A 144,179-nucleotide genomic window follows, 5' to 3' on the forward strand; every position below is an offset into this window, starting at 1 on the left:
AAATTAGGAGTCCTTTCCCACTCTTCATATTGTTACCTCAGCATGGGATGACTAGAAGTAACTTACAAGAGAGTATTTTTCTCCTTCTCTACAAAATGATTATATTCAAGTAAATCAATCATCTATGACTCATTAGAGTTGAATTCCCACTTAGCATTTTGATAACATATGGTGAACTTTTCCTTGATAAACATAATAATTATCAAGTTTCAGTTCCTGCAATATTTCATATTCTCCCAAATAGATATTTTAAAGACACAGAAAAATTATATTATTAAATACCTGGATTTTTATTCCTAGCATGAATATTTTCTACTCTTGTCTAACTGCTACACGAAACATAATCAGGAGCTTGAATGCCCATTTCAGTTTTTTTTTTTAGAAAGCCAGGCTTTTGTAAAAACAGGCCACTTTGATATTGTCTAATTTATAACTGTGGAGTAATTGACCTATACTGTCCCTGGATTCATGAACTTGTGTGTTCTTTGCATTATATACAAAAATTTACAGCAGAATAAGAAGGAAATAAAACTTCGGGGAAGTCTAATTCTCTGACAATCCATTATAACTCTATCATGATTCTAAAGGAATTACTGTATTTCAGTTCCTAACCATTCTTAGACTGTGGGGATTGTTCTTGTCAACTTAAATTTACCTAGTCCTTATAGCTCCAGCTTTATGGCATAAGTTTGATACTGATTTTTTAATTTTGTTTATTGAAGAGCTTCTTGATATAATTCTGGTAAACCCCAAAGTATACTAAAATGAAGTATAAAAATATTGAAACATTATTCTTCTTAGCCTATATATAGGCAGGCACTGCATCATCTACCAAACTGCCCCTTACAAAATTGATTTTTGGTGTCTTCTTTATATGCCCCTGACTTTCTAAGTGGTGCTTTGCCAAATCAATTATTTCACTGAAGGAGTGTAGGAAATTTTTATAATTAGTGGAATTTTCCTAATACTCCTCAAATCAGACCACTGCACAGAGAGCTGGCCTTGATATCAAGACACCAAACACAGGCCTTTTCAGAAATCAAGTTTAATGCTCTTTAGCTGATGAAAAAATAATGACTTGTTTCCTGGCTACTTTTCTTACTTTCTATTTTTCTCTCCTTCTACCTTGCTCTCAAGCATGCACACAAATTGCATTTTTTCCAGCCAAGTTGGAAGATGTGTCTGCTCAGAAGCAGAGCATAATTTTTTCTCTCCTCCATCAAAAAAAAATGTTATTTTAAAAACTTGGTAAGAATTATTAATATGAAAAATAGTAGGAAACAGTCAAAACTGTTAGTAACCTTGCCAAATTATCTTCTTTGCTGCCTTTTAGCCATGACCTTCCTTCCATAAGGATGACTGTCATCTTTTCTTTCTTTTTTTCTCTTCCTTCCTTTCTTCCTTCCTTCTCTCTGTCTTTATCTCACTCTCAACCATTGCCTGCATTCTCATTCAGGAGAATAGATTAGAATAGGGGAACTGGAAAGAGATTTCTACTAAGTGGAAATAATATTTCAAATTCTAATCCATGTAGACTGGCAGGAGAATGATGGCAAAATGCTCTGTACCAAGATTATACTCTGCAGTGTTTCAGATTGATTTCAGTGATTTCTCTAAAGACTGCTAATATCACCAAGCATTTATTAATTTGTTTTATCATAATTTTTGGACTAGTTTATATGTTTAATATACAGATGGAATTTCCTGTCAATGAGATTTGATGTGCACCCCATTGGAATAGGGTTCAGAAAAAGACTTCCCTATTGTCAATTGACTTTTCCTTGTTTTTGAAGCAAGTATTAAGTGAATAATTAAGGAAAGATAAACTTGGAGAATTAACACCAACAACTGGTATTTGCTTGTTCCAAAGTAAACCCTACAAAGACTGAATATATGTATCTATTAAACCATAACTAGTGAAAGTGTTAATCTCTCAGTCATGTCTCTTTGTGACCCCATGGACTGTAGCCTGCCTGGCTCCTCAGTCCATGGAATTCGAATTCTCCAGGCAAAAGTACTGGAGTGGGTTGCCATTCCCTTCTCCACAAGATCTTCCTGACCCAGGAATCGAACCCGGGTCTCCTGCATTGCAGGCAGATTCTTTACCATCTGAACCACCAGGGAAGTCAAACCATAACTAAGGTGACCTTAAAGAATTTAGATAACTACTGTACACTTTCATCTCGTCTCCCTGCTTCAACATTTGCAATCCTCCATTCTCCACACAACAGTCAAAGCAATCCTTTAAGAATGTAAATCAGGTCATACCATGCTTCTGCTCAACAATGTCCTGTGACTCTTATGTCAGAGCCTGCATGTTTCTGACATAAGAAAATACCTATTTATAGTACCTATTTATCACTCTTCTTAAGAGTCTAACCCTTGGTATATTCACAAATGTCGAGAATGAACACTATGTGTTCTGCTTTCTCTCAGAGTTGGTGTGGCCATAAGACAAAGTTTTATTCAATGGAATGCAATTATGCCTTGATGCCATAACACTCCTAGATGAGAACATAGGCAAAACATTCTCTGACATAAATCATAGAAATGTTTTTTACATCAGTCTCCAAGACTAGAAATAAAGGCAAACATAAATAGTAGGACTTTATCAAACTTACAAGCTTTTGCAAAGCAAAGGAAACCATATACAAAGCAAAAAGACAACCTATGGACTAGGAGAAAACATTTGCAAACCATGCGCCCTACAAAGGTTTAATTTCCAAGATATACAAACAGCTCATACAACTCAATAGCAGAAAAAACACAAACAATCCAATCAAAAAATGGGCAGAAGACCTAAATAGACATTTCTCTTAAGAAGGCCATCACTAATTATTAGAGAAATGCAGATCAAGCTACCATGAGGTACCACCACACGCTAGTCAGAATGGCCATCATTAAAAAATATACAAATAACAAATGCTGGAGAGAGTGTGGAGAAAGCACCTTTCTACAGTGTTGATGGGAAAATAAATTGGTGCAGTCACTGTGGAAAACAGTATGGAAGTTCCTTAAAACAACTAAAAATAGAGTTGCCACATGATCCACCAGACCTACTCCTGGGCATATGTCTGGAAAAAAAGATATATGTGCTCCAGTGTTCATAGCATCACTATTTATGATAGCCAAGACATGGTAGCATCCTAAATGTCCTTCTACAGATGAATGGATAAAGAAGATGTGATATAATATTCAAAGGAATACTGCTGTTGCTGCTGCTGCTAAGTCACTTCAGTCGTGTCCGACTCTGTGTGACCCCATAGACGGCAGCCCACCAGGCTTTCCCTTCCCTGGGTTTCTCCAGGCAAGAACACTGGAGTGGGTTGCCATTTCCATCTCCAGTGCATGAAAGTGAAAAGGGAAAGTGAAGTCGCTCAGTCGTGTCCGACTCTTAGCGACCCCATGGACCGCAGCCCACCAGGCTCCTCCGTCCATGGGATTTTCCAGGGAAGAGTACTGCAGTGGGGTGCCATTGCCTTCTCCGAAGGGATACTACTTGGCCTTAAAAAATAATTAAATAATGCACTTGCAGCAACATACAAGGACCTAGAGATTAGCATTCTAAGTGAGTAATTCAGAAAGAGAAAGGCAAATATTATATGATATCACTTGTGTGTGGAATCAAACATGACACAAATGAACTTATTTATGACATAGAAACAGACTCACAGACACAGAAAACAAACCCATGGTTACGAAGGGGAAAAGTGCGTGGGGAAGGGATAAACTACGAGTTTGGTATTAGCAGATACAAGCTATTGCATATGAAATAGATAAACCATAGGACCTACTGTATAGCCCAGGAAACTATTCAATAGCCTGAAATAAACCATCATGGGAAAAAAATGTATATTTATAACTGAATGACTTTGCTGTACACCAGAAACTAAAACAGCATTTAGGTCAAGTGTATTTTTAATTTAAAAATATCTTGAACATTGTTTGGGATATAACTTTATAAATAGAGTAAGTCCCTTTCATAGGAATGAGTTCCATTCCAAGAGCACTTTCGTTAAGTCCAATTTGTTCATCCAACAGTTAGCCTAGGTACTCATCTAACACAATTGGCTATTTAGTACTGTACTGTAATAGGATTACAATATTTTTACACAAGTAATACATTAAAACGTAAACAAAAGTAAAACATTTTTAATCTTACAGTACAGTACCTGGAAAAATGCGGTAGTACTGAACAACTGCTGATGCTTCTTAGCAGTACCAGCTACATCACTGCTGCTTTTACACTTGCTTCTGGACATCCTGGGTTTGAAATAAAGATATGGAACTACTGTACTCTGTACAATACTGTGTGTGAGTTAGTTACTCAGTCGTGTCTGACTCTTTGCAATCCCATTGACTGTTCCCTGCCAGGGTCCTCTGTCCATGGAATTCTCCAGGCAAGAATACTGGAGTAGGTAGCCATTCCCTTCTTCCCAACCCAGGGGTTGAACCTAGATCTCCCACATTGCAGGCAGGTTCTTTATCACCTAAGCCATCAGGGAAGTCCCACTCTAATACAATACTGTATAATAAAATACACAAAAGTACAATTACTTGGAGAGAATGAATGCATGTGACAGTGTACACTAGATGTGTGAACTCACTTACATGATTGGACATTTAAGCACATGTTCACGTCCTTGAAATTTTGCAACATTTGTGTGTAGAGACTTAACTGTAGAAACATTTTCTTTGCTCCCTTGTACTTTCTGATGAATGAGATGCAGAGCTGATAGCTGGAGCTCCTTCAGTCATCTCAATTCCTGAGGCTAAAAGTCATTCTGAGAATAACTGAAGAGCAAGATAGAAGGAGCTATGACCCTGCCAATTTTTTGAAATTTTTGGTGTCTGTATATTGATGTCTTTATATGAAAGACAAGCAATCTTCTATCTTTCAGAAGCTAGTCTAAATATAAATTTTTCATCATTTGCAGCTGTACCTAATTCTAACTTTCACGTGACTGAGAATAAAATTAAAATTCTCTCTATGCCCTACATGTTCCTTGGCTAATTTTATCCCTTATTTCATACCCTTCATCCACATTCAGTCTAGTCCAGCTGTACTGAACTTCTTGCTACTCACTGGACACATCAAGCACATGATTATCTTTGGGTCTAGGTGCTTTTTATCCTTCGGTCTGCCATGCTGTCCTGGAGCACGGGACTCCTGTTCATGTCTGGTCTCTGCCTGGACTTCCTCTAGAAAAGACGTCTAACCAGTATATCTTAAATAAAAGCACAAGTTAATCTTTCATCATCTACTTTATTTTTTACAGCATGTATTAATCCCAGTTAATGTGCTTTATTATTTGCCTCTTAGTTTATCTATCTTCCCCCTAGAAGCTAAATTCCATGAGGTACACATTTAATTGCCCCTCTGCCTTCCAGACCAAGAACCAGTCCAGGCATTTGGTCCATCCAGAGACCAAGAATGCATATTCCGGTGTGCATTCTTGAAGGTATGAGCATATGAATAGTTGATTATTCATGTACATACCCATTTATTCTTCTTATATTATTATGCTACCTGTTATACCCAGGATAGTTTAAGCTGGTAAACTAATATGATGCTTATCATTTTTTGATGATGAGTTTGTTAAAGTTCCCTTAGATCCTTCAAAGTTCCATTTTGTTCATTTTCATGTTGTTGGTTTCATTTTTACACACAGGGAACAGGAAGAAACTTGGTGAAATAAAACCCTTAATTTAGTTTTCTTCATTTGTTTTTGATGGGAAGAGACCAAAATGGAAATGCAGTGAATTCCATGTATCCCATCCTGATTTTGACTGTTTCTGACAAGGTATAACCTCACATTATTGCAATTCAGAACTCAGGACATACACTGATCTCACACTACTATGGGATTGTTTGGCTGTATTGATTTATGAGCAAGAGTGGAATTTTCCCTCAATGAATTATTGTACAGTCAGTCATATGGTAAGAAGTTAATTCTGGGGAAGAAAATCAACCTGCAGTGGTGTGCCACAGGCAGAAAAGTTTGAAAAGCTTTCATCTTCTCTAAACATTTTGGACATGCAGCCTGGGCTCTAAGAGAGACACTGGGAGTGCTATTGGTAGAGGCAGGCTGGATTTAAACAGGAATGAAGTTGGGTAAGCACACTGTCGTATAGGGCTTATCATTGAGTAATATAAATTATTTTCTATGTGATATTTCCCTTCCAGTATGGTCAAGCCTTCAATAACATCTGAATAAATATTTTCTATGTCATGATGAATAAAGAGAAAGGAAACTATTCCACATCTTAGAATGAATCAGAGAGGAAGCAGAAGCCTCTTCCAAGATTCTCAGTGCCAGGTCTGTCCCCAAAATAGTGGCAATTAACCCAGGCAGTACAGCTGAGGCTGCATCATCATAGCCTAAAAGGAAGTTGGATGGACAAACCAGAGCCTAAACTCTGAAAAACTGTCACGAATTGTCAAAATTGAGAATTTTTGAGAAGCTATTCATTTTTGCACTAAAGCCCTTGGGAGGGTAATTCCATTTTAGTGAAGGCTACCTAGATAAGATCTCTTCTGTATTTTCTTTTCTTGTCTTGTCCAGAAAGTTTTCAGCAAAGAAGAAAGCATTTTTCACATTGTACTGAAAATTGCTGCTTATTTTTCCCCCCAGCTCTAGCCTGTAAATTCTTTAGGACCTGCTTCTTTCATCTATGTATTCCCAGTGGCTAGCACCCTACTGAGCAAAGTAAATCCTCAATAATTGCTTGTAGAAGGCATAAACAAGCCTTTCTCAGAGCATTTACAGTCATCCCCATGATTTGAATGAAATAATGTACATAAAATATTTGTCATAACAATGTTAATTGAATCTTAAGTGGTGCTGAGGGCCTTTTATAATCACACACTGAAAAATGAGCAAAGAAAATTTCAGTAACACTTACTGCAAAAATGCTCTTGTATTGTCACAGAAGAGGATATGAAATGAAGTGAAAAGAATGCTCTGTGCCACTTAAATTCAATAATTTAATTCCATCATTCTTGCCATTCCTATTCTGTCTTTCAAGACACACAAAAGTAGAATTTGGAGTGGGAGGGAGCCTGGGACTTCCCTGGTAGCTCAGCAGTAAAGAATCTGCCTGCAAAGCAGGAAATGATACTGGGTTTGATCTGTGGGTTGAGAAGATCCCTTGGAGTAGGAAATGACACCCCACTCCACTACTCCTGCCAGAATAAGTCCCAAGGACAGAGGACCCTGGTGGGCTACAGTCCATCCTTGGGGTCACAGAGTCAGACAGGACTTGGAAACTACGCACATGCGCTTGGGACCTGGGAAGAAACATGGGAATAAATGGATGCCTTTCTCTCAGCCCAACTGTGATCTAATTCTAAGAAAACAGCCTAGCTTCAAATTATGGTCTCTCTTAAATACCTTAATTTCCTTCTCCAGAGGCAAGTCCTTGAGGTTTCTGAGGCCAAAGTAAAGGACTGGCTGAGACCCAGCTTTCTCCCTCACTAGATAAAATAACTAGTTTGCAAGTTTTGCTAGGTGTAACTTAGTAAACTCTACTGAATTCTATGTGGTATAAAAGGAAAGCCATATAGAAAATGAACATGTTAAGTTTTTGTTTGATTCTCAGTGGCTCAAAGCTCATAGAAGTCAACTGTTTGCCACAGATCACAGGATTTTGCAATTCCACTGTCATAGTTCATTCATTTGGCAACATTCTTTCTCAAGTCAGTCCAGTACAAGGGCGCCTGTCTTATAATATCTCATTTGGGTTGAGAAGTTTCCAGCCCAAACTCAGCCCTATGGATACTGATTGCTCTTCTCAAACATATTATGTAATTGAGCCCATTTAGTTTAGTGCACAATAGTAGGGACACAGATACAAAATAATTAGTACTTTGACAAATTTCTATGATTAAAACAGAAAAGTAAGAATGACAGACACATTTCACATGGTTTAAAGTCAGGTTAAGCGCCCCAAATCATACAATGTCTGCTGCCATTTAACAAAGGAATATGATTTCTTTCTACAACTGACTTTAATGTACACATTTTTGCATCATGAACTCAGACTGTACTTTCACCATGAATTAAGTCCAAACAATACCATAGAAAACAGCAAGGCACCACTTAATAGGTGTGAAACCAGAAATCTAATATCCATAAATAAGGATCAATTTTCTAAATTGTGGTTTTCCCCAAATAAATTTCTATCATTTCTGTCATTCCTTCATATACTTCTGTAACATTTTAAAAGAGCACAAAACTTTGATTTCTCTTTAGATAAAATATACATATTTTATAGAGCTTTAACTTTTTTTTTTTTTTATTTAACTAAAGATTTTCCTTTGCAGCAGCTAAAGAACCTTCAGTGCATCACTGAAAGCAAAATTAGGCTATAATTTGATCATTGTTTTCAGAATTTCAGGAGACGTTTTTAAAACAGAATATTTATTAACTCAGAATTTTAATGCTTTCTGAGCTACCTGACCTAGAAGAGTGTCATCAAGAGACTGGTGTATGTCTCACTTGCAAACTTATAGTGCTGAATACTGTCTTAGCCACAAACTGTCTCCTGCCACTATCATCACTGTGAGCACTGGTTGATCACCCTTATCTCCTGCTCCACATGATAGCTACTGTAATGACCCAGAACCTCTACTCAAAGAAACAAATATATGAATGAATGTAATCAGGATAGGGAGGTGACATGAATGGTAATATATATATATTCTGGTATTTTATGTGTGCAGATATATTTTTATAAATGGGCAACGTTTTGGTTGAACCTTGATTATGGGTTTATTTCCAAAATAAAGCAACTTTTTTTTCTTGTCAGCAGAAAGCTAAAGTGGCTCTTGTAGCTCTGGTTAGGAACAGTGAGAGATTTAATAGAAATTATTTATTTATAATTTTTATGTAAATTATATTATATATATTATTTATAAATAATTTATACCTTTTGTATAACTGCTGTCAACTGAAGAAAAAAGCACACTTAAAAGTTGTGAGTTAGAGGAAAGCATAGGCAAAGCATCCTCTGACATAAATCACAGTGGGATCCTCTATGACCCACCCCAGAGTAATGGGGAAAAAAGCAAAAATAAACAAATGGGACCTAATTAAACTTAAAAGCTTTTGCACAATGAAGGAGACTATAAGCAAGGTAAAAAGACAGCCTTCAGATTGGGAGAAAATAATAGCAAATGAAGCAACTGACAAATAATTAATCTCAAAAATATACAAGCAACTCCTGAAGCTCAATTCCAGGAAAATAAATGACCCAATCAAAAAATGGGCCAAAGAACTAAACAGACATTTTTCCAAAGAAACACACAGATGGCTAACAAACATGAAAAGATGCTCAACGTCACTCATCAGAGAAATGAAAATCAAAACCACAATGAGGTACCATCTCACACCAGTCAGAATGGCTGCTATCAAAGAGTCTACAAGCAATAAATGCTGGAGAGGGTGCAGAGAAAAGGGAACGCTCTTACACTGTTGGTGGGAAAGCACACTAGTAGAGCCACTATGGAGAACAGTGTGGAGACTCCTTAAAAAACGAAATAGAACTGCCACATGACCCAGCAATCCCACTGCTGGGCATATACACCGAGTAAACCAGAATTGAAAGAGACACATGTACCCCCAATGTTCATTGCAGTGCTGTTTACAATAGCCAGGACATGGAAGCAACCTAGATGCCCATCAGCAGACAAATGGATAAGGAAGCTGTGGTACATATACACCATGGAATATTACTCAGCCATTAAAAAGAATGCATTTGAATCAGTTCTAATGATGTGGATGAAGCTGGAGCCTATTATACAGAGTGAAGTAGGTCAGGAAGAAAAACACCAGTACAGTATATTAACGCACATATATGAAAACTTAGAAAGATGGTAACAATAACCTTATATGTGAGACAGCAAAAGAGACACAGATGTAAAGAACAGACTTTTAGACTCTGTGGAAGAAGGCAAGGGTGAGATGATTTGAGAGAATACCACTGAAACATGTGTATTACCACAGGTGAAATAGATCACCAGTCCAGGTTCAGTGCATGAGACAGGGTGCTCAGGGCTGGTGCACTGGGATGACCCAGAGGGAGGGATGGAGAAGGAGATGGGAGAGGGGTTCAGTATAGAGAATACATGTACATCCAAAGCTGATTCAGATAAATGTATGGCAAAAACACTACAATATTGTAAAGTAACTTCACTTTAGTCGCTCAGTAGTGTCTGACTCTTTGGGACCCCATGAACTGCAGCATGCCAGGCCACTCTGTCCATCACCAACTCCTGGAATCCACCCAAACCCATGTCCATTAAGTCAGTGATACCATCCAACCATCTCATCTGTCATCCCCTTCTCCTCCAGCCCTCAATGTTTCCCAGCATCAGGGTTTGTTCAAATGAGTCAGCTCTTTCATCATGTGGTCAAAGTATTAGAGTGTCAGCTTCAGTATCAGTCCTTCCAATGAACACCCAGGACTTATCTCCTTTAGGATGGACTGGTTGGATCTCCTTGCAGTCCAAGGGACCCTCAAGAGTCTTCTCCAACACCACATTTCAAAAGCATCAATTCTTCAGCACTCAGCTTTCTTCACAGTCCAACTCTCACATCCATACATGACCACTGGAAAAACCATAGCCTTGACTAGATGGACCTTTGTTGGCAAAGTAATGTCTCTGCTTTTTAATATGCTGTCTAGGTTGGTCATAACTTTCCTTCCAAGGAGTAAGCGTCTTTTAATTCCATGGCTGCAATCACCATTTGCAGTGATTTTGGAGCCCAAAAAAATAAAGTCTGACACTGTTTCCACTGTTTTCCCATCTATTTCCCATGAAGTGGTGGGACCAGATGCCGTGATCTTAGTTTTCTGAGTGTTGAGCTTTAAGCCAACATTGTTACTCTCCTCTTCCACTTTCACCAAGAAGCTTTTTAGTTCCTCATCACTTTCTGCCATAAGGGTGGTGTCATCTGCATATCTGAGGTTATTGATATTTCTCCCAGCAATCTTGATTTCAGCTTGTGCTTCTTCCAGCCCAGTGTTTCTCATGATGTACTCTGCTAGTTATGTTATCACTCACCTAGAGCCAGAAATACTGGAATGTGAAGTTAGGTGGGCCTTAGGAAGTTCTTTTGACTTCCTGTCACCGATGCTTAATTTCAAAGTTATTTGTCTTTGGTTCCTTTCTTTGCTAATGTATAATGCCTACCATAAAATAACCTATTGACTATGCCAAAGCCTTTGACTGTGTGGATCACAATAAACTGGAAAATTCTGAAACAGATGGACATACCAGATCACCTGACCTGCCTCTTGAGAAACCTGTATGCAGGTCAGGAAGCAACAGTTAGAACTGGATATGGAACAACAGATTGGATCCAAATAGGAAAAGGAGTATGTCAAGGCTGTATATTGTCACCCCGCTTATTTAACTTATATGCAGAGTACATCATGAGAAACGCTGGGCTGGAGGAAGCACAAGCTGAAATCAACATTACCAGGAAAAATATAAATAACCTTAGATATGCAGAAAGTGAAGAAGAACTAAAGGGCCTCTTGATGGAATTGAAAGAGGAGAGTGAAAAAGTTGGCTTAACACTCAACATTCAGAAAACTAAGATCATGGCATCAGGTCCCATCACTTCATGGGAATAGATGGGGAAACTGTGGAAACAGTGTCAGACTTTATTTTTATGGGTTTCAAAATCACTGCAGATGGTGATTGCAGCCATGAAATTAAGACGCTTTCTCTATAGAAGGAAAGTTATGACCAACCTAGATAGCATGTTAAAAAGCAGAGACATCACTTTGTCAACAAAGGTCTGCCTAGTCAAGACTATGGTTTTTCCAGTGGTCACGTATGGATGTGAGAGTTGGGCTATAAAGAAAGTTGAGTGCCAAAGAATTGATGCTTTTGAACTTTGGTGTTAGAGAAGACTCTTGAGAGTTCCTTGGACTGCAAGGAGGTAGCCTCCAATTAAAATTAATTAATTAAAAAAAAGAGAGAGTTTTGAGTTATGTCTATTCAAGGACCTTACTGAGGATTATAGCCTGGGTGACAGGCCATTCAGATATCTGTGAGGAACTATTCCAAATAGGTAAGGGAGGAACCAGGACTTATAGGAGTTTTTTTTCTGAAACATATAGTCAAACTACAAAATTTACTGCTAATATCTAAAATCAGACATGTCAAGTTACTGATTTTAATGCTTTTCTATGTATGGAAAGATGCAAGAGTCTGGGATCATTGCAACTATTCCTTAGATATGCATCTTAACCATCTAGGGCTAATATCCTGCTCTTTTTCTGCATCCTGAATTCTCCTCAGGACAACTATAGTGGTTGATGGCTTAACAACTTGATGGTGGGCAACATTCACTGTCTACTAGAATGGCACGCAGCATTTTTTTAATCTTCACTACAATAATACACAATAAAAATTCTTATTCTCAGATGATTGTTCTCAAGTTTGTGCATAAATATTGTCAATAATTCAGTGATAGGGAGGAATTTATAAACTTTATTGTCATTTGAGTGTGTGCTCAGCTGCTCAATCACGGCCAACTCTTCATGACCCTATGGACTGTAACCCACCAGGATCCTCGGTCCATGGAATTTTCCAGGCAAGAATACAGGAACAGATTTCTATTTCCTTCTCCAGGGGATCTTCCTGACCCAGGGAAGTAACCTCTGTCTCCTGTGGTTCCTGCATTGGCTGCCAGATTCTTTACCACTGGGAAAGCCCCTTTACCTGGGGAAGCCCCTTATTGTCATTCAAATAAGAATGAAAAGTAGATTTGTCTCTTCTTTTTGGCAAGTACTATTCTGATAATGTATTATAATATAGCACAGGGACTTGTAACTAATCCTATACATTTTGTCAATGGTTTTTTTTTGTTTTTGTTTTTGTTTTTCAGGGCAGTTGTTGAGGTTACATTCTTTTTTCATTTATTTTTATTAGTTGGAGGCTAATTACTTTACAATATTGTAGTGGGTTTTGTCATACATTGTCAATGGTTTTAACGGAAGTTTTAGGTTGATTTTCTACATGAACATAAAAAAGGGAAGAAATCCCTACCATATTTTCTAATTCTGATTACTTAATAATGCTCAGACTACTCAGTTGATTCAAATTTTTTTTTGAAAAAAAAATTATATATTCATAGGAAATAGCCAAGATAATACAGAAAGGTTCCATTTATCTTTAATCCCATTTTCCAAATGGTTGCAAATTAAATAATTATAGCACAATATCAAGAGTAGGAAGCTGACATTGGTAAAATGTGGTAAAATATGTATTGTAATTCTAAGGATTTTGTCACATGTGTAGCATCACTGACTCTTCATTTCAGTTCAGTCACTCAGTTGTGTCTCACTCTTCGTGACCCCAGGGACTGCAGCACTCCAGGCATCCCTGCCCATCACCAACTCCTGTAGTCTACTCAAACTCCTCCCCATGGAGTCAGTGATGCCATCCAACCATCTCATCCTCTGTCGTCCCCTTCTCCTCCTGCCTTCAATCTTTCCCAGCATCAGGGTCTTTTTAAACGAGTCAGCTCTTTGCATCAGGTAGCCAAAGTATTAGAGTTTCAGCTTCAACATCAGTCCTTCCAATGAATACTCAGGACTGATTTCCTTTAGGATGGACTTTTTGGATCACCTTGCAGTCCAAATGACTCTCCAGAGTCTTCTCCAAAACCACAGTTCAAAAGCATCAATTCTTCGGCACTCAGGTTTCTTTATAGTCCAAATCTCACATCCATACATGACTATTGGAAAAACCATAGCCTTGACAAGATGGACCTTTGTTGGTAAAGTGTCTTTTTATTTCATGGCTGCAGTCACCATTGGCAGTGATTTTGAAGCCCCCCAAAATAAAGTTAGCCACTGTTTCCACTGTTTCCCCCTCTATTTGCCTTGAAGTGATGGGACTGGATGCCATGATCTTAGTTTTCTGAAGGCTGAGTTTTAAGCCAACTTTTTCACTCTCCTCTTTCACTTTCATCAAGAGGCTCTTTAATTCCTCTTCACTTTCTGCCATAAGGGTGGTGTCATCTGCATATCTGAGGTTACTGATATTTCTCCCAGCAGTCTTGATTCCAGCTTGTGCTTCTTCCAGCCCGGCGTTTCTCATGATGTACTCTGCATATAAGTTAAATAAGCAGGGTGACAATATACAGCCTTGACGTACTCCTTTTACTATTTGAAGCCAGTCTGTTGTTCTATGTCCAGTTCTAACTTGCTTCCTGACCTGCATACATATTTTCTCAAGAAGCAGGTCAGGTGGTCTGGTATTCCCATCTCTTTCAGAATTTTCCAGTTTATGGTGATCCACACAGTTAAAGGCTTTGGCACAGTCAATAAAGCAGAAATAGATGTTTTTCTGGAACTCTTTTGCTTTTTCGATGATTCATTGAATGTTGGCAATTTGATCTCTGGTTCCTCTGCCTTTTCTAAAACCAGCTTGAACATCTGGAAGTTCATGGCTCATGTATTGTTGAAGCCTGGCTTGGAGAATTTTGAGCATTCCTTTACTAGTATGTGAGATGAGTGCAATTGTGGGGTAGTTTGAGCATTCTTTGGCATTGCCTTTCTTTGGGATTGGAATGAAAACTGACCTTTTCCAGTCCTGTGGCCACTGCTGAGTTTTCCAAATTTGCTGACATATTGAGTGCAGCACTTTACAGCATCATCTTTTAGGATTTGAAATAGCTCAACTGGAATTTCATCACCTCCGCTAGCTTTGTTCGTAGTGATGCTTCCTAAGGCCCAATTAACTGCACATTCCAGGATCCTGGCTCTAGGTGAGTGATCACACATCGTGATTATCTGTGTCGTGAAGATCCTTTTTGTATAGTTCTTCTGTGTATTCTTGCCACCTCCTCTTAATATCTTCTGCTTCTGCTATGTCCATGCTATTTCTGTTCTTTATTGAGCCCATCTTTGCATGAATTGTTCCCTTGGTATCTCTAATTTTCCTGAAGAGATCTCTAGTCTTTCGCTGACTCAGTGGACATGATTTTGAGCAAACTCTGGGAGACAGTGGAGGACAGAGGAGCCTGGCGTTCTACAGTCCATGGGGTGGCAGATCTGGACACGACATAGGGACTGAACAACAAGGTTCATGTAACCACTGAGATACAAAAGTAAGACATCATTTCAAGTATCATAATTCTACCTCTTTACTGTCATTGCAAACATTAGTGTGTTTTCCATCTTTATCATCTTCTCATTTCAAGAATGTCATAGAGATGGAATCATACCTTCTGAGATGGGCTTCTTCACTCAGCATAATTAGTTACCTATTAATTGCAAACCTTGAAATCCCTCTAAATTGTTGCATATTTGTTCCTTTTTATTGCTAAACAATATTCCATGGTGTGGATGTAGTGCAGATTGCGTAAATATCAATAGTTACCCTTATAAAACAATTTAGTTGCTTCCAGTTTCAGGCTATGATAACTAAAGCTGCTGTGTACAGTCATGTACAGGTTTTTAGCGTGAACCTATGTTTTCTTTCATCTGAGATAAATGCCTAGGAATGTGGTTACTGTGTCATGTTTATTAAGAGACCGCTGCATCATCTTTCAGAGTGTCTGTACATTCCTACAAGCAATATATAAGATCTCATTCTGTGCATCCGTGTCAGCAGCTGTATTGTTAATATTCTTTATTTTAGCTAGTCTCATATGTATGTAGGGATAGCTCTTTGTGATCTTTATTTCCATAGTAACCAGTGATGTTGAACACCTTTGTATGTACTTATTTGCCATTTATATATACTCTTTGGTGAAAAGCTTCTTCAAGCCCTTTGCTCATTTTCTACTTGGATTGTTTGTTTTGTTGTTAGTATTGAGTTTTGAGAGTTCTTTATGTTTTCTAAATATGAGTTCCTTGTCAGATATGTGACTTGCAAATATTTTCAACCAGTGTGTAGTTTGTCTTTTCATCTTCTTAAAAACGTCTTTTTCAGGGTAAAGGTTTATAATTTTGATGGATAATAATTTACCATTTTTTCTTCTTTTACAGATTGTTCTTTTGATATCATTCTTGTGTACTCTTTACCAAGCCTTAGGTTCCAAATATTTTCTCCTATTTTTCTACTAAAGGATTCACAGGTTTTTTAGCCTATAACTTTTTTCACTGTGGTTTTTATAAGGAGGTACATAAAATTTGCCACCTTATCCATTTTTAAGAGTACAGTTTAGTAGTATTAGGTATATTCACATTGTTGTTAAAAAGGTCTGAACTTTTTCGTCTTGCAATACTAAAACTGTGTGCCCTCAAACAAACCTTCTTTTCCCCCCTCCTCCCCAGCCCCTGGTAACCATGATTCTCCTTTTTTTTCCTATGGGTTTGACTATTTTAGATACATCACAGAAGTGAAATCACACAGTGTTTGTGACTGGCTTATTTCACTTAGCATAATGTCCTCAAGGTTCATCCATGTTGTAGCAGGAAACAGGATTTCCTTCTCTTTTAAAGCTGAATAAACCCCATTGTATGGCTACGCTTTTTATACAATTTGTGGTGTTCTCACAGCTAGTATACTGGTCAAGAAGCAACAGTCAGAACCTTGCATGAAACAACTGGTTCAGGATTGAGAAAGGTGTAGAGCAATGCTTTTTATTGTCACCCTGTTTATTTAACTTACCCACAGAGCACATCACGTGAAATGAGAAACTGGATGAATTACAAGCTGGAATCAAGATTGCCAGGAGAAATAACAGCAACCTCAGATATGCAGATGATGGCATTCTAATGGCAGAAAGTGAAGAAGAACTAAAGAACCTCTTGATGAAGGTGAAGGAGGAGAGGTGAAAAAGCCAGCTTAAAGCTCAATATTTAAAAAACTAAGATATGGCATCCAGTCCTGTCACTTTATGGCAAATAAAAGAGGAAATAGTGAAAGAAGTGAGAGATTTCCTCTTCTTAGGCTCTAAAATCACTGTGGATGGTAATTGCAGCCATGAAATTAGTAGGCAATTTCTTCTAGGAAGAAAAGCTATGACAAACCTAGACAATGTGTGAAAAAGCAAGGACATCACTTTGCCAACAAAAGTCTGTATCAATTCAGTTCAGTTCAATCGCTCAATCGTGTCCGACTCTTTGTAACCTCATGAACCGCATGAAGCCAGGCCTCCCTGTCAATCACCAACTCCCAGAGTTTACTAAAGCTCATGTTCATTGAGCCGGTGATGCCATCTAACTATCTCATCCTCTGTTGTCCCCTTCTCCTCCTGCCTTTAGTCTTTCCCAACATCAGGGTTTTTTCCAATGAGTCAGATCTTTGCATCAGGTGGTCATAGTATTGGAGTTTCATCTTCAACATCAGTCCTTCCAATGAACACCCAGGACTGATTTCTTTTATGATGGACTGGTTGGATCTCCTTGCAGTCCAAGGGACCCTCAAGAGTCTTTTCCAACACTACAGTTCAAAAGCATCAATTCTTCTGCACTCATCTTTCTTTATAGTCCAACTCTCACATCCATGCATGACTACTGGGAAAACCGTAGCCTTGACTAGACAGACCTTTGTTGACAAAGTAATGTGTCTGCTTTTTAATATGCTGTCTAGGTTGGTCATAACTTTCCTTCCAAGGAGTAAGCGTCTTTTAATTTCATGGCTGCAATCACCATCTGCAGTGATTTTGGAGCACAGAAAAATAAAGTCAGCCACTATTTCCCCATCTATTTCCCATGAAGTGATGGGACTTGATGCCATGATCTTAGTTTTCTGAATGTTGAGCTTTAAGCCAACTTTTTCACTCTCCTCTTTCACTTTCATCAAGAGGCTGTTTAGTTCTTGTTCACTTTCTGCCATAAGAGTGGTGTCATCTGCATATCAGAGAAGGCAATGGCAGCCTTCCCCAGTACTCTTGCCTGGGAAATCCCATGGATGGAGGAGCCTGGTAGGCTGCAGTCCATGGGGTCCCTAAGAGTCGGACATGACTGAACAACTTCACTTTTGCTTTTCAGTTTCTTGCCTGGAGAATCCCAGGGATGGGGGAGCCTGGTGGGCTGCCATCTATAGGGTCGCACAGAGTTGGACACAACTGAGGTGACTTAGCAGCAGCAACAGCAGCAGCATCTGCTTATCTGAGGTTATTGATATTTCTCCTGGCAATCTTGATTCCAGCTTGTACTTCATCCAGCCCAGCATTTCTCATGATGTACTCTGAATATAAGTTAAATAAGCAGGGTTACAACATCCAGCCTTCAAGTACTCCTTTTTCTATTTGGAGCCAGTCTGTTGTTCCATGTCAAGTTCTAACTGTTGCTTACTGACCTGCATACAGATTTCTCAAAGAGGCGGGTCAGATGATCTGGTATTCCCATCTCTTTCAGAATTTTCCACAGTTTATTGTGATCCACACAATCAAAGACTTTGGCATAGTCAACAAAGCAGAAATAGATGTTTTTCTGGAACTCTTTTGCTTTTTTGATGATCCATTGGATGTTGGCAATTTGATCTCTGGTTCCTCTGCCTTTTCTAAAACCAGTTTGAACATCTGGAAGTTCACAATTCACATATTGTTGAAGCCCGGCTTGGAGAATTTTGAGCATTCTTTACTAGCATGTGAGATGAGTGCAATTGTGCAGTAGTTTGAGCATTCTTTGGCATTCCCTTTCTTTAGGATTAGGATGAAAGCGGTTCTTTTCCAGTCCCGTGGCCACTGCTGAGTTTTCTGAATTTCCTGACATATTGAGTGCAGCACTTTCACAGCATCATCTTTCAGGATTTGAAATAGCTCAACTGTAATTCCATCACCTCCACTAGCTTTGTTCATAGTGATGCTTCCTAAGGCCCACTTAACTGCACATTCCAGGATGTCGGCTCTAGGTGAGTGATCACACCATTGTGATTATCTCGCTTATGAAGATCTTTTTTGTATAGTTCTTCTGTGTATTCTTGCCACCTCTTTTTAATATCTTCTGCTTCTGCTATGTCCATGCTATTTCTGTTCTTTATTGAGCCCATCTTTGCATGAAATGTTCCCTTGGTATCTCTAATTTTCTTGAAGAAATCTCTAGTCTTTTCTATTCTATTGTTAATTTTTCCTTTGCTTTCACCCTTGGCTATTGTGAATAGTGCTTATCATATGAACATGAATATGGAAGATTTAGGTGTAAGCTTATTTGTGATCCATTTTATTTGTGCAAAACATGTGTGGTTTAAGATGAGGCTCATCATTTGGATAATCAATCCCTCCAGCAACCTTTGTTGAAAGACTCTTTGGCAGTACTTGTATGGGGCTATTTCTGATTTCTTTATTTTGCTCCATTTTTCTGTATATCTGTCCTTCTGTCAGTACCACACAGTCTTGTGTAACAGTTGTGTAATAAACCTGAAAATTAAATGAAGCAATTCCTCCAACTTTATTCTGATTTTTAAATAGCATTTCAGCTTTTCTTTTTCCCTTTCCAAATAAATTTTAGAAAAATTTTGCTTTATTTATTTATTGTTTAGTAAATATCTTCAGGATACAATTTTATTGTATTTTAACATATAAATCTGTATATCACTCAGAGAACTGGCACTCCTAATTTCTTTTGATTTACATGGCATGTATTTCCATTCTTTTACTTTACTGTTTTATCATTTCGTTTTCTTTTTCTCGCATTCCTGTGGGTTACTAGAACATTGCTTTACACTCCATTTTGATTTATCCATAATGGCTTTATATATCTTTGTTAGTTGTTTCTCTAGGTATCATATTATAATACATAATTTATTATAGCTTATTGATGTAGATGTTTCACCAGTTTAAGTGTAGAAACTTTATCTTCTCTTACATCCCTTTATACTTCTGTTTATAATGAAGGATATTAAATATTTTCTCTACATTTGCACTACATTGACAACCAGATCAGGAAATGTTGTGACTTGTGCTTTAATAATCAAAAATAAAAGAGAAAAGTCAAAGGGAAAAGAAAGTCTACTGTATTCACTGATATTTTAACTCTTCCCATTATTCTGTTTAAAATATTCCAGAATTTCTTCTTTTATAATTCCTGTCTCCTCAGAGAACTTCTTTTAATCATTCCTTTAGGGCCGGTCTGCTGGTGACAAAGTTTTTTAGTTATGCCTCATTGAGAATGTCTTGATTTCTACTTCATTATTGAAGGATCATTTCACCAGACATAGAACACTAGATTTACAGAATTTTGAGCATTTGAAAAATGCTCTGACACTTCCGTCCTTCATGGTTTTCGGTAAAAAAAATCTGCTATCATTCATTTTTTTCTTCAGTAAACTGTTTCCGTATTGCCACTTTCAAGATTATTTTTTTATTCTTAGTTTTCACAGCACTGATTAGTGTGTCTTGGCATAGATTTCTTCAGGTTTTTGGTTTGTTATTTGCACAGCTTCTGGAATCTGTTGGTTTATGTCAGTTGCCACATTTGGCGGAAGTTTTAGCCATTATTTATTTCTCGGAGTACTTTTTCAGTGCTACTATTTCCCTTTTCCTTCTGGCACTCAAATGACACAAATGTTTATCTTTTGTTGTCATCCCACAGGTCCCGAAGGCTCTGTCCATGTTTTTTAATCTACAATCTATGTTGTTGATTGGGCAATTTCTGTTGTTGTCTTCAGTATCATTGATTTATTCTTCTGTCACCTCCACCCTGCTGTTGAGCTTACCCACTAGGTCTTTTAAAATTTCAGGTACTGCATTTTTCAGTTGTGAAATTTCTATTTGGGTTCTCATTATATCTTCTATTTATTTTCTGATGCTTTCTGTTCATTATTTTTACATTTGTTCATAAATGTTCACTGAACATTATCATCACAAAGTTCTATTTTCATCTTGATATTAGCATCTGTTGATTGTTCTTATTCAAAGAGAGATGTTGATGATTTGTAATATAACAGGTGAGGCTTTTATTGAAATTTGGATTCTTTAGGTACTGTGAGACACTTCAATGCGGAAAGATTACTGATTACTGTCAGGAAGAGTCGGAAATGTGAATTCTGTTGCCTTCACTGACATCTAAGGAAGGAGGGGTACCTTGCTCCTCTAGGATGGAAGTGGGGTTCAGCCTTCCACCAGGACTGAGGAGGGGGCCTTGTTATTCTTCCAGGTGTTACCCCACCAGGTGGGGTAAAATCTCCCCGCTCAGCTTTAGGTGCTGGTTGTGCGGGTGGGGGCCACAGTGGGAGTGTTTGGCTGGAGTAGGACAGCTACTATCTGAATGTTTTTCTGCCTTACTAGATTATTTCTTTCATGGTTCTTTGGCTAAAGAGAGAGTTTCCTGTATCTGAGCTCACTGGTATTTCCAGGCTGTTGGCTTCTGTAGCACCTCGTCTGGGATATATAAGGCAACCAGAAAATCAGGAATCTCATTGGTGTGTCATACCTTGTGTCCCAAAGTTCCTAGTTGGTCTGCGTTCTTCTCTCCACATTTCAGAATATTTTACTGGTTTTTTAATAAGGTAAAATGTTGTTAGCTATATTTAGGGAGCAGGATAGGAGAAAATATGTCAACTACATCTTTCCAGAAGTGGATCTCCCCAATCATTGTTTGTTTGTTTGTTTAATCTAGTCACTACCCAATTACAATTACCCAAAAAAATACTAAAATGCTTTACAACACAAACACTTATTAGCCATTTGTCATTTTAATATGTATATATAATGCAGTTGAGTCAAGTATACTATATAGTGAAATATGCTATTAACCTCCTTAATAAGTTTTTCTTTTTGCCTTAACTGTTAGGATCATTAAAGTGCTCTATTTGGAATACTGATTCTCTTTTGTAGCAGTAGACATTTATGTAGATTACAAATTTTGAAATATTTTGTAAGCAGTTTTACTAAAATAAATTGAAAATGACATTGCAATGTTGAAAAAAAATTTTGTGCAGGACAAATATGTCCCATACATAATTCAATTTAAATGTCCATTAATGTCAAGGCCACTGTTGTCTTTTTTATTTCTAAATATATCTTGGTATGTTTTGAAAATTCCTTTCTAACTTCCTATTTGATGTGTCAAAATACAGAAGCCCAGCTGTAGGTACACTTTTTTGGTTGGACTTGGGAAAGGTGAATTGTTTTACTAGACTTGAATCTCCTGTGTGTATAATTTTAAAAGTCAGTGTTTTCTATTATCTAGTGCCTTTAAATTCACATTTAAATAATTAAAAATTTAAAATACAGTATATAATGTTTAAATTTTTAATTCAGAGTACATTTTATTGAATTTAATTACATATTAGGTATATCCTTTGAGTTAACACAACAAAAAATTTAAACATTCTAATACAAACATTTTCTGTACCGTCTACATAATGCAAAATGGCATTAATGAGAATTTAGACATACATGTTAAAAAAGAAAACCACAATTATTTGGAAATATGCCATAATAAATTCATGGTCCTTGATTTTTTTTTAAAGTAAAATTTATGGACAAATTTCTATCTTAAAAGACACAAAAGCAGTTCATGTAATCATACTGTGTGATATTTTTGTAGCATTATGTAGCATTACAGTTAATTACAAATACTATTAAGTCTAATAATTTCATTTGTTTATCAAATAATCTTTAAAAAATAATTTGTGCTAATTATATTCTGAAGTAAATTACAAATTAAATAGCAGAATCAACTTTTATGAACAAAAGTGCTTAAACATAATAGATAACATACCAAATAATACAAGGACTTTAACCAATACTCTAAACAGGTTTCACTAGCTTTCTCCCATTTAGGACATGAGGAATGAAGAAACAGGTGTTACAGGTTAATCACATGATTAAAAGTAAATTTGACAATATTAGTCATGAGTGAGCTTCACTGATCTCATAAATATTATAAAGGCATAATCAGACATTCCTGACTTATTGAGAATCATACAGATATTATCATTATGACACATTAATCATGAAGATAAGCAAATCCAAAGAATTGTCCAGTTCATTTCACAGGCCATCAAAAATACAACTTTGCTTCCTAGCTTCTCTTACAACTTGTGAATCACATTTTTGAATGCTGATACATTTTAATCATAGTTCTGCTGAAAAGTAATAAATCTTTAAGCTTACTAAATTGTCTCATAGGCATCTCACCTAGCATTTACTAAGGATAGTTCTTTCCCTGGAGGTGAATTTCAAAGTGTTTATTATTCAGATTTACAGATGTTACTCCTGTGCCTAGGCTAGATTATCCATTCAATTCTCCTACCTACTTACCATCTGTTTTCCATTTGTCCTGATAAAATTATACATAGCTCTTTCTTTCATTCTCATTGTTTGTATGATAAATTTTATGGTCACACTAGTTATTAAGAAGTAAAATTAGGGAAAAAAATTAAGACTCTCCAAATAAGCAAAAAGATATTGATTCGTTAGCACCACTGCAGGGATAGCATAAATATGCCACAGCATAGGTTCTATAAGCTTTAAGAATAAAATTATGGAACTTATTATTTAACTAACCATCTAAAGAAGTCCAATTTTTTTTTAAAGACAGTTTATAGATAATAGCCTGATTTTTCTAAGACTCTCCTTAGTAGAAGGCCAAAGTTGTTCACCATGGTTGTTTAACCTAGACTCTTAAGGAGAACTCCTTGAATTTCAATTCCCAGTCCAAATACTTTATCTCTCAAGCTTGCTTCCTCATGTATAGCAAAGTATGTAATAGTTTCTATAGCATAAGATGATGTGGAAATTAAATGAGATAAAACATTTCAAAGTATTTAGCACAGTACCTGTCACATGCTAAGCACTCATCAAATGTGAGTCATTACTATTTAACAATATGATATACCATCAATAAAGAAATGAGTTGATACGCTGCTCATGTAACTGACCTTCCAGATATACTGCAAATACATTCCTAAATATCATGTGAAAGAAATACACATAGGGTTCCAGGTTTCTTTATATCTCTGCTAGAGAAGATAAATTCAGTTAATTAATCAAAATCAAAGTAGATAACATACATATGTATAATTTAAGATTCCAAAATAATTGAGTCATTCATCTATTTTTCATTCATTCAATAAATATTAATTCAGAGAAAGCTATAATAGGTCAGTGTGCCTTTTAATTAATACTAGAACACACACTTTTGAACTTGCTCCCACCTAAAAATCTTAATAGGAAGAACCTAATTCATTGCAAAACTTGTTCCATTAGAGAAGATTCATTTTCTATAAAGAAGTAGATTCAGTAAATAATTTTGCATAAATCTGCTTAAATGACTCAAAGATGAAAACCCAGGAAGTATGTGAGCAGAACTGACATTTTTTTTAATGTATTTGATTATCAAATACAAACTTACAGAGACCAAAGTAAAGACAAACTTACAGGGACCAAAACTAAACAATGAAAGTTTTCTAAAAAATATATTTAAGATAAATTTTTGAATTGGATTCTGAGATATTCTAAGGGACTATGAGGTATTGGCAGGGAGGAGGAATAAGAAAGTTAGTGGAGTGGACACTAATATCTACAGTGCCATGCAGAGAACTACAATTGCTAAAATTCTTTATATATATATAAAGTCAATACATTACCTTAATGAAATAAAGGATAAAAATAAATTTAACATTTGCACTACCCATAAAAAATAAAGGACAATGGGAATTTAGATAAGTTGAAAGCTTGTACAATACCCTGTATAATAGTTTAGGAATCAGAACTCTCTTTGCTCATTATTACACATTAATAAAATTCGACAGAAGTTTTTATTATATTGCTACTGTTTTTCAAAGAAGTGGAAGCAAACACTGAAGTCATAAAGGATTGGTTTATCTTTGTTAAAATATTTTGTTTCACTTCTGAATGTCAAAATTTAGACTGTTCTTCTAAAAATAAGTATAAATTTATAAAACTTTATTTTTACCTATACATTTATCCATTCACTACACACTTCATGACGTCTACAATGTATCTTCTTTGTGGTAGGTGTAGGACAAGCAAATAAAATCAGAATCCAAGAAGGAGACATATAAAAGCATATGTATAATACAGGTAAAGAAGCACAAAAAATAGGGAGTTATTTGAGCCCATATGATGGTACATAGTCAACTGGGAATGAGGGATCTGCCAGGAAGTCACATCAGATTCAAGTCTTGAAGGCTAAACTTGAGTTCATCAAAGGGGAGGCACACAGGGGGCAGCATTCTGGATAGACTCTCTCTTTGTCAAGGCTAAATCAAGACAGTGGAGAAAAACTGCAGCATTACGATATGGCAAGGGGGAGCCTATAGAGGTCTGTCATGGGAACTGGGACACTATGCTCCATAGTGAGAGTTGTGTTTTAGAAATATGGCCTGGCAGCAATGCTAAAGAGGCATCTCAGGTGGTTCAGTAGTAGAGAACCTGCCTGCCAATGCAGGAGATGTGGGTTCGATCCCTGAGGTAGAAAGATCCTCTGGAGAAGGAAATGGCAACCCACTCCAGTATTCTTTCCTGGAAAATCCCATGGACACAGGAGCCTGGTAGGCTACAGTCCATGGCGTTGCGAAGAGTTGGACACGACCGAGCAACTAAGTGCACACACACACACAAAGCAATGCACAAAATGGATTAACAGTAGATGAGACAGATGTAGCAAAATCAAGACCTTAGCTGTTGCAGCTGGTGAGCATGGGGGTAGGGGAGGTGATGAGGCCAAAGGAACAGAGATTCATGACTAATAAATATTAGTTAATAGAGGAGAAGAAAATGGCACAGTGAACTTTAGGTTTTGGCCTGGGTAACTAGATGCTAAGAAAAAAAAGAAAGACTACAAAGTGAAGATTTATATTAAAGCATAAACTGAATATGAAAATACCTGGGAATTTTAAGACATCATTAAATCTACTTAATATGCAACAAAACTCTGTTAGCTGGAAAGATGAATAGAATTTCCCAAGGTGTCTAATATATAAACGTGGCATAATTTTCTGACTTCAGCTTTTCTGCTTGCTTAGTCAATTTACAATTGGTCATTTTTAGTTAATCCATTCATTTCCATGAGGTTACTTAATGAAAGCATTCCATTTTTTAACCTAACAGTGGTGAAATAATTTTCTGGAGGTTCCCCAGAGAGACTCTGAAAAGTCAAAATTCAACTTTAATTTCCTGAGTACCTTTTCTGCTTAAAGTTACTGGACTTAATTTTCTTTTCTAGGAAAAAGAGCAAACACTGACATTTAAAATTTCAATTTACTACATAAATATTTCAGATTATTTTACATTGGGACAGCAATTTTTCTGCCTTAGAATCATTTTAGTCTAAATAATGGTGGCAAAATAGAAGAATACATACTGCACATGAGCTACAAATTGTATAGGGATTTGTATATATCTAGTCACAAATGCATTTGAATTGGATTTAGTCAAAAAGCAGGTCTGACTAATTTTTCATTGAATTTAAATTGTTCAGATTAAGTGAACTGCTTGGTTGCCATCATAGATACCACCCAAGATCATTTTGTCAAACTAATAATTAACCAAACCAAAACAAATGCATGGCTTGTGGCTCTGAGACAAGAATATGACAAAACCTGTCATTACTTAAATGATGTAGTCTATTCAATAAAACTTTTGTGGATAGTTCACATGTTTTATGCAAAACAGTGCTGCAACAAACAGAAAACCTTCCAAGTCACACTTCATGTGTATTATTCATACTAGTAATATTTTAACATTAGTTAAGATGCCACATAAAGCATAATTTTTCACTATCTCAATTTTATTATAATTTTTTCACCCAGAATATCATACAAATTTCTATAAAGCATTTTTTTTTTCAAATAATTGAATTTCTCTTTTTCAAGCATTAATCCCCTAGGTCAACAAGACTGTGGGCTCTTCACCATCATCCCAAACCATCCCTCTTTGCCTGCAATTGTTCTGATCCCTGCTGCACTGTGAGCTGCGGGACAGTGGACTCATAAGCACCAAGGACCCCCCAGCAGGCTTCACATATTGTCTTCAACCTAACCTAGTATCCTGCTGCATGACACCAATATTCCATTCAAAGCCACTGACAACTTTTCATGCCTATTCAGATTTCATTTGACTTGGTTACAATGAGTTTTATAAAATAGTTTAGTTATACACACAATAGAAAGCTTAAGGCACTGGCAACAACATAGAACAACTTTAATACTTCTTGATTTTAGACAAAGGCATTAGAATTATAATCCACTAATGATGCTTTTAGAGATATTTAGCCATCCATGGATAACACCATGAAACACAGAAGCATGCCTATAGCAGTGAGACATCATGTCTATGTGAACATTAATCCTACATCAACAACAGCTGTAACTGAAGAAATCCAAAACCCACAGCTTAAAATAAAAAATGCTCTCTAGGAAGTCTAAGAATCACTTTAGCTTAATGTGGGGAAACAGTGGAGATGAGTGCAATGAGACTGAGAAATTTGCTTCTGTGGTGATGGAGAATCGGGGCAAGTCTACAGTTTTATTTCTTTGCCTTCAACCAATGTTTTCATAGGAAAAGTATGTTTTCCTTGTGGTGACTGCACAGTAACCATCATTAACAAAGGTAGAAAGTGCTAATTTCCCCTTAATGACACTTCTTTTCAATATGACTGAAGAATGAACTTTACATGAAATTATTACAAATACTTCTACACCTAGTAAACATGATTGGGGAAAAAACCTTTTTAAGACAAATGGCAAAGCTTTGTTTTTAATGAATTCTTTGGTTATAAACAGGTCTTGAGTGACATTCACTCTGTGCACTATTTGGTTTTGCTGGTGTCTGTTCTGCATGTCCCTTAAGGACTGGAATGAAATTAATTATCCTGGGTTATAGCTCATAGCACATACTGAATGCAATTTACCTTGCTTTATTGTAAAATACAGAATGAAAATATATCTGTAGATCTGAAATTGCATATATTATTTACAAAGCTACTACTGAGCATTTTACATAAACTTTTCATCCTTTTAAAAGTAAAAAATCACAGGTTCTTAACAAGAAGCAGAAATAAAGCTGAAATGCAAACTCTTTGTAGGTCTTCCTGGGACTCTTGACATGATGTTTGTCCCTCACTGGCCCACGGATTCCTGAGTTACATAAAGCATAATGAAACATAATTAGCACATCCTGGTTATTCTGTAACAATTATCATTTTAGCAAAGCAAAAATTTCTGGAAGGAGGTGATACAAAATTGCTAAACCAAACAGTTCTTAAATACTCAAGAGAAAAATGATGAAATAAGGAAATTTTGATCCTTATCAGTAAAGAAATAAAACTAATATTGATTCATTCACAGACCAGATGTGTAGGAATATGTGAGAATAAAATAGGAGAATGCAGAAAAACTGAAACAGAAAAAAAAAATAAGACTACATAAAAAGTTATAAAATAACTTGGCCTGTGGTGACAGAAGAAAAAATGTACATCTGCAATGCAACCGATTCACTTTTAGATTGGTTGTTACATGTTCTCTGGTGGAAAAAGGATGCCATTTATTTACTGTGTAACTAGTATATTCTCCTATAATATCCAAGCACATAGTGAATGACTAGGTCTTTTTTGAAACTAAAAAAACGAGACGGATTAACAGGCTGGGCATATTGAATTTTATGTTTAATTTAGAAGGTAAGCATTTCGAAGCAACTTACATTTTTTCTGTGCCTAGGGCCACTATTTTCTATACCATTGCTATCGTCCAATTTCCTGTATAGAAAACAAAAAAGGAAATTACTATATGTTTACACTGCATCAGACTAAGTCAGTATACCATCTATATCATAGCCATCAAGTTAAAATATGAGGTCAATACAGACAGGATTTATTCTTGCTAAAAATGGTGTTTAACTCATAACGTTGATTTTATTTGCATGCCATTGCTTAGAGAGGAACCACTGCCATAGCTGAGTGACAAAGGCCTGATGATTTTATGCATAGAGAACTGCTTTTCCCCAAGCATGAGTGAAGTCTTCAGTACATGGCCTAACATATGTTGCTTTGACCCATCAAGATAATAGCCACTCTGGAGGTCAGCCAGTACGTAGATAAAGGTGCTATAATCCAACATGTTTATACACTGAACTAGAGGTTAAGCATGGCTCTTGGTCTCCTCAAAGTGCATCAGAATAAGACCACAATGTGGGCTCAGATTCTTAAGAAAGGCTAAACCAGGTTACAAGGGTATATAATTAATACCCTTCTAGATCTTATGGGCAGGCTTGAGCGTATTAAACTAGACTCACCAGATAATAAATTCAGCCGTATAATCAGTTACATCAAAATTGCGAGGAGGAGTTGTAGGTAAAATTGTGTGGATTAAATATCTTGGTGGATCAATTAATTAGCTCTTAGATAAATTAGATAAATTAATGAGCTCTTCACTGAACTGTTTGAAATGAGTAGTTTATTATACTCAGTACTATTTTTAAAAGTCATTTTAAAAGTCTTTCATTCTGTGAATGACTAGTATCTAAACACATATATAAGCATCAAATATAAAATATATTGATAAACAATATTCTCTTTAAAGACAAATTTATCTCCTAAACTGAAAATTCTAAAAAAAGCATTGGTGAAAGGGTGCTCTAAATGAGTCCAAGTGCCCTTCATACTTCTATTAAATCTAAAGATACTAACAAAACCTAAGGATGAGAAATGTGACTGCAAGGAAATGGAGGGGAACACCGGGGAGGCGGAGCTGGGAGAACAAAAGAATCCAGGTAAGGGAATAATTGTTTCAAATATCTGAGTAGCTGTCATGTTGTTCATGATACCAAGTGTAAGAAAGTTAATCAGTACATGCAAATCAGAAAGACAACATGTTCAAATTAATACGAACATGTTCTCCAGAAAGAGGTTTGCATCCTTTTCAATCATAAGAGTCTGATTCTAGGACTAACAGTTTTTTTTGTTTTTTTTTTTCCCTTATCTGGGGTTATGGAACTCTTGATATAATTATTGTATGCCCTGACTTTAGAAGCTTGTGTCCTGTTAATTTGAGTCAAGTGAGTAAAAATAACTATTTGAGTAATGTCTAAGAATATACGCACGACAACTATCCGCCCTGGTCTTGCTATTTAACTGTGGTTATAGCGCTCACACCTCAAAGCTCGTCTTGACTGACAAAGACAGACTGCAAGTGTCCATTTGGGCTGGTAATAGTTGCTCAGGCTTCCCTTTCCCTAGGGTTCTTTTGGCTGCTTTACTCTGGTCTCATTTTCCAGACCCTGGCTCTAACACTTGAACTTCAAACCCGGTTTCGGGCAACTCCCTCAGCCCAGTGGAGCTGGGCGCCACTCAGTTCCCGGGCATGGTGGAACCAACTCCCACTGTCACCTAACCAAATGACGTCACTGGTAATTTTCTTTCTAGTTCTTCTCCTGCTCAGCTCAACTCTAAACAAAGGGGACTGTAAAAGAAACAGTGACACAACTTGTGTTCTCAGAAAAATAATAACAAATAGAATCTTAGGTCAGTGAGTTTCAACATGACAGAGAATCAAAATCAGTGATGGAGACTTTAAAGAAACAGATGCTCAGGCATAGAAGGCATTCCATAACCAAAGCTTACGCTAAGCACTTTTACACAGAGAAAGCCATTTAATCCAGAAACCTTATGTGTAATGTCTTTAGACCCATTTTGTTGAAGAGAAAACGGAAGTACAGTGAGGTGTTGCAGACAGGTAAATGCCACTCTTCACCACAAATGGACATGTGCAGAAAATAACACACAATATACTCCTGTACCTTTTTTTCCTCTAATTGCAAACATTTTATTTAATTTCATATTTATCTGTATTTTATTCAAGGGAAAATTATTCTATAAAAAATAATACTTACAGCTCTTCACCTTGTTCAAATTCTTTCCCATCATCTGTATAACAAAAGAACAACTTAACTGTAAGGCTGGTTCATTATTCTTGTGGAACATATATGCTCAATTCTACTTTCCCCTGGATTCTCTATCCCTGACTGCCCATGCTGTTCTCCTGCTCTGCAGTGAGAGGCGACAGCGGCACGTCTGCCATGTCCACTCCTGACTTGCCTGTCCTGACTTGCAGCTCTGATCAAGCAAAACACTGGCTTCCCTGATGGCTCCGTGCATAAGGAATCCACCTGCAATGCAGGAGACATGGAAGACACGGGTTCAATCCCTGGGTGGGGAAGACCCCCTGGAGAAGGACATGGCAATCTGCTCCAGCATTCTTGCCTGGAAAACCCCATCGACAGAGGAAGCTGGCTGTTTCCAGTCCACTAAACACAAGGTACACGCTGAGGTATAACTGACAAAAATTGATCAAGCCTAGTCTAGTGCCTGGGATCATCAAAAATAGGACTGACTGACTTGTAATTATTAAAGTTACTAAACAGCACAAAATAGGAAAAAATACAGAATGCAAGATAAATTTTCCTAGGGGGCCAATGGTTTCTCAGTCTGTAATCCATCAGGAACAGGCTATGAAAACAGATCTGGCAGGCAATGTCTCTTCCATGAGAATTGAAAAATGTTGGATAAAACATTTTTAAAAACGAGTTATCTAAGTGAAAGAATAACTGCCTATCTTTGAGATCTTTTCCATTAAGTTATCACAGAGTTTTCTAATATTCTAGTACCAAAGTATGTTATCACTTAATTGATGTGTTGGTACCAGTAACATCAAAGAAAGGGGGATAAAAGGCATATTTTAACACTAAAGCTTTTTAGGAAGTTTAAAAAAGAAGTCCATCAATATAAGCTCCTAGCTCACAGTCATCACTAATATTAACATAAATACCACAACGAATAACAAAAGTTAGGTTTTTTCCCCCAAAACTCTAAAGCCACTGTAATGTAGTAAGTCATAACATGAGAATGTTATCTAAAAAAAGAAATCTTACCTGAGGGCTTCTTTTTCTTTTGAGTATACATTTCAAAAAGCAGAATAATAGTCACTAAGAGAACAACCTCAGCAACTATTGCACCAAATGCTTTAAGGGGTACCAAATAGCTGAGCACGACGAGTTCAACGTGTCCTTCACTCTCCCCTAACTCGAATATTGCATGGCACCAGTAAGTTCCCTGGTCATCCTCTGAAAGTTGCATTATCTTCAGGCTTGTTTCATTAGCATGTTTTCCACTGATCACATACTTATCATTCACTGGAACACCAATAGGAACCTAATATAAGGAGACATTAAAATCCATTCCTGTCATAGTGCATAAAAAATGTTATGTCCTGAATGATCTAGTTTTGAGTGAAAGCTACAATACAGTACCAAGAAAACAGCTTAGTAGCAAAAGGGCATATTGAAATTTGTGAAAAGTTATACATACAGCCTTGTCTAACTCAATGAAACTATGAGCCATGCTGTGTAGGGCCACCCAAGATGGAGAGGTCATGGTGGAGAGTTCTAACAAAACGTGGTCCACTGGAGAAGGGAATGGCAAACCACTTCAGTATTCTTGCCTTGAGAACCCCACGAACAGTATGAAAAGGCAAGAAGATAGGACACTGAAAGATGAACTCCCCAGGTTGGGAGGTGCCAAATATGCTACTGGAGATCAGTGGAGAAATAACTCCAGAAAGAATGAAGGGACGAAGCCAAAGCAAAAACAACACCCAGTTGTGGATATGACTGGTAATGGGAGTAAAGTCCAAAGCTATAAAGAGCAATATTGCATAGGAAACTGGAATGTTAGGTACATGAATCAAGGCAAATTGGAAGTGGCCAAACAGGAGATCACAAGAGTGAACATCAACATTTTAGGAATCAGTGAACTAAAATGGACTAGAATGGGTGGATTTAACTCAGAAGACCACTATATCTACTACTGTGGGCAAGAATCCCTTAGAAGAAATGGAGTAGCCATCATAGTATACAAAACAGTCTGCAATGCAGTACTTGGATGCAGTCACAAAAATGACAGAATGATCTCTGTTCATTTCCAAGGCAAATCATTCAATATCACAGTAATCCATGTCTATGCCCCGAGCAGTAATGCTGAAGAAGCTGAATTTGAATGGTTCTATGAAGACCTACAAGACCTTCTAGAACTAATACCCAAAAAAGAGGTCCATTTCATTATAGGTGACTGGAATGCAACAGTAGGAAGTCAAGAACTACCTGGAGTAACAGGCAAATTTGGCCTTGGAGTACAAAATGAAGCAGGTCAAAGGTTAACAGAGTTTTGTCAAAGAACGCACTGTCATAGCAAACACCCTCTTCCAACAACATCTCTTCCAACACAAGAGATGACTCTATACATGGACATCACCAGATGGTCAATACTGAAATCAGATTGACTATATTATTTGCAGCCAAAGATGGAGAAGCTCTACACAGTCAGCAAAAACAAGACCAGGAGCTGACTGTGGCTTAGATCATGAACTCCTTATTGCCAAATTCAGACTTAAATTGAAGAAAGTAGGGAAAACCACTAAACCATTCAGGTATGACCAGAATCAAATTCCTTACAATTATACAGTGGAAGTGACAAATAGATTTAAGGGATTAGACAGACAGAGTGCCTGAGGAACTATGGATGGAGGTTCATGATACTGTACAGGAGGCAGTGGTCAAGACCATCCCCAAGAAAAAGAAATGCAAAAAGGCAAAATGGTTGTCTAAGGAGGCCTTAAAAATAACTGTAAAAAGAAGAGAATCTAAAAGCAAAGAAGGAAAGGAAAGATATACCCATTTGAATGCAGAGTTCCAAACAGAAAGGAGAGATAAGAAAGCCTTCCTAAGTAATCAGTGCAAAGAAACAGAGGAAAAAATACAGAATGGGAAAGACTAGAGATCTCTTCAAGAAAATTAGAGATGCCAAGAGAACATTTCATGCAAAGATGGGCACAATAAAGGACAGAAATAGTATGGACCTAACAGAAGCAGAAGACATTAAGAAGAGGTAGCAAGAATACACAGAAGAACTGTACAAAAAAGATCTTCATGACCCAGATAACTACAATGGTGTGATCACTCACCTAAAGCCAGAAATCCTGGAATGCAAAGTCAGGGGGCCTCAGGAAGCATCACTAGAACAAAGCTAGTGGAGGTGACGGAATTCCAGTTGAGCTATTTCAAATCCTAAAAGATGATGTTGTTAAAAGTACTACACTCAATGTGCCAGCAAATTTGGAAAACTCAGCAGTGGCCACAGGACTGGAAAAGGTCAGTTTTCATTCTAATCCCAAAGAAAGGCAATACCAAAGAATGTTCAAACTACCACACAATTGCACTCATCTCACACGCTAGTAAAGTAATGCTCAAAATTCTCCAAGTCAGGCTTCAACAATACATGAACCGTGAACTTACTGATGTTCAAGCTGGCTTTAGAAAAGGCAGAGGAACCAGAGATCAAATTACCAATATCCATTGGATCATAAAAAAAGCAAAAGAGTTCCAGAAAATCATCTACTTCTGCTTTATTGACTACGCCAAAGCCTTTGACTGTGCATATCACAATAAACTGTGAAAAATTCTTCAAGAGATGGGAATACCAGGCAACTTTACCTGCTCTTAAGAAATATGTATGCAGGTCAAGAAGAAACCATTAGAACCAGACATGGAACAACAGACTGGTTCCAAATTGGGAAAGCAGTACGTCAAGGCTGTATACTGTTACCCTCTTTATTTAACTTATATGCAGAGTACATCATGAGAAATGTTGTACTTGATGAAGCACAAACTGAAATTAAGATTACTGGGAGGAATATCTACAACCTCAGATATGCAGATTGTACACCACCCTTATGGCAGAAAGTAAAGAACTAAAGAGCCTCTTGATGAAAGTGAAAGAGGAGAGTGAAAAAGTTGGCTTAAAGCTCAACATTCAGAAAACTAAGATCATGGCATCCAGTCCCATCACTTCATGGCAAATAAATGGGAAAACAATGGAAACAGGGAGAGACCTTATTTTGGGGGTCCCCAAAATCACCTCCAATGCTGACTGCAGCCATGAAATTAAAAGCCACTTGCTCCTTGGAAGAAAAGCTATGAATAACCTAGATAGCATATTAAAAAGCAGAGACATTACTTTGCCAACAATTGTCCATCTAGTCAAAGCTATGGTTTTTCCAGTGGTCATGTATGGATGTGAGAGTTGGACTATAAAGAAAGTTGAGTGCAGAAGAATTGATGCTTTTGAACTGTGGTGTTGGAGAAGACTCTTGAGAGTCCCTTGGACTGCAAGGAGATCCAACCAGTCCATCCTAAAGGAGATCAATCCTGTGTTCATTGAAAGAACTGATGCTTAAGCTGAAACTCCAATACTTTAGCCACCTGATGTGAAGAACTGACTCAACTGAAAGATCCTGACGCTGGGGAAAGACTGAAGGCAGAAGGAGAAGGGGACAACAGGATGAGATGGTTGAATGCCATCACTGACTCAATGGACATCAGCTTGAGTAAGCTCTGGGAGTTGGTGATGGACAGGGGTGCCTGGGGTGCTGTAGTCCATAGGGTCGCAAAGAGTCAGACATGACTGAGCAACTCTACTGAACTGAACTGCTACATAGCTCAATTTCTATCAGAGTTTGACCTTTCAGAGGTAGCAAACAAAGGAAAAGGATACTTTTCGTTAAGTGCTTAGCACTGAGTGTTTGAAACTACAGCATGCAAGTCATCATGGGTAAATATTCTATTGAAAGTAGACATACAGGAAAATTCCAGTCTTCCAGGCTTCATGTTAGAATCCCTGACTAGTTGTTCAAAGTATTTCCTCCTTCACAAGTGCAGGTATACATTCATTAAATCAACTATTAAGTTAATAAAGCTATTAAATTGATCATTCCTATTAAGGAAGCTCCCTGGTTCTTGACACTGGGAGTTCCTCAGACTGGAACGAAAATCTTCAGGCCTTTGAAGCTGATGTAGAAGGACTAGTAGACCTTCCTGTGAGTCTAGTAAAGAAGGTGGTTTGTATACTTTCTGTCTTTTCAAAGCTCAATTTCTCTGTTTTTCAGTCAATTCGGTTTCTGGAATTCACTGGGTTTTCTTCAGTCTTTTAAGATCCATACCAAGCTATTTGGGGACTGATTAATTTAATTTATTTAAATTAATTTTTATTCTTAGGCCATTTGCTGCCTTCATTGCTCTATCATTCAACTGCAGTGATCAATAAATTCTAATCTGAATACAAGTATTCTTGGAGATTATCTGATGAAGAACTGTGATTTTATTATTTGCCAAAAATTATATCAACCTGGCTCTCTGTGCACAGCATTGCCTGTGATCTTTTTACAAAGGTACTCTCTACCTCAGGGCTGATAAATCAAACCATTGCATGTTTAGTAGGCACCACAGGTTGAGTCTGATGCAGATGGTTCATGTACATTTTAAAAAAACACTTGACCTAAAGTTTTGACTTGTACTCTCTTCGCTGCACTTTTCTTATACCCTAATATGATCCATGCTTGGGGCTAAATTGAGAGACACTTAGTAAGATGGAAAGAAGCACAGACTGTATTCTGAAAGTTCAATATAATTAGATTTGTCTATCTTTTGTCTAGTATGACATATGTGGACTTCCCTGGTAGCTTAGCTGGTAAAGAATCCACCTGCAATGCAGGAGATCCTGGTTCAATTCCTAGGTCCAAAAGTTCCCCTGGAGAAGGGATAGGCTACCACTCCAGTATTCTTGGGCTTCCCTGGTGGTTCAGACGGTAAAGAATATGCCTGCAATGCAGGAGACCTGGATTCAGTGCCTGGGTTGGGAATATCCCTTGAAGGAGGTCATGGCAACCTACTCTAGTATTTTTGCCTGGAGAATCCCCATGGACAGAGGAATCTGGTGGGCTACAGTCCATGAGGTTGCAGAGAGTCAGACAGGACTGAGCACTTAGCAGCAACATGTTTTTCTTAATATCAGGTCTTTGAAAAGTCATTCATTTTTTAGTAGGAATTTAAAGTATCTGGTTTCCCTTAGGTCCCTGGAGGCCTAACAGAGGTCAATGACTCTAAAAGAACCCAAAACCTAAGTTTAAGTTACCTAATTTTCATTCTTTCCTTAAATAGTGCCACTATATTGCATTCCATCACAAATGTTTCCAGAGACAGAAGAAGGAAAAGATAACATCTTTTTTTTTCAAGTTACTTTCATGAAATGATAAGGAAAAAAAGAATCATTTCTGTTGGGGTTATACTTAAGCTTATCAACTAAAAATGAATTGTAACTTTCAGTGAATTTAAATAAATTGCTAAATGTAAAAACAAAGTACCAGCTAATGAAACATTGGGAGTCTCTTCAGATGTATAATGTAAAGTGCTAAAAACATGAAACAACTCCATTCATCACTGCTCTTTCTCCATGATCATGTATTTAAGAAGAAGACAAGAGAAGTAGAAATAGTCCTAATAACTTTGAGTATAATGCAATCTTATTACTTATCAAATAAGTGTGTTTATTTTGTAAGCCAAAGAAATATTATCTTACCTGTACACTCCCATTGACACTGTACCAGGTCCAATTTAAAGGAAGACAATCTTGACATTTACACATCAAGACAACTGAATCCCCCACGTAAGTGATCAATGGTTTGTTTTTTCCATTAATTTCAGGAACTAAGGAAAATGTAGAAATATACATATTACTAAAAAAGTCTGAATGGGGGGATGTATTCAAGTTGAATAGAATTTATCCTTTCATTTTTTTCATTTATATATGATTTTCTTTCTGTAGTTTTAGTTCTATCTAAAATGAATCGATGTACAGTAGTTAGGACGGACCACTGTAGTAGGTAGGTAGTGCAATGTAACTGTCAGTAGCATAGAAACAGAAGAAAGGTCTTCTATTATGAGCCCAATAACAGTTACAAATATTGTAATAAACTGTTACATACTTTGGATACAAAAGAAACTTCATGGTTTTCAAGTCTATTTTTGCATCCCACCTACTAAATTACTTTAGAACAAATATTTCTCTTAAAGTTTATCCTTAGATGGCACTTAAGTAAGGAGATAAAATTTTTAGGATTTAAAATTCTTAGTTCATACAAATTTATGAAAAGGGTTGGAGAAGGTGAGAAGATGAGAAACAAACAATGGAAATTTAAGAGAGAAAAGAAAGAAAGAAAATGAGATGAAAAATTCTTACATGTGGTTTCGTTAAAAAAAAAAAAAAACCAAACACCTAACAGTCACTGTGATCATCATATTTCATAAAGTTAGAAGCAGATGCCATTAGTAACAGACTAAAACTGAGTACTGAATTTAGAAAAATTAAGTTTTAACAGTATGAATAATTTGGTATGTGTGTGCTAAGTCACTTCAGTCATGTCCAACTCTTTACAACTCTATGAACTCTAGCCCTCCAGGCTCCTCTGTCCATGGGATTCTCCAGGCAATACTGGAGTTGGTTGCCATTTCCTTCTCCAGAATAATCTGGTAAGAAAATTAAAACAGAACAACATAAGTAAAGCAATAAAGGTCAACCAGTAGCCTCCATGATGAAATCAATTCCTTCTGATGGACCTCAAGGGATGTATTAGAGAATGTACACTTACACTGGAGATAGAGACTTATCAACAAAGATGACTTTTGTTGATATTTTTTCTTTTACTAATTTTAGCAGGTTTTGTGTTTTGTTTTTCCTTTTTGTTGGTTTGCTAGCAGAGTGTTTGAAATTATGTGTACATTTTAATAATATTATGTTAACAAATTTTATAGATATTGTTTGCTATTCATTTGTTATCCTATTTTTAGATTTTATTTTGGGGAAGGTCAGGGTGGAAAATGGAAAGATCAATTTTAGTTGCTAAATTAGGTTTCCAGAATAAATAAATTTTCTAAATGCTCTTGGCTTTCTACTACCCAAAGATAACTGAGCATTTTATGGATATGTGAATTATAAAGATGAGGAAGGGGAAAATAATCATAACTAGAAAATAAATTCTGACTTCTATATCCACTTGTTTGGGCTTCCCTGGTGGCTCAGATGGTAAAGAATCTGCCTGCAATGCAGGAGACCAGGGTTTGATCCCTGAATCAGGACGATCCCCTGGAGAAAGGAATGACAACCCACTCCAGTATTCTTGGAATTGAGAATTCCATGGACAGAGAAGCCTGGCGGTCTACAGTCTACGGGGTTGCAAAGAGTCAGACACAACTGAGCAACTAACACACACACACACACACACACACACACACACCCCTCCACATAACCACATGTATAGGGGATAAAAATAGGGTTGAATTTCTTCACAGTTTGTCTTTAGGTGATTAATGTTATAGTGATGAATGTGGGAAGTCTTCCATTTTCCTTATGGTTTCACATGGGGCTAAATACAATTGCACACATCACCCTCTCCTTCATAAGTAAATCTGCCCAGCATAGTGTTGAATGAGGTACTGCTAAAAATAAAGAGATGCAAATGAGAAAGATATATCACCAGTGCAAATGTTCCAGAAATCTTAAGATGGCAGAGCAATCTATAAGGCAATGATTACTATACCTATTATAACCAAGGAAACCTGTTTTGACAAGATGGAATGATAGACAACTTTACATTAACCAAATGTGTGAACTGCCAATCATAATTTATAGTCACCCCTACTAACAGTTTATGAGCACTTAGTAAGGTACCACTAGGGTGCTCCCGAGGAAGGAGAGGTATGAAACACGTGTGACTGTTGTGACTGAGGTCATCCCAGTCACAAGAAACTGGTGAGCCGACCTTGCCAGAGAATATTCCGAGCACTCCTCCTGAGAGGCTACTAGTGTCCCATCGTCCCTTTTGGTCACCATGAGGCTGAGGGACTTTCAGGGAAGTGTGGTCATTATTTGTCCATTTCAAAGACCAGATCATGAGTGCTTGAATTAGTCAGCACAATGAGACAGTGACGTGACAAACTAAGATTTAGGTCCAGGAAATACCTGAGTTAGAATGATAGTTTCAGTGTTACTAGTGCTGAGGACACAGGTAGATTATACCCTCCCCTACGGTGTTACTGTAACACAGGAACACAATATGTAACGCTGCTTGGTGCAGAGCAGTTGTTGTGGTTTAGTTGCTGAGTCGTGTCCAACTCTTTTGCGACTCCATGGACTGTAGCCCACCAGGCTCCTCCGTCCATGGGATTCTCCAGGCAAGAATACTGGAGTGGGTTGTCATTTCCTTCTCCAGGGGATCTTCTTGACCCAGGATCAAATCCACATCTCCTGCACTGGCAGGCGGATTCTTTACCGCTGAGCCACCAGGAAAGCCCTTGGTGTAGAGTGAGCACCACAAAATTCAAACTTTTGTTGTGTCCATGTACTGGTACTGCTCTTCTTAATAGAGCTTTCTTATAATTTATAATGCCCATGGCCTTCCTACATTAGCCAGCTTAATGGCGTGGATTATTGGCATGTGCAGGAAAGATTTCTAGGCTATGTGGAAGACAGAAGAAATAAAACATAGAATGAAAGAACTGGAAATTCATCTGAATTCATTTCAGAACTTTAAGAATGTATACAAACACCCCTGAATGAGGAAAAGCATCCAAACTGAGTCCTTTACAGAACATCCAGCTCATCTGAGAAAGGTGATTAAAAGGGATTAAAATGATGGAAAATAAAAAATGAATTCACAGGGGACAAGGCCCAGAAGAATGAAAAAACAGTAGCTTTGAGATGCTGGTGGTGGTACCAATTCATCCTTTAATAATATATATATTTAAAAACTTTGCTGTGAAGGTGTAAAACAAATTCTACTGCTTGAAAAACTCATTCAAGTCCTTGGCTAAAGCAGATGAATAAGTGTTTGTTTGGATAAGAATTACAATTTAAGTATAAATTAGAACAATTTAAATCAGGGGACCTAATTACCTCTCCTTTCCATAAAAAGAAATGAAATTGGTAAAAAGTTAAAAAGAAATTATTGTTTCCAGACCTATGTAGTATATGGAGCAGAAAGAATAATAACTTTACATATTATTATAAAACCTAAGAATATAAAGGAAATGGCCCATTCAACACCTACTGAATTTAATAAGGCAGAACAAAGCAAGTAATACTTTGATACACCGTGAGCTAAATTTTTAAATACTATACACATGTGTCTTTTTATAATAAAGTAAAGAGGGTATCTCTCATGTAAGTGTTCTTACTAGATCAAGTTATTTTTGTTATCCAGTTCAATTTCCTCAATCTGTGGCTATCCGTTCAGGGCCATTTGTAGATCCAGACAGCACTCTTAATAGAAGAACCCATATAAGAAAACCAGAAGCAAAGCTAGCACCCAAGAGAAGACTGACCATACATACTGACATGACCATAAGAACTTTATTTTAAATTCCTAAAAAATAAGACAATAACTTTAAAGGTCACAATGTTAAAAGGTTTAATTGAACCACAGAACATCATATTTTGTTTCATTTTTCTTATGGTAGAGCCAGTTTCCTCACGAGGCACTGGAGGAGAAGACAACAGAAGTCTGGGCAGTGGCTAGACTGAATTCCCTGGTGACCTCGGTATTAAATTCCCTACTCTTATTCAGCCCTCCAGTTTTTCAGTCCTGGGCGGGGGGGATGGGGCAGGCAGTGAGTCCTGGATGGGTCATATTCCAGGGCTAGGAATCTGGAGGTATAAATAACTCATTCTCATACTCAGCATGGTTTTTTTTCTGGTTTGGGAGGGGTTCTCCTCCTATCTGGGGAAATAAGTACCAAATTGAGCTTGAACTGTGAAAGAGTAGGTGACTTTGCTTTGGTTTAAGGTTAGTAAGACCTAACTGAGAAAAAAGAAGCCACCCAAGGATTTCAGCAAGGTTTGCAGGCAAGTCTGGCCGATAATGAGATGTTATTTTCTTTGGTGTCTCTCTTCTGTGTGTGTTTCCGTATTTGAGATTTTGTTGTGAAGAGGAATGACTGTACCAGGTAAGAATGGAGTTATTCTTGGATCTCCCGACAAAACACCATCAACTCAGTAGCACTTTCTAACCAGACTCCATTCCAATATTCCCAAGCGCTGATGTGGTTTTACTACTAAATGGAGTATGAGAACACAGAAGCACTTTGAGGGATAAAGTCCTACCGGGAAAGATCAACTCTACTTTTGGAGAGGCCTCAATTAAAAGACTGGCTTCCCTGGTGGCTGAAGGTAAAAGAATCTGCCTGCCAATGCAGGAGACATGGGTTCAATCCCTAGGTCGGGAAGATTCCTTGGAGAAGAAAATGGCAACCCACTCCAGTATTGTTGCCTGGAAAATCCCATGGAGAGGAACCTGGCAGGCTACAGTCCATGGAATTGCAAAGAATCAGACATGACTGAGTGAGTAAGCAACGAAAGACCTGCAGATTAAGTAGTTTTTAGCTTGGCTAAATAGGGATTCTTTTCTGAAGTCACAAGGTTCTTTACAAACCTCAGATGGAACAGAGCCACCCTTCTTGAATTCCACATGGAGAGGTACAACATGTAGATATTTGGCACTGCTTTTTCATAGTGTAGCTCTGATACAGTTATTTCTAGAGCCAGGCTAGGCTCACCTTAAAACAAGCACTGCTTTGAAGACAGACTGTGAAAGTGGTTTTCTTAAGCACCAGTTAAGGAAACAGTTTCTGCTTTCTCAGCTTGTGGATCTCCCAGACACCTATTCTGCTTCTCAATTTCAGCATGATTCTTTTTGGAAATTAATCAGGCTATGCTTCAGCAGGGGAATGTGTGTTGAAATATGATCAAGATATTGAAATTCACCCACAAGCTAAGAATCAAAAGTGGAAGACAGTTAACATTTGAGACGGCAGAAGGAAGATACATTGGTCTGCAATAAGCCTCTAAGAGGCACAGTCTTGGGCGTCACAACTGGTAGCTGAAGGGTGCTTTTCAAGAAAATCCTGCGTATTTTATGAGGTTTGGGTGAGGAACACATGGGTATGACATGAAAGCATCCCAGTTAAATGTTAACTGCAGATAACTGACAGTGACTGAGGGACACCACAGGGAAACAAAACTCACATTTTGTATTCTTTGCATCTCTTCTGTTTCCTTGACGATACTCTAAACTAAAAGCCAAATGACATTAATCACTGCTCTGGTATGCTTTCTTTGGCTGAGAAGAGTGATGTGCATCCAAATTGGAAAAGGCACTATACTCAGGGAACATTAATTTGTTCAGACTTCTCCAGAGCTAACAGTTGGTTCTGGGTTTCTGCTTATGTTTAGAAATATTTATGAATAGAAGGACAGTGTTAGAGCATTCTAATGTGTCCTGTTGACTTAGTGGAACTCTGGATAAAGCAGGACACACACGCTTTGGGTTGAAAGAATTCAAGTTTTAAGATAGTAAATTTGTTGATTCATACATGTCAGGGAAGGTAAGGTCTAGGAACTACTTGGTGGAAATGAAAGCCCTATGGAGTTGTAAGCTTAGAGATTTCTATTTGCATATTTGTGGACTAGAAAATATCAGCCTGTGTCACTTCCAGCTCAAGGATATTTAGGTGTTATTGAATTAGAGAGAGATTCTTCCATGTAGTCAAAGCCAGTTAACTAGCATTCTATTAATACACTATACACTTCTATCAATACACTTTGAAGCTGAAGTTCCAACTGTTTCTATTATTCTGTTCTTCCCTACTTTGACTTGTTGGATGTTCCCAGGTGAGGACAGATGGCTGGGAGAAGCGAGGCTTCATAGCACTTGGTATGATCAAAATCTCACTATGTCTTCTAAGAAGTTCTTTGTCCTATTACTTATTCTTTACCAACAAAGTCTCTGCATCTTGGTACTAAGAGATTTTAACACTGATTGTTATTATAGGAGTTTTCAGTATCCACTTTAGAATATTTCACCTTCTGCTGAAAAACGTGGTAGGCCATCACTGCTCTTTCTCGGTGAAAGGTTAAGCTCTGACGTATTAGCCATTGCAAGCTTCAGGTGTGACCCTTGCTTTCCCTTGTACTGTCACCAACAGACAAACACACAAAGTCAGCAGGTTTTTTTCCACAACATACTAATCAGGGATGTTCAGGTTTTTTATAATCTTATAGTACAGTCAAAGATGGAGAAGCTCTATAGAGTTAGTAAAAAGAAGACCTGGAGCTGACTGTGGCTCAGATCATGAGCTCCTCCTTGCAAAATTCAGGCTTAAATTGACGAAAGTAGGGAAAACCACTATGCCATTCAGGGATGAGCTAAATCAAACCCCTATGACTATACAGTAGAGGTGGCAAATAGGTTCAAGGGATTCAGTCTGGTAGACAGAAAGCCTGAAGAACTATGGATGGAGGTTTGTAACACTGTACTAGAAGCAGTGACCAAAACCATCCCAAAGAAAAAGAAATGCAAAAAGGCAAAATGGCTGTCTGAGGAGGCCTGACAAATAGCTGAGGAAGGAGGAGAAATGAAAGGCAAAGGAGAAAAGGAAAGATATATCCATCTGAATGCAGAGTTCCAAAGAACAGCAAGGAAAAATAAGAAGGCCTTCTTAAATGAGCAATGCAAAGAAACAGAGGAAAACAATAGAATGGGAAAGATGAGCAATCTCTCTTGAAGAGCATTGGAGACCTCAAGGGAACGTTTCATGCAAGGATGGGTGTGATAAAGGACAGAAACAGTAAAAACCTAACAGAAGCAAAAGAGATTAAGAACAGATGGCAAGAATACACAAAAGAACTATACAGATAAGGTCTTAATGACCCAGATAACCAGGATGGTATAGTCATTCACCTACAGCCTGACATCCTGGAGTCTGAAGTTAAGTGGGCCTTAGCAGGAATTACTAATTTTAATTGGAAAAGACCTTGATGCTTAGAAAGACTGAAGGCAGAAGGAGAAGGAAGCAGCAGAGGATGAGATGGTGAGATGGCATCACCAACTCAGTGTACATGAATTTGACCAAACTCCAGGAGACAGTGAAGGACAAAGGAGCCTGGTGCGCTGCAGTCTGTGGGGTCACAAGGAGTTGGACACGACTTACTGACTGAAAAACAACAGTAATAAATCAACCAATTCCCATAAAAGGAGACAGAGGGACTTTGCTGATAAACTGTTTGGAGGTCTCAGGCGCATGCAAACTAGTTGACTCATGTAGTCAATAGCAGAATTTGGGGCGGGGGCGTCAATTAGAGGATAAAATAGGCTCAAATAGAGGATAAAATGGACTTTTCATCTACACTCAATTGAAAAGATAACCTTTCTTAGGAAAAGTCATAAGCAATCCACATGGAAAAACAGTAATACAGGATATTTGTAAAAATATACACTAGTCTAGAAGTCTTACAAGATCTAAACAACTATAATATGAATTATGCTACAAATGCCATTAAATTATACTCAAATGAAATAATTCCTCCAAATAATAGTCACCTTAAATAAACAGAATTATTTTACCAACAAGAATCTGGAAGGGCCCAAATTATTAACTATATAAAATCTTTAAGATATAGGACACACTTAAAAGTTACACTGTTAAGTGATGGTAACGATGGCCCTATATGCAGGGCAGAAGAAGAGACGCAGAAGTACAGAACAGACTTTTGAACTCTGTGGGAGAAGGGGACGGTGGGATGTTTCGAAAGAACAGCATGTATATTATCTGTGGTGAAACAGACCACCAGCCCAGGTGGGAGGCATGAGTCAAGTGCTCGGGCCTGTTGGGCTGGGAAGACCCAGAGGAATCCGGTGGAGAGGGAGGTGGGATGGGGGACCGGGATGGGGAATTCGTGTAGCTCTATGGCTGATTCATATCAATGTATGACAAAACCCACTGAAAAATAAAAAATTTAAAAAAAATAATAAATAAATAAAACTAATAAACTGAAAATAAACTGTTTCAAGAAAACTATCAAAAGCAAAAAAGTAAATATTCAGTGGCTCTTTGTATTCCTCAAGCACTTGATTTCAAACCTAGACCTTGTGTAAGTTCTTCTAACAAAAGCCAGCATCAGCCTAGTTACTCAAAATAGATATAAATCAAGAGGCCTTCTTCAAAACTGGCATTAAATTTATTAGTGTTAAAGCATTAGTCACTCAGTCGTGTCTGACTCTTTGCTACCCCATGGACTGTAGCCTACCAGGCTCCTCTGTGCGTGGAATTCTCCAGGCAAGAATACTGGAAGAGCCATTCTCTTCTCCAGGGGATCTTCCAAACCCAGGGATCAAACCAGGGTCTTCTGTATTGCAGGCATATTCTTCACTGTCTGAGCCACCAGGAAAGTCCCCAAAACATGGTACATGAAAATCAAAATGCTTCTCTTCACATTAGAGGCCAGAATGATCAGTTCCAAGTAGTAATGTAAGTAATTTATTATGAGTTCTAATAAGAAAAAATGAATTTAATATTTAAACTTTGAACAGGTATGACAGTACATACTTCTAGAAAACAGTCCTATTTAGAAGAAGAGAAAAATCTATTTTTAAAGTTGAATCTCCTGGAGGCACTTTGAGTCTCAAGATTTGATAGGCATTTCCTCAAGACCTCTAGCCTTTCTTTATGCATTTAAAGGAGACACAATAAATTGTTTACTAGGGTTGTGTGTGTGTCCACATGTTTAGTATCTGTTAGCTCATTAGAATGGTTGCACGGGGCAGAGAAAAAGACTAGGGGAAGAATGGAAAAGGGAATGGAAGAAAAGAAATAAGGGAAGGAAATTTATATGACGTATCTAACATTCATTAGGTTAAATTAGGCAAATGGAGGAAAGATGGTTAAAAGAGAACATCCATGATCAAAATAATCAAAAGATGATAACAGATTCAGCCTTTGCAAAGACCAAAGTGCATAAATACAAGATTTATTATATTTATTCAGTAGGAACATACACAAAACCACCTGAAGGAAATGAGTCTGTGTGCAGAGGGACTACAGGGAGGCATGAATGAGGGAAAGATCTGAAATCATGGCAGTGATGGAGCAGGCCATCCTGCTATTGATGGGACTCTGGGGACAGTACCCACATTTTGTCAGAGCAGCCAGTCAGATTTCACAATCTTTAGGAAACATAAAAAAACAATTTCTCGTGTGCCCTGGGAAATTAACACATGAAACAAAGCCCAAAACATGGCAACAGACTGCATTTTCCAATTACCATTGACATTCACTAAGCTGTTAATATCATAAAATATGATTTTTTTGTGAAGATAATTACCCAACTTGAACAACTAGTCTATATTATGAGATTAAGACCTTTAAAGTTTTGGTTTAATGATGCTAAGAGTAAAATACTTTGTCTTGTTTTTTTTTTTTTTTCCCATGAGGGAGAGCTGTGGATTACATTCTAGGGTTTGACCTTATTTGATTAAAGCAAAAGCAGGCAACCTTTGTGCATCCCCTTATTATTATTATTATTTTTTTTTAGAGCTTCCCTGATGACTCAGACTGTAAAGCATCTGCCTACAATGCAAGAGACCCAGGTTCAATCCCTGGGTCGGGAAAATCTCCTGGAAAAGGAAATGGCAACCCACTCTACTATTCTTGCCTGGAAAATCCCACGGATGGAGGAACCTGGTAGGCTGCAGTCCATGGGGTCACAAAGAGTCAGACACAACTGAGCGACTTCACTTTCTTTCTTTCTTTCTTATTATTTTGAAATTTTATAGGTCCCTAAAATCTTAAGTTCTAGAGTCACTGATACAGAACACCAAAAGCATAATCTCACAGGTTAGGAGTGCAATAACTCAGACACCCAGAAGAATATTATGAAAGCTCTGAGTTTAGAGAGCTAAATAAATAAATCAATTCAAAAGACTGCTACAAGAAATGCATAAATAACCTGGTAGCCTGGTCTTTCAAACTAAAACCTGTATTTTCAACTGGGAAGACACTGGGAAACTCCATTTTCAACATCACCACTTATAATTCCACGGAAATCATATGATGACTTTCTTAGTATTGTAATAACCATTTTAAAGTTTGAGGGTTCAGAATTCTGTGAATATAACGCTAGATTACTTAAAGTTATTACTCTATAAATGATTAGTACTGACCTTTCAAATTAAATGTGCCCTTTTGTTGCTTCTTCTCGCCAAAGAAACAAGAATAGCTTCCCATCTGTTTGCTGTCAATGACGGTGACCCTAAAGATAATTTATGTTATTATTTTTTTGTTTGTTTTTTTTTTTTTTTTATTAGTTGGAGGCTAATTACTTTACAATATTGTAATGGTTTTTGCCATACATTGACATGAATCAGCCATGGATTTACATGTGTTCCCCATCCCAATCCCCCCTCCCGCCTCCCTCTCCATCCCATCCCTCTGGGTCTTCCCAGTGCACCAGACCTGAGCACTTGTCTCATGATAATTTATGTTATTAATACAGACTTAGTTCTCAAAAATGCTTCTTAATGAAAATGAAAAGACTCAGCCATTAATCAAAAATTTAAAAAAGAAACAATTCTGTAAATGTGCAAATTAGAGTATTAGCATAACATTCAAGTGACAACAAAGGAAAGAATGCTCAGTCAGCAAAAGTATCTAGAATTTAACTGATTTCATCTAGCCATACAGGTTAAAATTTTGTATACTCACCTATATTGGGTATACAGGATACTTCCCGTTGCATTGACGAGATAATTATCCTCAAGTAATGTATCACCTTTCTTCCAAGTCACATTTACTGAATTCAAATCTCCAGATGTTGTGAACTGGCATGTGAGTTCTACATTAGAAGGTCTTTCTAAAGTGATATTTTTTTCTACTGTCATATTGGAGTGTTCTACTTGCCACAAAATAAAACAAACAAAAAAAATATGTAAAAGTTACATTTAGGGAAAATTCAACATATAAAAAGTTTAAATAATCAACAATAGTGCTATATCTACAGTTACCTAATGTAACATTCCTTTGAAGCATTATTCCTCTGTCAACACAGATTTGGTTCCCTTTATTATTTTCTTTCATAGGCATAGCTGAAAAAAAAAGGTTTGTTGCAACAGCAATGGAATCACAAAAGCCTAACTCTATGATCTTAGTCTACTCAAACTCTTGCTAGCTGACAAGGATATAGGGGGAAGAGTTCTATTTAAAGAGGTGCCACATGCTCTTGACAGGGTAGAAACAGTATAACTGTAAAAGCAAAAACTAGTGGGGTTAGAAAGATGTGACTGTTTTAACTCCTTTTACTAATCACGTTGTTGGTAGTTCCCACAAGAATGTTTTGTGAATACACTTTGTGTGATATACTAATTCGCTCATTCCCAGTGTTCTTAAATCCTTAAGAACTTGTAGGGATGGGATAAAGATGCAGTTGTGAGACAGAAGAATTTAAATAAACATCCTGCAGTTCTGAATTTTCACTGAATTTGAAATACCAGTACAAAGCCATTAGGTGATATATCTATATATAAATAGGAATATGTAAATATCAATATATATAGATATATCAAACTTTAGGAAGATATGTAGAGCCAACTTATTAAAATTTTGAACAGTGGTAAATTTAAAAAAAATCAAGTAAGCACACTGCTCTTTCTATAATAATTGTACCACTGGTAATCAAATAATAAAGGATAACTTTCTCTTTATAGAATTCCAACAAATAAATGCAGAAATCATAGGAACAGGCATTTTGCATCAATCGCTGAGATCATCTCAAAAGCAGAATTGTGTGTCTCCTGAAGAGGAACACCCCATTACCTAAGAATTAAGTTTGTCCAAAAAAAAAAAAAAAAAAGGAAAGTGGAAGGGAGCCCTAAAACTTAAGTCTCTCAATCCAATTACTAGTTTTTAGGAAATACAAAGAATAGGAAAATATTTTAAAACATGCATTTTTTAAAAAGTAAAATAAACTATAATATTTAGGGATGTACACCTAAGTGATAAAAAACAATTTTAAAAAGCAAGGAAAAGACTATACAAAAATAAGAACAGTGATGCTTACTTCAACTGGGAAGGAAAGGGGTGGGTTTGGGAGGGGACATTGCTTTATAGAAACACATTTTTCCATCTTATGTTCAATAGTATAGGATCATTAAAAGTGTAATGCAAAGCCAAAATGTAGAAAAAAAAACTGAATTTAAAACAGCATAACATCAGTCTTAATTACATTTAAAACTTTACAAAAAGGCTTCTTTAAGCAATGGCTAGGTGCAGTTTTTCGAACAGTGAAGTACAGCTAGTGTGAAGTGCTTTGTGAGCGAGCACATGCTTGAAATGACTACCCATGTAATTCCAACACTGCTGAATTGAATTTTATGCCCAAAAAACAAAACAAAACAAAACTCCTAGGTATGGAAAGACCTTAACAAAATCCAATTATACAGGAGAAAAAAATATGAGTCAGGTAAAACTGAAGGGATTTATACATTTCAGCATATGTACATGCACAAATTATACTAGATACTAATAACAGGAGAAAATGTTTCTAGATCTGCTCTATTTGGTCCTGAGCTTCTGTTTTCTGTAAAATTTCCTTGCTCTAGGACAGTCATAAATCTTAGTCCTGTCTGTCAAAGAAGTCTACTTCTTCCTAAGAGTCTCTGTCTTCACCCACACCCTCATTTCAATCTAGAATATTCTATCTTACCACATTACAGAAAGTGCTTTCTCTTGGGTTAAAAATGGCCTATTTAACCTGATGACTTCTTTTCCAAGCTCATGTTTTGTCTGATGTCTTTGAAATACCAGATGTTGCCAGAAACTACCTCTATGTGCTTAGTCGCTCAGTCGTGTCCAACTCTTTGTGACCCCATGGACTGTAGCCCACCAGGCTCCTCTGTTCATGGGATTCTCCAGGCAAGAATACTGGAATGAGTTGCCATTTCCTTCTCCACGGGATCTTCCTGACTCAGGGATTGAACCACTGTCTCCTGTACCTCCTGCATTGGCAGGAGGATTCTTTACCACTGAGCCACCTGGGAAACCCGAAATTCCCTTAACTTTGCTCCTGTTTCACAATCCTAACATTGTGAAAATGTGTACTTTAATTAATGTGTACATTAATTCTTCCAACTACCCCTAAATGTTGGTCTCCCTTGGGACTCTGCTCGCTAGTCTCTTTCAATTTGACCTTCCCAGGTTGGACTCAACTATTATTTCTAACATCCTTTATTTGTAAAACTGCTGGCTCCATTCAAGACTTTCTTCCTGACCTCCAGGCCCACAGCTCCAGCTGTCTACTGAGCATCTAAATCTAGATATTCCAAATGTTCTTCAAACTCAAAAGGGCCAAGGGAGATGCCTTAGCCTTCTCTTCTCCTGATCCCTAAGAAAATCACATCCAGTAGAATTCAGTTGATTTTTATCTCTGAAATGTCAGATTTGCCCAGTTGTCTCTAATCCTCCTTACTGTGGGGCTTTGATGAGATTGAGAACACGCTACCCCCAAAATATGGCACCTTGGTATACTAAATATCTTAAGCTGAAGGAGTTTGTGGAAACAGCAGAAACAGGAAGGTCACTGACATTCCCCTTGCCCACCTCTCCTGAAACAGCTCATAAAACCCTGATGGAGAGGTGCCCTCTCGTACCTGGGGGAAAGGAGCATCTTTATCTCTAAAGACAAAGGGACACATAGAAGAATTCTAACAACAGGATTTTCTAAATTTCTCCCAGTTTATCACATGTATCTCATACTCTCTATCATATTCTCCTACAACTGTCCACTTTTCATCAAGCCTAGCATAAAAATATGCAGATTTAACTGTTTCCTTGGGTCTTCATTTCCTTCTGAAGGATGTGTGTCACATAAAACTTACATTAAATTAATATTCATGCTTTTCTCCTATTAATCTATTTTTTTCAGTTTAATTTTCAGACCCAGTCAGGGACCCCCTAAGAGGGTCCAGGAAAATCTTTTCCTCCCCTACACTTTCATTATCTTTCACCAGGACCAGAAAAATGACTTCCTAACTTCTCTTGACTACAGCTCCTCTTCTTCTACTTGTTCTCTATAACAACAACAAAGTTATCCTTCTAAAGCAAAACTTGGATTATTTATCTGCTCTGATTAGATACCTTTCATCTGCCAAAAAAAAAAAGGGGGGGTATTCTTTTTCTTTTAATCCTAGGAGGAACACTTCCCATGAGACCTACCATCTTATCTGTAGGCACACTGTTGTATAGTAGAACTTACTCATCTTGCATAACTGAAACTTAGTACATTTGACTAATACCTCCCCATTTCCCCCTCCCACTAGCCCCTGGCAACTATCACTATATACTTTGCTTCCATGAAAGTGTCAGTCACTTACTTGTGTCTGACTCTTTGTGATCCCATGGATTGAAGCCCACCATGCTCCTCTGTCCATGGAATTCTCCAGGCAAGAATACTAAGGTGGGTAGCCATTCTCTTCTCCAGGGGATCTTCTCAACTTAGGGCTCAAACCTGGGTCTCATGCATTACAGGTGGATTCTTTACCATCTGAGCCACCAGGGAAGCCCTTGCTTCTTTGAATTTGACTATTTTGGATACCTCATATCACAACAGCCAAGATATAGAAACACCCCATCCATCCATCAATGATAAACAGACAAAAACAATGGGGTATATAGAAACAGTGAAACATCACTCAGCCTTAAAAAAGACGGTAATTCATTCAGCAATATACAACAACATTGCTGAACTCCAAGGATACCATGCCCATGAACAGCATACCATGTGAAATACGGCAGCCACAGGAAAAGAACTACACAACTCCACACGTATGGAGGGGCCTGCATCTCTGTAGTCACAGCCTTTGCTGGTCCTGCGTGGCTCCTCAGAAGACTGAACTAGTTTGGTTTATTCCCCTCCTTCATTTTTGAAAGGAAAGCTTAGTTTGTAAAGAAAGTCTCAGAAAGTCAAAATGCCTAGGAGATGTGGCAGATAGATGCACCATCACTCAAATCTCCAAAACACCCTTTCATATCTGACAAAACTCTGCTTTAGGGAGAAAGTCTTTGTAGACACCTGTGAATCTCTTTCCCAGGTCGGATCTGAGTTTATTCCTGCTGAATCCTGAATGCTGCTCAGCCCAAGTCTTAACTCCGGCAGGGTTCGCCTGTTCAGAGCAAGGAGAGCCGGGCCTCGCTGCAGGGCAAGAGATGCTGAAGGTCAGAGAACCCAGAAAAGGCTATTTGATTCTTGCATTATACCTCTGGCCCCTCATAAGCTGATGACAAACTTTCCTGGGGAGAACTGGCAGGGAGAGGCAGTGCCACTATCACTCCTAGCAGGAAGCAGTGTAGAGATATTTATGTTCCAGAAGGTGGTTCCAGGGCACCATGCTCTTCTTGGTGATGCAGTTAACTGGAGCCTCCCAAAATAGCAGGAAGTTAGAATATGAATCATTCCCTCATTTCACAAGAGAGTGGCCTGATGTTAGGGGCTCTTGTAGGGGAAGGGCAAAACAAAGTATATTGGACACTTCAATTTCCCAATTTATAAAATGGGACAATACATATTTTATGAGACAATAGAAAGGATGAAATGAGCTATCATGAGAAAAGGAGTAGTCATATAACATAGTAAGTGCTGAATAATTACCCACTTCTTTCCTCTCACCATTTATCTCACTGGGGGATATAACAAAGTTATCATGTATGTTGCTAAAAGTTATATATTAATTATATCATTTAATCTTCACAGCAGTTCTACAGTGTTAAGTACCATTACTCTCTCACTATTTCATGGATGAGGAAGCTAAAGCAAGCAGAGGTTGACTATCTTGCCCAAAATCAAGCATAAAGATAATAATAGCAGAGATTCTCAAACTTAGGTGTGGCTGAGTCCAGATTCTCATAACCAATAAATAGTATATACCAGCTCTCAAAGATGTGAAATGCTCATGACAATGGAAATAACTTCATCACTTTCAAACTATTGAACCAAGATTTTAAATGAAAGAAAACACTATAAGAGATGAAACAAATTTATAACATAGCAATATACTTCTTCTGCTTGCTCCTCAGAAGAAAAGCTATGACAAACCTAGACAACGTATTAAAAAGCAGAGACATCACTTGGCCAACAAAGGTCCATATAGTCAAAGCTATGGTTTTTTTCAGTAGTCATGTACAGATGTGAGAACTGGACCATAAAGAAGGCTGAGCACCGAAGAATTGATGCTTTTGAATTGTGGTACTGGAGAAGACTCTTGAGAGTCCCTTGGACAGTAAGGATCAAACTAGTCAATCCTAAAAGAAATCAACCCTTAATATTCATTGAAAGAACAGATGCTGAAGCTGAAGCTCCAATACTTTGGCCACCTGATGGGAAGAGCCAAGTCACTGGGAAAGACCCTGCTGATGGGCAAGACTGAGGGCAGGAGGACAAGAGGGCTACAGAGGACAAGATGGTTGGATGGCATCATTGACTCAATGGACATGAGTTTGAGCAAACTCCAGGAGATAGTGAAGGACAGGAAAGCCTGGCATGCTGTAGTCCATGGGGTAGCAAAGAGTCGGACATGAATGAGCAACTAAACAACAACAAAGCAAAACAGCAGTGTGTTCCTAGATGAATGATGTGATTAACATTTTTAATTCAAAATTCTGTTCTCCTCCAGTTTGAGACATAATTGCCATATAACACTATAATAAGTTTACAGCATAATGTTCTGATTTATGTACACTATGAAATGACTACCATAAAGGTTTAAGGGACATCCATCACCTCATACAGATAGAAAATAAATGAAAAAGAAATTATATTTTACCTTGACCAACATATTTTAAACATTTATACGTTCAACTAAATGCTTCCATTAAAAGTGCAGTGTAGCCTTTCTTCTTGCCAAGTCACTCTCCAAGTCCTGTTATCTCACTGCTTTTTTTTTTTTCTCACTGCTTTTTATATATGCTAGTGTTTCTGCAGCCTAATTTCCTCCCCGTGAGGAAATCACAAGCACTGAAAACATGTAAAAAGTTTCATCTCTAACACGGAAATATTTTTGGTTAGCAAAAAACTAGTCTGTCTATTTAACTCAATGGACAATGTTTCAACTTCCCCAAGACTCCACAAGTACAATGCACTTCTGCTGTTTCACTGCGTTATAAAAGCATCCATAACATCTATATTTCTCAGACTGTACTTATTTGCTCAGTTTCTGAATTATATTTTTAAAAAGAATGTTCTTTAAATCATAGAGTAATGTACCTCTGTCTTAACACAGTTTCAAAATTTTAAACGTACATGAACCTTTCTCAACATAAAAAAAAAAAACTGCATAAAAAATCGGCAAAGGACCTGAATAGAAACTTTTCCAAAGAAGGCATACAGATGGTCAACATGCACATGAAGAGATGCTCAACATCACTAATCATAAAGGGAGATGTAAATCAAAAGCACAGTGAGATATCACACCTATCTAAATGGCTATTATCCAAAAGACAACAAATAGCAAGTACTGATAAGAATGTGGGGAAAAGGGAACCCTTGTGCACTACTGGCAGAAATATGAATTGGTGCACTCATTACGGAAAACACTATGAAGGTTTCTCAAAAAAATTAAATATAGAAACACAAAACAAACCAGAAACTCCATTCCTGGGTATTTATTAAAAAAAAAAAAAAAAGAAGTATTAATTCTAAAAGATATATGCACCCTTATAGCCACTGCAGCATTATTTACAATAGCCAAGATATGGAAGCAACCTAAGTGCTCAATAAGAGATGACCGATAAAGAAGATGTAATATACATACACACACACACACACACACACACACACAGAGGAATATCACTCAGCCTTTAAAAAAAAAATAATGAAATCTTGCCATTTTGCAACAACATGAATGACTTAGAGGGTATTATGCAAACCAAAGTAAGTTAGAAAAAGACAGTTCCATTTGCAACATGAATGACCTAGAGGTATTATGCAAACCAAAATATGTCAGAGAAAGAAAATTACTAAGTGATTTCACTTCTATATGGGATATAAAAAGCAGAACAACTGAACAAACACAACCAACCAGAAACATAGTCACAGATACAGAGAACAAACAAATGGTTGCCAGAGGAGAGGTGGGTAGAAGGTTGAGAGAACTAGGTGAGAGAGATTAAGAAGTATAAACTTTGTTACAAAATACAGAAGTCACAGATGAGAAATATGCAGTGTGGGGAATATAGTCAATAATAATGTAACATCTTTTTATGACTACAGATGGTGTAGACTTAACGAGATTTATAGTGTTGACAATTTTGAAATATAGAGAAATATACAATCACTGTAATATACACCAGGAACTAAAATAGTGTTATAGTGTTATACTGTAAAAACAAACTCATAGAAAAAGGTATCAGACCTGTGATTACCAGAGGCGGGGGTGGGGAGAAGGGAAACAGGATGGTGATCAAAAGGTACAAACTTCCAGTTATAAGATAGATAAGTACTAGGGATGTAATTCAAAATGATCAACACTACCACACAGTTGCACTCATCTCACACACTAGTAAAGTAATGCTCAAAATTCTCCAAGCCAGGTTTCAGCAATATGTGAACCGTGAACTTCCAGATGTTCAAGCTGGCTTTAGAAAAGGCAGAGGAACCAGAGATCAAATTGCCAACATCCTCTGGATCATCGAAAAAGCAAGAGAATTCCAGAAAAACATCTATTTCTGCTTTATTGACTATGCCAAAGCCTTTGACTGTGTGGATCATAATAAACTGTGGAAAATTCTGAAAGAGATTGGGAATACCAGACCACCTGACCTGCCTTTTGAGAAACCTATATGCAGGTCAGGAAGCAACAGTCAGAACTGGACATGGAGCAACAGACCAGTTCCAAATAGGAAAAGTACGTCAAGGCTGTATATTGTCACCCTGCTTATTTAACTTATATGCAGAGTAAATAATGAGAAATGCTGGGCTGGAAGAAGCACAAGTTGGAATCAAGATTGCCGGGAGAAATATCAGTAACCTCAGATATGCAGATGACACTATCCTTATGGCAGGAAGTGAAGAGGAACTAAAAAGCCTCTTGAAGAAAGTGAAAGAGGAGAGTAAAAATGTTGGCTTAAAGTTCAACATTCAGAAAAATAAGATCATGGCTTCTGGTCCCATCACTTCATGGGAAATAGATGGGAAAACAGTGGAAACAGTGTCAGACTTTATTTTTGGGGGGCTCCAAAATCACTGCAGATGGTGATTGCAGCCATGAAATTAAAAGATGCTTACTCCTTGGAGTATGACCAACCTAGACACCATATTAAAAAGCAGAGACATTACTTTGACAACAAAGGTCCATCTAGTCAAGGCTATGGTTTTTCCAATGGTCATGAATGGATGTGAGAGTTGGACTGTGAAGAAAACTGAGCACCGAAGAATTGATGCTTCTGAACTGTGGTGTTGGAGAAGACGCTTGTGAGTCCCTTGGACTCCAAGGAGATCCAACCAGTCCATCCTAAAGGAGATCAGTCCTGAGTGTTCATCGGAAGGACTGATGCTAAGGCTAAAACTCCAATACTTTGGCCACCTCACGCGAAGAGTTGACCACTGGAAAAGACCCTGATGCTGGCAGGGGTTGGGGGCATGAGGAGAAGGGGACGACAGAGGATGAGATGGCTGGATGGCATCACCGACTCAATGGACATGAGTTTGAGTGAACTCCAGGAGTTGGTGATGGACAGGGAGGCCTGGTGTGCTCCAATTCATGGGGTCGCAAAGAGTTGGACACGACTGAGCAACTGAACTGAACTGAACTGAACTGAGGGATGTAATGTACTTCGTGCTTCTTCTGTCTGCCTTCTGTTAGATGAGGATAAGAGGTTTGGGCAAGCTTCATGATGGGAGGGACTGTCTGTGGGGAAAACCGGGTCTTGCTCCAATGGGCATAGCCATGCTCAGTAAATCTTTAATCCAATTGTATGCTGATAGGTAGAGCAGTGCTCCCTCCCTGTTAGTTGTTTGGCCTGAGGTGACCCAGTCCTGGAGTCTACAGGCTCTATGGTAGAGCTAATGCTGACCACCAAGAGGACTTATGCCAACACGGGCCTTCCAGGATTGGTGCTGCCAGTGTCCCGGTTCCCACAGCAAGCCAATGCTAACCCATGACTCCACAAGAGACCCTAAAACACACACAGGCAAGTATAGTTCAGTCTCCCGTGGGGTCACTGCTCCTTTCCCCTGGGACCCCTGCACAAGGTCTTGTTTGTGGCCTCTAAGAGTTTCTGCTTCCCTGAATCCCATGGAAGTTCTATAATCAAATCTAGCTGGCCTTCAGAGTCAGATTCCTTGGGGATTCCCAGTCCCTTTGCTGTATCCCCAGGTTGGGAAGTCTAAAGTGGAGCCTAGAACCTTCATAACATTGTGAGAAATTCTTTGGCATTACTGTTCTCCAGTTTGTGGATTGCCTACCCAGCGGGTATGGGAATTGATTTTAACATGACTGTGCCCCCTCTACTGTCCTGCAAATCAAAAAACACAGATAGAACCAGATATGGAACAATGAACTGGGTTCAAAATTGGGAAAGGAGTATGTCAAGGCTATATATCATCACCCAGCTTATTTAACTTAAATGCAGAGTACATCATGCAAAATGCCAGGTTGGATGCATCACAAGCTGGAATCAAGATTGCCGGGAGAATTATCAACAACCTCAGATAGGCAGATGATACCATTCTAATACCAGAAAGTGAAGAAGAACTAAAGAGCCTCTTGATGAGGGTGAAAGAGGAGACTGAAAAAGCAGGTTTGAAACTCAACATTCAAAAAACTAAGATCACAGAAACTGGTCCTGTCACATCACAGCAAATAGATGGGGGAAAAGTGGAAATAGTGACAGATTTCATTTTCTTGGGTTCCAAAATCACTGCAAACAGTGACTGAAGCCATAAAATTAAAAAAACACTTGTCCTTGGGACAAAAAGCTATGGCAAACATTGACAGCATATTAAAAAGCCACATTACTATTACAACAAAGTCCATATAGTTAAAACTATGACTTTTCAAATTCATGTACAGATGTGACAGTTGGACCATAAAAAACGCTGAGCACCGAACAATTGATGCTTTTGAATTGTGGTGCTGGAGAAGACTCTTGAAAGTCCCTGGGACAGCAAGGAGATCAAACCATTCAATCCTAAAGAAAATCAACCCTGAATATTCATTGGAAGGACTAATGCTAGAGCTGAAGCTCCAATACTCTGGCCATTTGATGCGAAGAGCAGACTCATTGAAAAAGACTCTCGTGCGAGGAAAGATGGAGGGCAGGAGGAGAAGGGGATGACAGAAGATGAGATGGTTGGATGGCATCACCGACTCAATGGACGTGAGTTTGAGCAAACTCTGGGAGATAGTGAACAACAGAGAAGCCTGGTGCGCTGCAGTCCATGGGGTGGCAAAGAGTTGGACACAACTTAGCAACTGAACAACAAAAAGGGATGCTATCCTGTACAACAGGGTAAATATAATTGACACCTGCTGTTTGTTATATATGAAAGTTAAGAGAGTAAAGCCTAACAGTTCTCATCATAATGAAACTTTTTCTTTTTTTGCTCATACCACATGGCTTGCAGGATTTCAGTTCTCTAACCTGGGAGAGAACTAACCTGGGATTGAATCTGGGTCACAGAAGTGAAAGCCTGGATTTCTAACCACTAGGCTACTAGGGAACTCTCTTTTAATTTTTTTATCTACATAGGATGGTGGATATCCACTAAACTTATATGGTAAGAATTTCATGATGTATACAAGTCATATTATGATGTACACCTTAAACAGTGCTATATGTCAATGATACCTCAATAAAACTGGAAGGGGGAAAAAAGTATGTGGACCTTTAAGCCATTTGCAACCTTCAGAGAAATGACAACAGTTGGACCTTAACGGGTTCATTTAGGAATCATTATCATGTGAAATAGAAATCGACTTTGTTCTTGCATTAAAAAAAAGAAACAAATGGAAAAAGCCAATGAAAATTTTGCACATAGGACTGTGTTTTCAAACATGCTTTAAAAATAGATACTCTTGTTTAAAAGGGGTAAGTACATTAAGGACATTTTGCTAAGTGAAATAACACAGAAAGAGAAAGAAAAATACTGTATGATTTCACTAATATGAAAGTGAAAGTCGCTCAGTCATCTCCGACTCTTTGTGACCCCATGGACTATCCAGGCCAGAATACTGGAGTGGGTAGCCTTTCCCTTCTCCAAGGAATCTTCCCAACCCAGGGATCAAACCCAGGTCTCCCACATTGCAAGCAGATTCTTTACCTGCCAAGCCGCAAGAGAAGCCCAAGAATACTGGAGTAGGTAGCCTGTCCCTTCTCCAGCAGGTCTTCCCAACCCAGGAATCAAACCAGGGTCTCCTGCATTGCAGGCAAATTCTTTACCAACTGAGTTATTAGGGAAGCCCCTTCACTAATATGTGGAATCTAAAAAGAAAGTTGAATTCAAACAAGCAGAGAGCAGAATGTTGGTGTTATGAGGGACAGAAGAGGGGTGGGGATGGGGTGATCAAAGCGTATGTATGAGGCTGCAGTTACATATAATGAGTAAGACTAGAGAGTCTAAGACTTTATGCCTAATATGTAGGCATAAAGACTATAATTAATAATTCTGTATTGAACACTGGAAATATGCTAAGACAGTAGATTTCAAGTGAATTCTTCACATACAAAAAAATGATAACTGTGAAAAGATGACATGTTAATTAGCTTGACTGTAGCAATATGTATGAGTGTGTGTGTGTATATATATATATGTATACATATATAGTCCTGTTGTATATCTATGTACAAATTTTAAGTATATGTATACGTATATGTGTATATATATATATATATATATATGGAAAAATTTAACTAAATAGATACTCCAAGTCAAATGAGATCTAAATCACAGGTGACAACAGAGTATTATAAAAATACGAATTCTCCCCCCAAAATAATCCATAGATTCAGTTAAAAATCAGTCAAATCCAAAAAGTATTTTTTATGGAACTTGGTTCCAAACAAAAAATCCACTTGAAAGAGTAAAAGTATAGGAATTAGGAAAAGCTATTTTTTGGAAAAAACTAACAAAAGTATAATGTTTCAAGTAATATTAATTTGTTAGTGATGCTGGAAAACACCAAGAAAATCAATGATATAAAATAAGCAGAATTTTTCAGATTGCAAGTTGGAAACAATTAGTGGACCAGGAAATCAACTTAGTTACCACCAGATGTTTTTTTTAATGGGTTGTAAAAGAGAAATCATTAAAGTGTAACACATCTATTACGTGTGGGTGTTGCTTGACATGTGCATGCATGCGTGGTAGTACATCAGTTCACAAGGTAAATCATTGATTACTTTGTAGAGCACTATTAAAAGTTGGAAAAACATTGAAACGGTAGAGAAACAAAATAGCATCGGGGAATCTGTAATATGACTAGGGTGGTATTTCAAAATAGTAAGGAAAAAAAGAACTATTCAGGCAAGGATTTGGGGATATTAGCAACATATATAAAATAATATATCTATATAAAAAATAATATGTCTATATAAAATAATACATCGATGTAATAAAGTTAGTGTTCTATCACACACAATACAAAAAAACCATGTTTTAAATGGTTTAAAAATGGAAAGTTAAAAAACTCCTATGAAAATATTAACAGAGCTGCGTAAATAAAATTTAATACACAATAAAAAGCCATGTAAAATTTTAAAGAAAGAATATTTGCAATTTTTATAAAAATTAAAAATTGCTACTCAAAATTTATAGCTGTCTCATTTGTGTAAACTGAAGACCATATAAGCCCAATGGTTTCCCTGATGACTCAGACAGTAAAGAATCTTCCCACAATGCAGGCGACTGGGGTTCCATCCCTGGGTCTGGAAGATTCCCTGGAGATGGGAATGGCTATCCACTTTAGTATTCTTGCCTGGAGACTTCCACAGACAGAGGAGCCTGGCAGGCTACCATCTCTTGGGTCGCAAAGAGTCAGACACGACTGAGCAACTAACACTTTCACTTTTTTCATAAGCCCAATAGACAAGTGAATAAATGGTATTAACATATAAATGCACACATATATATGTATGTCTAACTCCAGAATGCAAATTAAAACAACGGGTAGACCTTTTCATGCTCATAATAGCAAAGAGTTTAATATCAAGTCTGGTCAGGATCTAGAGAAAACTATACTCAAATATGCAAATGGGGGAGAGGAGTAAATTATCAAGATACTTTGGAGGGTAGTTTGCAAGTAGGGATTAAAATGTGCATAGTTTCTAAATCAGCAACTCCATTTTGTGGTATTTATCCTAGAAGAACACAAACAACCATGCCCAGAAAGAGATATGCAGAAGTGTCTGTTGCTCTGTGGTTTACATTAGAAAAAAATTTAGGCAAACTAAGGTCTCTAAGAGAAAAAAATCCAAGCCTGTGTATCTATACTGTGCACACAGGTAAAGAACATGCTACATGCATAGGTGATATGGCTAGAACCCCCAGAATTAATGTTGAATGATGACCAAAAAAAAGCAATTTTCAGATGGATACATATGGGTTTATACTATTAATATTAAAGAGTAGCCAAAAATGCTATAAAGTTTCTATGGTTACTACATACATAACCACATACATTGAACAGAGGTTACCACTGGAAAAAGAGAGAGATCTTAGAATGGAGGCAGTGAATAGTCAAGTCTGACAAGTTTTTATTTTTAACCCCAGAAGTTCTATTCGGCTATTTTTCAAAAGTGATTTTTTTTTCCCTTTCAGTTTCACTGAGATATGCTTGACATACAGCCCTGGGTAAGTTCAGTGCGTACATCATAAAGACTAGACCTACATGTATAGGAAAATGATTATCCATCAACTTATACAGATAGCCCCCAACAGATTTTTTTTTAAATAGCATAATGTCCTTTTATCATGTTTCAAGTATTTCGTCCTTCACGTTCTTCCCTATTCTAGAGTCTGAAGTTCTGGAAGGTGTAATCCTACTGCTCCTTAGTGGACACTCAGTGTTAGAACTGCTTCATTGCACTTCACATTTCTGTCTTGCAAGCAGGTGCAAATATGAATTGCAGAGCCAAGGAAAACGACTCCTTCTTCCACAGATGTTTTTCATTTGCTTTCCTGCAGAAGTATCACCTGTCAGAGGTCATTTTTGTGTTACTTCTCAGGTTGGAAGCTCCTGTATCATGCAAGTAATGTAAATCTGAATTCCAGCCTCAGGGAGAGCAGGCTCTTGTCTTAGAAAACTCATGGAAGTCTTTTGTTTCGGTGCAGAACAAGGCTAAAACCAAGAAGCCAGCTGAGCATCTCCTTGTGCTAACCAGCTGCTTTTTACACTATGTGAATCCTTTCTCTGTGTTTATAGAATTCTGAGGGTTTTCAGCTCCAGCTTTCTGGGGCTTTTCAGTTCCAACTCCCCTCCTTGCCTAAATTCAAGGCCTTGTTCTAAGTCTGTGGCTATGAGAACTCAAGTGCCTTGGCAAAAAAACACAAGAAACCTAATATGACATCAATCCACAATTGGATCCCTGGTCTAATTATAATTCTTGACAAACAAGTTAATGTTACAGTGTTTGCCTTTATAAACTTCCCCATTTTGTAGTCCAGTGGAACATAATTCAAGTGCTTCCTGAATCTGTCTCCTGGGCTATAGTCTTCCATTTGGCTCAAATAACACTCTTTTCCATTTCTATTATAGACTGGTTTATTGATTATATCTTTTGGCAGTACTTAGCTATATACTTAAAAGATTTTATATTTAAAAGAATGAATGTTTGCTATATTTTAGATTTTCTAGATGTGTCAAGAGAACTGTCAGAGTCTCTAATTTATTGTGGGCTAGAAATAACATTTTAGTATTTCTTAAAATGAATTCATTTTTATTTATGTAATTTAAAATTAATTTAAAAAATACTGGATACATATCAGAGAAACAGAAACAGTACTTCTCTATTTGTGCTTTATGGGGGACATAGCTTTTAACTTAATTCTCAAAGATGGGGAGGATTTGAAATCAGCAAAAGGGCAGGGAAAAGGCTTTTAATTGATCAGGTTCCCTGTCCCACTTATGCTCAGCACCATCATCTAACCTTTAGGTGAAATTTTTTATTAAATGTTAACAACCATGTGATTATTAAATCATCTGTCTCCCCATGCTGAGGGGACAGGGAACAGTAATATAGCTATTCTTTTTTATGTGCCAAGCAGTGGTTTACAATTGAGGATGTTTTTGTCTACCAGGGGACATGTGACAATATCTGGAGACATTTTTGGTTGTCACAACTTGGTAGGTGCTGCTCAGATCTAGTGGATAGAGGCCAAGGATGATACTAAACATCCTACAGTGCCCCCAAATATGCATCCCCCCGACCCCAAAGAGAATTATCCAACCCAAAATGTCAGTGTTTATGATAATGAGAGACTAGCGCAAAAAAAGCTGCTGACAGCTATTATCAATTGTGTTACTATGACGGATCCCTCTTCCACCTTCTTTCACTCTCTGGTATATTAGGATTCACAGTCCTTTTCCTCTGTACATCAACAGTCTACTTAAGATTTGATAACAGGTGATCTGCTTCTGAGAAACATCCTAAACAAGTACGCCTCACTGGAATCATTCTCAGATCTTCTCTGCAACAAAGCGTCTGAGCAGCCAAATGTACGGGACACTCATTTCTTTCAGTTCAGTTCAGTTCAGTCACTCAGTCATGTCCAACTCTTTGGGACCCCATGAACTGCAGCACGTCAGGCCTCCCTGTCCATCACCAACTCCCAGAGTCCACCCAGACCCATGTTCATTGTGTCGGTGATGCCATCCAACCATCTCATCCTCCGTCGTCCCCTTCTCCTCCTGCCCTCAATCTGTCCCAGCATCAGGGTCTTTTCAAATGAGTCAGCTCTTCGCATGAGGTGGCCAAAATATTGGAGTTTCAGCTTCAACATCAGTTCTTTACATTTTCTCAAACTCACTGACCAGTCACTTGAACCTGGAATCTGAGTCCTAACCCAGACTTCCTGCCTAGCTGGTCTAAACAACATGGCTGTCTTTCCCTACCTGGACTAATCTTCCCAAATTTTACTCTGTGCTTTAATATACTCATCTGTACCTCCAATGCCTGCTTTGTCTACCTCCCTGTCTCATCAGGTCCTTGCCAGGACAGCTAATCACATCTTAAAATGGTAAATAAAATGTGCCAGTGGGGACAGCCTATGCCAACATTACCAGGGTAATCAAGACAACTGCCAGCAGATGTTTTGATTGTAACCTCTTTGGTTAAACTGTAACACACGGATGGAGACACCAATCACCATAACATACACAGAGAAAGAAAAAAAAATAAAACAGTAAACACTCTGATTGCTGTAATGCAAATAATGACTTCCGAATATTGACACTGGGAAACCTAGCAGAGTGATATAAAAATAGTCCATTGTTAAAAGATCAATTTTGAAACCCAGTGGTATCAGACAACTGGAAAAAAAGCATACCTTATTCTTAGTCAAGTCAGTTATACTTTTACAAATATATCCACTATCTTAGCAAGCACAATTTCCAAGACAAACCTATTGAGCAAGGAGCAATTAAAATACCTCGTTTTCATTGGTTTTGAAACTTTTTCCATAGTCTCAAAAACAAAGCTATGTTTCCTTAAAATAGGTATTATTATATTAGGAACTCTGTTGAAAGAAATGAGTAACTGGGCATTAAGAAAGGCTGCGTAGAAAAAAAAAAAAAGAAAAGAAAAGCTGCATACATAGTATAATGGTTAATAGTAGAGCCCCTGGTGCCAGAGAGTCTGGTTTGAAAATCAAACTCCCAACTTACCACCTGTGACTGTGGTCAGCTCACTTGGTCTCTCAGTGCTTCTTTTTCCTCATGAGCAAGTTGCAAATAGTAGCAATATCTATTGCTTAGGGTTCTTATGAGGTTTAAGCTCAGTTATGTGTAAAAATACACACCTGGCACCTAGACATTACCTTGTATCTGTTAGGTAAATTACTAGCAATATTTTTAAAACATAAAACCAGTAGACAATTTGCTATCATGACTCAAAGGTCATGCTGTTCACTCTCCAAGGCACAGGACCTGTTTCTCAGCCTCAAGCATCTGTGAGTCAGTATGCTATGAACTGGGGTCCACTCTGCAACCACTGTCCACATTTAGATCTCTCTACAAGAGACATTTTGTACCAAAAGAGATGAACTGTTAAAAAGGCCAGAGGAAAAGAAAAAATAATAACCAACAAAACAGAAATATTGTTAAGCACAATTCAAATAAGCAAGGTGAAAATACATGAAAACATTCTCTTTATGAAGTACCTTAAAAATCCTAGTGATAACAATAAGAAGAAAGCCGGCTGCTGCTGCTAAGTCGCTTCAGTTGTGTCCAACTCTGTGTGACCCCATAGACGGCAGCCCACCAGGCTCCCCCGCCCCTGGGATTCTCCAGGCAAGAACACTGGAGTGGGGTGCCATTTCCTTCTCCAATGCATGAAAGTGAAAAGTGAAAGTGAAGTCACTCAGTCGTGTCCAACTCTTAGTGACCCCATGGACTGCAGCCTACCAGGCTCCTCCGTCCATGGGATTTTCCAGGCAAGAGTACTGGAGTGGGGTGCCTTCTCCAAGAAGAAAACCTATGGTTCCTAATAAACTTAAGTACACATTCAGATTTAAATTCTATATTTCAACAAAAGCAGTTCCTAAAACCAAACTTTTAGATGGAAAGGCAACCAGAACAACAGCCTATGATGAAAAGGGTCACAGCTCAGAGACGCTGTGTTTCAAAGAAAAGTGAAAGGGAAGGTAGGTCAGTGAAGTGAAGGTCGGTCAGTTGTGTCCGACTCTTTGCGACCCCATGGACTGTAATACAGTCCGTGGAATTCTCTAGGCCAGAATACTGAGTGGGTAGCCTTTCCCTTCTCCAGGGGATCTTCCCGGCCCAGGAATCAAACCCAGGTCTGCATTGCAGGCAGATTCTTTACCAGCTGAGCCACAAGAGAAACCCAAAGTTAAGGTCAATTTTTTTTTTTTTGAGTAAAATCAAATCTAGACTTAAATAAGGAACAACTGTATTCCAAATGTCTACTGCAATAGGGGAAATGCTGCAAGCTTTGGATTTACAGGCATCTCAATGTCAAATAGAAAAAAAACAGTTTTATAAGACAGGTTAAGAGGGCTGGAAGGAACTGTTGAGAAGAAATGAAGCTTTTACCCAGTGGTAAAAGCAGACAGCACCATTGGAATGGTGTAATGCATTTACTGCTTGCACAGACTGGAGGCAAGCCAAAGTCCAGGTGTCTGAGAGGAAGAAAAAAGCATGACTCAAGTTTGATCAGGCCAAGGTAGACAGGGTGTTGTATTAGCTGCTCAGTCATGTCCGACTCTTTTGTGACCTCATGGACTGTAGACCACCAGGCTCCTCTGTCCATGGAAAACTCAGCAAGAATATTGGAGTGGGATGCCAGTCCTTCTCCAGGGGATCTTCCTAACCCAGAGATTGAACCTGGGTCTCCTGCATTGCAGGCAGATTCTTTGCCATCTGAACCACCAGGGAAGCCCCAAGGCAGACAGTGAGTGATGGGCAGTTGTGAACACCTGCTCTCTTGGATACTGTAGGAACACTGGTTTTAATAGCAGTTATCAGAACAAAAGAATGGTTAGGAGTGAAACCCTCCAAACAGGTTAAATAAGTAAATAACCAGCCTGACATCAAATAAAAGTCCAAGTTTTACTCTTTCAGTGGGCACCTGATCCTTTTTTCACTGAGCTCCAGCTATACAGGATAAATGAGGGGCGTGCTCCTGCCAGCATTACCAGGTTAATGAATAGATTTGCAAACTTATGTCCTTATATAAATCTCTCAAAGAAACACTCCGCCCTAACAAAGGAAACCAACCACTAGAACCTGTGAACGGTAAACAACAAGCAGCAACACAGGAGTGTGGTGAGTCCTTTCTACAAGAAGGAACACACTCCAGATACTAGGATGGGGACATCCGGAAACAAACAGCAGTGGCACTAAGTCATAGAGATGTTCTTCTGTCAGAAAACTCACTGCGAACATTCCAATGGCATGAGATTCCAGGGAGGGCACACCTTTTACTTATATTAAAGAGAGACAGAGAAACCGTTCTTAAGACTAGAGGACAGTTAAAGACTGGACATATACTTGGATAAAACTTATCAGTGACTTAACAGGTTTTAGAATTCTAATTATATTTCTAGTATTGTTACTAAAACAGATAACTACTCTTAGTCATTTAAAGGGCTCTGAGATTACTTTTAAAACACTGGAATCCAAAACTGTGAAAAGAGAAAGCCGATCTGGATTTCAGGATTCTTTACTTGTTTTTCCCAGAGCACTGTCTCTGACTCATAGATAACATCTTCAATTTCTTTGCCTGAAATTCTTCCAGTAGATGCATGAATTCTCCTCTCAAGGCAGAGTGACTTGATTGGCTGTACCAGTAAGGTGTGAGGACAACAGAAGAGTATCTGCAAATTAAAATGAACCCTCCCCTCTCTTCACGTGTCTTTCTTCTAGAGAGCCTTCCTTAACCCTCCCAGCTGGACTGGTCCTCCTCCCTGCACTGGAGCACCTCACAGTATTTTAACTGTATGAGATACTGGTGTGTTTCTCCCACCAGACTGTGAGCAGAGATTAGTACTTCATAAGGCAAAATACAGTGGCTTAATTCAAAATAAAAATTATCTGGGTATTATATTATTTGAAACATGAAACATGATACATTTACCAGTCATTGAGATGTTATGACTCTCCAAAGAAAGATTAGAGTACTTTGTCGTCGTAATTTCTTCCTGGACAGGTAGACTTGTAAAAGGTGCAGCTATGAGAAAAAGGACATATGATTACATGTTATTATCAAGGTTAAATGACTGCATAAAAGTTACTTCACAGCAGCTACAATACTATATTGTATACTAGTAATGAAAAATGTTTTTAGGAATCTCTGATTCACTATGTTTTATATGCTCCATAGACATTTAGAAATACACTGAGCTAACGAAGGTAACAAAATTTCCAGTCTTTCTATTTTTTTTCCTGAAAAATCCCTACTGACTTGTATCAATCGGCTTAAAAAAAAAACTTTCCTTATCCTACAATTTGTAATTTCTTTCTAAAACAGGAATGAAGACATTGAGAAATTAGATAAAAAGAGTGACAGAAAATAAAAGATATCGAAAGGCAGAGAGAAGATGAAAGGACAAAAAAGGACAGACAGATCATAATAAAGGACATAAAAAGTGAAGAGAGAGAGAATGTACTGGGTGCTGGAGGACAGAGAACACACAATTCATGAACAGGAAAGTCTGTGCTGTTGTTTTCCAGCTATGGTGACAGTACAGCCTTGTTTGTTTTTATTTTTAGTTACTAAGTCCTGTCCAGGTCTTTGGTGACCCCACAACTGCAGCATGCCAGGATCCTCTGTCCATGGGATTTCCCAGGCAAGAATACTAGAGTGGGTGGCCATTTCCTTCTCCAGGGGATCTTCCTGACCCAGGGACAGAACCCGTATCCCCTGCATTGGCAGGAAGGTTCTTTACCACTGAGCCACCAAGGAAACCCAAATAAGGACAGTCTTTATTCCAAAAATTCTACTGTAATCAGGGAAATGCTGCAAGCTTTGGATCTACAGGCATCTCAGTGTCAAATAGAAAAAAACACCTTTCTTTTATACAGAGGGGTAAGACTGGAAAGAACTTTTCAGAAGAAATGGGGCAACCGAGTGGGGAAAAGCAGACAGCACCACTGGACTGCGGTCATGCATTATTGCTGGCTCAGACTGGGGGCAAGCCGAAGTTCAGGGGTCTGAGAGGAAAAGGAAAGCCTGATTCTAATTTGATCAGGCCAAGGCAGACAGTGAGTAATGGACAGCTGCGAACACCTGCTCTCTTGGATACTGTAGGAACACTGGTTTTAATAGCAGTTATCAGAACAAAAGAGTTCTTAGGAGTGAAACCCTCCAAACAGGTTAAGTAAGTAAATAATCAGCCTGACATCAACTAAAAGTCTAACTTTCACTCTTCCAGTGGGCACCTGATCCTTTTTTCACTGCGCTCCAGCTATACAGGATAAATGAGGGGCGTGCTCCTGCCAGCATTACCAGGTTAATGAATAGATTTGCAAACTTATGTCCTTACCTAAATCTCTCTTAAAGAAACACTCCGCCCTAACAAAGGAAACCAAGCATTAGAACCTGTGAACGGTAAACAACAAGCAGCAACACAGGAGTGTGGTGAGTCCTTTCTATAAGAAGGAACACACTCCAGATACTAGGATGGGGACATCCGGAAACAAACAGCAGTGGCACTAAGTCATAGAGATGTTCTTCTGTCAGAAAACTCACTGCAAACATTCCAATGGCATGAGATTCCAGGGAGGGCACACCTTTTACTTATATTAAAGAGAGACAGAGAAACCGTTCTTAAGACTAGAGGACAGTTAAAGACTGGACATATACTTGGATAAAACTTATCAGTGACTTAACAGGTTTTAGAATTCTAATTATACTTCTAATATTGTTCCTAAAACAGATGACTACTCTTAGTCACTTAACTAAAAGTCTTAGATGTTAAGTCTTAGATTAACTTAAAGTCTTAGATTACTTTTAAAACACTGGAATCCAAAACTGTGAGGAAAAGCAGACCTGCATTTTGTTTCAGGATTCTTTACTTGTTTTTCCCACAGCACTGTCCCTGACTCATAGATAACATCTTTGATTTTTCTGATGAAAGTTTTCCAGTAGATACATAAATTCCCCCCTCAAGGCAGAGTGACTTGAATGGCTGTACCAGCAAGGTGTGAAGACAACAGAAGAGTATCTGCAAATAAAATGAACCCTCCCCTCTCCCCCGGTGTCCTTCTTCTAGAGAGCCTTCCTTAACCCTCCCAGCTGGACTGCCTGCCTCCTCCTTGCACTGGGGCACACTGCCCTACTCACATTCGACTCTAATCACACTGTGTTATAACTGTATTAGGTACTGGTGTGTTTCTTCCTCCAGACTGTGAGTAGAGATTAGTACTCCATAAGGAACATACAGTGGCTTAATTAAATATAAAAAATTATCTGGTTATTAAATTATTAGAAACATGATGCATTTACCAGTCACTGAGATGTTATGACTCTCCAAAGAAAGATTAGAGTACTTAGTCATCGTAATTTCTTCCTGGACAGGTAGACTCGTAAAAGGTGCAGCTGTAAGAAAAAGGACATATGATTACATATTATTATCAAGGTTAACTGACTGCCTAAAAGCTACTTCACACAACAGCTAAAATGCTGTACTGCATACTAATAATGAAAAATAATGTTTTCAGGAAACTCTCATTCACTAGGTCTTGTAAGGTCCACAGACATTCAGAAATAAACTGAATAAATATTTCAGAAATAAACATTCAGAAATAAATGTACCAAAGTTTCCCATCTTTCTATATTATTTTTTTTTTTACCGAAAAATCCCTATTGCTTTACATCAAGAGGCTTAAAAAACAAACCTTTTCTCATCCTACAATTTGTAATTTCTTTATAAAATATAAATGAAGACATTGGGGAATTAGACAAAAGTACCAGGGGAGAGAACAAAAGCATAGAAAGGCAGAGAGAAGATGAGAGGACAAAAAGGGACAGAGAGACCATAATAAAGAACATTAAAAAAGGAAGAAGAGAGTGTGGCAGCTGCCAGGGGACAGAGCACACACAAGGGGTCGGCAGGAGAGTCTGCGCCGCTCTCTCTTTCCCAGCTGTGGTGGCAGTCCAGCCTGCCCTCGGCCAAACTGACTTTCGGTCTTGCTCTGTCACTCATCTCTTTCGAAAACTTTCATCAAAAAAGCAAGGTTTCTGTTTCCACCTGTCGTACTCTCCTTAAAAATTCCTTTTTTTTTTTTAAACACCAGCTATTCTCTCTTTGACTTTAGGACACAGACATTACCTCCCAGGAAGACCACCCCAACTCTACCAAACAAGGCAGAGAAGCAGAAAGGCTCATTATTGTAAACGTGACTGCATTCTGAAAACTTTATATTAAACTTGGGCCTCTTTTACACCACATTTTTTAATTCTCTGCTTAAAAAGTTATTCCATTTGCAAGATTAAATTTCTAGTTGTTTCTTTAACATGTATGAAAAATCTTACCAAAGCAAGTTATCACTTTTGTTGCTTCAGCTACACATCGCTTTTACAATATTGCCTAATTTTTTTAAAAAAGTACTTTGCAGAATCTAACTCTCCAATATACCATGTTCCAAAGATTTGGTCACTTCTAACACAAGCTTGGAAGGTAGGATGTATTTGCTCATAAAATAATCCTTTAACAAATAACATATTTAAATCACACTGCTCTTTGGGGCTTCCCTGGTGGCTCAGCTGGTAAAGAACCCGCCTGCAATGCGGGAGACTTGGGTTCTGCGGGGAGCCGGCCTGCTCAAGGCCCAAATAGGCCCTGGGAAAAGGCCTTGAAAGAGGCCATTCCCTGTCCCACCACCCCATGATAAAGTAGTAAAATATTTGCTGGGCCTCCTTTGTTCTTCCTTGAGAAAAACGTAGTAGTGACCTTCACTTAGTAGTTTATTTTGGGAATGCCAAAAACAAGATGTAAGCTTCTGCAATCACTTAAAACAAAGAATTGTATTGATGTGGCAGACACCAGATGGCATTTTTTATGAATTATGTTTTCTGCTTGTACTAGTATAAAGGTAGCTGTTCTACTCAATAAAATCGCTGACTTGCCTAAAGAGCATTCAGCCCTCTCGACCCCATCCTTTACTATCATCTTTTTTTTCTCAGGCTTCCGTGTGGTTGCGGTCGGGACTTGTTCATTTTGCCGGCTGGTCCCGGCAGGGTTCGATCCCTGGGTTGGGAAGATCCCTTGGAGAAAGGAACAGCTACCCACTCCAGTATTCTGGCCTGGAGAATTCCACAGACTGTATAGCATATACATGCTTTATATTTATGGTGGCTTCCCCAGTGGCTTAGATGGTAAAGAATCCACCCGTAATGCAGAAGACCTGGGTTCGATCCCTGGGTTGGGAAGATCCCCTGGAGGAGGGCATAAAACCCACTCCAGTATTCTTGCCTAGAGAATCCCCAAGGACAGAGGAGCCTAACTCTCCAATAAGTCATGGAACAAAGATTTGATCACTTCTAATACAATCTTAGAAGGTGGAATGCAGTTTCTCATATCCTTTAACAAATAACATTCCTAAATCACACTGCTCTCTGACAGGGATTATTTAGGAAAATATGCCCTGAGTTTCTCACTAGGCTGTCAGTAATACAAACTTCTCCTTGATCCACACCTAATATTTATTCATTCATATTCTCTGTCACTCTCTCTCTCAAACACACAGACATTGCCAAACAGTTTATCAACACTAAAGTTCCTTTTGTTGTTGTTGTTATTGGGCATAGCTCACTTAGAGGTTCCATTAAAGAGAGAGTATCTCAAGGAGATGAAGACAGATCCCCTCCACTCTATCATCTGCTCTGTGAAGCCTGCAGATACAAGCTTGGATATTTGTACTTCCTTTGCTCGGGAGGTCTTTCCACTTGGCCTAGCCTACTGTACAGTGGAATATCATCATGAAGGTCTTCATCACACTCTATTCCTAAAACAAGCTCATAGCCCTTTTGAGATGGTTTGACATTTATTATCATTATTATTATCCACACTATCAACAACAATATGAGTGACATAAGCTGGAAGAAACACTGTCATTCTCATTTCACTTAAATAAGTGAACATATAGAGCATACATGCAGGATGTCAATATGGAATATAAAGCTACATGGATCATAATGACATTGACTGAGGCCCACCATTTGTGACTGAGAGTCATTAAAATTTCAGAGTAGCACCCATTCATAATATTGACTGTAACTAGCCTGTGTGTTGTATACAAGCTTGCATGTGATCTACAGAATATGAAGCATGACCTACATCTTTGAACAACTCTTGTGGTGGAAGAGAACTGGAGATAACACTAGGGAGATGAGTGCTGAGGCTGGGTTATCTTCACATTTTGCATCATCAGGACATGGGTGGATGGATCCACCTAGGGCCTACATTAGAGCAAGAAGGAAAAAAGGGGTCTAGGCTTGGCTTGGGCAAAAATCTGAATTTACAAAAGTTGAAGGAATAGGAGAAAAAGGAAAAACCAAGCTTAAAGAGTAGGAAAACTGGGATAATTCCAGTTATTCTAGCTGTTGTGACTACTTCCAATTGCCAGCTCCTATATTAAAAACACAATCAGACATCCATAAACCAGCCACCACCCGTATCCTAACTTCATATTGCCTTTAAAGCATTCATGATCAGGCTCTGGATTCCACTGAAGAAGTCTCAAGTCTAAAAGGGCAGGTCTAACTGTTGTGAATTTTGTCTTGGGAAGACCTTTAAGAGTCTTCAGTACAAGAGCAGGGCAGTCTGCACAAGGTGTCAGAATAGCAAAGTGAGAAGTTCTTTGTCTAGCCAAGATATGTTTTAATAAAAAAAGTGAGAATGTAAACCTTATTGCTTTCAGTAGGACGACAGGAGGCTGACTCAGCCAACGATGGTGTTTGAAGGAAACTGGCAGGAGAGTCAGGCAGATGTGGTTTGAATACTTCCCTGAAAGGATTAGGCTGAGTCACAAAAGAGAAGTACACAAAATGCAGAAGCAGAAATTTGTATCCTGATCCAAACACTGCCACCGACGTGTTCCCTGGGGCTTCATCTCACAGAGGAAAGAAAGGAGGATCGGAAAAGCTGCATAATATTGAGTGATGCCACCGAGATCAGAACACACATTCCCCAAGTGACCATGCTCACTCCTTTCTTAGTCATTGCTGCAGGCTTTCCACTCAGTATTCTTTTACAGGTAGTGGCCAAAATGCCAACATAAGAGAGTAACTAGCTTCTAGTAGTTGTGCCAGAGATTAAAACACTCTCTTTCACCCCTCAAGGAATTGGGTTTCCCAGGCGGCAAAATGGTAAAGGATCCATCGGCCAATGCAGAAGATGCAAGAAACGTGGGTTCGATCCCTGAGTGGGGAAGATCCCCTAGAGAAGGAAATGGCAATCCACTCCAGTATTCTTGCCTGAGAATCCCATGGACAGAGGAGCCTTGAAGGCTACATTCTGGGGATAACAAAGAGTCACACATCACTGAGTGACTGAGCATGCACACCACACTTGGCAAATGGGGCATGAGGGTATTTCGTCAAAGAACTGAGTAACATATTGTTTTCACCTGTTATTATTGTTTCATGGGAAACTGCAAAATGGACTCTACTTAGATATCTTTAACATGTTACCTTTTAAAATAGGCATTGCTGGAAGGGTTTATAATTTATGCTATTAACATTTTTTTAATGAAATAAGCATGCCATGCTTTCTACCTAATATTGGGGAAACATTTTTACATATTCAAATGGGGCCCTATTCAATTGAAGTAAATTCAGAAGAAAAAAAAGAGGATGAGTTCAGTTCAGTAGCTCAGCTGTGTAGGACTCTTTGTGACCCCCTGAACTGCAGCACGCCAGGCTTCCCTGTCCATCACCAACTCCTAGAGTTTACCCAAACTAATGTCTATTGAGTCGGTAATACCATCCAAACATTTCATCCTCTGTCATCCCCTTCTCCTCCCACCTTCAATCTTTCCCAGCATCAGGGTCTTCTCAAATAAGTCAGTTCTTCGCATCAGGTGGCCAAAGTATTGGAGTTTCAGCTTCAACATCAGTCCTTCCAATGAATATTCAGGACTGATTTCCTTTAGGATGGAGTGGTTGGATCTCCTTGCAGTCTGAGGGACTCTCAAGAGTCTTCTCCAACACCAAAGTTCAAAAGCATCAATTCTTTGGTGCTCAGCTTTCTTTATAGTCCAACTCTTACATTCATAGATGACCACTGGAAATCCCATAGCTTTGACTAGATGGATCTTTGTTGGTAAAGTAATGTCTCTGCTTTTTAATATGCTATCTAGGTTGGTCATAGCTTTTCTTCCAAGCAGCAAGTATCTTTTAATTTCATGGTTGCAGTCACCATCTGCAGTGATTTCGGAGCCCCCCAAAATAAAGTCTGTCATTCTTTCCACTGTTTCCCCATCTATTTCCCATGAAGTGATGGGACCAGATGCCATGATCTTAGTTTTCTGAATGTTGAGTTTTAAGCCAACTTTTTCCACTCTCCTCTTTCACTTTCAACAAGCTCTTTAGTTCTTCTTCACTTTCCGCCTTAAGGGTGGTGTCATCTGCATATCTGAGGCTATTGATATTTCTCCTGTCAATCTTGATTCCAGCTTGGAATAAGTAACACTAGAAAATGGCATTGGGTTTTAGCATTTGCTTTTACTTAAGTCAGAAAATAAGTTCAACTATACCTCTGTTTAAGAATAAGCATTTTCTCTAACCCCTCCGGAAAATCCCTTAAATTTTATAATATCAAAAGGATCTGAACTCCATTTAGAAAAAAGTGTAAGTAAAAGCTATTGGTAGGATACACACCATTCCTTGCCTCTCTCTTATTCACATAATGTGCTGTGCTGTGCTTGGTCGCTCAGTCCTGTCTGACTCTTTGTGACCTCATGGACTGTAGCCCACCAGGCTCTTCTGTCCACGGGGATTCTCCAGGCAAGAATACTGGAGTGGGTTGCCATGCCCTCTCCACGGGATCTCCCCAACCCAGGGATGGAACCCAGGTCTCCCGCATTGCAGGTGGACTCTTTACTGTCTGAGCCACCAGGGAAGCCTTTATTGATTGCTATCAAGATACTGTAAAATCAAAATTATTTTAATAAGCCTTAGTTTTAGCATTCTGATATATAGTATCATGGGCTTCCCAGATGGTGCTAGTAGTCAAGAAGCTGCCTGCCAATGCAGGTGGATGGAGCCATGTGGGTTTGATCCCTGGGTTGGGAAGATCCCCTGGAAGAGGGCATGACATCCCACTGTAGTATTCTTGCCTGGAGAATCCCATGAACAGAGGAGCCTGTGAGGCTACTGTCTATAGAGCTGCAAAGAGTCAGACATGACTAAAGCAACTTAGCACACATATAGCATTATAAACGTGCAACTCAGTTACAGAAACAAAATAACCTAGGAATATATAATGTATACTACTTACGAAACAAAGGTTTGGAACTCAGAATATATTTCCCCATGGAAGGAATACTGTATATAACCATGAAATCCCAGGCCAAATTCTAAAAGCCATTTAAGTCATGATACAGCTGAACTACAGCATTAAAATATCTAATTACCAATACTGCTTGTAAGCAATACATTTAGAGTTCTACCACTGGGTTCTAGAAATATAGTATTTCTATCCCCTATCTACAGCTGCAGTACAAAAATGAAGAATAAGGATACCCGATTCCTACAGACCCCGGAGAGAATGTGTCAAGAAAAGATGTTTGGTAAGAAAATAAATTTCTGTTGGGAACATTTATAAGTAAGATTTTCTAAGTCATGGACAGATAACAGTCTAGATAGGGAATGCATATTTTTTTTTTACATAGTATGGGGACTATTAGACAAGAAGATCATTTTTAGATTCATTTTTAAAAAATTAAAAAACAGAAAGCCTAATGACAAAAGCAATGTATACTTTTACACAGCCTTATAAACCTGTTTTTAAAACTTGGTCACACAGAAATGCAAACAAATTGAACTTCTCTTTAAATATGATGTTTGCAATAAAATATATTTTGAAGGGCAGTGTGGAAACCCATATTTTAAACTACCTTTACATAGGTCATCAAGATATTTTAACAGTGAACTTATGCTAAATAAAACTAGCATTTCTGCTCTTTCTAGAGACTGGGTTTTTTAAGTGTTTCACTGACTAGGTTATTCTTTGGAGACTGAGCTATTGTTCCATAGTTTTCAACTAGGGATGATTCTGCCCCCCACCATTACCATGCCCAGGGAATACTTAGCAATGTCTGGAGACATTCAAGTTGTCACAATTTGTAGGGTACTACTTGTATCTGGTAGGTTATATTAGTTTCATAGGGTTGCTATACCAAATTACCACAAATACAGTGCCGTAAAACAACAGAGGTTTATTTTCTCATTGTTCTAGAGGCTAGAAGCCTGAAATCAAGGTGCAGGGCCTTGTTCCTTCTAAAGGTGCTAAGTAAGAATTCTTCTGGGCTCCAAAATCACTGCAGATGGTGATTGCAGCCATGAAATAAAAAGACATTTACTCCTTGGAAGAAAAGTTATGACCAACCTAGACAGCATATTAAAAAGCAGAGACATTACTTTGCCAACAAAGGTCCATCTAGTCAAGGCTATGGTTTTTCCAGTGGTCATGTATGGATGTGAGAGTTGGACTATAAAGAAGGCTGAGCACTGAAGAATTGATGCTTTTGAACTGTGGTGTTGGAGAAGACTCTTGAGAGTCCCTTGGACTGCAAGGAGATCCAACCCGTCCATCCTAAAGGAGATCAGTCCTGGGTATTCATTGGAAGGACTGATGTTGAAGTTGAAACTCCAATACTTTGGCCACTTGATGTGAAGAGCTGACTCACTGGAAAAGATTCTGATGCTGGGAGGGATTGGGGGCAGGAGGAGAAGGGGATGACGGAGGATGAGATGGCTAGATGGCATCATCGACTCGATGGACATGGGTTTGGGTGGACTCCAGGAATTGGTGATGGACAGGGAGGCCTGGCGTGCTGCGGTTCATGGGGTCGCAAAGAGTCAGACATGACTGAGCGACTGAACTGAACTGAACCGAAGAATTCTTTCTTGCCTCTGCTAGTTTCTGGGGCGGGTGGGTCAGGGGGTGGGTGAGAGGGTAAGAGAGAGAGAGACAGAAAGAGAGAGAAAGTATGTGCATGTTCAGTCACTAAGTTGTGTCCGATTCTTTGCAACCTCAAAGGTTTTACAATGTAAAACCCAACTAGCAGAGATGTTAGCTGAGGACACAAGGTCATAGATGGCAGTAATTACCTGGTGACGATCCACAGAAAGAAGGGCCTTAACTTCCACCCACGTTTTTTCTTTTTTTTACGTTTTCTTTCTTGTATTGTCTTGTATATATTTATATATCTTCACAATTTTCCCCTCCTCTTTTCATCTCTCCCTTTATTTATATAGGGTATGGTGGTTTAGTCACTAAGCTGTGTCCTATTTTTGCCACCCCACGAACAGTAGCCCACCAGGCTCCTCTGCCCATGGGATTTCCAGGTAAGAATACTGGAGTGGCTTGCCATTTCCTTCTCCAGGGACTCTTCCCAAAGCAGGGATTAAACCCCCTGCGTTTCCTGCAAGGACAGGCAGATTCTCTACCACTGAGCAACCTGGGCAGCCCCTGCTAGCTTCTGGCGGTTGCCAGCATTCCTTGGGATTCCCTGGCTTGTAGCTGCAGCTCTCCAATCTCTGGCTCCACCTTATCTGGCCATTTTTCCTTTGTGTGTATCTCTTTATCCCAATCTCCCTTTCCCTTCTTTCATAAAAACCAGTCACTGGGTTAAGGGTCCACCTTAATCTAACATGACCTCATTTTACTGTGATTATATCTACAAAGACCCTACTCTCAAGTTCACTTTCATAAGTACCAATGGTCAAGACTTGAACATTTGAGGGGGTGGGGACACAACACACCCACTCATAGGTAGAGACCAGTGATACTGCCAAGCATTAGAAAGTATGCCCCCCCACCCGCTCCACCCCTGCACCGCCCCAGCAGAGAATTTTCCAGCCCCAAAGGTCAATACTGCCAAGGTTGAGAAACCCTGATTTCAAAACAGGTACATCTTCAACCCTGATTCCTCAATGCAGTATTTAAAAATCTTCATATGACCCTGTGGCTCTGAGTTCCTATTTCACAGGTTTAGGTGCAGCTATTTTAAAGGGTGAACTTTTCTCGCAACCTTCATGGCTGGGGCCTGTTTTGAGAACTTTTTTACAAAGATGCACAAAGTGCTACATGAGGTTTTAAAATGCAAATCAAGAAACCACTTACAGTCATTAGCTAGCTCCAGGCTCTTGGCTACCTCACAAAAGCACTCTAGGCTTCAAGATCAATCAGATGAGATATTCAAGTTCCCTTTCAGGATCTCAGAACTATGTAATTATGAGGCTGTAATAAAAAAAGATTCTATCTTGAGAGTAGGGATACATTAGTAATGATAAAACCACAATAACTTTACAGATACCAGAAAAATATTGTTTCCAAGTAAAAGAGAAACACCATTTTTAAACATAATATCTATTATTTCTACACTAAAATATATTGAGATGTGCCTGAATAATGACATTTTATTGGGAATAGAGAGTTTATTTTTAGTAAAATACTGTGAGGTTTTTTCTCTTCTACGTCAATGTATGTGTCCAAAGTTGTTTATCTCTAAGGTTCACCTAGTATTGTGAAATATGTGAGGCCAGCTATACAAAAGTAACTTGAAACGATTACAGTCCAGGACAAAGAGTCTCAACACTTATAATCTGTCTCTGAGGACAAATACTCCTTTGGAAAACAGTACCTAATTATATAAACCAATGACTGTTTCTCAGCTATACTTCTGGTGCATCAGTCAACTCAAGATTTCTCAGAGGTAACTTTTTTTTCTTTCTCTGCTTCTTTTCAAGCCATCTCAAACTAAGAGAAAAGTTTTAAGTTCAGAATAAAAAATGTTTCCCCCACTGGAGAATAAGTTGCTGACCTAAAGACCCACTTGACCTTGGGAAAAATACAGTATGTTTCCTACAAAGGACACACCTCACAACACCCCAATACTGCTGTGAAAATCAGGAAATTAGGATTTTATGCCCTCTGATCTCATCCCACCCCTTACTGGAGTTTCAACAAAAGTCTTTATAATGTACTTTTTATTCAAAGGTTTCAGCTCAGGATCACGTGAGCTGCCTTGAGCCACCATGTCTCTCTATTCTCTTCACTCTCACAGCTTTGGTCTCTCCTGACTTTCATGACCTTGATGCTTGTGAAAGTTCCAGGACAGTTACGTTGTAATACAATTAGATTCAGAGTAGACATCTTCCGCAGGAATATCACAGAGGGGACACTGCCTTCCTCTCACTGCATCCTACGAGATGACACACAATTTTTATTTCTCTCCCTAATGATTTACACTTTGATCATCTGACTCAAGTGATGTCAGCCAGGATTCTCCACTTTATTCCTTTTCTCTTTTCATTAATACTTTGTGGCAAGTTACTTCCCAAACCTTTGTGGGAAGATACTTTGAAACTGGATAAAGAAATAACAACCCACTCCAGTATTCTTGCCTAGAGAATTCCATGGACAGAGAAGCCTGACTGGCTACAGCCCATGGGGTCACAAAGAGTCGGACACAACTGTATGACTATCACTCACTCACTCACTTTGAATCTATATAATTTTGTGCCTCATCAAACTTTCAATTAACTCAATTAATTCAGTTAAATGTGTACTCATGAATACCTATATAAGTCAATGGACATTTTTCAGTGGCTATGGATACTAGTCCATCAGTATTATTATTTACTTTGATTCACTGTTTATCAAGTGGGAGCCCTTTCCCTCTGGCTTCTGCATCCTTTTCCATTACTCATCATTCTTTGAACACTTCATTGCTTTCTGGCACAAGAGGGTCCAAGCTTATCACATCCTCTCTCGACTCCAGTCCTAAAATCAGCCATTTCTATATAAAGTTCTAGTTATTATTAGGAAGAAATGTATTCAGAATCAAGATTTGGGTGCTAAGTATGCTCATCACTATGGGAAAATCTTTGCTCCATTTCACTGAACAGAGCTAAGAATACATTTGCATATTAATACACACAGATGAATAACACATATTTATAGACACCTATATGTAATGGGCATAATATATATACAGTTGGCCATGAACAATGAAGATTCAAACTTTAAGGATCCAGGTCTGCACATATCTTTTCAGTATTAAAAAATAGATTACTATGTGGTCCACGGTTGATTCAATCCTCAGATGCAAAGGAACCACACTGATACAGAAGGCTGACTATAAATTATACACAGATTAAGCTGTGTTGGTCAGTGGTCACCTGTAAATATATATGACATATATATGCATTATATGGGCTTCCCAGGTGGTGCTAGTAGTAAAGAACCGGCCTGCCAATGCAGGAGATACAGGTTTGATCCCTGAGTTGGGAAGATCCCACGGAGGAGGGCATGGCAATCCATTCCAGTATTCCTGCCTGGAGAATTCCAGGGACAGAGGAGCCCGGCGGGCTACCGTCCATGGGGTCACAAAGGGTTGGACACAACTGAAGCGACTTAGCATGCACGCATGCATATGCATTATACATATATTTATACATACACGTTCATATTGATGCAACCATTTATATAGATATAGAGAGAGACATAAGAGATACAGATAGATATTTGAAGTCACAACTTCACACTAATGCTGCCAGTTGCAATCTAACACCACAAGATTCATTTTAGTTTTCCCTGTTTATTTCCTTCTTCTCTAGAGGAAAACGTGGGTTCTATTATCCTTGCCAACTTCACTTAATCTAGTCTCCCACTGCCGCTGCCACTCATAGCTCCAAGAAGTGTCTTCCTCACCCACTCAGGCTCCAGCGTCCGGCCCTGGCTGCTCCTGCATACTTGACCTCCATCCCATGATCAGGATCAGACCCCCAAGTCATGGCTGTTTAGAAGCCCTTGCTTCTAAGGCCTGAGGTCTGGCGCCAGCTTTCTGCATCAACAGCCACCTCCTGCGCTTAGGCTCTAACACTTCACACAGGGGGGCTCTTCTACCTGGAGGCCATCCTTACTGGCTTAGCTTCTAATGCCCTGACCTGAATCCTCAGGTTCTCTTCACCAAGGGGGATGATTCCTGCCTTTCCCCACCTAATGGCTTTTAGGCCCGCTTCCCAGAAGGGAGGGAAGAAGGTGGGGACAAAAGACCGGGAAGAGGAAGAGCCAGTTGAACAACGTGTATATAATGTAATTGTAACAATTTAGGGTCAAAATTATGATCCATCAGATACAACCCTATTAAAAACAGGCTTATAGCTAACCTGTTCCTTTAAACACTATGAAAAGTAAAAACAGCTAAGGTTTTATACTTAGATACAGACCAGCAATGTCAGGCATATGTAGGTGCTTGAATAATATCTATGACAATGAGTATTTATTACTGGGCAGTTGCTCTGTGTGTCTCTTGAAAAGAAGGGAGCATTGATCAAGGAAGCATGTAAGCAACATCATCTAGAAGTTAAAAATGATCATTTCAAATGATTCCCCTGCAACATTTTTCACTAGATAAGCATGGCTCATTCCTTCAATTTGTTTCCCCCCCAAAGAGTAATAGTGGCATTTAAATATTCCCACTTATGTAATATTTCTCCTTCAATAAAGCTATTTTACATTTCTTAATTAAGAAATAGCCTAAAAGAGTTAAGGTGAGTCCTTGTGCCAAACTATTCTAGGACTCTAGACTGAGTTAGCATGCCCTTCAGACAATATGTAAATAAAGTATTTATATCTACACACTCTGCTGTCAGTGATTCCAAACTTTCATACACATACACACCCACTTCAGAGAGACAAGTGAGTATTGTGTGTAAGAAAACAGTATTGGGAGTCAGACTGAACAATGCTAAACTTCCTGCTCTACTGCTTAACTAATTATGTGTACTTGGGCAACTATTTAGCTCTCTAAATTCCAATTTCCTCATCTGAAAGTCAGGAATAATAAAAACTAACCCATAGAGCTATAAACTACATAGCGCAATGCCTGACATACAGTTGTTACATAGTAAATATGATACATTTATGACAAAAAAATACAATAACCATTTTTATTTTCAAATTTGGCCCCAAATCTTAAGTTTATAGAACATCTCTTTTAAAGTAGTTCAAAGCACCTAGGTTTAAAAGAAAAAAAAAGGGAGTAAACTTCACAATGGTCTTTAGCAAAGAGGAAACTGAATCTCATCAAGTTCGATACAGCATCTATAAAGTCAGATGAGGCTGCCTCACAATTTTTAATTCTCCCTTGAAATGAGATGCTAACCTCATGTTTTTTTATATGTCACATTCTTCCATAATTTCAGCTTTAAGCAGCAGTTAAAAGTTCCTGAACTTACGCTACATATATACACAGACATTCAACATAACATACATAGCATACATCATTCTATTTAAGATTCATTTGTTAATTCATTCCACCTTCATTTGTTTCCTACTTTTTTTCTCTTTAGAAGTCTACTCAAGCATCAATTTAAACCTGACTCCCTGATACCAATGGAATACCTATCTAACAGTGTACTCTCTAGGTTGTATCATTTTATTTTTTATTTTTTTCATTTATTTTTATTAGTTGGAGGCTAATTACTTTACAATATTAAAGTGGGTTTTGTCATACACTGACATGAATCAGCCATGAAAACAGTGGTTTTCAACCTGCTAAGGATCATATGATAAAAATCACATGGGAGCTTTTAAACCTCCTCACATCTAGACTGAATCCCAGGACAACTGAATCAGAATTTTTAAGGCAGGATTCACCATATCAGTATTTTTAATGCTCACTAGTAATTCGAACATACCGTCAAGTTGAGAAACCAAGTTCTAGCACACACCTAAGATGCACTGGTCCTCAGAAGTGCAATACTCTCAGGTGAATGACACGTGAATGCGTGATAGCCCCAGGGTGGAAAAAAAAATGTCCTTGACCATTCTTTATAAGTGGTATGAATGAGAAAGTGGGGCAAGGAAATTTGGAAACTGAGGCAACCCAAAATGTCTTGTCCAAGTGGTTAACAGCTAGACCTGTTAAAGTGCATTTATTTAAAAATGAACAATCTTATTATTTGATTATCTTTCCATTTTTAAAATGTTACAAGTCTACATGTGATAAGTTCATAAAAATGAATTCCTATGAAACGTTCAAAACCTTGTGTAGAGTAAGATCCTGACTTGAGTTACTGGTGGGCAATATTTGCCAAGCTAGAGGTGATCTACTATCCTAATTAGCAGGTAATACTCTGAAATTTATAACACTGAAACTTGCATTAGAAAGTACGTGAGATGAAATACTTTCATCATAAAAATTATAAACAGGTGAAGGGAAAATGGGCAAATCTGGTGTTGCTTTGCACCAAAAATCCCTCTTTCAAAGTGTCTTACACAACCAGAAAAACAAAAATAAACAAACGAAAAACCTACAGTCTTTCGTTTTCAAAGACCAAGGTGTAAAAGCAGACACACACTCACATTATCTTCCTGTCGTGGGGCTTTGTTTGGTTAGTTGGATGGTTGGCTCTGTTGTGTTGTTATTTTAACTCAGCTCTAAAAAACATCCTCAAAGCCAACCCGCCTGCCAGGAAGGAGGAGGTGATATTTAAGCCTCACTATCGCGACTGAGCACACACGCATCGATTCAAGTGAATGGAGGTGGCCTTGGAAAACGTGTCTTTCAGAAATCCTGCCACTTCAGACAGGCCAAGTGGCTGCCTTGCTCCCACCCGCAACCGCACGCCCTCTCCTAGAAACACACAAACGCTGCCCTACTACCCGCGTCCCCGTCCCGCGGGGCGCCCCGGTCTCCCGGCAGGTTTCCATAACGCACGCGTGGCCCACAGGCGGAGGCGGCCGTGGCCCCCACCCGCGGCCGCCAGCATCCCGGGACTTCTGCCTCCCGACGCCCGCGCGCGCTCCGCCCGCCCCTCGGCCCTGCAAACCATCACACCTGTGGAAAGGCCGTGCTCCACGCTCCGGCGCACCGCGGCGAGGAAGCAGAGCAGGAGCAGCGGCAGGGACGGCGCCCGGGGCCCCGGCAGACCCTGGAGGGCGCGCATGACGCCAACAGGTCAGCCGCGGTCCTCCTACACCCCACCGCCTTCGGTGTCGCCGCGCACACTCGCCCGCAGCCCGGCGCCCGCTGCCAGGCCCCGGTGTGGACACCCGAGAAAAGGCGGGGTGGGAGGGGCCGGCCGCCCTGCCCTCCTACGCCGAGACACTCGCACCGCGCCCGCAGCCGACCCGCAGGACCGTCCGGCTCTCCATCAATTAAGCAGCGCGCTGCCGCCTACAGGCGCGCCCGGATGTGCGGCGGTCTCCCCCGCCTCCGTCCTCTCCGCCGGGCAGGTCAGGGAGGGAGGTTGCAAAAGACGCTGGCAGGCGACGCCTAGCCCATCTCCTGGGGGAGAGAGCGAAACCTTAATATCTATAGATTCATCAGCACACTATACGCGCAGAGGTGCACACATCTCTGCAGCTCATATAAACCAAGGTTCTCTTATTTACTTCAGTGGGACTGAGGATGGGAAACATTTCTTCCTCCCGGCCATCCTGTGTTATTAAGGAGGCTTCTGTACGCGCTGGTGGAAGGCAGTGTCCCTCCGCCCTGCATCCTGGGCTAATCAGTCTTTGCTCTGCCTACCAATCGCACACTGCCTCGGCTCTGTCTCTGAAGGCTTAACCGGTTCGCTCTAGATTAAGCTTTCAGAGTCTCAGGGTGTCCCAGGGTATGTTTTCCTTTCGTTTGCTTAGCCTAGCAGTTTCTGAGAAGCCACCTAGAGCTCCAGAAACAAAACTATCGAAAGTAGACAACTGTGTAAAATGCACAAGCCTGTTGACCCTTGTCAAACTCTGACACTAATGTTATCCCTTGCTTACTGTAGCTTGGAATTTTTCAGTGCTCCCAATGAAATAAAACAACTAAAAGCTACTGCTTAATCTGAGGAGGAGGATGAAGGCTATGGATCTTTGAGGAAAAAAAATGGACTGGGGATAAGGCTAAAAATTATTAAGTATATAAAGAGTAGTTTTCACAACAAAAAAAGCAGTAAGATGTGATAATTCTCCAAGATGTTATAATACGTTAAAAGATACATTTTAAAGTATTTTTCATGAGCTTTGTTCCCACTCCCTTTGTCTTTCCAATGTTAAGTTTGATAGTCATGAATTCAAATTTATCAGTGCCAAAAAAAAAATTGAAAGAAAATGTTAGATCCACGTTTTGAAAATTGAAGCGCTAAACAAGAGCTATGCTCCCCTCCTACAGGAATGACTAATTTTTAGTTGGTATGTATTGTAAAAATATTCCTCTGTTTCCAGCTTATTACATAGACAAAACTTTGAGGGGAAAGGTAGGTATCTAAATTTGAAGACAGAGAAGATGAGTAATACCATTTGTTAAGCAGTGTTAAACATCTACCAAGTACCAGGCACTGTGTTCAGTACATGTACTGCACGCACATTAATCTAGAGAGCTATTTATCTGTCAACTACAAACCTAAGGAATCCCTCTTCTCAGTCAGAAAATTATGGCTATAATGATTAAACCTTTCTGAAGGAAATCTTATGAGAGGCCCTGAAGGACTAAACAGTTTTCACCATTACCCTCTTAGGACCTTGAGCAGACTTGCTAAATCCGAACTGCCAGATCACTGTTTGCTAAATAACACCCTTGTCTTGCTGCCCTGCATCCTGTCTCAGGACTATCTACAAATGTTTCGCTAGGCCTTTGGAGAATTCTAACAGAAAACACTTCTCAAAACAAAATGTACTCTGACCTACCTTCCGCAATTAACTCTATTATATCCTTAAGCTCAAATTCACCTTTTTTCAAATAAGCTGACCACATTTAAAGAAAAATTATCTTCCCAGGCAAATCAATGTGTCTATGACCAAGAAAAAGTAACTTGCCACGCTGAAGCTAATTCCCACTTGCCTTTTGTTGTTAGAGCAAAATAAATTGATAAAGAAATATAATTCTTTTTTTGCTAAGTATTTTGAAAATTTTCCCCATTACTTCTGTCTTATATTTACATACTTAATATTTTTTAGCCTTATTTCCATTCCTTTTTTTTCAAATGATCCATATCCTTTAAAACCAGTTTATATACTACCTTCCATGTACAGCTTTTTCTGATCTTTCTGGTCCAGACTAACCTTTCCCTCCATGGTGAATTAAATAAGGCCATACCTGCTTTGACATGGTCCTTGTCACGAGGTATGTTGTGTGTCCTGCACTTCCTGTCCTCGGGCTGAGTGGTCACTGTGGCTCCTGTTGACGTACTGAATGTTGCTGAAGTAACACTCTGTGAGTTTCCGTAGCTAGACCACAGGAGCCTCCATTTCCTTCCTCCCTTCTCTTACACGACTGCTGTCAGGCCAGAAGCGTGACAACCTTGAGACCACCGTGCTGTGAGAAGCCCAGACTGCATGGAGTACCTGGAAGGATGAGATGCCATTTAGAAAGACGGCGTGAGGGTCAATAGGTACTAGATTTTTGCAGGACCCTTCTTGAAGCCTAAAACAAGACCCAATGAATGCCACATGATGCTCCCTGAAGCAGAATAATTGCTCTGCTGAGCCCTGCCTGAATGCCTGTCCCACACAATTGTGAGATACAAGAACACTATTGCTTTAAGCCACTAAATTAAGGGTAGCTTGTTCTCGACAATAAATTATCCAAATGCTTTTCTCTAAACTCCTGCTATCCCTGGGATTAATTTGACAATTAATAATTTGCATCCTTGTCTGTGGCCTTCATTGTTGCAGTCTCCATTTAAATATCTGTTGTTATTCAGTTGTTAAGTCATGTCCGACACTTTGCCACCCCATGGTCTGCAATATACCAGGCTTCCCTGTCCTTCACTGTCACCCAGAGCTCACTCAAACACATGTCCATTGAATTGATGAAACTATGCAACCATCTCATCCTCTGTCACCCCCTTCTCCATCTGTATTCGTTCCTTCCCAGCATCTGGGTCTTTTCTAATGAATCAGTTCATCATATCAGGTAGCCAAAGTATTGGAGCTTCAGCTTCAGCTTCAGCATCAGCCCTTCCAATGAATACTCAGGGTTGATTTCTTTAGGATTGACTGGTTTGATCTTGAAGTCCAAAGGACTCTTAAGAGTCTTCTCCAGCACCACAATTCAAAGATGTCAATTCTTCAGTGCACACCCTTCTTTATGGTCCAACTCTCACATCCGTACAGGACAAATGGGGAAAACCATAGCTTTGATTATATGGACCTTTGTTGGAAAAGTAATGTCTCAGCTTTTAAATATGCTATCTAGGTTTGTATACCTTTTCTTCCAAGGAGCAAGCATCTGTTAATTTCATGGCTGCAGTCACCATCCACAGTGATTTAGAAGCACAAGAAAATAAAATCTGCTACTTTTTCTATTTTTTTCCCCATCTATTTGCATGAAGTGATGGGATCAGATACCATGAGCTTAGTTTTTTGAATGTTGTGTTTTAAGCCAGCTTTTTCACTCTCATCTTTCACCTTCATCAGGAGGCTCCTTAGTTCCTCTTCACTTTCTGCCATTAGGATATATCACTTGCATATCTAAGGTTGTTGATATTTCTACCAGCAATCTTGATTCCAGGTTGGCAGTCATCCAGCCTGGCATGTTGCATGATATACTCTGCATATAAGTTAAATAAGCAGGGTGCAATATACAGCCTTAAGGTACACCTTTCCCAATTTTGAATCAGTCCATTATTTCATGTCTGGTTCTAATTGTTGCTTTTTGACCTGCATACATGTTTCTCAGGAGACAAGTAGGGTGGTCTGGTATTCCCATCTCTTTAAGAATTTTCCACAGTTCGTTATGATTCGTACAGTCAAAGGCTTTAATGTAGTCAATGAAGCAGAAGTAGATTTTTTTCTGAAATTCTCTTGCTTTTTCTATGATCCAACAAATGATGGTAATTTGATCTCTGGTACCTCTACCTTTTCTAAATATTGTACATCTGGAATTTCTTGGTTCACATACTGTTGAAGGCTAACTTGAAGGATTTTAAGCATAATCTTGCTAGTGTGTGAAATGACCGTGACTGTGCAGTAGTTTAAACTTTATTTAGCATTGCTCATCTTTGGGATTGGAATGAAAACTGACCTTTTCCAGTCATTTGGCCACTGATGAGTTTTCCAAATTTGCTGGCATATTGAGTGCAGCCCTGTAACAGCATCACCTTTTAGGATTTTAAATGGATCAGCTGGAATTCCATTACCTCCACTAGGTTCAGTCGTAGTGATACTTTCTAAGGCCCACTTGAATTCAGACTTCAGGATGTCTGGCTCTAAGTGAATGAAGACAACGGCATGGTTACTTGGTTCTTTAAGAACTTTTTTGTACAGTTCTTCTGTGTATTCTTGCCATCTCTTCTTAATATCTTCTGCTTCTTTTAGGTCCACACTGTTTCTATACTTTATTGCACCATCTTTGCATGAAATGTTCCCTTGGTATCTCCCATTTTCTCGAAAAGATCTCTAGTCTTTCCCATTCTATTGTTTTCTTCTATTTCATTGCATTGTTCACTGAGGAAGTCTTTCTCATCTCTCCTTGCTATTCTTTGGAATTCTGTATTCAATTGAGTATATCTTTCCCTTTCTTCTTTGCCTTTTGCTTCTTTTCTTTCTTCAACTATTTGTAAGGCCTCCTCAGACAACCACTTTGCCTCTTGCATTTCTTTTTATTTGTGATTGTTTTGGTCACTGCCTCCTGTACAATCTTATGAACCTCTGTCCATAATTCTTCAAGCACTCTGTCTACCAGATCTGATCCCTTGAATCTATTTGTCACTTCCACTGTATAATCATAAGGGATTTGATTTAGGTCAAGCCTGAATCGGCTAGTGATTTTCCCTACTTTCTCTAGTTTATGTCTGAATTTTGCAATAAGGAGCTCATAATCTGTGCCACAGTCAGCCTCAGGTCTAGTTTTTGCTGACCTTATAGAGCTTCTCCATCTTTGGCTGCAAATAACATAGTCAGTCTGATTTCGGTATCAACCATCTGGTGATGTCCACGTGTAGAGTTATCTCTCGTGTTGTGGAAAATGGGTGTTTACGATGACCAGTGTGCTCTCTGGCAAAACTCTGTTAGCCTTTGCCCTGCTTAATTTTGTACTGCAAGGCCAAACTTGCCTGTTACTCCAGGTATCTTTTGACTTCCTACTTTTGCATTCCAGTCCCTTATGATGAAAAGGAATTTTTTGTTTGTTTGGTTTTGGTGTAAGTTCTAGAAAGTCTTGTAGAACTCTTCAGCTTTGGCATTAGAGGTTGGGGCATAGACTTGGATTACTATGGTATTGAATGGTTTGACTTGGAAATGAACCAAGATAATTCTTTCATTTTTGAGACTGTACAGAAGTACTTCTTGTCAGACTCTTTTGTTGACTATGAGGGCTACTCCATTTCTTCTAAGGGATTCTTGCCCACAGTAGTAGTAGCTATAATAGTAATCTAAATTAAATTCACCCATTCCCATCCATTTTAGTTCACTGATTCCTGAAATGTCATTATTCATTCTTGCCATCTCCTGCTTGACCACGTCCATTGTACCTTGATTCATGGGCCTAACATACCAGGTTCCTATGCAGTATTGTTCTTTACACCATTGGACTTTACTTACACCACCAGACACAACCATGACTGGGAGTCATTTCCTCTTTGGCCCAGTCTCTTCATTCCTTCTGGAGCTATTTATCTGCTTTTCCCCAGTAACATATTGGACACCTACCGATCTGGAGAAGCTCATCTTCCAGTGTCATATATTTTTGCCTTTTATACTGTTCATGGGGTTCTCAAGGAAAGAACACTGAAGTTGTTTGCCATTCCCTACTCCAGTGGACCACGTTTAGTTGTTATGTGATTATATCTTCTTTCCCAGCTGCATTACAACTCTTTTCAACCTGGAAGTAGTTCTTTTTATGTCCTGCCATGTCTTAAAAAAATAGTACTTTTAGTGTGCTCTGTTTTTCACTTGTTAAAGGCTCACTATAGGCAAAATATATTCTGTTTTCTATGTTTTCCCTTTTTTTGTAGTAAAATAATACTATAAAATCTTCAGTTTTTTTTTTTTCCTTAAGCCATCATTGAGTGGAAATGGTGTCACAAGATCCTCAGTTCAGTCACTCAGTCATGTCTGACTTTTTGCAACCTCATGGACTGCAGCATGCCAGGCTTCCCTGTCTGTCACCATCTCCCAGAGCTTATTCAAACTCATGTCCATAGATCCATGATGCCATCCAACCATCTCATCCTCTGTCATCACCTTTTCCTCCCACCTTCAATCTTTCCCAGCATCAGGGTCTTTTCAAATGAGTCAGTTCTTCGCATCAGGTGGCAAAAGCATTGGTGTTTCAGCTTCAGCAACAGTCTTTCCAATGAATATTCAGAACTTATTTCCTTTAGGATGGACTGGTTTGATCTTGCATTCCTAGGGACTCTCAAGTGTCTTCTCCAATGCCACAATTGTAGAAGCATGCAAGATCTAGTTCCCCGATCAGGGATTGAACCTGGGTCCCCTGCATTGGAAGCTCAGAGTCTTAGTCACTGGACCATCAGGGACACTCCTTGAGGTTTTTTCTTTAGTTCAACTCTCTGACAACTGTGTGTTGCCCATTGTGGCACACGGGACACAAAGGTAAACCACACACTGTTTCCAAATTTAGGGAGCTAAATAACATAAGCAGGTGATTGCCGCTGTTCAGTCATTCAGTTGTATCCGACTCTTTGTGACCCCATGGACTGAAGCACACCGGGTTTCCCTGTCCTTCACCACATCCTGGAGTGCGCTCAAACACATGTCCATTGAGTCAGGGATGCCATCCAACCATCTCATCTCCAGAGGCTGTAACCTGCCAGACTCCTTTGTCTATGGAATTTTTCAGGCAAGAGTACTGGAGTGTGTTGCTATTTCCTACTCTGAGGGATTTTCCCGACTGAGGGGTTGAACCCACATTTCTTGAGTGGCCTGCATTTGTTCTTTACCACTGAGCCACCTGGGAAGCCCTAATATAGCTTCTACTCGTATCAAATGCAGACACTCCATCCAATCTCAGTATCAGGCAAGTCTGGTTAGAAGGGGAAGTCAGATCCCTAACTTATACAGATGCATTCTAAGGCTCTGGGACTGGGACATAGTATTATGTTCATTTTCTGTATGATTGTTTTGTGAAATCTGCTAAAGTAAGTTTTTTAACTGAAACTACTTAATAGGGCCATCTATTTCTACTCTAATTTCTCGTGCATCATACTTTCTCACAGATCAAATGGCAGCTGTGACTGGTTTGGAGATCCTGCTAGAAGGGAATTAAAGATACACTTGGTGCAGGGGTTAATAGTTAACCATCTGTTGCTCTGGCTAAGACATGAGAAATTCACCATGAGAAAAAAATAAAAGGAAAATATAGCAATACAGCAGAACCCAGATAAAAGTATGTCAGGTAGATCAGTTGCGGTTCTCACTGCTAAACTAACGAAAAACAGTGTGGACCTTGAAATGCCAGGTCAGCTCAAGTTCAGAACGCTGCTTGTGCACAAACCAAAATGTTTTCCCAAGGCATATGCAGGTCTATGACCTCCAGCTAGGTGATACCCCTTGTAGAAGAAAATAACAAAGATCACTTCAGTTCATTCAGTTCAGTTGCTCAGTCGTGTCCGACTCTTTGTGACCCCATGGACTGCAGCATGCCAGGCCTCCCTTTCCATCACCAACTCCTGGAGTTTACTCAAACTCAGGCCCATCGAGTCGGTGGTGCCATCCAACCATCTCATCCACTGTTATCCCCTGCTCTTCCTGCCTTCATTCTTTCCCCAGCGTCAGGGTCTTTTCCAATGAATCAGCTCTTCACATCAGGTGGCCAAAGTATTGGAGTTTCAGCTTCAGCATCAGTCCTTCCAATGAACACCCAGGACTGATCTCCTTTAGGATGGACTGGTTGGATCTCCTTGCAGTCCAAGGGACTCTCAAGAGTTTTCTCCAACACCACAGTTCAAAAGCATCAATTCTTCGGCACTCAGCTCTCTTTATAGTCCAACTCTCACATCTATACATGATTACTGGAAAAACCGTAGCCTTGACTAGACAGACCTTTGTTGGCAAAGTAATATCTCTTTAATATGCTGTCTAGGTTGGTCATAACTTTCCTTCCAAGGAGTAAGTGTCTCTTAATTTCATGGCTGAAATCACCATCTGCAGTGGTTTTGGAACCCCAAAAAATAAAATCCGCCACTGTTTCACCATGTATATGCCATGAAGTGATGGGACTGGATGCCATGATTATGTTTTCTGAATGTTGAGCTTTAAGCCAACATTTTCACTCTCCTCTTTCACTTTCATCAAGAGACTCTTTAGTTCTTCACTTTCTGCCATAAGGGTGGTGTCATCTGCCTATCTGAGGTTATTGATATTTCTCCTGGCAATCTTGATTCCAGCTTGTGCTTCATCCAGCCCAGCATTTCTCCTGATGTACTCTGCATATAAGTTAAATAAACAGGGTGACAATATACAGCCTTGATGTACTCCTTCTCCTATTTGGAGCCAGTCTGTTCCATATCTGGTTCTAACTGTTGCTTCTTGAACTGCATACAGATTTCTCAAGAGGTAGGTCAGGTGGTCTGGTATTCTCATCTCTTTCAGAATTCTCCACACATAGTTAAAGGCTTTGGCATAGTCAATAAAGCAGAAATAGATGTTTTTCTGGAATGCTCTTGCTTTTCCAATGATCCAGCAGATGTTGGCAATTTGATCTCTGGTTCCTCTGCCTTTTCTAAAATCAGCTTGAACATCTGGAAGTTCACAGTTCATGTATTGTTGAAACCTGGCTTGGAGAATTTTGAGCATTACTTTGCTAGTGTGTGAGATGAGTGTAATTGTGCAGTAGTTTGAGCATTCTTTGGGATTGCCTTTCTTAGGGATTGGAATGAAAAGTGACCTTTTCCAGTCCTGTGGCCACTGCTGAGTTTTCCAAATTTGCTGGTATATTGAGTGCAGCGCTTTCACAGTGCTGTCTTTCAGGATTTGAAATAGCTCAACTGGAATTCCATCACCTCCACTAGCTTTGTTCTAGTGATGCTTTCTAAGGCCCACTTGACTTCACATTCCAGGATATCTGGCTCTAGGTGAGTGATCACAGCATCATGATTATCTGGGTCATGAAGATCTTTTTTTGTACAGTGCTTCTGTGTATTCTTGTCACCTCTTCTTAATGTTTTCTGCTTCTGTTAGGCCCATAACATTTCAGTCCTTTATTGTGCCCATCTTTGCATGAAATATTCCCTTGGTATCTCTAAGTATCTTGAAGAGATCTCTAGTCTTTCCTGTTCTATTGTTTTCCCCTATTTCTTTGCATTAATTATTGAGGAAGACTTTCTTATCTCTCCTGGCTATTCTTTGGAACTCTGCATTCAAATGGATATATCTTTCCTTTTCCCCTTTGCCTTTGGCTACTCTTCTTTTCACAGCTGTTTGTAAGGCCTCCTCAGACAGCCATTTTGCTTTTTTGCATTTTTTTTTTCTTGGGGATGGTCTTGCTCCCTGTCTCCTATACAATGTCAGGAACCTCCATCCATAGTTCATCAGGCACTCTATCAGATCTAGTCCCTTAAATCTGTTTCTAACTTCCACTGTTTATTCATTAGGGATTTAATTTAGGTCATACCTGAATGGTCTATCAGTTTTCCCCACTTTCTTCAATTTATGTCTGAATTGGCAATAAGGAGTTCATGATCTGAGCCACAGTCAGCTCCCATCTTGTTTTTGCTGACTGTGTAGAGCTTCTCCATCTTTGGCTACAAAGAATATAATCAGTCTGATTTCAGTGTTGACCATCTGGTATGTCCAAGTGTAGAGTCTTCTCTTGTGTTGTTGGAAGAGGGTGTTTGCTATGACCAGTGAATTCTCTCAGCAGAACTCTATTAGCCTTTGCTCTGCTTTATTCTGTACTCCAAGGCCAAATGTGCCTGTTACTCAGATGTTTCTTGACTTCCTGTCTTTGCATTCCAGTCCCCTATAATTAAAAGGACATCTTTTTTGGCTTTTAGTTCTAGAAGGTCTTATAGGTCTTCATAGAACTGTTCAACTTCAGCTTCTTCAGCATTACTGATCGAGGCATAGACTTGGATTACTGTGATATTTTGAACTATTCAAATATAGTTTTTTGAAATATTCAAAGATAGTTTGAAGTAATCAATAAAATGGGAAACATGACTGGGGACACAGGAGGCTGACTTCATCATAGCACAACAGATACTTTCTGCTTACGAAGACACTAAATAAAAGGGATGTGGCTCCGAGGAATGGGGCTCCTGATCCAAGAGGGCTTGAGTCCCCCAGTCCCATCTTTAAGACTTTAATTCTGTCTTTAGTTTGTTTTCCCCAAACTGTGCATCGACCACTTTTGACCCCTACCTGCTGCACTGGCTCCAGCAAGTGGCGCCCAATGTTGGGCTAGAAAGTGAAGGATTGCAGAGTGCAAAACTACAGCTGAAATATCAATACCGGCTCACGGTCATGAAGAAGAGTGGGATGAAGCCTCAGAAAATCCCCTTTTGCAGTAAGTATTACTCTCTTAGGTATTGAAACTGGGGTTAAGCATGGGAAATTCAGAAAGCTTGGATCAGTACTGGACATATATATGCCTCTTAGAGCAGGTTCTAAAAGCAGAGGGAACAAAAATAAGTGAGGGCCGGCTACTGGATCTTTTACAAACCATTGAGAAACATTGCTCATGGTTCCCTTCTCTGGGTATTTTAGATTTAGGACCATGGAAGAAGGTAGGTAATGAATTAGAGAAACTTCTTTGCAAGGGAGTGCCCTTGCCTGTATCTATCTGGTCAACTTGGACACTGATTAAAATCTATTTTAGAAACTTTTCAGACCCCAGAAAGCTCAGAAGGGAGTGAGGATGAATGTGAATCCCCATCAGAGGGAGGACCTGACTATGCAAGCCAGCGGGGATAGAACAAAAAACCCAGGAGGATCTTAAAAGTACAGTTCCTTCTGTGCCTTAGCGGAGGATGAATTTCCTCTACCCCCTCTTCCTCCCCCTCCTGTCTTAACCAATGGAGTGACTTAAGCTTTTCCTTCCTTGCCACAAACAGTAGTTCTGTCACCCCTCCAGAAAGGTATTTGATGGGCTCAACAGGAGGGTTACTTGGAGGCTATGACTATGATATTTCCAACGACAATACATGAATGAGTAACTCCTGGGACAGATCCCAATAATCCTAATGGGGTGTATGAGGCTGTTATTCCCTTCAAAATACTAAAGGAACTTAAGCAAACTGTTCAAAATTATGAAGTAAATTCTCCTTTTACCTTGGAAATAGTGCAGGGAGTAGCTGAAGGTTCCCATTTGATTATGGTGTCTCATGACCAAGCCAGACAGATCCCCATCTCTTTAGATCAGTTGACAGGCAGTGGAAATTGGGGGACAACTCAAGATTAAGTGCTTATGGAAGATTGGGCTATAGAATAGGTGAGGTGATACTGAATAAAAGCCTGGGAGAAAATATAAGTTAAAGGACAGGCTTTCCTTACTTTAAGAGAAGACCTCACCTCCTCAGAGAGACAATCCCTGCTGGGACAACATCTTATTAGTCAGGCTACCCCTGTCATCAGAGCCAATTTGAACATTCTCTGGTTCAATTTTTAACTATGAAACTATGACCACAAAAAGAGAGAGATGGCATTTTTGACACTGAATGGCCATGACATTATTTAGACTCCAGAGAAAACTGGTTAAAATAAAATCTTTTTTGAAATTGCAAAACCGGTTCTCCTTGCATGTGCAATTAGAAAAAAGTTGGATTGTTAAGATACTTTGCTGGAGCTCCAGTTCTTCCAGAGAAACAAAAACAGGTCTGGGGAAAAACCTAAAGTTAACTCTTATGTCCTTGGGATACACAGCCCACTCTGTCTGGGACTCCAGCCATGAACAAATTGGTAGAACTCAAACCAAGAAGAAAAGAAGGGACAAAGACATTTTAAATATCAAGCAGAAAACTATGAGATCTCTGTCTATCTGTCTAAATTTATGTGTGACTCAGTGTGTGTCTGTCCTTGGACAAAATTACTAAAGGCTGATTGGTCAATGCTGCTAAGTCGCTTCAGTTGTGTCTGACTCCGTGCAACCCCATCGACAGCAGCCCACCAGGCTCCCCCGTCTCTGGGATTCTCCAGGCAAGAACATGAGTGGGTTGCCATTTCCTTCTCCAATGCATGAAAGTGAAGAGTAAAAGTGAAGTCGCTCAGTTGTGTCCGACTCCTAGTGACCCCATGGACTGCAGCCTACGTGGCTTTTCCGTTCATGAGCTCTATTTAATTGGCCTAAAGAGAAGTAAGTGCTTACCAATCAAACAGTTCTAAATTCAAAAATATTAAACTAAAATGAATTTCAGGCTTGTGTGAACTAGTAAATATTCATTATTGAATTGATACTTGGTATTAATGTTTGTTTACTAATCTAATTCACATAGACATTGTAAAGATACTTTTGCAAATGATATAGCTTTGGGTGATTTATATTTACCAATCTACAGAATGATGATATAAAGTACAGTTCATGGTTGCTGAAGGAAAGTAGGATATGTACTTTCAATGAAAAGATATAAGGTTGGAATTACATTCTGTTAAGGAAAAAGGAAGTAAATCTGAACTTATAGGTGGCTGTTCTCTGAATGGGCAAATAAAGTGATGAATACAGATGTGTAAAAAATGTCTGCAGCAAGTGGAAGAGAGTTTTGTGCATGATGCAACTTTATTAAGACATTACACTGCCTTTGAAATCTTTTATTGTCACTTTGACTAAGTGAATAACTATTGTTTCACAATGAATATAAGCTGGTACCAATCTGGAATTTGGTTTTCTCTTCCTGTTAAAAATCAAAGTCTTCTTGGAGTATAGATTTTGATAACAGACTATGTAAATTTATTTGTCTTTAAGTGATTCACACTTGCTTTAAAATCTTTTGTTACTTTGATAAAATGAATGAGTGTTATTTCTCAATGATCTATGGAGACTATGACACACATAGACAAAGCTCATTCTGCCTCTACAAAATTAACCCCTCATCAGGGAATTTAAAATGGATAAATAATGGCTATAAACCAAACAGTCAGGGCTAGGGGAGGTTCAAGATGACCGCTTGGCTTTTCCTGGCTCCCTGACAAACCTCACTTTTATTTGATAGGATAAAGCCTTTCCTGGCTGTAGGGTTAATATCTCACAATGGAAAAAAAAATGGTTAAAATACATTTTATGCAATCTCCAGTGATCAGGGCACCTACTTTTCTGGACAAGTCATACAGACACTGCAAAATCTTCATGAGCTTCTTGGAGACTATTACTTTCGCTGACATCCTTTGTCGTCAGGCAAGAACCACAAAACAAAAGGATTGGTTACATGAGATTGGACAGACTGCTAAATATGACTACAATTTTCATGATTTTTTGTCTGACATGTTACTGGCTTCTAATCTTTGTTTTCAGATATAAAGAAACTCTTCTCCTCAAGTCACTGATGGTTTAAAACAGTTTAGTGATTTACACCTGTGAGAAAAATTAAAACATTTTTCTTTTCTCTCTGCCTCATCCCTCCAGAAATTGGAGACATTTGGGTCCTGAACAGCCTCATCAAGGTACAAAAAAGACTGTCTCTAGACATATACAAAAATCTCAGAGTATACTGGGGAGCTCTAAAAAAAAAAAAAAATCCATCTAACTGATGTAAAGTCTATGACATCTAATATGTTTCACTGAATCTTAAGTTCTAGTTTTGATAATTAATGTCCATATTTAGTAAGACTCACTTCTTAAATAGTTTCTTATGGTTATGTTACATTGCTAAAAGGCTTCATTAAATTAAATTTTAAAAGACATTCATTAGTTAAATTAAAAAGATCCTTCACTGAAAAGGACACTCTAAGTTTGTTTCTAAAGCTTATCTTAGTAAGTCTTTAAATAAAGATCAGCTGCTCTACATAACCAGAAAATTAACAACAAGGTATGCTGCTGCTGCTGCTAAGTCACTTCAGTCGTGTCCAACTCTGTGCAACCCCATAGACGGCAGCCCACCAGGCTCCGCCGTCCCTGGGATTCTCCAGGCAAGAACACTGAAGTGGGTTGCCATTGCCTTCCCCAATGCATGAAAGTGAAAAGTGAAAGTGAAGTAGCTCAGTCATTTCCGACTCTTCGCAACCCCCATGGACTGCAGCTTACCAGGCTCCTCCATCCATGGGATTTTCCAGGCAAGAGTACTGGAGTGGGGTGCCATTGCCTTCTCCACAGCTCAAATTAGGTAGGGCTCAAACAGAAATATGAAAGTTGGCCACAAGCCTGAAAAAATGTCAAATTTGGTATGGAAATCATTCTCATTCCACAAATTAAACTTTGACAGTCAACACATCAGAAATTGGACATTTTATACTCAAGTTTGTGTTGATGAAAATGAAACAAGAGAGTGAAAAAGTTGGCTTAAAACTCAACATTCAGAAAACTAAGACCATGGCATCTGGTCCCATCACTTCAAAGCAAAAAGATGGGGAAACAGTGGAAAGAGTGACAGATTTTATTTTGGGGGGGCTCCAAAATCACTAAGGATGATGACTGCAGCCATGAAATTAAAAGATGCCTGCTGCTTGGAAGAAAAGTTATGACCAATCTAGACAGCATATTAAAAAGCAGAGACATTACTTTGCCAACAAAGGTCCATCTAGTCAAAGCTATGAGTTTTCCAGTAGTCATATTTGAATGTGAGAGTTGGACTATAAAGAAAGCTGAGCACCAAAGAATTGATGCTTTTGAACTATGGTGTTGGAGAAGACTCTTAAGAGTCCCTTGGACTGCAAGGAGATCCAATCAGTCTATCCTAAAGGAAATCAGTCATTGGAAGGACTGATGCTGAAGCTGAAACTCCAATACTTTGACATGAAGAACTGACTCATTTGAAAAGACCTTGATGCTGGGAAAGATTGAAGGTGGGAGAAGGGGACGACAGAGGATGAGATGGTTGGATGGCATCACCAACTCAATGGACATGAGTTTGAGTAAGCTCAGGGAGTTGGTGATGGACAGGGAAGTATGGAGTGCTGCAGTCCATGGGGTTGCAGAGTCGGACACGACAGAGCAACTGAATTGAACTGAACTGTGTTAGAGATCCATATGTGATTGTGATTGGCTCTATTAAGTATTAATCAGACAGAAAGGAACCTGTCCTACCAGGATTGCAAACTGTATACCTGCTTGAACAGTTCTTTATTTAACTCTAATCATCCCTATGTGTGGAGAAGGAAATGGCAACCCTCTCCAGTAATCTTGTCTGAGGAATCCATGAATAGAGGAGCCTGGCAGGCTACAGTCCATGGGACTGCAAAGAGTCAGGCATGGCTGAGCAACTATCACTCACTCATTCCTATGTGATTTTGCATAGACGTTTAGGAGTTTGACTCCCAGTAACTCAAAATAGGCCCCAGAAACTCTCCCCTGACATGCATACTTTGCTCACAGTACTAAATGCTATTTTGAAAAGAGCCAAGCATTTTGTTGGGCTCCTTATTGCTACCATAATGGGATTATTGCCATCACCACCACAACAGCAATGGGAGGAATAGCTCTCCATCGGTCAGTACAAACCACCACCTTTGTGCAGGACTGGCACAGAAAATGCCAGTTCTGCTTGGGGAGCCAAACTCATACAAATGAGGAGATTAACAACAGGTTGGTGGATTTCGAAAATGCAGTGCTACTCTTAGGAGAAGTACAAAATCTTAAATTACAAATACATTTAAAGAGTGACTGAAACATTACTACTTTTTGTGTGACCCCCCAGGAATATAACCAATCTGAACACTCCTGGGAAAAAGGTAAATGGCACTTGCAGGGTCATACAGCTGACAACCTTACTCTAAATATTAAAAAGCTACAAGCAAAAGTCATTGGCATGCAGCATGCTTCTCTTAGGCTATTACCAGGTACAGATACACTTCAAGGAATAGCAGAGGGCCTTAACTCAAGTCCTCTCAAATGGATCAAAGGCATCAGAGGTGGTCTCATTGGAACACTAACTATGTTTTGCTGTTTCACTATAATCTTCTGTTTAGTCCTCAGATGCATGCGAAAAACCTTCCAAGAACTAATGAAGAAAGAAGTTGCGAGATCAACATATCTTCTGCTACAAAAACAAAAACGGGGATATGCAGGGGTTAATAGTCAGCCACCTGTTGCTCTGATTAAGCCATGAGAAAATCACCATGGGAAAAAAGTAAAAGCAAAATATAGCGATACAGCATAACCCAAATAAAAGTACATCAGGTTGATCAGTTGGGGTTGTTTTGCCCTGCTAAGATAAGGAAAAACATAGGGTGGACCTTGGAATGCCAGGTCAGAGCAAGAATGCTGCCTGTTTACACACCAAGATGTTTTCCCAAGGCATACGCAGGCATATGACATCCAGCTAGGTGATATCCCTTGTACAAGAAAACAACAAAGATAGTTTGAAGTAATCAATAAAATGGGAGATGTGACATGGGACACAGGAGGCTGACTTCATCATAGCACAACAGATACTTTCTGCTTACAAAGACACTAAATAAACGTGATATGGCTCTGAGGAACAGGTCTCTTGATCCAAGAGGTCTTGAGTCCCCCAGTCCCATCTTTAAAACTTTAATTCTGTCTCTAGTTTCTTTGTCCCAAACTGTGTGTCGACCACTTTCAATCCCTACCTGCTGCGCTGGCCACAGCAACTTGGTAGAGATTTATTCAATTAAAATTTTGTGCTTTGCGATCCCTTTGGCATAAAAACAAGTTATTGCTAGCCACTCAGTCTAGAAATGACTTAAAGGCATACAGACCTTTTACTGTGGGACTCACTCTGTACTTACTGAGGCAACTCTGGGCATCCCAGCATAAAGGTGAAGAGGCAGAGACTGAGTCCTGATAACGCTATTATCACTTGGCACCAGAAGTAAGTTGATAGGAAAAGGATATCTTTGCCAGATCAAAGTGTTATGGACTGCACTGTGTTCCCCCAAAATTTGTATATTGAAATTCTAGCCTGCCAGCCTCCTTGAGTGTGAGTGTATTTGGAGATGATTACTGACTTACTGGACATGAACCTGAGCAAACTCCGGGAGTTAGTGGAGGACAGAGAGGTCTGGTGTGCTACAGTCCGTGAGGTTGCAAAGAGTCAGGCATGGCTTAGCGACTGAACAGCAAGGTTAAACGAGGTCATGTGGGCGGCCTCAGAATCTGTCTAATCTTGGACATAATCCAAGATTATGGAAGAGACAAGGATGTACAGAGAGAGAAAAGGCCATGTGAGGACACGGAGCAAAGATGGCCATCTACAGGGTCAAGGAATGAAGCCTCAGGAGAAATCAAACCTGCTCGGTCACTTGTCACTGTCAATTTTGTTTTGGTGATAACTTTTCCCAGTATACCTTTTGTCTTATGACTTTATCACCAGCAATTATGTATTATGCAGTCAGATTAATTAATCTTTCAAAAAATGGCTTTTGCTTCTGTCACATATAGAAAAGCCTTCCTTATTTTAAGAAAAATATAAAAGTGTGATTTCTTCTACTATTGTTTCACTTTCTCTCTTTATACTTGAATTTTTGATGCATTTATAAACTGAACAGTTACGACTCATCTTCCTGTCATATCCAATCATCTTTTATTTTAGAATTTCATTTTGATTCTGTGTTTGGTGCAATAAAGTTATCCGCTCATTTAAATGAATTATTCATTTATTATCTGTTTAATATTCCTGTTTCTCATATTTCAAACAAGCACAAACAAGTGACAATGTTTAATTAAAACTATTGGGAAGAGGGCTAACCACACATATGAATGAGAAAGGAAAATTAAATAACCTGAATATATCCAATAATCTGATTATTTAGCCTACTGGAAGTAAAGATTTCACAGCTGGACTGATTCTCAATGAGATCTAGTTCAAGTTCACATTTTAGAGATAAAACAATTTACAGAAGGCAAATCAAAGATGTCAAAGCCAGATGCATAAAATTTCATTTCAACCTTTGTAATAGAAGTGAGAGGTAAAGGAGGAGATGATGAGGGAGGACATTTTCCACTATAAATGATTTAAACGTCTCAATTTTTATCCAAACATTTGATTTTTATTCAGAGAGTTTTATTTCAAAATAGAGCCAATATATTATTTCCCATGACATTTTAACTGTTTTGATAAATTAAAAAAAAAATAAGATTGACAAGTTAAATAAAGCTGCTTGATCTCAACAGTTAGATATTTGGCCATTTGTGGTGCTGTTCACAGGCTACCCCCATGGCTCAGTGGTAAAGAATCCACCTGCAATGCAGGAGGCAGGTTGGGAAGATCTCTTGGAGGAGGAAATAACAACCCACTCCAGTCAGTATTCTTGCCTGAAAAAATCCCCTAGACAGAGAAGCCTGGCATGTTCATGAGGTCACAGAGAAGCTACAGTCCATGGGGTCGCAGAGGCAGACAAGACTGAGCACCCATGCATGTTTTAACTTTAGTGTTGCCCTCACTTTTGCATTAAACTGTTGCCGAGAAAGCATACTGTATCTTAGTTTTTACAACCTGTTAGGTGCTCTATAAATGTGTTTTTGATGACATGGTATGAGAAATAAATAAATAAATCATTACCCTGATTTTTGTTCTGATACAAAGCAGCCTTTGTAGTCATTCTGGAAGATTAATGGTTGCTAAGGAAAGTGCTTAGTTAATAAACTTAGGTATTATTTAAGGACCTCTTGACAAAGAGGGAAAGACAGGAGGATTAGCTTTCCTCAATGAATAACTTAGCAAAAATGGATTTAATATTTTTAACATATTAAAAAAGAGCAAACTCAGCCTGTGGATAAAACAGTCTTGCATGTTCACACTAGTCAAGGGGCTGTTTGGAGACAGCAATTTTGAGACTGAGCATTACCACTTAAACTTTTTGTAAATTTGGGTACATCACTTAACTGCTCCAAGCTTCAGTTTCTTTTCCTATAAAATAGGGAGATAATGCATGTCTGCCAGTGTTGTAAAGGTAAAAATAACAGTCTTGGCAGCACTGCAAATGACAAAACAAAATATATGAATATTTGTTGCTATTACTATTATTATTATAGGTTTCAAAAAAGTGATATTTTTCTAGCTTTGTGCTATCAGAGAGGAAAAACTTTTTTTTCCCACCTTTCTAGGTTTTTCTGGCTGACCTAAGAATTAAATTAACTTGAGATAGATTTACAGGAGACAATCAAAACTTCATAGCATGTATACAAAGGAGAGACCCAGGAAAGCTAAATAGCTAGCCAAAATGGCAAAAACCCTTGCCTTGGGACTTCAAAGGGAAGGAAGGCAACCGACATGGAAATGGGAAAGCAAATGTTTGGTAAATAAACACTGTCTGGGCCAGACACAATAGTAAATTAAGAGGGCTCTGTTCTCCCAGCCTTGCTGAGTCTGCAACACACCTAGCCCAGATTCTTTGCAGATAGGCCTAATGATAGCTCTATTTTGGGAACAGACACTCTATATAAAGTCTGTTAGGTAGTTAGGGGGAAGGTAAAAAGAACAATGTTTTAAATCTTCTGTTTCTTAAAAATAGCTAGCCTATGGTCTTCCCTGGCGGTCCAGTGGTTAAGAGTCTAGGCTTCTACTGCAGGGGGTGTGGGTTTCATCCCTGATCAAGGAACTAAGATCCCACATGCTGCATGGTCAAATAAAATTTTTAAGCAGGTAATGGTCAATAGTAGGAAATAAGAATTTAAAAAAAAGAAAACAGCCTAAATCAATCCTTATTCCAAAGAGCCACATTTTGAGGTGGCAAATTTTGTTCCCTCACAGTATTGAATGCATCCATTTGAGGCTGTGCCTTGTTGAAGCTGCTACCAAGTCAGTCTAGTGGGGTAAGAAACAGATTTTATTGGTAAAGCACAAAGTATGTAATGAGCAGAAAGACAGGCACAGGTCCTCCAATACCTCCCCTTATCACACAGAGAGGTATTCTAGGGCCAGGGTTCTCCACTGGTCACACAATGTAAGGTTGGTAGTCAGAGGAAGGACCCTACCTCACTGTTGATAAAGGGTACTTATCAACAGACATTCTGAATTTGGATTGCTGGCCACATATAGGAGTGGCAGAGAAAAATCAGCTTCTGGTGGGCTTGGGCTTGGTGCCAGTGGAAAGCTATATTTAGGCAGAGCTACTTGATGAGGAAGGGGGATGGAGGATAAAAGGCAGGGCTAGTGAATTCTGTGAGGTCCAACTTAGAAACAGTTAGATCCCTAGATGCCCACTTGTATTATATGCTGTTAGGCAAATGCCCTTTTTCTACCCTCAGAGAGAATTAGAGAGGATAAAACTGAGGGTCTTTGGCCTTGGATCTGCAGACTTCAGGGTATAGATACCCAGGACTGGATACATAACTTGTGGGGTCTATGATTCAAAAATTACAATTTCAAGATGATCATAGTAAATGATGAAATCAAGTACAGGGCTCTTCTTGGGGCTCAGTGTGACTGTACAATTTGATTCTCCCTCCATAGAGTTGGTCACATAGTATTTTACTGAAAATAAGAGGTCAATATCCACACACATACTGAATACTGAACTCTGGAAACCATTAACTAATGAGCCATTACATTTACTTTACAGATAGGAGACAGAAAGAATATTTTCAAGAATATATAACCAACCCAAGTATCCCTCAAAACATATTATTTAAGACCACCATCAAGTAAAGTTTAAAGTCAAAGAAGTCCCAAACACTCTCAGTGATTAAAATAAATTTATATTCCCACAATTTTAAACAAAAATAAACAACTACCAGGTTGCCAAACACTCAGGGAAGTATTTAATATGGAAGAGAAGCCAAAATAGAAAAAGCATGGTTTATAAGCAATATAAATTTTAATAGAAAAATATCATAAAACCCCTCATATTGAGACAATATTATAGCTATGAAAAAAATGAACAAATGCAAATGAACATTTAGAAAAGCAAAAGGTGATCAGATTTTAAAACATGATAGAAAAAATGAAAGACATTTTGGAAAATAAAGTTAAGAGAGATCTTGTGGGAAGTGCAGCAGAAGGACAAAGATTATTGTAAGAAAGGAAAAAGAAAAAAAAAAAAAGAAAGGAAAAAGAATATTAAATGATTAGTCCAAGAAGCTCAACAACCAAATAAAGATTAAACAGAGACAACAGAGGGGAGGTGATCAACAATGGGATATTAATAGTTCAAAAACTAAAACAGAAGGAAATGCAGGCTGAAGAGTTCCTTTAGTCGGATGAATGAAAATAGACCCATTCCAAAGGCACATCATTGTGAAATTTCAGAACACTGTGGTCAAGGAGAAAATCCTATACTTTCCATAGAAGGAGAAAGGGATATTAGAAGTGGGCAGAAAATAGAATAACTTTGATGTTTCTTAGCAAAAGAGAAATACCTCCAAAATTCTGAAGGAAAATATTTCCAACTTAGAATTCAAAGCCCTGTTGAAAGGTCAAATATGAGAATGAAATAAACCATGTTAATGTATAAACTGTTTCAAAAATTTTATCTCCTATGCATATGTTTTCTCAGCAAGCTACTGAAGAAAGTCCTTCTCAAAATCAAGAGAGTAAATCAAAGTGAAGGAGGAAATACAGGAACAGAAATCATCAGGATGACACTGAAGGGATATGATAAATGCATGCAGCACAAAACACCATGAACTCAGACTGGAGCAGTGTAACTTGTTGAGGGCTCTCATTTCTGTCTCTGCAACAAATCAAGGAAGAGGGAGATGGGAGCCACAAGCAATAGTTCCAGAAGAGAAGATGAAAAATTCAAAGTATGAAGGAAAAGGGGAGTCCTAGAATAACCATTGTGCTTCAAAAAAAGAGTCCAACCAGCTCATACAGGAAAAAGAGTGTCTCCAGGAGGGTTGTTTCCAGGAAAATAATTGAAATGTCTAAATTTACCAGATGTGATTGACCTTGTTGAAAATTATACTGTACTTAGAGTTACTAATGATAAGTGGTGGAGGGAAATTGCAATTCTCACAAACATGCACACAAACATACACAAGAGAGAAACAAAAGGAAGGAAAACAAGTATTCATAATACGCTAAAATTATCAGCTGTGAAATATACTTACATAGGCTTAATAATGTAAACATTGAATATTTAGCAATACCACCAATAATACCATAATAGAAATTTAGCAATAATGCCACAAGGTCAAAAGGGGTATATTTTGAAAGAATAATTCAACATTAAGAAACTATAGAATCTGTCTTCCAATGCAAGAGACGTGGGTTCAATCCCTGGGTCGGGAAGATCCCCTGGAGTAGGAAATGGTAACACACTCGAGTATTCTTGCCTGGAAAATTCAATGGACAGAGGAGCCTGGCAGGGTACAGTCCATGTGGTTGCAAAGAGTCAGACACGACTGAGCACACACCCACGCAGGTGATTTACTATTTTATATTAGTGGAGAAAATATCCAATTATCTCTATACCTACTCAAAATGTATTTGGTAAGAAGTCAACATCAATTTTTCTATTAAAACAATAACCCAAAACTTTGAGTAAACAAGGAATGGAAGAAAACTTTCTTTGTATTATGTAATTATGGGTATCTAGCAAAAACAAATATATATACTTAACAACAGAATACTATAAGAATTCCAATCAAAGTAAGAACAAAATAAATCACAAATTTTAACTATGTAAAATTTTAAATAAAATATATACACGGTCGCTCAGTCATGTCTGATTCTTTGTGACCCCGTGGACTATAGCCTGCCAGTCTCCTCTGTCCATGGAATTCTCCAGATCAGAATACTGGAGTGGGTAGCCATTCCCTTCTCAGGGAGTTCTTCCCAACCCAGGGATCAAACCCAGGTCTCCCACATTGCAGGCGGATTCTTTACCTTCTGAGCCACCAGGGAAGGCCATACGTGATGAAAGGCATGACAAAACAGAATGAAATAAAGATGGGGAGAAAATATGTGCAGTGAGTCATCTACAAAGCTTTAATATTCTTAATATTAAAAGAATACTGATAAATCAGTGCAAAAGTGAAAGACTTCTTTTGAAAAGAGTGGAATGGGATGCATTTGAGACAACACATATGTAGATTTAGATTAGGCTTAGTCTTAAAAGTCTGGGTGGAAAGTGGAGTCTGTTGCAGTTTCTTAGCTTTCTTCACTTAGCCCAAACACCAATCTCAGCTGATGGTTTCTATAATGAGTTTCTGCATGGAGAAGAAATAAAAAGGACAGGTAGAGTCATCAGCAAAGTCATTGGCACAGAGCCAACCTGAAAAGTAACCAGCAAGTTCATTCACATCATGGGATTCACGAAGGAGCCAGGTGCAAAGTGAGTACTGCAGGTTCTCTGTATCTTTCAGACCTGTGAGGGGATGAATTACATTCTCTGTTTATGGCTCAGCCAGACTCCTCAGGCAAAGGAAAAGAGCTCTAATGTTTTGGCAATACTGTGGGAAAAAAAAAAAAAAACATTTTAGAAATGCCAGCCCCATGGTTGGCAAAGCAAGTAAACAGTGCAGGCCAGGGCAGTGGTGTGCGTCTGAGTGAGTTGGCCCGAGCAAGCTGGCTTAGAGAATCTGGAGAGGTTTGCCACAGTGGTGGAGCCAGGAAGGATGGTCAAAGTATCTGTTACAACACCTGGGAGACAGAATCACCAACCTGTAAGCCACTGTAGTATCCTCTCCAGAGCCTCTATAAGTTGGGCAGAGATAACTCGATAATTTGCAGAACTCAGTGCAATATGCAAATGCAGGACCCTTATTCAAAAAGCAGGAAGAAGTTCCATTACCAGTACTTAACTATACAGTTTTTTTTACTTTCTTCTGTGGTCTCTCCCTTGAATTATCATGTCTTTTTAATTTCCCATGTAATGGTGTTCTGAGTAAAGAAGTTTGTTTTTAATTATTAGAAAGAATTTTATCATTCATCTTTGTACACTACCCTACACTCTTCCCCAGCAGTATATTGAACAACTTCTAACCAGTGGGGCTCCTCTTCCAGTGTCATATCTTTTTGCCTTTTCATACTGTTCATGGAGTTCTTGTGGCAAGAATACTGGAGTGGCAAGAATACTAGAGTGTTGAGCCATTCCCTCCTCCAGTGGACCACGTTTTGTCAGAACTCTCCACTATGACCAGCTGTGATCCACTATGACCCCACTCTGTCTTGGGTGACCCTGCACTGCCTGCCTCATAGCTTCACTGAGTTATACAAACACCTTCATCATGACAAGCCTGGGGTCCCAGATTAGGTACAAATATAAGAGCACTCAACTCATTTGCACAATCACTGAAATCACCCAATTCATATTTCATAGCTTATATGTGTGTGTATTTGGTTCTTACCAAGTACTGCACAAAAGTGACTCAACTGTTTTTATTTTGCTTTCTGACACATGCACATATATCTTCAACTTACTACTAAGTAAAGAAGGACTGACATGTGATAGAACTAAGAGTTGCCTTAGCTTTCCTTCTATGTCATTTTCAGTGTAAGATGAAGACTCATACCTTCCATATATTGATTTCAAAAGTGATCCAACTTTTGCACATCAGCATTTATTATACTTGGTACATTAGCCTTTATAAGATTATAATGTATAAACAAAAATGTACCTTATATTTCAATATTTACTTTCCTTAATAGATATGTCTACTATATATCAACTATACCTCAATAAAAAGATTATATTATAAAACAAAACTTTAGAATCTACAGAGAAAATGTTTTATATTTAATCAAAAATGACTATATCAGAAATGACTATGAGTACATAGCAAATTTTTTTTAATTCAGAATTATTGTTTATTTTGACAGCAATTGCCAGGTTTTTGTCTTAAATGTGAATTTCCCAAAGTTCCAGTCAAATAGAATCTGGTCCTAATATGTCTAGTTGTCTGTGTGTGTGCATGTGTGTATAATGTATGGAGGTACTCATCACTGTATATTAAGTAGGATCTGTACCTTACTTATGGACTACCAGTTTCAGTTTGGGCTTCCCTCATGGCTCAGTTGGTAAATCATCTGCCTGCAATGCAGGAGACCCGGGTTCAATTCCTGGGTCAGGAAGATCCCCTGGAGAAGGAAATGGCAACCCACTCCAGTGTTCTTTCCTGGAGAATCCCATGGACAGAGGAGCCTGACAGTCTACAGTCCACAAGATCACAAGAGTCGGACACAACTTAACAACTAAATCACCACCATCACCAATTTCAGTTAAAGTAAATGCAAAGCTGCTTTTATGAAAGTATAATACTTAACTTTAACTATTACATACATTCATCAGATAACTCTACTGATGCATTCTGCATTGCATATAAATAGACTTGGACTATAAAATGATATCTTTCTCTATATTGTCTTCTAATGAGGAATTTCATGATTATATGTATGCTATAAAAATTTCATACCATTAGACATACAATTAGATTTAAAGTATAACTAGAAATAGTTATCTATTTAATACCTTTTATTGACCTGAATTATAATTAATCATCTAAAACACTTGTTAGTTTGTCTAGAGTATTTTCCTTAATTCTATTTTGTCTGCAGAAAAAAAATATTCAGAAACTCTCAGATTACAAAAGTGGTACTCTCAGGTAATGGAAGTAATTGAGATAGCCTTAAAATACTTAAATTCAGTGCAAATTATACATAAAAAGACACACACATCTATATAGAACTATATATATTCATATATATTATTTAAAATCCATACATATGACAAATTTTTCAGTTTAATAAATCTATATCCTCAAAATATGTGATTAAAGAAGTCAGAATATTTAACTGAAGGCCAAATATTTCACAAAAAAACAAAATTCAGTGTTTATTATCCTTTAAAATATAATTATATATACAACTTAAAAATAATCAGAACATTTTTGTATACTTGATTAGTAGTACTATAATAGCAACCCAATTCTGTCAAATAGCAATAGCTGTTACATCTAAACTTCAGCTTTCTCAATCTAGGATCAAACCTAAGCTACTTTCAATCCCTATCTTTTTCAAATTAAACTATGTAGTAAAAATAGCCAAACCAGAAATGCACTGCAGTTTGAAAACTGCACATCACTGAAGCTCTGATGCTGTGATTTGTTTTAATCCAATACTGATTGATTTTTAAAGATATTTGACTAGAAAATACTTTTAAACATCTAAAAATCAAGGTGTCTCAAAATGGAACTACTACAGCAAAGTCCAACTTTAACATTGTAATCAATTGAAGTTATTTTGGTTAAAAAATCTGGACTCTGAATAGATAATGTTCTCTTTAATACTTCTTTTTATTGTTGTTGTTAGGAAAGAAGATTTTAATCATATTTTAATAATTTGAGATAGCATGTTAGGCTGTTCAGGGGTGCATGCTTCTTTATGAATCATGTTTTTCTCCGGTTATATGCCCAGGAGTGGGATTGCAGGGTCATATCGTAAACTCTACTTTTAGTTTTTTAAGGGGCCTCCATACTGTTCTCCAGAGTGACTGGACCAATTTACACTCTCCATACCCTCTCCAGCATTTTTTTTTTCAGGTTTTTTTTTCCCCATTTATTTTTATTAGATGGAGGGTAATTACAGTATTGTAGTGGTTTTTGCCATACACTGCCATGAATCAGCCATGGATTTACATGTGTTCCCCTTCCTGATCCCCCCTCCCGCCTCCCTCTCCATCCCATCCCTCTGGGTCTTCCCAGTGCACCAGCCCTAAGCACTTGTCTCATGCATCCAACCTGGGCTGGTGATCTGTTTCATCCTTGATAGTATACTTGTTTCAATGCTATTCTCTCAGAACATCCCACCCTCGCCTTCTCCCAGAGTCTAAAAGTCTGTTCTGTATATCTGTGTCTCTTTTTCTGTTTTGCATATAGGGTTATTGTTACCATCTTTTAAAATTCCATATATATGCGTTAGTATACTGTATTGGTCTTTATCTTTCTGGCTTACTTCACTCTGTATAATGGGCTCCAGTTTCATCCATCTCATTAGAACTGACTCAAATGAATTTTTTTAATGGCTGAGAAATATTCCATAGTGTATATGTACCACAGCTTCCTTATCCATTCATCTGCTGATGGGCATCTAGGTTGCTTCCATGTCCTGGCTATTATAAACAGAGCTGCAATGAACATTGTGGTGCACGTGTCTCTTTCAGATCTGGTTTCCTTGGTGTGTATGCCCAGGAGTGGGATTGCTGGGTCATATGGCAGTTCTATTTCCAGTTTTTTAAAGAATCTCCACACTGTTCTCCATAGTGGCTGTACTAGTTTGCATTCCCACCAACAGTGTAAGAGGGTTCCCTTTTCTCCACACCCTCTCCAGCATTTATTGCTTGTAGACTTTTGGATAGCAGCCATCCTGACTGCCATGTAATGGTACCTCATTGAGGTTTTGATTTGCATTTCTCTGATAATGAGTGATGTTGAGCATCTTTTCATGTGCTTGTTAGCCATCTTTATGTCTTCTTTGGAAAAATGTCTGTTTAGATCTTTGGCCCATTTTTTGATTGGGTCATTTATTTTTCTGGAATTGAGCTTCAGGAGTTGCTTGTATATTTTTGAGATTAATCCTTTGTCTGTTTCTTCATTTGCTATTATTTTCTCCCATTTTGAAGGCTGTCTTTTCACCTTGCTTATAGTTTCCTTCGTTGTGCAAAAGCTTTTAAGTTTCATTAGGTCCCATTTGTTTATTTTTGTTTTTATTTCCAATATTCTGAGAGGTGGGCCATAGAGGATCCTGCTGTGATTTATGTCGGAGAGTGTTTTGCCTATGTTCTCCTCTAGGAGTTTTATAGTTTCTGGTCTTACGTTTAGATCTTTCATCCATTTTGAGTTTATTTTTGCGTATGGTGTTAGAAAGTGTTCTAGTTCCATTCTTTTACAAGTGGTTGACCAGTTTTCCCAGCACCACTTGTTAAAGAGGTTGTCTTTTCTCCATTGTATATCCTTGCCTCCTTTGTCAAAGATAAGGTGTCCATAGGTTCGTGGATTTATCTCTGGGCTTTCTATTCTGTTCCATTGATCTATATTTCTGTCTTTGTGCCAGTACCATACTGTCTTGATGACTGTGACTTTGTAGTAGAGTCTGAAGTCAGGCAGGTTGATTCCTCCAGGTCCATTCTTCTTTCTCAAGTTTGCTTTGGCTATTCGAGGTTTTTTGTATTTCCATACAAATTGTGAAATTATTTGTTCTAGTTCTGCGAAGAATACTGTTGGTAGCTTGATAGGGATTGCATTGAATCTATAGATTGCTTTGGGTCATATACTCATTTTCACAATATTGATTCTTCCAACCCATGAACATGGTATATTTCTCCATCTATTTGTGTCCTCTTTGATTTCTTTCATAAGTGTTTTATAGTTTTCTATGTATAGATCTTTTGTTTCTTTAGGTAGGTATACACCTAAGTATTTTATTCTTTCTGTTGTGATGGTGAATGGTATTGTTTCCTTAATTTCTCTTTCTGTTTTCTCATTGTTAGTGTATAGGAATGCAAGGGATTTCTGTGTGTTAATTTTATATCCTGCAACATTACTGTATTCATTGATTAGCTCTAGTAATTTTCTGGTAGAGTCTTAGGATTTTCTATGTAGAGAATCATGTCGTCTGCAAACAGTGAGAGTTTCACTTCTTCTTTTCCTATCTGGATTACTTTTTTTTTTTTTTTTCTGCTCTGGTTGCTGTGGCCAAAACTTCCAAACTATGTTGAATAGTAGTGGTGAGAGTGGGCACCCTTGTCTTGTTCCTGATTTTAGGGGAAATGCTTTCAATTTTTCACCATTGAGGGTGATGCTTGCTGTGGGTTTGTCATATATAGCTTTTATTATGTTGAGGCATGTTCCTTCTATTCCTGCTTTCTGGGGTTTTTTTTTTTGTCATAAATGGATGTTGAATTTTGTCAAAGGCTTTTTCTGCATCTATTGAGGTAATCATATGGTTTTTATCTTTCAATTTGTTAATGTGGTGTATTACATTGATTGATTTGCGGATATTAAAGAATCCTTGCATTCCTGGGATAAAGCCCACTTGGTCATGATGTATCATCTTTTTAATATGTTGTTGGATTCTGTTTGTTTTTGTTAAGGATTTTTGCATCTATGTTCATCAGTGATATTGGCCTGTAGTTTTCTTTTTTGTGTGTGGCATCTTTGTCTGGTTTTGGAATTAGGGTGATGGTGGCCTCATAGAATGAGTTTGGAAGTTTACCTTCTGCAATTTTCTGGAAGAGTTTGAGTAAGATAGGTGTTAGCTCTTCTCTAAATTTTTGGTAGAATTCAGCTGTGAAGCCATCTGGTCCTGGGCTTTTGTTTGCTGGAAGATTTCTGATTACAGTTTTGATTTCCATGCTTGTGATGGGTCTGTTAAGATCTTCTATTTCTTCCTGGTTCAGTTCTGGAAAGTTATACTTTTCTAGGAATTTGTCCATTTCTTCCAAGTTGTCCATTTTATTGGCATAGAGCTGCTGGTAGTAGTCTCTTATGATCCTTTGTATTTCAGTGTTGTCTGTTGTGATCTCTCCATTTTCATTACTAATTTTGTTGATTTGGTTCTTCCTCCTTTGTTTCTTAATGAGTCTTGCTAATGGTTTGTCAATTTTGTTTATCTTTTCAAAAAACCAGCTTTTAGCTTTGTTGATTTTGCTATGATCTCTTTTGTTTCTTTTGCATTTATTTCTGCCCTAATATTTAAGATTTCTTTCCTTCTACTAACCCTGGTGTTCTTCATTTCTTCCTTCTCTAGTTGCTTTAGGTGTAGAGCTAACTTATTTATTTGACTTTTTTCTTGTTTCTTGAGGTAAACCTGTAATGCTATGAACCTTCCCTTTAGCATTGCTTTTACAGTGTCCCATAGGTTTGGGGTTGTTGTGTTTTCATTTTCATTCATTTCTATGCATAGTTTGATTTCTTTTTTGATTTCTTCTATGATTTGTTGGTTATTCAGAAGCGTGTTATTTAGCCTCCATATGTTTAATAGTTTTTTTTCTATAATTGAGATCTAGTCTTACTGCATTGTGGTCAGAAAAGATGACTGGAATGACTTCAATTTTTTTGAATTTGTCAAGGCTAGATTTATGGCCCAGGATGTGATCTATTCTGGAGAAGGTTCCGTGCGCACTTGAGAAAAAGGTGAAATTGATTATTTTGGGGTGAAATATCCTATAGATATCAATTAGGTCTAGCTGGTCCATTGTATCATTTAAAGTTTGTGTTTCCTTGTTAATTTTCTGTTTAGTTGATCTATCCATAGGTGTGAGTGGGGTATTAAAGTCTCCCACTATTATTGTGTTATTGTTAATTTCCCCTTTCATACTCGTTAGCATTTGCCTTACATATTGTGGTGCTCCTATGTTGGGTGCATATATATTTATAATTGTTATATCTTCTTCTTCTTGGATTGATCCTTTGATCATTATGTAGTGTCCTTCTTTGTCTCTTTTCACAGCCTTTATTTGAAAGTCTATTTTATCTGATATGAGTATTGCGACTCCTGCTTTCTTTTGGTCTCCGTTTGCGTGAAATATTTTTTTCCAGTCCTTCACTTTCAGTCTGTATGTGTCCCTTGTTTTGAGGTGGGTCTCTTGCAGACAGCATGTATAGGGGTCTTGTTTTTGTATCCATTCAGCCAGTCTTTGTCTTTTGGTTGGGGCATTCAACCCATTTACATTTAAGGTAATTACTGATAGGTGTGGTCCCGTTGCCATTTACTTTGTTGTTTTGGGTTCACGTTTATACAACATTTCTGTGTTTCCTGTCTAGAGAAGCTCCTTTAGCATTTGTTGGAGAGCTGGTTTGGTGGTGCTGAATTCTCTCAGCTTTTGCTTGTCTGTAAAGCTTTTGAATTCTCCTTCATATCTGAATGAGACCCTTGGTGGGTACAATAACCTGGGTTGTAGGTTATTCTCTTTCATTACTTTAAGTATGTCCTGCCATTCCCTTCTGGCCTGAAGAGTTTCTATTGATAGATCAGCTTTTATCCTTATGGTAATCCCTTTGTTTGTTATTTGTTCTTTCTCCCTTGCTGCTTTTAATACTTGTTCTTTGTGTTTGATCTTTGTTAATTTGATTAATATGTGTCTTGGGGTGTTTTGCCTTGTGTTTATCCTGTTTGGGACTCTCTGGGTTTGTTGGACTTGGGTAACTATTTCCTTCCCCATTTTAGGGAAGTTTTCAGCTATTATTTCCTCGAGTATCTTCTCATGGCCTTTCTTTTTGTCTTCTCCTGGGACTCCTATGATTTGAATGTCGGGGCATTTCACATTGTCCCAGAGGTCCCTGAGGTTGTCCTCATTTCTTTTGATTCTTTTTTCTTTTTTTCCTCTCTGCTTCATTTATTTCCACCATTTTATCTTCTACCTCACTTATCCTATCTTCTGCCTCCATTATTCTACTGTTGGTTCCCTCCAGAGTGTTTTTTATCTCATTTATTGCATTATTCATTTTTAACTGACTCTTTTTTATTTCTTCTAGGTCCTTGTTAAACGTTTCTTGCATCTTCTCAATCCTTGTCTCTGGGCTATTTATCTATAACTCCATTTTGTTTTCAAGATTTTGTATCATTTTTATTATCATTATACTAAATTCTTTTTCAGGTAGATTCCCTATCTCCTCCTCTTTCGCTTGGCTTGGTGGGCATTTTTCATGTTCCTTAATACTTCTATGCTATATTCATGACAGCATTGACTTTGAAATTTATTATGATTTCAGATTCTGTGCAGTTGTTTTCTTAGACTTTTCAATATTTTGTTATGGAATAATTTGGAATCATATTCCAGGTAATTTTGATATGAGAATGAGCTTAATGGAGTTGAAATGACAATTTTGAGTCATCTTTTTTTTCTTTAGAGAGCTCCTTCTTGCCATAATCACCCTATACCTACCCAGTCTCTATAATTTTCATTTTCTTACAGGCAATCCTTATTGCTATATTTCTTTCATATATATTATTGAATTTATAAACCTGTTTCTAATTATTACAGAAGAGAAATGGATCAATAGAAATATAATTGAAAATCTCTTACTGCCTCAAAATTATTCTAATTACAAATGAAATATTGAGAATTTTGAAAATAATATGTTAGCATCTTTTTAAGGAAACGGCCAGTTTTCTGCATGTGAATCAAGTCAGAAAATTTACTGGTGTTTGGCTTATAGGTGATCTATGTAGAGAGCAAAAGAATGTGACCTAGAACCTTCATAACTCAGTTGGTAAAGAAACCGCCTGCACTGCAGCAGACACCGGTTGGATTCCTGGGTCAGAAAGATCCACTGGAGGAGGAATAAGCTACCCACTCCAGTATTTTGGAGCTTCCCTTGTGGCTCAGTTGGTAAAGAATCTGCCTGCAATGCAGGAGACCTGGGTTCAATTCCTGGGTTGGGAAGATCCCCTGGAGAAGGGAAAGGCTACCCACTCCAGTATTCTGGCCTGGAGAATTCCATGGACTGTATAGTCCATGGGGATGCAAAGGGTCAGACATGACTGAGCGAAGTTCACTTTCGCTAGAACCAGGATAGTTATTTATTGATCCAATCCTGACTGTAGGTGTCACTAATATTCTAATGGTGAATCAGTAGCTTACACTGGATTCATATTATAGATGAGCTTTTGTGATTCTGCTCATTTTTCTTTCAATTTGTTACCAAACCCTTTAGATGATGGTTCTCAACCTGAGTTACACATCACCATCAATTCTGGAAATGTTTAAAAACATGGTTTCACAGTACAAACTGATTCAGATCTATTGATTCAGAATCTTTCAGAAGAAAATCTATAAACCTAATCCTAGCCTCCATCCCTCTTGCCCTTCCTTCCTTCATCTTTTTCCTTCCTCCCCTCCCTTTTTCTCCCTTCATTTTATTAGGATGAAAGTCATTAGTGTAAGATGGAAGACAGAAACAAAGAAATAATGAAGAAATCAGTATCAAAAGAATCCTTGCTTAAAAGAACAAAAGCAAATGCTCAAATATCTTAGCCCTGAGTTTCTTTTTTTAAGTGAAAAACACAATGGTTTATCCAGCTCATTTAAAAGTCACACTAAACTGTCTGAAAACAGATATAAGACCAAAAAAAGACAGCCTCCACTTTATGCTCTTTAAAATATGAGCTTTTCAGGATTTCCCTCGTTGTCCAGTGGTTGGTACTTTGCCTTCCAGTGCACGGGGTGTGGGTTCGAATCTTGGTCAGGGAGCTAAGATCCAACCTACCTCAGGGCCAAAAATCCAAAACATAAAACAGAAGCAATATTGTAACAAATTCAATGAAGACTTTTAAAGTGGTCCACACCCCAAAAATTTTAAAAATAAAACATGAACACTACTTTCAGTAGTTCCCACTGTTATTTTCATGTAGTATTTTATTGAAACTTCTGGAGAAGCTTCTCTGGAGGCCCAATCTGATGGTTGGTTTATTTGCCTACCTGTATTTCTATAGTATGAATTCCTTAAAGGAAATTTAACAGTACTGAGCTTGTCCTCAATTTTTCCTATGTGCCCTGATATTCATGGCTTCCACTGGCTAAAACACCCTTCCCCACTTTATTCATCTCTTGAATTTCCTCTTTATCCTTCTAAATGAAGCTTGAACATTCAGTAAATAATTATTGAGTGCCTCTCTAATGCCAAGAATTGTGATTGCACAGAAAATACAAAATTGAATTAGGCTTTGTCCCTTCACCAAGGATATTACTGTCTGGCTGTTGAGAATGATAAGTAAATAAACAATTACAGCAATGTGTGATAAGGGTGATGTTGAGAACACTTCGCTAACACTGCAAAGCAACATATCAATTGAACTAGAAGGCCATGATAAGGTGAAGCTACCAGTAGCATGTGTCTGTACACTGCCCTTGAAACTTTCCTCTTAATATTAGTATTTTTATCATTTGAAGGAAAACATTAAAAAAATACTTTTAATAAGACTTGAGGGAAAGCAAAGCTTCAGATGGGAAATCTAATATACTAGAGAGATGAACTAAGATCCAAGCTAATATCAAGAGTCTAGTTTGAGAGTTTGAGCTCAAAGTAATCACATTTCATAAGGGGAAACTCTAGCATGAAGTCCTAGGCAGGCAGTCAGAAAGGGAAGATGCTCATAAAATGGAGGAGACCAAGGGAAAGTAGGAACCCATAAGCACAAATTGAAACCACAAGAGGGCAGATGGAAATCTATGTCAACCTTTGCTGCCTGGGACCTTGGTGACAAGGATATCCTGCAGAATTTCCAGGGTCCTTTGTCACAGAGGTAACGCACACCCCTGTCCCAGGATTCAGGTCAGATGAAACTGAAATGAAGCTGACCGCAGATTCGGGGCAAGCTAGAAGCAGTTGCAGGCCCAGCTAGTTGCTCCTCCACCCAAGGAAGTGAGTCAGCAGATCAGAAGCATGTGTGAGCTCAATAGAGCTGTTGGTTCCCTTGACCCTCCAGTCTCCTAAGGATCTCCCTTGTGGCCCACTCTAGAACACAAAAAAGAGAGTTATGGAAAATAGTCTCGCATCTCCAAAATGACACATTATGAAGTGTCATGGTCTGCACCGTGGGTTGAAAAAGAATTTCCAGACACGAGGTAGAAGCAGAGGGGAATAGAGCTTGTGAGAGCAGGGGACTGTGTCAGAACAGACGACTGGCTCAAGGGAGAGCCAACGACCAACATGGGTCATCTGCCTGTTTTTATAGCCCGGAAAAAAGGAAGGAGGTAGAGATCTTGCCTTATGGGGGAGGAACATATACTTTCCTTATATGGAGAAGGAGAAGAACAGGACAAATACCTTTCCTTATATGAGACAAAAGGAGACAAGCCAGGCTGCCCAGGAGAGCTAAGAAATTTAGCGACAGTTGCAACGTTGTGAGAAGGAAGATAAGCATCTGGTACTTTCTGTTCCTGTGTTCTGAGGCTCTGCGAACTTATTTTCTTCTTTAGTCCTCTGGACACCACTTGAAGCCTAAACATTAATGACATGATGTGGACATACCAGTTACTTAAAAATACTTCCATATATTCGTATGAAGTATTTTTAAGTAACCGGTATGTCCACATCATGTCATTATTGTTTAGGCTTCAAGTGGTGCCCAGAGGACTAAAGAAGAAAATAAGCTCGAGGAGCCTCTGAATAATTGACCTGTTTGGGTAAACAGTACCTACAATCAATTCTGGGTATTGTTGTTTAAGAGGGTCTTGGTGGATCTGAGGATGCACGTTATAATTCCCAGGTGGCACTAATGGTAAAGAACCTTCTTGCCAATGAAAGAGACATAAGAGATGCAGGTTCAATCCCTGGGTTGGGAAGATGCCCTGAAGGAGGGCATGGCAACCCACTTCAGTATTCATACCTGGAGAATCCCATGAACAGAGGAGCCTGGTGGTCTATGGTCCATGGGGTGGGTCTCAAAGAGTCAAACATGACTGAAGTGACTTAGCATATATTTATATACATATATACATACATAAAGATCCTGGTGATTCTCGCAATGCTTAAAGAGCTCTCATGTAGAAGAAGTAATAAGTTTATTTGGTTTGCTGCAGAGAATGAGCAGTTAAAATGTCACAGAGAGGTAAATTCTGGGAAATTTTTGGTTCAATTTAAAGTCTAAAACCCAAAAATAAATGAATAAATAAATAAAGTCTAAAACCCAATATGGAATGCACATTCTACAAAGGCAGGGAATATTGTGTGTGTGTGTGTGTTTATCTGTGTGTGTGCACGTGTGCTTTTAATTTCCAATGTTTAGTACATATCAGCATGTGTGTAAAATGATTTTCAAAAGTTTGTTGGATTAATCAACTAACTAATGGACAACCGGGGAAATTTTCTAACAGATGAAATTGAACTAGCTAACTGAAATGAACTATGTATGTATTCCATAATTCCATTATATCACAGTATAGTAAGCTCACCATCTCTTCACTAGCCTGTGCTATTAATATTACAAGGTGGTAAAATTCAGGAAACAGGAAACTGAAAACATAAGCAACCTTGGTAAAAGATTCATAGGAATCTCAGATCTTAGAGAAATTAGTTCAATAAAATCATAGAGTCCAGTTATAGGGTCCAGCCAATGAACCTAAGAAGGGTACAGTGAAAATAATTTTTTCTTCCCCTATACTCTGAAAATTGTATTTTATTTAGGGAGTATAAGTGTTTTGAATTTCACTAATTGATTGTATTCTATTGGCCTGGTTGGTTTTCACTTTTTTTCAGTTTAACATTATTTAAAAATCTATCCATGCTCTTTAAAGAGTTCATCAAGCTCAGTGTTTCTCCCTGACACACTGTTATTCCTAGTATGCTTTGATATTTTTAAAATTAATTTTCCTGGTTAAAAACAGCAAGAAAAATCCATTATGATTATACAGTGGAAGTAACAAATAGATTCAAGGGATTAGCTCTGATAGACAGAGTGCTGAAGAAAATGGATGAATTTCATGACATTGTACAGGAGGTAGTGATCAAAATCATCCCCAAGAAAAAGAAATGCAAAAAGGCAAATGGCTGTCTGAGGAGGCCTTACAAATAGCTGAGAAAAGAAGAGAAGTGAAAGGCAAAGGAGAAAAAGAAAGATATACCCATCTGAAAGCAGAATTTCAAAGAATAGCAAAGAGAGATTCGAAAGCTTTCCTAAGGGAACAGTGCAAAGAAATAGAGGAAAACAATATAATGGGAAAGACTAGAGATCTCTTCAAGAAAATTAGAAATACCAAGGGAATATTTCATGCAAAGATGGGCTCAATAAAGGACAAAAACAGTGTGTACCTAACAGAAGCAGACGGTATTAAGAAAAGATGGCAAGAATGCACAGAAGAACTATACAAAAAAGATCTTCACGACCCAGATAATGATGATGGTGTGATCACTCACCTAGAGCCAGACATCTTGGAATGTGAAGTCAAGTGGGCCTTAGAAAGTGTTACTTAAACAAAGCAAGTGGAGGTGATGGATTTCCAGTTGAGCTATTTCAAATCCTAAAAGATGATGCAGCTAAATTGCTGCACTCAGTATGTGAGCAAATTTGGAAAACTCAGCAGTGGCCACGAGACTACTCAGAAAAGATCAGTTTTCATTCCAATCCCAAAGGGCAGTACAAAGAATGTTCAAACTACCACACAATGGCACTCATCTCACATGTTAGCAAATTAATGCTCAAAATTCTCCAAGCCAGGCTTCAATAGTACATGAACCAAGAACTTCCAGATGTTCAAGCTGAATTTAGAAAAGGCAGCAAACCCAGAGATCAAATTGTCAACATCCGTTGGATCATAGGAAAAGCAAGAGAATTAAAAAAAAAAAACCCATCTACTTCTGCTTTATTGACTACGCTAAAACCTTTGACTGTGTGGATCACAACAAACTGTGGAAAATTCTTCAAGACATGGAAGTGCCAGAACACCTTACCTACCTCCTGCAAAAGCTATATGCAGGTCAAGAAGCAACAGGTAGAACCAGATGTGGAAAACAGACTAGTTCCAGATTAGGAAAGGAGTATGTCAAGGCTGTATATTGTCACTCTACCTATTTAACTTCCATGCAGAGTACATCATGGGAAATGCCAGGCTGATGAAGCACAAGCTGGAATCAAGATTGCCAGGAGAAATATCAATAACCTCAGAAATATAGATGACACCACCCTTATGGCAAAAAGCAAAGAGGAACTAAAGAGCTTCTTGATTAAGGTAAAAGAGGAGAGTGAAAATTTTGACTTAAAACTCAACATTCAGAAAATGAAGATCATGGCATCCGGTCCAATCACTTCATGGCAAATAGATATGGGAAACAATGGAAACAGTGACAGACTTTATTTTCTTGGGCTCCAAAATCACTGCAGATGCTGACTGCAGCCACGAAATTAAGACCCCTGATCCTTGGAAGAAAAGCTACAACACACCTATTCAGCATATTAAAAAGCAGAGACATTATTTTGCCAACGAAGGTCCATCTAGTAAAAGCTATGGTTTTTCCAGTAGTCATGTGTGGATGTGAAAGTTGGACTGTAAAGAAGGCTGAGCACTGAAGAATTGATGCTTTTGAACTGTGGTGTTGGAGAAGACTCTTAAGAGTCCCTTGGACAGCAAGGAGATCAAACCTGTCAATCCTAAAGGAAATCAGTCCTGAATATTCATTGAAAGGACTGATGCTGAAGCTGAAACTCCAATACCTTGGTCACATGATGCAAAGTGCTGGCTCATTAGAAAAGACCCTGATGCTAGGAAAGACTGATGTCAGGAGGAGAAGGCAATGACAGAGGATGAGATGTTGGATGGCATCACTGACTCAGGGACATGAGTTTGAGCAAGCTCTGGGAGTTGGTGATGGACAGGGAATCTTGGCATGCTGCAGTTCATGTGGTTACAAAGAGTTGGACACGACTGAGTGACTGAACTGAACTAAACTCCTGGGATAACTTGTGATGTGAGGTATGACTCCAACTTAATTTTCTTGAATTATATCAGTTTCCTAATGCCATCTACCAAAAAAATCTATTGTTTTTGCCCTCACTTATAGTGCAGCATTATCATATAGAAAATTCATATGTGTTTGTACATGTGTGTATATACATTCCTGAGCTTGCCATTATGTTCTGAGGTCTTTCTGTCTGATGAATTCCACATTGGTTTCATTATTATCATATCATTATTATGGCTTTGTACTAAGCCTTGTATCCTTGTAACAGGATGTGTTCCCATTCTTTGCTTTTTTTTAGATAAAAATAACTAAATTATTCAAAGACCTTTATTCTCCCATGTATAATTTTTAATATAATTCCTGCTGCTGCTGCTGCTAGATCACTTCAATCGTGTCTGACTCTGTGCAACCCCATAGACAGCAGCCCACGAGGCTCCCCCGTCCCTGGGATTCTCCAGGCAAGAACACTGGAGTGGGTTGCCATTTCCTTCTCCAATGCATGAAAGTGAAAAGTGAAAGTGAAGTCGCTCAGTCGTGTCCGACTCTTCCTGACCCCATGGACTGCAGCCTACCAGGCTCCTCCATCCATGGGATTTTCCAGGCAAGAGTACTGGAGTGGGGTGTCATTGCCTTCTCCAAATATAATTCCTAAGTTCCCCTAAACATGCCTGATTGAATTTTGATTGAAAATAGGATAGCATGTCCTGAAAATATTGACCCTTATTCTGTCTGGTCCATTAATCCTACTGACTTTTAGTTTTCAGTGTATTGCCTCTCTTTTATAACACTTCCACGACAGTTCCCTAATTTTTTCCCTGTGTGTTGGTATTGGAGAATTAACTACCTTGACAAGTCATATGTGCCCATGGCAGGTTTGAAATTCAGGCCCTAAATTACAATACGCTGGAAAGTGTAGAAATGGGATGGGTCCAGAGAGCATGAGGTTTAACAATCAAGGCTCAACCATTCTATTTTAAAATGCACCTTCCTCCATACAGTACCAGTAAGACCAAAGGGCAACCTGGGGTCTCCGGTCTTCCCACCCCTGGTGTCATTCAGCGTTTACCAGGAGAGCTCCAGCACAGCCCTGTATCCACTTCTGTGTTTGGTTTATGCAGCTACTCTTCCATTCTAGGGTCAGCCTCCCCCTGGCCCTGTTAATGTCACCATCACAGGTCCTGCTTATTAGCTCAGATTATCCAGAAAACTTATTAGAGTTGGCAGTTTGCAACATTAACAAAACACATTTTTAGACTTTTATTCCCCAAGTTTGTACATGAGGGAACTTCCCAAGTGGCGTGAACGGTAAAGAATCTGCCTGCTAATGCAGGAGACATAAGAGATGCAGGTTCAATCCCTGAGTCAGGAAGATAGTCTGGAGTAGGAAGTGGCAATCCACACCAGTATTTTTGCCTGTAAAATTCTACGGACAGAGGAGCCTGGAAGGCTACAGTCTATGGGGCTGCAAAGGATCGCACGTGGCTGAGAGACCCAGCACACATATACGTACATGAGACCAGTAACAAAATTTCCAGCTTGCCAGGTAATGCAGTAGAAATTTATCAAGCTAGAAAAGCAAACAAGCAAACAAACCAACACTACTTTCTCTCTATCACAGTTCAGAGCATGATTGTACATAGTTTCCATGTAATAAAGTACACACACACACAGAGAGAAAGGACACAGTCATTCATGGGGAAAGGGAGTGAGTATATGTACAGACTTGAAAGTAAAATTGCCTGGATTGGAACCCAGTGATGCTTTTGACCTTGCACTAATTATTCAACCTCAGTTTCCCCAATCTACCAGCTACCTACCTCACAGGGTTGTTGTGAAGTTAAAATGAATTACTATATATATATATGTGCATATAAAATTGGGCCCAGTACATGGTAAGTACCTTATAAATATTGACTGTCATTATTATCATTGCCCTCAGAGATTTCAGGAGCTTGAAATTTTTCAGTCTAGGAACTCACTGTTATTTATCCTTTTCCCCATATTATGCCCTCTAGTGGTAGTTTTAAACATAGCTTGTTTGATTACATGGATTCTTTTCCTTTTTGTTTTTTTAAATTTGTTTATTTTTTTAAATAAAGGATAATTGTTTTACAGAATTTTGGTGTTTTCTGTCAAATATCAACATGAATATAAACATACTTTGTTTCTCTGATTTTATAAAACCCAAATTATTTTAAGTGCAATCTTATATGTGTATCATTGCAGGCAATTTGCAACCAACTTTTATGGATTCGGTAAGGAATGAAATTAAAAGACGCTTACTCCTTGGAAGGAAAGTTATGACCAACCTGGACACCATATTAAAAAGCAGACACATTACTTTGTCAACAAAGGTCCGTCTAATCAAGGCTATGGTTTTTCCAGTGGTCATGTATGGATGTGAGAGTTGGACTATAAAGAAAGCTGAGCACCAAAGAATTGATGCTTTTGAACTGTGGTGTTGGAGAAGACTCTTGAGAGTCCCTTGGACTGCAAGGAGATCCAACCCGTCCATCTTAAAGGAGATCAGTTCTGGGTGTTCATTGGAAGGACTGATGTTGAAGTTGAAACTCCAATACTTTGGCCACCTGATGTGAAGAGCTGACTCATTGGAAAAGACCCTGATGCTGGGAAAGATTGAGGGCAGGAGGAGAAGGGGACGACAGAGGATGAGATGGTTGGAAGGCATTACCGACTCGATGGACATGGGTTTGGGTGAACTCCGGGAGTTGCTGATGGACAGGGAGGCCTGGCGTGCTGCAGTTCATGGGGTCGCAAAGAGTCGGACACAACTGAGCGACAGAACTGAACTGAAGGAATAGTTTGAGGATTGTCTTGCAAAAGAAATTTTCTTCTCTTCGGTGCTTGTTTGGATTCATTTCTCAAGGAGAGCTTTGTCCAAAAGCAATCCCTTTCTCTAGAAACTAGAACTCTGCCTTTACCTTGTATTAACTACAATTTCTCCATTTTAAGCCTTGTAAAAGTAATAAGACATTTTTACATTATCAGTATTACTTCCCTGCCTCCTTAAAAGTAAGCTTTAATCTACAAAGATAACAATGTTCTAAAAATAAAACGGTAGCATCCAGAAGCTACTGGAAGCTTAACCAAATAATGATAAAACACTTACCTGAAGCTATTGTTTGTCTTGAAAAATCAGTCAGCTTCCTTCCTTTCCCTCCCTTTCCTTATTAAAACCTTTACTTGTTCTCATTCTGAATTTAGACATAAAGCAGATTATTCTTTTTTCCAGATCCCCTGAGATATAACTTCATGTAAGTTTAAAGTATACATGTGGTGATTTGATACACATATATATTGTGAAACAATTGCCATAATAGGGTTAATTAACACCTCCTTCACCTCACGTAATTCCCATTGTGTTTGTGTGATGAGAACATTTACAACCTACTCTCCCAGCAACCTTCAAGTGTATAATAAAATACTGTTGGCTAGAGTCACCATGCTGTACTCCTAGAACTTACTCATCTTCTACCTGGAAGTTCGTTCGTCTGATCAGCATCTCTCCATTCCCCCTATACCCCAGTCCCTGTCAACCACTATTCTACTCTTTAAAACAGATTATTCTTAACTGTTTTGTGGTGAAGGAGATTACTGTCAATTGGTACAAGCAACGTTTGCCCAGTCCCTTCCTTATTTCCCTTCCCCCTACTGTTGCTGCTGTTGTTCAATCGCCCAGTCCTGTCCGACTGTTCGCAACCCCATGGACTGCAGCACGCCAGGCCTCCCTGTTCCTCACCATCTCCCGGAGTTTGCCCAAGTTAATGTTCATTGCATCAGTGATGCCATCCCCTGACATCCTCTTCTTCTGCCCTCAATCCTTCCCAGCATCAAGGACTTTTCCAGTGAGTTGTCTGCTCACATCAGATGAACAAAATACTGGAGCTTCAGCATCAGTTCTTCCAGTGAATATTCAGGGTTGACCTCCCTTAAGATTGACTGGTTTGATCTCTTTATTGTCCAAGGGAATTTCAGGAGTCTTCTCCAGCACCACAGTTCAAAGGCATCAATTCTTTGACATTCTACCTTCTTTACGGTCCAGCTCCCACAACCACATGTGATCACTGGGAAGGCCATAGCCTTGACTATACAGACCTTTGTCAGCAGAGTAATGTCTCTGCTTTCCAGCACACTGTCTAGGTTTGTCATCACTTTCCTGCCAAGATGCAATCATCTTCTGATTTCATGGCTGCAGTCACCGTCCACAGTGATTTTGGAGTCCAAGAAGAGGAAATCTGTCACTACTTCCACCTTGTCCCCTTCTATTTGCCTTGCAGTAATGGGGCCAGGCTTAGTTTTGTCATGATTTTAGTTTTTTTTTAATATTTAGTCTTAAGCCGGCTCTTTCACTCTCCTCCTTCACCCTCATCAAGAGGCTCTTTAGTTCCTCTTGACTTTCTGTAGAAAAAAAAACTTTGGTTTCCCCCCACACTATCAGAAAAAAAAAGCAAAGACCTAACTGAAATTTTTCTTTTTCTATTTTACAGACTTAATTTTTTAGGGTGGTTTTAGGTACACAGCAAAATTGAGAGAAAATTAGGACATTTCTTATATGCTCCTCACAGGGATAACCTTCCCTATAACCAGCATTCTTAATAACAGATCTTAGATGTTTTTACAACACAGCTCTTTATATACATTTTTAAAATATCAACTTGGACCACACAAACAGCAAATAGACATATCATAAAGTGGGCTATATTAAACTGTAAGAAATTAATCAAGTTATTTGAAAGACCTTATATTTCTATTTATATCCCAAAAAATTAACTCAGAAAGGAGAATTGGAATAATAAACTATACGATTTAATGAGTGCATCAAATATTCAAAAAACGCTCTTGAGCTACTTAATTTATTCATACATTATTTTGTCCTTGATCAGAATAGGATCATAAATATAAGAGAAGGAAAGAACCTCCTTCATGGCTTAATGAGTCTGTTTGGTTTGACTGATAGCATTTATTTCATGATCCCTAAAACTTCCTTCTTTGAGCTTGGAGTGGAAAAAAGCTTACTATAAAGAAAATTTTATTACCTCCCCTTTCTGAGTTAGTGAAAAAAGACATGTCCTTCTGATGCAGATTGCAAATCATTACCATTGAGTAAGAAAGATAAGAGCAGAAAAAGATGGAAAGTCTGACTACTTGCTTCAGAAAAGAAGTATGAGTCACTCTAGGAATGGCCAACGAGGACTTTTCAGGAAAAGACATAAGGCAGACCCATAAGCCGTGACTGGCAAACAGCACAGGTATTAGAAATCAATTTTTGCTACCAGTTCTTACCAACTTTCAGTTCTAAATTCTACAAGCATAATCCGTGTAAGCTAATATACCTATGATACGTTTAGATTATATGCTAAGATTTATTTAATACACTTCATTTACTTTAATTCCATTGGATGGAAGAGTTAGCAAAAGCAAAATAAAATTAAAAAGAGATTTTTTTAAGTATTCAAAGAAGAGACAAAGGTTGTCTCTTCTGACCAAATTCTCGTCAGACTCCTCCAAGTCCTACTCTACCAGACCTAAAGCTTGGTCTTTAAAGACTTAAACAGGGATTCCTAGGTAGCGCTAGTGCTAACAAACCTGCCTGCCAATGCAGGAGACATAAGAGGCATGGGTTCCATCCCTGGATTAGGAAGATCCACTTGAGAAGTGCATGACAACCCACTCCAGTATTCTCGCCTGGAGAATCCCATGGACAGAGCAACCTGGAGGGCTACAGCCATGGAGTCACAAAGTGTCAGACATGACCGAAGCAACTTGGCACAAACACATAGCTTCTAACCACTCAAGACCAGAGAAAACTCACAGCTGCCTCCAAAATTTACTGTGTGTTCCAGCCAAAACCTGAAGAGGGAGCCCTTGTCTCCAGCCTTGATGGAGGATAGGAGCTTAATTTCATTAAACCATAAATGCCAGTTAGCAAACCCAGATGGCTTTCACGTGGACCAATTCTCCTACCTGCTCCTTGTAACTTTTCGCTTTCTTGATTTTATGAGTCCTCAACCACTCCCTTTCCCAGTCACTCCTTCCCTTTTAAAATGCCCAGTCACTTCTGTACAAAGTTGAGTTCAGTTCACACCAGACTCTTTTCTCTATGTGATATTATATTACTGATTATCTGTGCAATATTATATTACTGTCCTTAACCACTTTCATGTCTAGTTTTATCTCTGACAGAGGAAATGGAAGAAACAGAAAAAATAAGATGTTCCCTCTCAAAAGAAAAATGCCCAGTCCAGTAATATTGAACTAAAGGGAAATATATGAACTCGCTGATTAAAAATGTTTTATTTGTGCTTTTTGTGGAGTCCTATCCCAACAATCTACAGGAGGGAGGTACTACTGAATGAAAAAGCACCAGACTACACTGTTGGTTACTCAGTCAAGTCTGACTCTTTGCGACCCCAAGGACTGTAGCCCGCCAGGCTCCTCTGTCCATGGGATTCTCCAAGCAAGGACACTGGTGTGAATTGCCATTCCATTCTCCAGGGGATCTTTTCAACCCAGGGAATGAACTGGGGTCTCCTGCGTTGTAGGCAGATTCTTTACCTTCTGAGCCACCAGAACTTACTCTATTCAAATCTTTAGGCAATGAACATACCAGAGGACAGAATGTACTGTGTAAATCAAAATACACAATACAATTACAACATTTCTTTGGTACAACACACAGACAGTGAAAGAGAACGAAGAACAAAGACAAGTGAATTTCAATCCATGAAATAATAAAGCAGACAAAAGAGATCCAAGAAGTTGGAAATCAAGAAATTAAAATATGTAAATAGGTAAGAAGTGGACAGTTGGAATTTCTCCATTATTCTTCAGGAGCTACATTAAAAAAGATTTAGGAAAATAACCATTAAGAAATACCACACCTTAAAAATACAACCATCAGAAATATTCATGCAATTTTTACTTGAATTTTTTTAAATTATTGTACTTCTTCTCTCTGCCTGCAATCCAGGAGATGCAGGAGATATGCGTTTGATTCCTGGGTCAGGAAGATCCCCTGGAGAAGGGCATAGCAACCCACTCCTATATTCTCGCCTAGAGAATCTCATGGACAAAGGAGCCTAGTGGGCCGCAGTCCGTGGGGTCACAAAGAATAGGACAAGATTGAAGTGACTGGACATGCATTTATTCTCTGTACTTTAACTGAATTTTTTAGTCATTTACATTTTTACATATTTTATTTGTCTGATAATTATGAAATGGGAAAAATCTTCGCTATTTTCCACTCAGATAAGAAATGCTGCTATGAAACCTGCAAATTTATACCAGAGATAGGCAATGAAGAACTTCTGAAGTTTGTTTGCTTTCTTCCTCTCTGCTCCAAAAACACACAATTTCAGAAACTTTTTTTGTTGGTTTTACCACACAAAGGCATAGTTCTCTTTAAAAATGGCATTGGAACCATTGGAAATTCTCTTAAACTACCAGTGCTAAGTATAACATGTTTTATATTTAACAGTAACAAGAGCTATTCTGTTCTTAGTGAGATTCTATATTACAAAATAAAAAGAATAGTTTCACTTAAATAAGGTAACTGATTCCATTAATTTCTTTCTGATAATTAATATATGTATATATTGCTTTACATGTATTTAGAAACTACTTTTGTCTTATTCTTAACAGTACCTGTAAAATTTAGGTACTGTAGCAAAATTTTACAAGCTAGAATTTTAGTCAAATCCTATCTTCTAATGGAAACCTGCCTGTGAATTCTTTTGGCAGTCTATTTTGCCATTTATCCATCTGTAAAATTTTTTGATCTTTTACAATGGACTGGACACTATTTTAGGTGCTGAAAATATAAGGCAAGCAAAACCAAAAAGGGCTCTGGCTCTACGGAACATGTGTTCAGTTACAATGACCTAAGGCAAAGTGCAAAATACAATGCAAAGGACTTGGGAAGTTCTAAAAATCAAGAGCTCAGTGCAATAGAGAGAAGAAGTAAAATAGCAATAATAATATTGTAATCTATTGTTTTGCTCAAAAAGTGAGCCTCTGCTTCAAATTTTACTACAATCAAAGTACAAAAATGCCACTAGAAAGACAACACTTGGGATCAAGGTGGAAATGTATATGAAACTGCTCAAGCTAATGGAATGGAAATAATCATATTTTAAGATTTCTAGTGTGTGATATTTCACTTTTTAAAAACAATTTAAATGTGTACATTATGTGCATACTCCCAAAGTATTTGCAGAGAGAATAGACTAGTATACAGTACAGGCTCCTATCTTAATATGCTCACTGTAGCTGAATGTTTATTCCTTGGGCTTTGTGAATGAAACTAAATGTTTACTCCTTGGGCTTTGTGAAAAAATGTCCTAAGCATTTCTTTCTCACAAATTTAAGCTAGGTATAATATTGTTAGTCATGCTTATAGCTAATCTTCTGGTAAGTTTTTTTTTAAAGTTTTTATATACATCCTTGCTAGAGTGTAGCTTAATTGCAGAGGTTTTAATCATTTGATTTTTCTTTCCTGTTCAATTGGCTTTGTTTTGTGTTGTTTATTTGTTTTGCTTTATCTTGTTTTGTTTGCATGGAGATTTAAGAGTAAACAGTTTATATATGAAAAAAGACACAAGAAGCATGCTAAAGGGCTCAAATCTCATAAATATTTATATATGTGTATGTGTGCTAAGTCATTTCAGTTGTGTCCAACTTTTTGCAACCCTATGGCCTATCCCAACCCAGGGATTGAACCCACATCTCCTGGGTGTCCTGCATTGGAAAACAGGTTCTTTACCACTGAGCCACAGGGAAAGCTCAATAGACTTATATTATATAAATATATGGGCTTCCCAGGTGGTGCTGAGCTTCCGAGGTAGCTCAAACTGTAAAGAATCTGCCTGCAATGTGGGAGACCTGGGTCAGGAAGATCCCCTAGAGAAGGAAAGACAACCCACTCCAGTGTTCTTGCCTGGAGAATCCCATGGGCAGAGGAGCCTGGCGGGCTACAATACAGTCCATGAGGTCCTGAAGAGTCAGACACAGCTGAGTGACTTAATATAATATATACTCCAGGTGGCGCTAGTGGTAAAGAATCTGCCTGCCAGTGCGGGAGACACAGGAGATGCAGGATCAGTCCTGGGCCGGGAAGGTCCCCTGGAGAAGGAAATGGCAACCGACTCCAGTATTCTTGCCTGGAGAATCCCATGGACAGAGAAGCCCGTCCATGGTGAGACAATCCATGGGGTTGCCAAGAGTCAGATATGACACAGAAACTATGCAGACATGCATATCAATTTAGTCCCATAAGGAATTTGCTCATGCAGTCATGAAGACTGAAAAGTCCCAAGATCTGCAGGGTGAATAAGCAAGAGACTCAAGAAAACTGAAAGCATGATTCCAGTCCTTAGGCCAGTAGGCTTGAGACCCAGAAAGAGCTAGTGATTCAGTTCAAGTCTGAAATCAGGAAAAACTATCTCAGTTCAAAGCCAGTCAGGCAGAAGGAGTTTCCTCTTACTCAGCTTTTCTGTTCTATTTGGTCTACTGATCCAAATATGAAATCTCATCCAAACACCTTCATAAAAATATCCAAAATAATGTTTCACCAAATACATGGGTCCAGTCAAATTGACACATAAAATTAACTCATACGTGACTTTAATTAGTATCCTTTGTCTTCTCAAGCTTACAAATAATTCCAAAGCATTCAGAGGAAAGAGAGAAAGAGAGTTGACACAATAACAACCCACAGACAACTATTTCCTGCATACCTACTATTTGTTCACAGGCTGCCTTCTGTGTTTTGGTCATCTGGCTGTGAATCTAATCCACGCAATCAGACCTAATCCATTTAGGTACATGCAGCAGGAGGTCAAGATGAGATGAGAATTTTCCTGGGAATTTAGGTAGTATTAAAGGGGGAAAGGTGAGCACACAAATTGAACAAGCAGGAGTAAAGATAGGGATAGATATGACATGTTAGGATAGAGAATTCAGTTTACTTGGAGCGGAGTATGCCCACAGATCAGTGATGGGAAATAAGGTTAGACAGGCAGGGACGCAGTAGTCCATTTATGAGAAACTTGAAACTTACATAGTGCATCTGAATAGTGATCTACAATTTTAAAACTGCTTTGAGATATTTATCGTTTTTTAATCCTTAAAACCACTTTTAACAACTTTGTAAGGTATATATTGTCATTATTCATCTTTATAGTGGAGAAGGCTTATTATTATATAGACATTGGAGCACTCATCTGATTCCTACATCTGTGGTCTTTTCCCACTGAAGTGCCAGTCAAGGACCGTTTATGATTCTTGAGCAAGGAGTGTTACTATAAAAACAGTGTTTTAGAAGGTTTGATCTTAGTTTATGAGATGCATTGAAGAGTGGCACCTGGGAAGTCAGGAGGCAGCAATAATGGTTTGTGTTTATCCAGGCATTAAGTGTTACCACAGAACAAAGAAATGTAGCAATATTGATATGGGTGCAGTCATTTTTAAAGGAAGAAATGACAAATTCATATGCATGATCTATTAATATGTATGTAGTAAGATATACAGTAAAGACATAGAGATAAGAGAAATAGATCCCCACTTAAAACATTTAGAGAGATATATTTTATCTAAGGTTAAATTCACCTTAGTTTTAAAGCTGTACAAATGTTCATGTCATTTTTGTCTTACATCATCTTGTGATACCCCTCACATTTAAGGGGGAAAAACTCCCGCAAGAAGTTCATTCTCATAAATTTAAAATCATCTCATGGAACACCCAACAGATTCAAACAACTTGAAAAAAGATAATTGTTGAAAATACTTCTATGTTTAAACTACTTTTTTTTTCCGGTCTTTCTTTTCTCATGATAATGACCTTCATTATAATACTGCTAAATATATCTCACAAACACGTTTGGACAATGCTCATATATAGAGTGTTTTTTTTCTTTTATTGGATACACAGATAATTGAAAAATAGGCCCTCAGCGAGAGAGGATAGAGAGAGGAGGCTATTCTGAGAATTTAAAAATCAGAACAAAATGCATCATTAAATTTCCACTTATTTTTAAGATACACATTGAAAACAAACTTTGAATTTAATTCAGTTGACCTCTGTTTCCTTTCTGGTTTGATACAAAATAAATACATATTCTCTTAGGATAAGAAATTGTTCAAGCAAATAAAATAAATGTAGTTCTTGTAGACTCAGAGCAAATCCAGTCATTTAAAAGACTCTGTCATCATATTTAAAGTAACAGTCAAAGAAAAATTGACTTTTATAGGTAGAGTTTATACTGACCAATTCTCTGTTTTGTTTGGTTTTGGACACTTACTCATTTAGAATTTAGATAAGAAATAAAATATTTTTTTAATATTTTTTAAAGATTTTTTAATATGGATCATTTTAAAAGTCCTTATTGAATTTGTTGCAATATTGCTTCTATTTTATATTTTGAGAGGGTTTTGACTATAAGGCGTGTGGGACCTTAGCTACCCGACCAGGGATCAAACCCATACTGCCTGCATTGGAAGGCAAAGTCTTAATTACTGGACTGCCAGGGAAGTCCCAAAACACTTGTTCTTTATCTTACATAAAGATTCAAAGAACGGAAAAGAAAACACAAATAAATATGACATAGTTTCTACTATTTAAGAGTTTAGAAAAAGATTTATGAGTGCCAGAAAAATTTAGCAACTGTTGTTTTAGTCAAACTCACTACATATGAGGAAGAAATAAGTCCAAATTGAGTTTATCTATATCAGTGGTACAGTTACTGGGGTCCATGAGAGTAGTCATGATGGGTATCAGCTGGGGTATGAGGGAATGTACGTAATAAAGCTTCATCTAGATCTGTCCTGCAGGAGAGAGCACATCTGCAATGCAGTGAGGAAGGACAAACAAGCTGGGTGAGTGTGAGAAACAGCTTGACTATTGGGAAGTGTGTGGCCAAGGGCCTTGCATGTTGATAAAGATTCTCTAACTCAGTGGAGGGGAAATTTTTTTAAAGCAGCATGGAAATATATCATGAGACTTCTATAGACTCAAGATACTTCAAAATGAAACTGGCCAAAATGCCAGACCTTACATACTTTCCACCAGAATACAGAAATGGAGATTCTCTCTAAAAGTATGATGTTTTGATGTCTTGTAAAAAGAGAAAGCAAGGGAAAATGGAAAGAACATTTTGTTAGGCTGAATTAAGTACTTTCTTACAAAAATAAAGTTCAAGATTAATAGTAATTAGAAGGGAAAGCAGGTTGGGGGAGAGCGAAATGGCTTAAGGGATCAAGTGTATGGTGACGAATGGAAACTAAACTTTGTGACGAATGAAAACTAAACCATTGCTGGTGAGCACGCTGTAGTGTATACAGAAGTCGGAATATAATCTACACATGAAACATATAATGTTATCAGCAATGTTGCCTCAATTTTTTAAACCATCAGCAAAAAAATTGTAGTTCCGCCTCAGACTATCTTTTTGTTTCCTATTGGCAGAAAAAATAACCAATACAATTCAAACAAACCTTAATATAAATTTTATTTTCTTCCTCATTACCTTATGCATAGTTGAGCTACCTATGGATCATTTATTCCACCTACAGAATTGCAGAAAAAATTTTTAAACCTTTTCCAAATATTTTACATAAACAATAACCTATTTGTGCTTCATAGTTGATTGGCTCCATGTAAGTTTGTTTTCTTTAAAAAAAATCACACATCAAAATGTGAGAAACATTCCTTCCTCCATCTCAAGCTATGTTCAAAATTGCTCAGGTGGTGCTATCATCAGCATTTTACTTATTCTTTGTGCATATATGATAATTATCATTTGTGTTTCTTACAAGTCTTGTAATTTTTACTAAAATACTGATTTCCTGCTGAGATACTTCCAGTGCATACACACCATATTTTTGTATTCTTTCATCCATCTGCTAGTTGTGAACATCAAACTATAACTCATATCTAAATAATCAGAATCAATGTTAGTAGACGGTCAGAACTCAGTAACCGAAGACTAAAGAAACAAATGACTGGATGAATGACAAATGAATGGATGTTAAATACAGCCATGTGGAAGAAGGGTATACTGATTATATCTGTAATTGATCTGGAAAAAAAAAAAAGGTAAAACAAATATCCTGGCAAGATGAAACTAACTAAAATTACAAGTAAAGAAATAATTGTAAAATTGTATCTTGCATAAGTAATACATACAATTATTCTCTGTGTATAAGTTTTATGATATTGTAGATAAGATTAAGGTCACTTTGAATATAATACCATGGATGATACATATAATATTGATTTGTGGATATGTGGAGTTCTTTTCCCCAAGTGAACTTTGAACAGATGGTTTGTAATAGAGATGAGGGACAAAACCAGGCAGACTATCTACACAGCAATAATAGAAATAGTTAAGAGCTCCTAAATTCTAGTCACTTTTTAAAATACTTGTGTGCACATTAACACACTTAAGCCTTACAAAGACCTGAGGTAGTTACTAGATTCTTCCCATTGTGCAGATGAGTAAACTGAGGCATTTAGAAGTTAAGTGACTTCTCCACAGAAAATGCACAGAGAAAGGGGAGACTATGATTGAGTACTGATCACACAACCATCATTGATACGCAGCAGGCATCTGTGTTGGTACAAACAGGCTCCCACCCAAGTTAACTCACATTCCTCATGTGTCTGTGGAATAGTCTAGCAAATTCTAGGATTTATATTCTGTTTACCAATTGGTTGTTCTTCTCATATATGGGGAATCTGCTTCCGTTCTCAAGTGTGTTTCTTTTTGATGAATAATTGAATCAAATTCACAAGTGGGGACTCAGATATCCCAAGGTCTTCTGGGCATCAATATTAATAGGCTCTTGTTCAGCATAGATGATACCAACTAAGCATCATGCCCATAAGCTACACATGAGGCATTTTTAGTGTGCCTGAATTGTCCTACCCTTGTGTTAGCTTTCACATTAAATTCTATTTATCTCTCAAATTCTTGCTAGGCTGCCATCTCCTCAGTGAAGTCTTGCTTCCCTGTATTTCCTTCTGTCTCTTACATGCTGTTAGTATGGCACTGTTATTCTAGATTTTGAATTTTTTTTTACATGCTATTCTCACACTAGGCAGTAAGACCCTTGAGATTATGCTGTTAGGGTTGCCCAGGTCTGATGTTAGATGCATTGCAAATGCCTGTGAAATAAATTGAAATCTGACTACTATATCAGCATCGTTGCAGTCTGATTTACACGACTACCTTTGCAACTCAGTTTTTAGCTAGGACATGAATTAACTCCTATTTGTGCTGAACAGTTTGTTTCATAATTTCATCAAATAGTCCACAAAGCTATATTCTTCCCATATGCTTTATTCTTTCTATTTTCTTGATATTCTTAGTAGTATTTTTGCATATGGAGGGAGCTTTTTATATGTCTATTAAATTTAAGAAGAATTCTACCAATTCAAAGTCCCCACATGTATTGATAGTGGCAAATTTAATACACTGCCCATTTTTACAAAAATATATTGTCCTTAGAATTAGAAAAAACAATGTCTAATTCTACCAAAATGAGCTTACTAGCAATTGTTATTCCTACTCAAAAATAAATTCACTTTTCAAATAAATTTTCTTGACTGTAAGTTCTGTAAAAAGCAACTCCTATTTCTAGCAGGAAAGCCGATTAAGAAACCCTGCCATCACTATAAATACCTAGACACAGCAGGTGAAATACAACAAAACTTATTTTAGATGCCTAAGTAACTTTTCAACGAAGAGGCGAACTGGTCAGTACCAGAAATAAACTGGAAACTGAAAACAAATGGTGAGCATGTGAATGGAACCTGAAACTGTCCTGTGATGTGTTTTTCCTCCCAGAACTTTAGGGACTCAAGCTGTACACCCCCCGAGAGACGGGGAACAAGGGGTGTGCTCTCCAGTCTGTGCAAGACAGAGAATTGGAACTGAGAGAACAGAGCTGGGACCCTCACATGTCTACACGTTTGGTGGATGATTTACTTTTTTAAATTGCCCAATGTCATGGGCAGATAATAAGAGAGCTTATCCTGTCTCTTCCTCTGCTCTACGTGGAAAAAAATATATATTGGGGAATATATAAATGTATACAGATATATTCTCAAATAAAGTGAAATTCTAGTCTTATGGCTACAGTGGGTTTGAGGGTAAAATTAACATGTACTATTAATGCATCATAGTGTCCCTAAGGCAGTGATTACCATCAGGCGACCTGGTACAACTAACGCAAAGCTGTTCCTTAAAGCTAGGCCACATGTATAATCTCACAAGAAAGGGAGGACAAAAGTGCAAGAATAAACTGACAATTAAGAACTAACAACACATATGGAAATCACAGAAAAAAATAGCCATGAAAGAGACAGATCAGACACAACAGGGAAATTAGAGAGACTCAAGAACTTGAGCTGCAGACAGATAATCTAAACGGGAGTATAAAAATATGACATATCAGTTTTTAAAACTTTTATAAATGCCCAGAGGAATAAACATGGTTGTGTTGACAGGTAACACAAGTAATGAACAGACACTGAGTGTGGAGGTCTACAGGAAGTAGAGATCAGACAGTCAAGATGAGAAAAACAGACCCATTTAGGGGAAACAGTTTGAAGGAGAAGAATTTAGTAAAAATAGCCTAATTTTGGTGCATATTACAAAACCATGAGGAGTAAGGTTAACCACATAGAATGAGTCCATTTCAGGGCTGCTCAGGTGGCCCAGTGGTAAAGAGTCTGCCTGCCAATGCAGGAGCCGCAGGAGATGCAGATTCCATCCTTGGTTGGGAAGATTCCCCTGGGGGAGGAATTAGCAATCCATTCCAGCATTCTTGCCTGGAAAACTCCACGGACAGAGGAACATGATGGGCTACAGTCCATGGGGTCGCAAAGTGTCTAACACAACTGAACGGACTAAGCACGCATGCAAGCCAAGCTGAAGTAATCAGTGTGGGTAGTTTCCAGCATCCACCCCCTCACTTCCCCAACAAGAGGCAGTATAATTGGGGAATGAAACTCAGTTTTGGATGGGGCTGCTTTATCCTCCCTGCCCAAACCATGTGTGACCTAGAATGTAGTACTTTAATAGTTAAGGACAGGGAAGCCTGGTGTGCTGCAGTCTATGGGATCTCAAAGAGCCAGACACAACCACGACAACTTTAACTGTAGGAACTCTGCCTGCACACAGCCCCTTGACACTCCATGCCTCTAGTAAATTCTAGTCCCTTGCCTACTTCTCCCCAGCGTTGTTTTCTGAAATTTTAGTGTCGAACAAGATAAAAACAAAACAAAACACGCCAAAAAAATGAAGCACTTTTAAATATCCCTGCCGCCTTCAAAGCAGTACCTATGTAGTAGCCTAACAGATATTTAGAATTCAGATTGGGGTAACGAAGGAGAAGGGAGTACAAGTAATACAAATACAAGTACTTGTGAGTACAAGTCCAAGTGATGAGTTGATAAATGTTCATAGCCGGCTGGGGGGTTAAGGGCTGATTTGTAGACTTTGGTGATTTCTATGATATAAGTATTCCCACCATGACTGACTTCAAGCTTCCCTTTAACAACCAGCTTGCAGAATGCCTGATTATTTAGCCCTTGATTATCTCAAACCACTACAAGTTGGCTCCAGCACACTGCTGTCAGCCGACATTCAGAAGACAGTATTGTACCATCTCAAATACACCTTCCCATGAGAGTTGTCCGCTGTATTTTCCTAACTGGTTGTATCAACCCATGGATAGTAAATATTCTTCTCAGATTCTTTAAGTTGTGTTACTGACATCTTAGGTGTTTGATGGTAATGTGGACTTTGTCTTTGTCTTTAGATAAATTGAAAATTTATACTAATGAAAAATTGGGAAACAATAAACCAGAGTCTATTTTAAATTGGACTCCCAAGCTATAAAATATTATAATATTTCTAAATTTGTTGATCATTTACTCAGCAAAATGTATTAAACACTTTCTAGGCACAGTTTGTCTTAAACCAACCAAACAATTTCATCTCCCCTGCTCCCAGAAATGTTCTCTAATTTGGTTTTTAAATATTCCATTTCTTTCTTCTATGTAAACAGGATAACAAGGCAATATCTGTACACAATAATCATATGTTTAAAGTATAAATTCTGGAAGGAAAGAAACATACTGAAATGTTTAAAATGTGACAGATCATGATAAAACATCTGCAAGCAGAAATTTTTTTTTTAAACAAGCCACCTGAATTTTGGCAAGTCACAAGATCAATAATCCACCTATGATAGTACTTAAAATAATTGATTGTAGTGCTTTTTGTAATAGAAAAAATCTGAAATGTCCATTAATTGGAAAATAAGTTTGTGATAATCCATAAAATAAAATGTTACATAGCAGAGAAGATGAATAAATCCAACCTATACAAATCCATATGGGTGAACCTTACAAGTTTAATATTGAAAAAACTGCCAGCTTATATATATAATATGATGCTTTTTAAATAAAAACTCTAAAACCTTTGTATATACATATTATACATAGACATATATATATAGTCTGCCATTCATGGTGGTAAAACAGAAATCTCAAGAAAGTATTTCAGTAACCTCAGAAGTTGAAAGAAACTTGACGGTATTAAAAAGAGATTCATAATTAGCTTTATCTATATCAGAATGTTTTATTTCTAATTTGGTGATTTGCATACAGATTTTTGTTTACTTTTTGTCCTTTTGGAATGTATGCAAATTTCCATAATATATTTTAATAATTAAAAATGTAAAACCCATTGACTAGATATCTATACCTTCACAATATTTTGTGATTTAAGTATTAGTAAACAGAGTGTTATCCTGTGCATAAAAATCCTCATTAGTCTTTCCCACTTTCAAGTTTGGAAATTAATTTCTTCAATATTTAATTAACAATATGTCACTAATGTTATTAAGGATATTCTACCCAATTTCAAATCATAACTTGCAGAGTAATACATTTATAAGACATCAGAATTAATAACTAGGAATGAGAGATTAGTGTCATCTTACCCAGAATAAATATAATGATGACGCAAATTCAATCTCTCTTTGTTATTCATCAACCACATTTCATCCCAGGAAGATCTACTAGATTTTTCATGACCAAGATTTGTGATGTCATGTGAATGTGTATGCTGGTACATGTGTGCACACAAATATGTGTTCCCATGTATGTGTATCCAGAGAAAAGTGTCTGTGATATAATTTTTAATTATGGAAATTGATCCAAGGAACAGAACACAAATTGTAATCAAACAGGAATATTTAGTTTTTCTGAAACTAGAACATTGATTAAAGAGATTCAAAGAGATTAATTCTCTGACCTAGAAACCCCAGCTTTGCCAAATTCAGTATTGAAATTATATATTGGATATAAACACTGTTGAGAAAACTGAATAGGCTACAGAGAATATTTCTTCTCCTTCCATTGAATTTTAAGGTCAGATTCAGGGAAAAATTGCCTTGCAATGGGTTAGGTTTGGGAAAACAAAAGTCCAGTTAACCATAGATTTTCAAAATTCTATCCCCAGTGGTCTAGTGGTTAGAATTCTGCACTGTAGAAATTCTAGGCCTTCTTTGATCTCTGACCAGTTTTGTGACCTTACTTCTCTGATGTTATTTTTCTGTTTCATTTTTCTCTCACTTGTGTAAATTATCTGATGCTCTCTGTGTACATAATCCATACTGATTATATTTATTTGTTATAAAATATTTAGTAAAATTTCTTTTCCCAAGACAACCTATGACTTACATGTGCCTCAGAATTTTCCCCTGAGATACAAGAAAGTTTCCTAGCACTACAAAAATGAAACAAGATATTTCTCTGGTTCATCCTTGGTAGGAAAAAATTAGATTACTTGGCACCTAAAATAACAATAATGAACATGTATTTTCCCCAAAATGAGGAGAAATAGGATGCTTTACTAGTGCTTGGACTTTTCTAGTCAGCAAGGGTCACACAATTTTTTTTTGTATAACTAGTTTAGCTTTATCAAATTCTAGCACAAATTTATTTTTAAAAAATAAAATATTTATCACCCTATATGGAATATTTTTATGCCCCAAATTACAATTTAAGTAGGATTTATTTACTTTCAAATGGATTTGTCTAACATTTTAAATATTTAATTTTTAAAAATTAAATCTTAATTCAAATTTTAAGGTAAACATTTATTGTATAAGGTGGTATTCAGCTTTATTTGAATTAAAATGTTATATTAATTGACATCTTGCATACATAAAAATGAACTTATGATGATTCTTTTTATTCTGTTTTGTTTAAGTAAGGGTTGAGTTGCAGGTGTGACCAAACCAGAACCTCGATAATAATCCTCATAGATGAATGAATATTCTGAAATGTACAACTGTAGTTTGATAAAGTAGTGAAGATGAGCTCATGGTGGAAATAAAATATAATGATATCATCAAAGGGGTTCCCTAGTGTCTCAGTGGTAAAGAATCCACCTGCCAATGCAGGAGATGCAGGTTCAATCCCTGGGTCAGAAAGATCCCCTCTAGAAGGAAATGGCTACCCACTCCAGCATTCTCACTTGGGGAATCCCATGGACAGAGGAGCCTGGTGGGCTATACTCCATGGGGTCACAAAGAGTCAGATATAACTGAGGAACAACAACAATACCATCAAAAGAAATTTAATCTGTACCTTCAAAAGAAATGTTGTTTTTTTAGGATGAAAGTACAATTAATTGCCAAATATCATTATTTGTTTGAAGTAGTCAATTCCTTTGCCAAAAATAGTCCAAGAGGGAAAATTTCCCTTTTTTTCCTTACCACCACCAGCAAATTTCCCCAAAACTTAAAGGACAAGTTATCTTACACTTACAAATGCTCACCTGGCTTCTCGAGTCTTCTGACCCCAAGTATAGAACCTCTGTCAGGTGACTGCCAGGTTCCCATGCTCACATCTGCCCCCTGGACTTCAACAGGTTGTTACTCATTGGGATGTCCTGCCGTCACCACTGGTGCTTCATCTGCCAAAACCGCCAGTGTCTCCACTCTGCCCGGGCTCAGCTGGCCCAGCACCACCTTCATGCACCAGCCACCAGAGGAACTGCAGCAGCCCATGTGCCCGGGCCCAGCTTCATAGAATTACCAACAGCTGTTTCCTCCCATCACGTCTAGATCCAGGTAAGGTATTCCGCCCTGAGACCTGAAACAGGGCTCTGCCAGCATCTAATAACACAGTTCAGAAGTGTGCAGTTTTAATGCCACATGGACTAACTTAGGTTAAATAGAGTCAAGAAAATGGGAA

General features: G+C 38.4%; 1 protein-coding gene across 3 annotated transcripts; it reads right to left on the minus strand.

Annotated features, from left to right (window-relative positions):
- Nucleotides 1-22,305: 22,305 nt before the first annotated feature.
- On the minus strand, nucleotides 22,306-85,615 carry EMB (embigin). 3 transcript variants are annotated; one of them, XM_065905703.1, is made up of 11 exons: nucleotides 85,394-85,615; nucleotides 70,824-70,916; nucleotides 68,454-68,546; nucleotides 48,662-48,742; nucleotides 48,363-48,549; nucleotides 47,822-47,910; nucleotides 37,351-37,478; nucleotides 31,815-32,094; nucleotides 30,777-30,810; nucleotides 28,590-28,644; nucleotides 22,306-28,027 (listed from the first exon to the last, which is right to left on the minus strand). In XM_065905703.1, exons 1-11 carry the CDS (start codon nucleotides 85,500-85,502, stop codon nucleotides 28,010-28,012), a joined length of 1,167 nt encoding a protein of 388 aa, XP_065761775.1. In that variant the 5' UTR covers nucleotides 85,503-85,615; the 3' UTR covers nucleotides 22,306-28,009. The 3 variants fall into 3 exon arrangements, with proteins under 3 accessions (XP_065761775.1, XP_065761778.1, XP_065761776.1); XM_065905706.1 differs by lacking the exon at nucleotides 70,824-70,916; XM_065905704.1 differs by lacking the exon at nucleotides 48,662-48,742.
- Between the last annotated feature and the right edge of the window lie 58,564 nt (nucleotides 85,616-144,179).

The sequence above is a fragment of the Muntiacus reevesi genome, chromosome 14 (genome assembly GCF_963930625.1).
Source record: "Muntiacus reevesi chromosome 14, mMunRee1.1, whole genome shotgun sequence".
Lineage (NCBI taxonomy): Eukaryota > Metazoa > Chordata > Mammalia > Artiodactyla > Cervidae > Muntiacus > Muntiacus reevesi.

What these genes read in the sequence shown, in the direction of transcription:
- EMB (XM_065905703.1), bottom strand. Translation starts at nt 85,502, where the DNA reads ATGCGCGCCCTCCAGGGTCTGCCGGGGCCCCGGGCGCCGTCCCTGCCG. An exon ending in TCAAAGGAATGTTACATTAG is followed by an intron (nt 48,550 to 48,661) that starts GTAACTGTAGAT and finishes TGTGGCAAGTAG; the next exon opens with AACACTCCAATATGACAGTA. An exon ending in GGGCACATTTAATTTGAAAG is followed by an intron (nt 37,479 to 47,821) that starts GTCAGTACTAAT and finishes CATTTTCCTTAG; the next exon opens with TTCCTGAAATTAATGGAAAA.